This window comes from Aethina tumida, chromosome 1, assembly GCF_024364675.1.
Source record: "Aethina tumida isolate Nest 87 chromosome 1, icAetTumi1.1, whole genome shotgun sequence".
NCBI lineage: Eukaryota > Metazoa > Arthropoda > Insecta > Coleoptera > Nitidulidae > Aethina > Aethina tumida.
In genome coordinates this window covers 67,679,996-67,824,174 of record NC_065435.1, presented here as the reverse complement: position 1 = coordinate 67,824,174, position 144,179 = coordinate 67,679,996, and the positions used below count along the sequence as shown (strand labels likewise).

Sequence of the window (144,179 nt, the reverse complement as noted above, 5' to 3'; positions counted from 1 at the left end):
TGTTTCTAAATTGTTGACAATGAAATACTATTTCGGTCAATAGAACAATAATTTTCAGACGAGAAACATTGAAGTTAAAGCAAAAATGCACAATCTCCACTTACTGGAATATAGAATACTTTAATTTATTTGTTTTGGAAAACCATAGAATTTAAGTTTCCAGTTTTTGGTCACCTAATTTTTACCTAACCTATCTCTGTTTCAACAAAATTTACAATGATACAGACAACAACTGTTAAATACCTTATTTTAAACAAATTAGGGAATTTTAGGAAATAAAATACCGTTTTTAGTAAATTAAATGCATAAATTTCACTTATTAAAGTCATAAAATTGCAAAATTTATTGTTAATTTTAAGAGGTGAAGCAAAAGTGCTAAAGTAAAAACGCACAACCTTCATTTATTAGAATATAGAATATATCAATATATGTTCTTAAATATTATAGAATTTAATATATATAATAATATTTTAATTTATTTTAAGGTGAGAAATAAATATAATACAAGGATGCAATTAGAGAAAATTTAATTTCCACTAATTGTATCCTGTTGTCACCATTTATTAGAATATTTTTATTCTTTTTATTTGTTCTTCATTATTACATAATGTATAAGAAATAAAATGCTATTTTTTATTAATTGAATGTAAATTTTAAAAGAAAACTCTTATAAGTACACACTTACAGAAAATTTTGTTTTAAACAAATTACTATTATAAAATTTATATTTCCCAACTATTTGAATATTTTTTGTTTCAGTGTATTTGTTTTTAAACATAACAAAATATCAGGGAATTAAATATTATTTCTTGTAAATATAATTTAATTTTTAAGCTGTTACTTAATGATAAAGTAAATTACTAGAGAACATTCAGCAAACTACTATTTTAAAATTCACAATGTCCACTTATTAGATTAAAGAATTTTACAATTTTAGTTGCAACTTTAGTTCAACTAACCACAACCTAATCTAACTTAATTCAATCTCAACAAAATTTTGAACAACGTATTATTCCATGTTAACGTTTAACGTAACAATAAAATATACAACTACATAAAATTCTGTTTTAAATATATTACCATTGTAAAATTGGCAACTTTAATAATTACAGAATTTTAGTTGATAATTTTATTCTTCTTAATTTACGTGATTTAATTTAATCTTGAGCATAATTACTTTACTTCTACATAAATAAATATATTGTTAAAATTTATGGAATAAAATGCTATTTTGTATTAATTTTTAAGATGAAGAATAATGAATATACAACTACATAAAATTCCGTATTAAACAAATTACCCTTGTAAAATTCGTAACTTTATTTATTACGGTATTTTAGTTGATAATTTTATTCTTCTAAATTTACGTGATTTAATTTAATCCTGAGCATAATTACTTCCCTTCTCCGTAAGTAAATATAAAATTTATGGAATAAAATGCTATTTTGTATTAATATAAGGTAATTTTTAAGATGAAGAATAATGATGATAAATTACTATTTAGTTTTATTCAAATGCACGATGTACATTTATTAGAATAAAATGTATGTTCGTTCATAAACAGAATTTGAGTTGCACCTAATTCAAATTCAAATTAATTTTGGATAATTTTTATGTTTATTTTAACACAAAACAATGACAATATAGTATAGAATACGATTACAAAAAATTCTGTTTTAAACAAATTACCATTGTGAAATTCATAATCTTCATTTATTGGATTACTTTATATTAAATGGGTTTTTAAACGTTACAGAATTGTTGCATTACATTAACTTCTACATAAATAGATTTCAAAATTTTAGTAAATGAAATATTAACATAACGTTAATTTTGAGATGAGTAACTATGACGACAAAGTAAATTACAAGAGAAAATCCCATTTTAAGTAAATTACCATTGTAAAATGCACCGACTCACGTCACACCGTTATCGGATTAATTTGTTCCGACATGACTAACGTACATTTTCTGTTGCAGTATCAAAATTCCAACGACATCGGGCGACTTCATATAAAGTGGAAAACGTATAGGGTAAGGGTGACGAGACGGAATACGAAATTTTCGTCGGACGCCCGAGACTGAAATGCCGAAATTATAGTAAAAATTCCGGGGAATACAGATGTCTCGCCCGCAGCCAAGCCGACTTTAATACTTTAACCTTTAAGTGATATTTGGACATCATGGAGCATGTAGGTAAGTCCTAGTTGCATCCCTCTGGGTGTATATTCGCACCGCAGATTGCCTTGACCTTTCCCACTTGAAACTTGATGGCGGAATGAATTTAACAACACCACCTCCAACGGTACTGAAACGGTTACGAGTTTATAACTCGATTGCGTTGCATTATTGATAACAACCTGTTTCTGCATAAGGCAACACCATGAATTTTCACTATGAAAATTAGATTATATACGTTTATTATAATTTCAAATTTACATTTTTTAAGTTGCTAAGCGGAATATTAAAATACATTATCTTTGTAAATAGTTAATAATACTAATTAAGTTTATATTTATAATTAATAATTAATGATTTTTTACCATATACAGTAGAACTTACTTATAATGGACTTTAGGAGATTATAAAAATTATTCCATTATTTGAAGAAGTCCATTTCAATAAGGTTTATAAATTATATTTATCGCAGTACTTATTTTATTATATTAATCCATCAGGAAAACTCTTATATAATATTAAGAAAATTAGTTCATTATAAGTTAGATTTCATTCCCATTTCTTTGCAAAAAACAAAGGGAATCCCACTGTTACATATCTGTTGTAATGGCCTTTCATTAATTTATAGTCCATTCCGTTTTTAACATTGAACATTCTTCTAAACACTGCCTAAGGGTGGTATATATATATACATAATTAGTGGTAATGCAATTGTCCATTACAAATGGGTTCATTTACTACACTGCGCATCCTTTGAAGTGGATAATTTGAATTATGTCAAAAATAGAATTTCAATCGCATTATATTGTATCAAATATATTATTAAAATATGTTTTAATAAACAATGTAATCTGCTGCATAAATTAAATAAAATTGTATCAATAACAGAACTTTTTAAATAGTAATAAAATTAATATCACTAAATTTCTTGAGATTAAATATTATGTCTACGAACAGCTTGTATTCTCCATTGATCCATAGTCCGCCATTCTTCCCTAAGACCATTAGCAAGCTTTTACGAATTCTAAGGATGGTAGTTTCGAATGTAAATTTGTTTTTGAGGTTGGTTCCAAATCTGTTCAATTGGATTGCAGTTTGGTGAACGCGGAAACCACTACATCTGAGTCACGTCATGATTTTGCTACGCCAAATTAATTAAGTTACGCACGGTGAGTTCGGGCAGTGAATGTCGTTTACAAAACCGAAATCTGATATAAATTCTTGAGAAAATAGAATAATCATTGGCAGAATAATCAAGTTTCAAATTCATAGTTTCTCATTAATACGAGTAACTTCGTGTAAATCTAAAGAAATTCCATTCCATACTGTTGCAGAACCTCCTCCAAAAGCAACAGTTGACTCCATGCTTCCCCATGAAATCTCTCACAATGGGCAAGCCATGTCTTAATACGACTATTCTAGTAACATAATATGTACTTAGATTACAAACAATTACGCTATTCGGCTGCAGTTTACAGGCGTTGATCGTTGGTTCATGCTCTGTGGGCAACCCGATGCTCCTTGTTTAATAGAAGGTGTTGAAGATATCTTCTGATTCTACAACCAGTTTCATGCAACCTTCCTCTGATGGTAGACAAACTTCCAACCTCTGTACGAAGCCTGGATGCAGAAAATATAAGATTTTTTCTTGCAGAACTAATGACAAAATGGTGCTGTCTTCTGGCTGTAGCTTATCGTCGACCACCACCATGTCATGTATTACCAATTTGCCCATAACAATTCCGTCATGTGCGACTCATTATACTGTGTGAATTGAATACATTTGGTTTATTTACATTGCCATCTTTCAGAATTGCAATTATAACGGTAAAATCTTCAGAAGAAAGACTTCTTTGAGGCATTTTACTGTGTTAAACAACAGATAAAGTAAGAATGAACTGAATAAAATGTATTCAAATCCACAAAATACGATTTTTGAAAATAAAAATTTTACAGGAAATGAAATTTATTTTTATATCTATTAAATATATTTGGACTTTTAGTAAGGTCTCATTGTTTCTTTTACAATAAGCAAAACCTTTATTTAAAATATAAGGAGCAAAAATATGTCACACAAAGTATTGCCTATCACTAGCCACTACTTTCTCCCATCTTTCTGACAGTATATAAATTCCTCGTTGAAAAAGTGTCTTTTGAGGCCATCCAAGAATCGATCCATTCTTTAGTATCTTCGTAAGAATGAAAGCACTGCTCAGCCAGGCCATGTGCCATCGAACGTAATAGGTGAAAAAAAAAAAAAATAGGATAGACCTTCCGATTGAAACATTTCCAGATAAATTTTCACTGGTCTTGCAACGTGAGGTTGAGCATCGCCAAGTATTAAAATCACTTTGCCTCTGTCCTTATAGCGGACGTTTTTCTTCTAGGGCTCGACTCAAACGCATCAATTGAAGTCAGTAGCGATCTTCCGTGATAATTTTATTCGGTTTAACCGGCTTATAATAAATTACATGCTGCAAATCCCACCAATGCAGAGAAGAAGCTTTGAACCATGAATATTTGGTTTTGAAGACGATGCTGATGCATGTCCGGGCTTACCCTACGATTTCCTATGCTTTGGATGATCGTAGTGTTATCTACTTTTTATCACCAGTCACGATACGATACAAAAAATTCTTTTATGCAATTGAAGCATTAGTTCATTTGTTGAAATTTTCAATAAATAATTACTTTTAAAGTGAACTAGCATACACTGAATTTAAGATTAGATACAGTATTTCCTTGTAGGTGGGTTACCACTCGAAATGCATTGAGTACTGCCTAGATCCCAATATAAAAAGTAAAATAAATTTAAAACAATGCGAAATATTGAAATATTACTGGTCAACATAAAACATATCGAAAACATATTTAATTTAGACAGTTTAAATTATCCACATCAAAGGATATATGGGATTCATTACTGATGGGAACTATTAAATAATTACTAAATGAATAGATTCAACTGTTGAATGAATAGATTTGAATATATGTTACTATTTTATTTAGGATAAAGTAAAGTATTAGTAGTATAGTGTATTAATTTATTTATGTATTTAATTAATGACATCAATACAATATTAAATTGTATTTATCTATTGAATATATTTATTATAATAGTATTATATTATTCAATTCAGAATTCATTGAAGAAGTAAAAAATAGTTTCATACATAATTGGAATAATTTGATAGTTAGCTTCACTAGTATTTATGTACCATTAAATATAGAATCAGCTTAAAATTGGAATACAAATTTCAAAAAGTGGTCAGCCTTTTGGGAAAAGTATAATTAATAGTATTGTGAAAAGTGTGTAAATAGACTGTTGAATGCGCCGATGCTTATTTTTCATCAGTGAATCGTTAAAACCGATCAAAATAGCCCTTTCAGTACAATGGAGGAATGTGCGTCGAATTTTCCATTCAATACGAATTATCAATTCATTTCGCCATCAATCAAATTTAGGGAAACTCGATCAGGCCCGTTTATGACGGTTGATTTGCTTGATTTTCCTGTGGCAGTGCATGCGCCGGGGCCGAAAATGTTTATATGGGTTTATAATGGACATGCGAGCCACTCGATTGAACGCTGCATGCAAATTACTTTCCACGTTCACAAAAGTGGCGGTCCGAAAACACTTCTCCACATAAAACAGCGAATGGAATGTGGAATTTCGAAACTTTTTTTTTGCACTTCGACGACACAATTTTTGCGCACCAAAACCCCATTTAATGGGTTTTCGTTTTGTAATTCGACATAATAACAAGCCGAGAGGACGGCGAAAAGTTAGTGAGGAGCTTTATGAAACTCGGATACAATCACCTTTTCGAAACACAGAGACGAGTCACCGACTCTGGAATCAGATATGGAAAGTTGGGAAATTCGTTTTCCACTAATGAAAGCTACTTACGATAATTAAAAGTGGTAATTAAAGACGGGCGGAAGTTTCAAGACGCCATCCAGTTTCCGCTTTTCCCCCGTCGAAATTAAAAATTTATTCAAATGACGGAAGTCCATCGTGACGCTTTCATCGCAATTTTCCTTTCGGTTAAATAGTTTCGTAACGGTTTAGTCTGGCGGGAAATAAAAATGGGTTAGGTCTTATAGTCGGAAAATAATTAATTTTGTCGGAATCGAATTCTGCAATAACAACTAATTAATTAATTTGAGATCTTCAACGGTGGATTAATAAAAAATAATTAGGCAAACTTCTTATTAGAAGGCAAAAATGTGTATCGATTTCCTTCGTTTAACATTTCATAACTATTAACTTTTTTGTACCATGTCAATTTACACTAATTGTTAGTTAGGGTTTGATCGATTTGTTGATATTACAATCGACAAAAAAAGCCATAAACCAATGTTTAGTGATATCTGATTCTTTAGCACAGCACGGTTAACATAATGACTTGATGTATTTCCAAGTGGCTGAACAGCTTGAATAATGTTCCACCCACGGCGTGCAGTTATCTCCACTACACCGATGTAATCAATTACATCAACATACGGGGGACGCATTTTCCATTACTTAATTAATCCGCCGAACGCCTTTTAATATACCGAGAACAACCGGAAGGAATCTCCACAGCAATTAATCATCCTTGGTATTAAGTTCTAGAATTGATGTGCACAAAGGAAGGTTATAACTTATGCAGTGGACAAACCGACGATGTAAATGATCACTGTGTTCCAAGAAGAAAATTTGTCGTCACGATTGTCCGTATAAGTCCATTTCAATTCGATCGGTCCATTGTGGTTACCATATTGAATTTTGGAACTGATCATGTTTAATTAGCAATTTCATTGAACAATTCCAACAATTGGACAAATATTGTATATAAATTTTTATTCAACAATAAATAAACATTTTTATAAATTAACAGTTATAATTTCAAATAGAATATCCCGTAATTTTTACGTTTTCGATTTTATATAACATTGTAAGTAAAATAGCTTTTTGATTTTTTTTTTAATATTGGCCAATATTTTAATAAAAAATATCTATTATGCTTTTAGATTTGCTAAAATGAGGATGGAATTTGAATATTATTTGAAATATTGTTTGTCAATTTATTTTTAATTTTATTTACAAATTTAGAGAAACTAGGAACTTCAAACGTTTCTTTTTTTTGATATTTTTTTTAACTCAGTACAATTATAAAGTTTGAAAATATAGGCTTATATAAGAGTTTAATATGAAGATTATAATAAACTTGAAAAAAAAACTATCAATAAAAAAATGCCATTTTCCATATTAACACATTGAAGACCGCATGTCCACCGGCGGGTCACTACGCAACAACATTACCGGCCCGCGTGCTCACGGGTGGACACACGTCATGTTTTACGTGACCACTTGTACACAGGTGGGCATGATATAAATACAATTTATGTACATTAGTCGATTCTGTAAATCTACCTCAAATTATTGTACACTAATATATTTAAAAAATAATATAATATAATAATGTAATTGACAATGGCGGTCCCTATGAGTGAAATACGATTTTGCAATGCGGTCTTCAACGTGTTAAATATCTCAAAATTTAATAAAAATCTCGTTATATTTTAGTACGACTTAATTTAATATATCCCAGATTATGTATTTTCGGAAAAACTTATTTTAAATTATGATTTCCATTTGAAATAAAAAAATTTCATATCTCTAAATTTTAAGAAAATATGTTTTTTTAGATAATCTTTATTACTCATAAAAAGAGGTTGTAAAAACCTTTAAGGGGGCATGAATTTTAGGTACTGTTTCAAGTGCGGCAAGAAAAAGACAAAAAAATATTTTTACTATCTATTATTTTACAGGATAATTAAAGAATACATTAAAAAAAGAGAAAAAATTAAAGATTAAGAAAGATATAGGCTGACGAAGTGGAATCCCAAGAAAATGACGATTGATGAACCCTCCTAGTAATCTGAAATGAAAAAATAAAAAAAAAATACTAATCTAGAGTAATGCTGCAATCACACTAAGTGAAAATATTTTCGCTAAATTCGCTGCCCAAAAAATGATAAATTTTTGTATCATTTTTTTACATTTCCAAATTTTTTAATCATAGTAAAAATTGAAAACTGAACTTTCATTAGTTGGATAGAGGAATGTATAAAGAATACTCACACCAAATTTCAAGTAAATCGGTTCAGTAGAACTTAAGAAATCATGACAAGGATTTAAAAGACATAGTTTCGAGAAAAACGCATTTAAAATTATGCGGAATCTAAGTTATAAAATAACATTTTATACTTACATTTAATCAATGTGCCATTCCTGCTTCATACATGGGATCTTCTTCAACTTCAAAAAAAGTAAAAGAATTGATGAGGCATCATGATTCCAGGTAGACGGGGACCATCCCTAACGTCTTTTGATCGATTCGTTTCGTCCGAGTCCGTTTGGATGCCACGTCACTAAAATAATTAATTAATAATTTGAACTTTGGAAAAAACCTTGATGACATATTCTTAAATGGTTAAGCTTTGATAATATAAAAAAATGGATTTTTTCTGGACCAGAATACCCCCTTTACAGTTTGTTGAAAATAAATAAATAAAAAATTGATTGCATTTTTTAAAAATTTATCAAAAGTCTGTTTTCGAAGAGATTTCTGAAACAACCCAGATATCAAAATATAGTTTGTGGCTATTAACAGATTTTCTCCACCTGGCCTCGAAATACTCGAAACAGACAAACCAGTTCATTTTTCATAATCAAATAAGAAACTAAAAGACTGTTTGATTAGTGGGAGCACTCCTTATACTTAAAGTTAATAATTTCATATCTATTTAACTCTACTGCTCCCAAGAAACTTCTAATAGACCATGAACGTGAAACATCGTGAATAGTGACGAGGTTTCATGTGAACGTCTTTAGTTTAACGTAGCACTTTTTATATATATTTTATTTCTATTTCACTTTTAATATGTCAAAAAGTATGTTTTATTTATATAATTATCATAACTTCACTAATATAATAATATCGTTAGAAATAGTCAAATGAAAATGTCAATCAAAAAAGTCTACAACTTATTTATTTGTTTCCAAAACCCAAAAACATTGGGTTGAAATTTATGCAATTTTAAAACGTTATTTAAAAATTCCATGTCAATTTAATATAAGACAAGTATTAAAAATTTTGTCATAAAAAGACCCGCCAGTTTATAATAAAACAAATGGAGAAAGTCCATTTATTTTTTAAAAAATTTATCTGTATCTATAAATGGTCTATAAAATTGATTTTAGTCGGAAAAAATTCATTTGTAATGGAATTGCTCATGCAGAAACGTATTTCAGTTCATCAAAATATAAAATCGATGGAATGGAACAGACCAAATTAAATTCTCATTTGATAGTTCAACTATTTTGAGTGGTGCTATTAAAATTATGAAGTGTTCTTGATTGAAAATTGAAAAAGCATATTATGTACGTATAAGAAATTGTTAGTAACAAGAACGAGTCAAAAGTTTAGTTTAGAGAGGATTATTTCATTTCCCATTATGCCATTAATGGACTCACGCCTCCAAAGTCTACGTTCCGCGACAGCCAGAATGGATACACACGACGAAACAGAGTCGAAACAACATACCAACAGTTTACATAGATCTGCCTTTGTGAACACCGAAACAATGAGACACTTTAGTTATGTAGCGTCTAAGAGATGAGATCTTTGCCATGTTTAAGGCTAAAGATTCAATGGGGACGGAACGTTGTCTAAACAATATATCTTAATGTTATTTACATTACCAACACCCGGCACAATCGCTCGGCCCGAGTAGTTAAAAAATAAAAAAAACTTAAAGAAATAAGGGCCCAGGGGAGAAGTAATTTTGAATTTTCCTGATGCAATTGGATGCAGTCAATCCTCTTTAAAAGTTGTAGCCATGGGAACTTTATATGGATTGCAGCTCGAAATTGAAATAATGCAACGGTTTTTATAAATGTCGTGCCATTTGTTTCGTTGTCAACTAGACCTGGATAATCAATACGGTCATAAATCAAATTAAAAAGTCAGACAAATGTTGCTGCAATTCATTTTTTCGAAACGCATAAACTTAATCCAGTTCAAAAGTGGTGTAGCATTTTAATGAGTTCATTTTAAATGAAAAAGTGCGCGTTATTAGTTACAATGGTTTAATAATGTTAAAAGGAAAAATACGTGTGTATTTTAATTATGTTGTGGATGTAACGGCGGTTGTAAATCTCCCTCGGAATTGCTCTACGTGGCAGTTAATGAATACACTCATCAACATAATCCATGGGTCGTTCAATTTTAATTACCCAGAAATGACCATACACGTATATCAAGTTTCATTCTGGTAACGTTTACAATGGCGTGATTACTGTAACGAATAAATAAAATATTTTTCAAGTTTACAGGTCCATTGTTTCAGGTTTATGGCTTTAGGTGGAAAATTTAGTGTAATCCAACATAATTGAATGAAACTATACGGTGCTAAATGGAAATTTTGGTCAAAGCCAATTATCAAAAGGACCTTAAAACATGTTTAAACATTTAATGCAAAATTCCTTTCAACGAATTCAACGCAACTAAACAATAGTGTTCGAAGGCAAAAGCAAATTTTGTCGCTGTCATTTATTAAAAAGTAATTAAATAATATTTACCGAAATAGTTTTTATAGTTTATGAGGACATAGTTTGAAAATTTACTGTGGTCTACCATAGTTACATAAATTTTAACAGTTACAGTTATTAAAAATAAATCTCACAATAAACTGGACATGTGATAGCTTCGAAAAAATTTGTCGATTTGTTTCGAAAAACTCGAAAGAAAATCGATAACTAGGTAATTTGAATGTCAAAAAACAATCTAATCATATCGTATACTAAAATTAAAGCCAACTTGGAGGAAATGGGACTTTGAAATTAGTTCGACGGCTGTAAGAATATAGTAAATGGATTGAGATTTGTTTGATTCCACATTTATAATAAAAACCCTGGTTTCTATTAAAAATATGAATATCCAATTTTGACTTAACTTCACATTCATTGGACCACAGAATAGTAGAGACGAGGTTTTTGGGAAGAGTCTATTTATGATAAAATTCCTGCAGGAAAAGAGTTGCACAAAAAGTTTGTTATACCCACAGAGAAACATGGTGGAGGTTCAATTATACTATGGGGAGCTTCTGTTCTTTTGCTTCTTAGGCTGATTTACAGAGATATATTAGACAACAATTTGATTCAATATGTTGAGAAAATGATATTCTTTATAAATGTCGGATTGGTTAAAATAGCAAATCATCGATGCTTTGTGTTGCCATCTCAATCTCCAGACATCAACCCTATAGGAAACATGAGGGATCACCTTTAGAACTAAATTCGTTATAAAAATTTTACAATCTTAAATGAACTCATCACATTTCAAGAATCTTGAATGAATTTAGACTTGTCGAATATTCAGAAAATGAATGAATCCATGCTACGGAGATGAGCTAAAATTATAAAACATAAATAATATTATACAAAGATTAATGTTAAATTAAACAACACATATTTTAAAAATCCTTTCAAAATTAATGTTGCTATATTTATGTCCAACTCAATTCGGAAAAATATAGGTAACATTTTATAGAATTTTATTCTATGTAATAGTTTTTATAATTGTTTATAAAACAACAATAGTAAACAAATATTATTTTAACAGTTCACATTAAATAAAAGAGTTATGGCTAAAATATTTAACATTTTAAAAAGTTTTTATAATAATGACCACTACTGTATATACAATATATTAAATCAAAAAATGTTCATATTTCACATTAAATAATTTTAATTGATTATAATCATTGATAATTGATTATAATAATATAATTCGAAAATTTAGTGTATTTTCAAATAATTAAATAAAAATATTTAAATTATACTTCAATTTAATACTTCATTATAACAAATTTTGAAAACTTTGTGTAATCTATTAAGACCTTCTCACTGTTTTTTTTTACAAAATAAATGCTTTATTTAAAATATAAATAACAAAATTATTTTACTCAAAGTATTGGTCATCACAAGCCACTGCTTTCTCCCATCTTTCTGATGGCATATAAATTCCTCGTTGGTAAAACTATGTCATTTGAGGCTTTCCAGGAATATATTCAATTTTTAGTATCTTCGTAAGAATGGAAGCTTAGCCAAGGCATGTGCCATTCAACAGAATAGGTGAAAATCGGAAAAGGCTATGTCAGGTGAAAACAGCAAGTACGGTAGAACTTCCCATTAAAGCGTTTCCAGGTAGATTTTCACTGATTTTGCAGAGGGTTGTCATATAACAAAATCACTTTGACGTGTTCTAGCGGCCGTTTTTTCTTTTAGGGCTCGACTCAAACTCATCAATTGAAGTCGATAGCGATCTCCCGTAATAGTCTCATTCGGTATGAGCAGCTCATAATAAATTACACCCTACAGATACAACCAAAAGCAGAAGAGAAGCTTCGAACCATGAATATTTGGTTTTGATGACGATGTGATGCATGTCATTTCACCAGTTCACCAGTATTTCACATGTGAGAAAACGCCGTCCCACGTATCTCAGCTTCAAATCATTTGGCACCCAATATCCTTGCTTATGGATTATTCCCGCCTCTTTTAAACGTTTACTCGTCTACTAGCGTCGAAACCAATCTCTACTTGATGATTTCTTTTGAATAAAATAGTGCAATATAATTCCTCGCAAATACATTTTATTTGGCACAAAAGTAAACAGTTTATACTAAATAGAAATAGGATACATTGAAATTTAAGTCAGATACATTACTTCCTTGCAGGTGCATTAATTCTATCTACGGAGTACTGCTACTGCCGTTTTTGAGAGAACAGCGAGAACTTATTCAAGATCCTAATAATACATAAACTTTAAACATAAATTAAAAAATGTTCATACTTCACCTGAAATAATCTTGATTGTTCAATATCACATAGTTGGAAAATTTAGTATATATAGTCTAACAAAATTAAAAAAAGCTCTTTAAAAGGAAATGTAAATTATATACACTTAATATTTAAAGTTAATAATTATTAAGACTTAGTTTGAAATGTTTAGCGTATCCAAACGCAATTAAACAAAACCAACATCAAATTATGTCCACTGTCAGTTATTAAAAAGAAAACAAAAAAAAGTTCACACATCATAAAGAATTCATGCACATAAAACTGCTCATAAATCCGATGAAACAACAACCGTCCCACAATAAAGTTTAATTCAATGGGGATAAACATCGGCGGTATTTAAATTACAATGGCGGAAAACAATTTTCGCATACGTCTCGCGCAAACACATTAAACGTCATGTTCACGAATATGTTACTTACCACTTATTAAGTTCAAGACGTCTGCATTATCAGCCGGAAGGCACGACTGCAATTTTAACAGTAACGTTCAGTGGAGTATACCATCGTGTACACGTCGCTTTTGTCACTCCGTTAAGAAATTTATCTCGCGTGTGTTGCTGAAATACGAAAATTCTGCGGGAAATTAATAGATGTGGTATCGCGTAGATTTATATGCATACGGCGCGACCCATTCAGATGGGAACGCCCCCGTAACTTTTTTATTTATAATTCAATTTTAGTAAATGATAGGACAAGGCAAGCAATAGTTTTTATGTATTTAAAATCTGGAATCTGGCTTTGTTAAAATAACGATTTGTAACTACCATAGGCATTGGAAAATGCGTTCGTAGGACACTAACAAAATATTTGATGCTCGGTGTTTTTTTTGATCTTATAATCATTAAATTGAGGGTGTGTTTATCTTATTATATTCATGTTATTATATGATGAGTGAATTACAAGTAAAAATATATATTTTTCTTATATATCTCTTCAGAAATTATGAGAATTGTAAATTTTTTGGATTCGGAAACATTTTAAAAATCAATACTAATTGTTGTAAATAATTGTTCTTTCAGCTTTATATTGAAGTTTTCATAATACTAGAGACACACCCTATAAATATTTTTCATAATTGTTCAATTCAGTATCTTTTCAAAAACTTACGTCCCAAAATTATTACGTTCTACGTTTTTATGAATAAGTTTAGTATTTTGTTTTCAAGAAGTTAGTAGTTAAATTATTTGTTTATTATGTTTCTACGTTTTTAGAAGAGTTTATATTATTATTATTTTTAAGGAATTTCTATTTAAACCTTTTTAAAAATATTATAAATTCATTCTGATTAAAATATTTATTTATCATTGACCATTTACTTTTACATGAAACATATTAATGTTTAATATTATTTTTATATGTTTCAAAGAATTACTGCTAAAAACTAGAAGTATTAGAGATTTATAAATATATTTTAACACATCGTTCAATAAGTCACATTGTTTTTTAATGGGTAAAAACACCGTAGAAGCCCAGCAATGGCTTGAAAAACATTACCCGGACTCCTCTCCATCCAAACCAACGATTTGTCGGTGGTATGCTGAGTTTAAACGTGGTCGTACGGACAGAAAAGATGCGGAACGTTCGGGCAGGCCATGAAGTGTTAAAAATTGTAATGAAAAATCGTGAAGCTCCGTGAGATTGCAGAAATGACATAGATATCATCTGGAAGCGTATTTACAATCCTTGAAATTGAGCATGAAAAAAGTTTTTTCCAAGTGGGTGCCGCGATTGCTTTCAGTGGATCAAAAACAGAACGAGTAGACGATTCAGAGAGCTGTTTATCGCTATTTACTCTCAATAAAAAGGATTTCCTGCGTCGATACGTGACCATGGATGAAACATGGATACATCATTTCACTCCGGAGTCGAATCGACGGCGAAAGCCGCCCAAAACGTCCAAAAACGCAGCAGTCTGCTGGCAAAGTCATAGCGTCTACCTGGAAAAAGGTAAATCGATCAACAGTGATTATTATATTGACTTGTTGGTACGTTTGAATGAGGAGATCGCAGCAAAACGACCGCACATGAAGAAGAAAAAAATCCTTTTTCACCAAGACAATGCATCATACCACAAGTCCATGAAAACACTGGCAAAATTGAACGAGTTGAGCTTTGACTTGCTTCCCCACCCCCCAGCGACTACTGGCTCTTTGCTGATCACAAAAAAATGCTCCAGGGAAAAATATTTGGCTCGAATGAGGAGGTCATTGCCGAAACTGAATCCTATTTTGAAGCAAAGGATAAATCCTTTTATAAACATGGTATAGAAATGTTGGAAAGGCGTTGGAACGATTGTATCACTCTAAAAGGAGATTATATTGATGAATAAAAATGATTTTTGAAAAAAAAAAGTTGTTTTCGTTGTTAGTCTCGGGACTTATTGAACGATGTCTTACAATTCGTAATAATAATACTTCACTTTTTCGTTGAAATAGTTTCAAGAAATATATTTGTTATTAGTTTTCTACATAAAAATAAAAGATATAAATTTATTATATTTTTTCTAAGAAATTACAATTTAAAACATTTAGAAATGTTAGAGATATCTCTTCTATAAATATGTATATTTCATAATTGAATTTAATGCCATAAATTCAGGACATATTTATTTAGTATTAATTTTATTCATTTATTATTTTTTATTTTAATAATAAGTTTATTATGTTTTAAAGGAATCACTATTTTCGCAATATTAATTTTATGGTTTATTATTTATTTACGTTAACAATCAAACAATTTCAACAATATTTATGTTCATGGAAATTAATACACCAGGTTTTAATCAAGCAATTACTACTTAAAATTTATGATGCCCAAGTTACACGATACAATTTCACGAGTTATCCTCAAACAATTTAAGGGATTCGAAATTGATTCACTGCACTTTGTATTATAAGTTAGTTCGCTTGAATTTGGTTGTTTTATTTTGGAACAGTCTAATTGGTATTTATGTTCCGAAACCTACAATTTCCGTATTAAGATTATTGTAGATAGTTCTATTATTGATTATCAGTTAGTGAATACCAGCTCGAATAAGACATGCCCGAAATAAATTACTCATCGTCTCAAAAAATAAAACCGTCGTTAACAGCCTGTGTATTTTAACGAGTAACGTAAGTACTTTTATATTTTTTTATGATCTCCATTAGTGCATTATACAAAACTTACCGTTCAGAAAATGCCGCTCGAAATGAATTTACGGGCGTGCAAAATGCATATGCAACCGACGAATAAATTCCGGCGGCGGCACGATAATTCCAGTTTCAAAGTCGATCCGGCTTGAAGTACACCGGACCGGTTACGTCGTCCCAGATGCACGACCGTTTTTCCCTTAAACTCGCATCTCAATAGAATATGCGGTCGTAAAATAAATTTTACATTTGTCGCTTAAGAACGAATTTTGGTTGAACGTCGGGGAGTCGCAGCGTAATATTTTATTCAGGCAAATGTGGATTGAACGTTACAATCTCCCTTTCGTCCGTATTACGGCGGATAAGCGTCCGGGATAACTGCCGGGTTCACCGCGAATTTTTCCGTGAAAAATAACAAGTCCTTGCGCCGTTTAATTTGCTTAATATCTGGCCGCATTGTCGGACGGGACAAATTGGAATGTCACGCTCCGCTCTTTGGGAACGAGGGGGAGAGCCTTTTTAAATTTATTCCGTTTGCGACACTACTAATGCAATAACTTTTTAAATGGCAATTATTCTGAAAATTCTCCTTGTTACACCATTTAAATGGAATCATAAATTTTAGACAATGTATATATTCATTCATTTCGTTTATACAGTGTTAAATAATATTGTAACGGGGAAATATTTGTGATTTATTTTAGATAATTTCAGTCAGTGTAATAATGAATTTATTATTCATGCTTGTACAATATTTTTTGCTACGTTATATATTATTCAAATTGAAATCAATAAATAAATAGTGTACGAACACGTTACAATATAACATTTCTGTTACCTAGGTAATATACAATTATTTTAAATAATTATATTTACACAACATTTTTTGCAATGCTCAAATTAGGTATTTTATTAAAATTTATACGAATTTATTAATTTAACATTTATTTATTCATGTTTTTATTTTTCAAAATAATAATAAATAAATATTGTTTAAAAAATATTATGTACAAAATAGCACACTTTTTTGACATACATATTTTCATTGTTATTTTAATTATAATATGTATTTAAATTGATATACATTTTTTTATGCGTTCAAATAATTTTAAGGGACACACCTAGTGTGATGGCCTAGTAAAGGTGATTTTTGAAATTACTGCAACAAATATTTTAAAATTTAGATAATACATTAGTGTATAAATAATGAATATAAAATAAAATTTTCAAATGAAAAAAATTAATTTTATTCGCTATTTCCAAAGTAACTAAATATAAAAGGGCTTGATACCGGTCTTGGCCGTGGCTGAATTCTACAAAAATATGTTATTATTAAATTCGAAGGTATTGTCTATACCTTTACTCAAAACAACATGGCAGAGTTTTGAAAAAAAAAAATGTTGAGTTTTGCACGAAAATTTGATGATTTTTGGCCAGCCAAAATAACATTGTTTGAGCAATCGAAAACTGGAGGGTAATTGTAGAGATATATACAAAAATCGCATGATTTGTCTTCGAGTACAACTGCAACAAATTTGAAAAATTCAGTTTCGAGAAAACTGCGTATAAAGATAAAATAATTGATTTCATTGTTACGAATAGATAAAAATCATATTTAGGGGTTATCTGCTATTTCAGGTCCATATAATTCACATTTATCTTCTTCAAAAGGCGCCTGTTGGGCTTTTGAATTTCTTCTTCGAGGTGATCTACCCTCTTTCGAGGAAGCTCGTTGGCTTAACTCCGTTTATTCCGATACCCAAAAGACGCATCACAGGCATTATACGTCTATTTATTTCAAATGTATTTTCAATCATAGGCCCGGTATTGATATACGGAACAACGCATTTACGTATCACAGCAATTTTAAATCTTAAGTCTCGCGAACTTGCTTGATTAAAAGACACATTTTTTACACATCAGTAAATTTCTAATTGCATATAAAACCAAAACAAACTGAATAATGCAATATCTAGTCGGATCAATTAAGATATTTTCATCCTTACTGTTGAGCGGTTACTCTTTAGGATGCTGTAATTCAAAACTACTTGAGATATTCATTTTGATAACAATTAAACATTGTACAAATACTTATGTAATATAAGATATTTATCTAAAGAAATATATATACTGAGTTTCGAGATATTATGTACAATTTGTATTTTCATAATATATTGAATTATCATTAACGATATTTTTGTTAATATTTATAAATATTTAATATTGTCACCTAAGAAACATAGAAGATATAAATCAAATTTTATTTATTTATGTTTTTAGAAACTATATTTATATTATAATATACAGATATAATTATTAATTTTGAAATAAATTATTGTTGGTTGAGATATGTTATTATAATATATATGATATATACTTGTTGGTTCTAGTATAGTTCTCTTTGAAAATACTTTCTCTATGTTTCATATACGAGAATATTAAATATCTCGAAATTTATTAAACATTTTAATGTCTATAAATTGTAACTTATACATAGTAATAACCATAATTGTAGCAACTTTTTAAAAAATTTACTTACCTATTAACCTACTTAAAAATCTACAAATAATAAATGACATTTTTTTAGTTCATCATATTTTGTGTAATAACCCTTTTCTTTTATTACTTTAGCTCATCTTCGTGGCATAGACTCAACAAATTTATTATTATAAGACATATTTATATTTTTCCAAGTCTCCTGAAGTAGCCCGCGAAGTTTATTTAAATTTTGATAGATAGTATGGCTTATTTGTCTGTCCACATGATCCCACAAGTTCTCAATAGAATTCACATCTGGAGATTGTGCGGGCCAAGGCAAAATATTTATGCTTTGTTCTCTCAAACATTATGTAGACTTGTATTTTAGTTTGTTGTCTGGTTGAAATATTTCATCATGGCATTTATTTGCCAATATATGGTAGTAAATTATTACACATATATACAGCGGTCCATACCATTTTTTATTAAATTTCCAAAAATATACAATTTGAATTTGAAATATCTAAAGATAAGTCAATCTTATCTTTAGATATTTTTGGTAAATTTCGAGACAATATTGCCTATGATTTTTATAAACCAGATGTTATGTTATAATATAAAATGTAATTATTCATTTTCAAACAAATTCATGGTATTAAATATCAAACTTGGTGTTTAACATAGACTCATACGAAAAATACTATTTTCCTCATCGACAAATTATATATTGTTATAAAACTTTTTAATGTCAAATTCAAAAAAGTTTCTATTTTAACTAAGAAAGTTGAAACTTTGAGGTAAGTATTTTATATTACACGAAAAGTGCCAGAAACTTTTTATCATAAAAAAATGTTTATTAAACAAAAATTTTATTACAATTTTTCGAAATATGCTAAATGTCAGCTTTCATAGATTTTTCAGAAAAATTGAGAAATATCAAAATGCAGTTTGCGGCAAACAACGCTTTAAAATAATTAAACTTCAGACACTTATCTCTATCTGGTCTGGAAATACTTTTAATAGTGAAAATCAATCAATTTGAGACAATATTTTCATAATCAATATTGGTTGTTGTTGTTATTAAATTGTATTATACAGTAAATTTTTATTATGCATGTCTTAATTATAAGTATATAATACATAAAATAAATTTTCAGAAATCAACAACACAAATTTTTTCTAATATTAAGTACACAATTCATTATTTAAATAATTATGCTTGAAAACAATTTTTACATTATAAATTATTTTATTCAAATTAAAACAAATAAATATTTTACAAGTGATTTATTGCAATAATTATAAATACAACATTGTGTATCACGGCAAAATTAATTAAAAACAAATTTATATTTATTGTACGCATATTTAGTTCATTATTTATCTGGTTTACACGTTCGATTTTCGATTTTTAATTTTGTGCTTAAATAAACTAAATGAGCAGTAGAGACAATAAACTTTAGAAAGAATTTTGTTTTTTAATTAAGAATGTTTAATATTATTATATGTATATTTTGTTATTGAATGTAATTTGTATAATTACAAAGATATAATTTCTAATAACGGTAATGATGTTTTTAATCAAAATATGTTTCTACTGAATAAATATTGTCAATATTTGTCATATGTGAAACGTTGCACTGATATACAATTAAAATAAACCAATCAGTGTCAAAGTAAACGTTACTGTATTCTCCACTCGCACATAAACCAACTAACCACTTTGGTTATGCGCCTGCATCAATGATTATAATTAGTTATTTACGTAAATTGGAACATATTGAGTAATCACAAATAATTTCTGTTATACCATTCCATATTTGAGATTATCATCGAATTTGGAATTTCAACCATTTACCGCCCAATTTTAATATACAGATCAGTATTAATAAATATTCCTATTTATCATCAGCTACTAATTTTTTTTATTAAGAAAGTTAAACAGTTTTTATATTATTTGAAACTTTGGGAATGTTATTTTTATGGTTTTACGGGCAAAATTGTCGCCAATAAAACCAATAGCTCAAAACTACAATCCAAGACATTATTGTGAAACTTCTTTATGACATACGCCTCCAAGCACAACAGCATTCCTCCATGATAAATCAAAATGACAACTAGCACTAATCCCGTTTTACACGTACTGGTTTATGTAGTTGGTAGTTTTGCTGACCCATTACAATAATCAAACCGCGAATCCGACAAAGGTAACAAGCCCGTGGAAAGCGATACGAGTTAATGAGCGAATGCATTAGGTCGGGCAATTATCAATTTACCCCTCGGAGAACATATCTTTTACGGCTCCCGTCGAAAATTGCCCGCACCCTTCGCTCCGACCCGTAAGAGTATCAGATAGCCCGTTAAATTGTTGAGATAGGTGCGTAATAACTCGGCAACAATCTGCTCCCAAGATCTGCACCTTTACGCAATCATATCCGAAGAGAAAAGATCACGGCGGCAGGATCTTCCACCTACGTTGCCAGATGAAAATTGATGATGTTTATCGTTTGCGTGGCTTATGTATTTTTTATGGCTCTTATCGCTTGTGAATATGGTATCAGCTTAAAATGAAACTGAATTGTAATAAATATCGAATTTTAAGCGATTTCGATTTTGGTCTCTATAGGAATATCGGTACGGAAAGATCTTTAATCTTTTTCAGAATTTCTCCAGTTCCAAAATTCTTCATCGACGAATACTTACTTGTTTTATATATTTAATAGACAATTTGAAACGAAGTGAACCGGTATTTTTCTCTTCAGCCAAATAAGAAAAAAGGACTTTGATTTGACTAACTTTTGCTGAATTTCTCAAAAATTCTATATATATTTATAGCAACATTTGACGTCATCGAGGAAGTCTTACATTATTTAGAAACAATTGTGGAATTAATTTGATAATTTCATGTTTATACTTAAAAATGTTGAACTATTATTTATTATTCGAATATTGAATTGGTTCAGAAAGTGCCATTTTGGCACTAGATTCTTATAAAATGATTTTACCTTATCAATTTAATAGAGATTTAGAAGAAACAAAATTTTACAGAATTGTCTTTTATGAAAACATTTATTATTATTATAAATGGGTTTATCTAATTAAAATTATTTAAAAAAAATAAGTACAACTTTAAAAAGAAAGTTTTGTGTGATTTAATCGACTTTTGTCTTTGAATTTCTCAAGAAATCCTTAAAAACTTATTGCGTCCCTTATTGTTAAGTTTTACTCGACTTTTTTAGGGACTATACTGCAAATAATTTGAAAACTTATTAAATTGTTTTATTATAATGAAAATCCTTTTAAGCTTCACAGGAATTGAATTCGTGTTTACAGTGAAGGTCATACAATTACAGAACAGTTTTTCATCAGACTTGTTGCCATTAATGCCTTTATTTTATCTCGGATTATATTGAAAAGTGTTGACTGATTCTAACTACTTTCGAAGCTCTAGTAAAAACACTTTGAACTTGAATTTTTATATCTCATTCAAAGAATTTTAATTTCTTAAGAATTCTTCTTCTTTCCTTTATTTATTGTTGTCATCCAAAATTTTGTAAATAGTTTTATAGTTACAATGAAAGTGTTCTGTAACTTTCACTCAATTTGTTTTTCATAAAATTGTTGTCTCCTATAAGTGTTCATCTAACTTATTGTTTAATTAGATTATTTTAAAAAATGCTTTTAAAAAGCTTAAACATAATATTAAAATATACTCTACGTGATTTGATTGGTTTTTTCCTTGACTTTCACAAGAATTCCTTAAAAACTAGTTTTAATCCTGTTGTTAAGTTTTATTTGACTTCTTAGGGACTATATAGCAAATAATCTTCATGAAAATTGAATTGAAGTTTCACTGTAAATGATTTTAGGATACTTGGTGATATTAATATCTTTCTTTATCTTTGTTTATATTAATTATTACCCTTTGTCAACCTCAAACAAAACAAACAAAAATACTTTGAACTTATAATTGTTTTATCCCATTATTGGCTTAAGTGTCTTCCGAATGATTCAGGAAGCGCCGTCTTGACACTAACTTGTTATAAAATCAATTTTTATTTATCAATATATCATCATATCATATTGTTTATTCAGGAATTGCTATCTTAGGACTAGCGTGTTATGAAATCACTTAATGTTATTGTTATCGAAAATTTAGTAAGTAGTTTTATAGTTTCATTATTTTCAAGTTTCATTGAATTTGATTAATGTTTAAGGAGTACAAAATTTTGCAAATGTTTTTAATGAAACTTGTTGCTACTAATTATTCATCTAACTTATTTTTAGAATATTTTAAAAAAATGTTTTCATTAAGTTTAAAAATAATATTAAAAAACTCTGTATAATATAGTTGGCGTTTAACCTTGAATATCTTAAAAATTCCTTAAAAACTTATTGTTAGGTTTTAATTGATTTTTAGGGACTATGTGGCAAATAATTTCAACAATTATTAAGTTGTTTTGTTATAATGAAAAATCTTCCAAGCTTCATGGAAATTCAGTTGAAATGGAATTGTTTTTTATGAGAATTATTGGTATCGATATTCGTTTTGAATTATATTAAAAAATGTTAAGAGACTATAACGACTGAACTGAGGTATTCAGAAAGTGTCACCTTAGCACTGGCATGTTATGAAATCATTTTATCTTTAATTTATCAAGAATTATTTAAGCATTTAATGTTGTTATTGCCTCAATTAGATATTCATCTAACTTACTGAATCTTAAACATAATAACAAAAAAGTTCTGTCTGATTTAATTAACGTTTGTCCTTGAATTTCTTAAGAATTTATCTTAAGAAACTTATTGCGACCCCTTACTATTTTTTATCTCAACTTTTTGCTATAAAATTATTAAATTGTTTTTTTATAATGAACATCTTTTTAAGCGTCATAGTGAAGATCACACAATTACCGAACTGTTTCCCCTGAAACTTGTTGGTATCAATGTCTTTATTTACCTTGGATTATGTTGAAAAATGCTGAGAGACTCTATAAGAAGTTTTCAAGCTCTAACAAAAACACTCTGAACTTCTAATTTTTACATCCCATTGTTGACATAAGAGACTTTCAAGTGGTGCAGGAAGTCCCATCTTGGCACTAGCCTGTTATGAAACGATTTTCTCTCCACATAAATATCACAACCATTCAAGGACCATTAATTTCTCAAAATTCCGTAAGAACTTGTTGTTGTTCCCATTGTTTGTTACATCTATTTAGTCTTATGTTTATAACGGAAAACTTTTCAAGTATCATTCAACTTAATTGAACAGCAGAGATCTCAAAATTTTACAGCATTGTTTTTGAGAAAACTTGTTGCCAACAATGTGATTTCATTTATCTAATATATTTTAAAAGTATTAAAAAACACTCGGGAGTTAGAATTTTTATACTCTATTATCGTTTTAAAAACTTGCCTAATTAATCAACTATCCCCGAGAGATTACTGAATGGTGCAGGAAGTGCCATCTTTGCACTATGTGATACGAAACGATTCGTAAACAAAGTCGTAAGCCGAGACGGAAGGAATATCGCAATGTAAACATCCCCCAACATGATCGATGTAACGTGCAAACTAATCGCAACTTAACAAATATTTGACTTAAATACTTCAGTAAACGTACCCAATTTTCTGTGTCATTGTTAAACACCAGTCGGACAAGAAAAAACATTTTTGTACTTTTCAAATATTCATTAGCTTTTGACGATGTTTGTTCGATTTGATTGGTTTGATAAAGTCACTCCAACAACAATAAAACAATCTCATCGTAATACAAATATAAACAATCGTTTAATTTTCAATCTTTCACTTGATTTTATTGACCATTAGTTAGATATTGTGTTGTTCCTGCCATATACTAAATTGCAAATCCGTCCAAAACCATTCCAAGTTGGGCCAAACTGAAATAAAACAATAACGTTACAATGCCCTTATCAAGTTAAGTGCATAAACTAGTAAATGTCACATAAATTTACGCCATTAATAGTTTACAAAATCCGTATCAAACTTACGGCCGTACGAAATCTTAACTCCCAAAACGATATGTGTTCAAGCGATTGTTGTAGACGTTGTCGAAACTCTCTCCGGGCGCTAACTCCGGCACAATTCCGTTTCATTAACATAATGCCGAAGTTGTGAGCACATAATATGGCGTCAAATGTACAACTGGCGGCCGCATTTTAAAACGCAGGGGCGTGAACGAACGCCCGAAGGTATTATTCATTTACTTCGGTCAACGGGGAGTTGTGTGTGCTGTTTAATTATTTTGTAGTTGTCATAACAGGGCGGCCGTTGTCTGGCCGATACGAGGGTGGAACAATGTCGGAATATGGGTTAAAGGAATTACGTTGAAATAACTTGATTAATTATAATTAACGTTTTATTTTATTTTCATAAAATAATAGGTTGCTTTATGGTCATTATTTTAGAGATTATGTTCATTTATAAGCAATTTCATTACACATGTTTTTCGGGACATAAACTGATTTTTTGGACCGTTTTGAAAATTGTGTGGAATAAATAACTTTTTCAGTGCAAATTAAAATTATTAGTTGAAATGCGATTTGACAATTTTTTATCAAACAATAAATAAAAAAAAATTAAAAATAAATTTTTATGTACTTACTGTAAAATAATTTACATTGAGTTACACTTATATTTTTATATATAAATATACGTAAAAAAATTCAATAGTTTTTGAATTTAATTAATTTTTTGTGTAAAATTTGTAAATATAAATTACAATCAAAAGCCTATCAATTTTTGATATTAGATTTGTCGATACGGAATCATTTTTGGAATCTTGAAATAATCTGAACATTTGTTTTTGTATGATTAAATAAGAAATAAATTAATAAACATTTCCATTCGAAAGCAAAAAAAAATACTCATAAAACAACATATTTCTGTCCCTTCTAATTACCAAATTATGATGAGATAAATCAGTCTATGTAAAATTGAATTAGCTTAAATACATCACCATTAAATAAATTAATATTCAACAGAAGATATATTTACGGTAGGATAAAATTACACATGGTACAACATAATTCAAACTCATTACCTTTAAAAGAAATTATGAGGGTTATGAAAAAAAATCTGTAAAATAATTATTTTCATCCCTAAGACCAACTATTACTTCAATCGATAGAAAATATTTTTTCGTTAGAATAAAATTACACATTGTATAACCTATTTCTGTGTCTTCATAAAATCAAATAATCTGAATAAATAGGTTGACTTGAGATGAAATTAGCTTAGACATGTCACCATTTTAATAATGCTAATTTCACATCATTTTCTTCCCTAAAACCAAATATTACTTCAATCGACAGAAAATATTTTTTCGGTAGAATAAAATTACTCAAAATATCAAATAATGTCTGAATAAATAGGTTGATTTGAAATGGCATTAGCTTAGACATATCACAATTTGAATTACGTTAGTTTAGTTTATGCTGAATTATCAAATAAAACACATAGGTATGGTGTTAGACACATCACCATTTTAACTAAATTGTCGAGTAAAACATATTATTAAAAATGTAAATATAACGAACATTAAATGAATTAATTCTTGAAAATTTCAAAATAAATAAATATAAACAAATTCGGATTAATTTGGAAAAGGCCGTAACTCTCATTAAAAATACGGTAACGATATTTCTTAAAGAAATTATGAGATTTTGAAAAAATCAGTGGAAAAAATAATTTTATTCCCTAAAACCAAATATTATTTCAATCGATAGAAAATATTTTTTGTTAAAATAGAATTACTCATAGCCCAACATATTTTTGTCTCTTTAAAATATCCAATATTGTACAAAATAAATCGATCGATTTGAAATGCAATTAACTTAGATACATCACCACATTAATTATGTTAGTTTACAAATACAACCAACGTTAAATTAATTAATCCTTGAAAAGTTGTCACTAAATAAATTTAGATTAATTTGCAAAAGAGTGATCCTTCATATTAAAAACAAATGGGTAAAAATTTATTTCTTAAGAAAATTAATCATTTTATACTTTAAAAACAAAAATACTTCAATCGACTAAACATTTTTTCGGCGGAATAAAGTTATTCATAGCTCCGAATATTTCTGTTCCTTCAAAATTTCTTATCATAACCAGAAAAAGACACAGCACTACTTTAATTATGTTAGTATAATTTATACTGAATCATGGAATAAAACATATTATTAAAAATGCAAATACAACCAACATTGAATTAATTCTTGAAAATCGATTAGCGAATAAATCGGTCGCGATGTGTTCCCAAAATCAAATCGTACTTCGCCCGAAATGTTTTTGGGGTCCGATACAACGCAATTAAATCATAGTGAACAAGGATTGCTAAACGTTTTGTCTTTCATTTGCGTGAACCGACAATGTTATTCGGATCCACCCCCGTGTACAGAGACCTGTTCGTTGAAAATGTTTGGCGTTCAAATTATTCCCCGGTGTCTATTAAATGGCCGTTTCGAAACTCGAACTAGACCCATTTACATTTAAATTGTATTAATTCCTGCTCTTTGAACGGGTCGAAATTAGTGCGCGTCATGGATTTTCCCATAATTTTTCGCGAGTTCTGATCGACGTTCGCATAGTTTCCGGCCAGTGATGATTGTTATGTTCAGAAAGGTGCTGAGGAAGAATCAGTCCTATCCTGTACACGTCGAATCGCCGCACGTAAGTTATTTTATGTGACTCGTGTCATACTGTACCGGAGTGTACCAATGACCAAGTGGTGGAGGAAGTCAGCCATATCTTAGAAACTATTAATCGAATAGATATATAAAGATAATGTTATTAATAAAAGTGGTTCTGAAAAAAAAATGTGGAATACACTTTTACGTTTCTAAAATGGATTCTAACTTCCTCATGAACATTAGAAAAATCAAAAAGGCTATTTGACTATTTATCTTGAAACATTGACTTTCTAACCCTTTAAAAATAAAAAGAAAGTAACGCATTAAACATAATAATTTTTTTTATGTTTTACTTATCTATGTATAAATTTATGAAGAATATTCTAAATTAGTTGATTTTGGGTGTGGGATTATTCTCAAACCAAATAGATAATGATTTCATTTTTTTTTTAATTGCCGTAAACAGATCGTACGTTGTATTATTTTTGACAAAGGATAATAATTTTTGTAATATAACAACTTTTTTTGTTTTAAATGGAAATTATAATTTAATTTGTCTTTAAAATATTGGGAGAAAAGCAAATGTCCCAAAAATAAAAAAAAATTATTATAATCTATGATACAGCAAATTATGTTTTGTTGAGATATTAAATTTCTGATATATTGTCAAATATTTAATATTGTTATATTTGAATTATATGGAAAATATAGAGGTTCCAAATCCTCTTTTAACGTAATAACATATCAATCATTGTTCATGAAACCCTCACACATTTTTCACTCATACAATTCTATACCACTGTTCTTCATACCTCCAAATTTAACAGTAAGTGAAACGAAACCAGGGAAAAATGTTTCTCCTTTCCTTCTTCTTCGAACATATTGAGCTTCAGCAGCTGGAAAAGCTGCAAGAGAATAATAAAAAATCTGGAATTTTTTACGTTACCTTTATATTACAAATTACTTTTGCCTCATTGTGTCTGTGTTAACAGTGGTTTTTTGGCATTATTAATAAAATTGTATAAAAACTTCAAACAATCAAATATTTCAATTTTGTAAATTGTAAAAATGACAATGCGTATGCTATAGAATTTAAATATACAATGAAAATATAAAAGAATTAAATGGTTTTTAGAATCCTACAAAAAACTAAATTCCCTGAATAACTATTTGAAATCATTTATTTTAGTATTTCCTAGAATCATATTCAGATTTAATATTATATTAAAAATCCCACTTGTACAATTTGGGATTTTGTAGGAGAGCTGATAACATTTGGCCGAGGCTGTATTATAATCATAGTTTCATTATTCTATTCAGTCCAAAATTCAAATTTTTACCTGTTACCGTATTAATAACCTTTTTGTTCTGTTAAAATTAGACTCTTGAAAAGTAAATATACACAGGGTGTTTCATAAATTATCCGAAATTGTTTAACCTGATATGTACTTCTAAATAATAAAAAAAAGTCCAACAGAAAATGAGATAAAAATGTTAAAGTTTGTAACAAACCTTACTCTACAAAAACTGTTCAAAGTTTTCTCCATTGACCTGCAAGCAAACTTGGGCCCGTCTCATATAATTTCGTCGCACTAGTTCCAACGTTCCTCGTTGCTGCTGTTCCCGGAGACGCAAATTATACGCAGCCGTTGTGATCTGTTCACTCAATTCACCGATTGCACCAGATAAAAATTGTTTGGGTTATAATAATTGAAAATATTAAGAAGTAAACACTGCATAAAAAAGTACAAAAGCAAAATTTGTTACAAATTTTATCTCGTTTGCTGTTGGACCTTCATTAGATTTTTTTTAAGAAATCGATTTATTACCACGACTTTCCAGAAAAAAAGTTTGACTTATCAGTACTTTGAGTTAACAAATACGAGGGTGGTCTGAAAAACGGCCACATTTGCACAAAAAGAAAATTCTGTTTCACCATCTCACACCTCAGAATTTGCCATGGCAAAAATCCTGTTTGACCATCCACCTTACTCATCAGATATAGCCCCAAGCCACTTTTTTGTTCCTTCATCTAAAACCTGCGCTCGGAGGACAGAGATTTTCGTCAAATGAGGAGGCAATCACCTTTGTGAACAATTATTTTGCAGAGAAAAACGCTGAGTACTATTTGGATGAGTTGGAGAGATGGGAGCATCGCTGGGAGAAGTATGTAGAGTTACAAGGGGACTATGTAGAAAAATAAATAAAAAATTTAAGAAAAAAATTGTTGAATCTTTGTTAGGTCGGAAACTTTTCAGACCACTCTCGTAAACTACAAAACTGAATGTCCCGGGTGACCAAATAGTGTAGGTCGTCCACCATATCTCGGATCACTCAGTTATCAAAAAAATCAATTTTTCGTACTTTTTTTACAGATACATTTAATATATTTGATTTTTTATTTGGATTAACTTACCAGTTCTTTTAAAGAATTTTTCGAATTAATATGATATATTTGAACATTTAAAAAAATTGAACTTTAATTGGACGAATTTAATGCTAGATATTTTGGTGCTATTTCAAACTATATACAAATAAGATAAACATACTTAAAATTGACATTTGGAAAATTCCGAAAATACTCGAAATCGACTAATTTGGATTACACCTTCTATAAGCTTCTCTTTGATATTTTTGTAAATATTATACAGTAGTTACAATGAGTATCTCTAGCGATTGATATATATTAAATTTAATACGTTAATACAATTGCAAATATTGCAATACAATTATATTTCTTCAACCAAATGAGCGGTTTCAATATTTCAAATGTTTAAGACATTATTTTCTATCTATTATTTTAAAAAAAAATTTTTGACTTCAAGATAAATTGGAGACTAGAATACTCGTTATTCGAATATACTGGATACTGAATTCATTGAATAATCTTTACTTGTTCTATGATCATTACTTTAAATCGTAACAGTATCCGTTATTTTGCATCAGTAGTCGTATTATATGATTATTCCATGTGATAAGATATGATACTTAATGATAATCATACAGCACAGGATTTGAGTTATGACATGAAATATGTGGCTGCTGCCAAAATAGTTTACTTACTATTTGATATCACATTCATATATAATCCTTTTTATTTGTATTCGTTACTTTAACCTAACCTCTCTCTCTTCACACACATCCCCATCACTAACATAGTACTCAATCTGCAAATAAATAAACCATGAAATGAGTTTATTAAACAACCATGTTGTTAATAATACGGTAAACAAATTAGTTATAGTTAAATTTACGCCAATCCAAGTTTATCTTCGCGGCAAATAAATGAATACGGAATACGATAATCATTGTTATTTTTTGCGTGCAAGGCACATATTTTAATGTAGTTAGGGTGCAGTAAACTTCGTATAGTTTCATATTAGTAAATCACGCAATGTTTATCCCCCCAAATATGGCTTCCATGTCTGACATAAAAAAAAATAACTACGATTATTTATTTTTATTATGCTGGCATTTCGAAGTTTTATGTGTATTTCTTATTTAGTCGAGTTGGAATTTTTAAATTAGAAAAGTCAACAGGTATGTACGTTCGTATAAATATTGAAATTTTAAACCTTGCCACGGCTTTATGATATTCGCTCGGAAATTTCAAATCAAAACTGGCCTTCAATTTATAAATGCGAAAGTTCATCAAGTCGATATGAAAAAGGTTATTTTATAAACTGTCTTTAGAATTATTAGTATTATTATTATTATATACATATTTTTTTGAAACGGCACCGGAGCAATTTTCTCTCCGTGAATTTGGAACGTGTTTCATAAACTCGTCGGAAACGAAATAATAATAAATACACGGCCAGAATTGATATTTCCGACGGGAGGTTTTATAATTCGTAACCGGTCCATTGCCATGATGATATTAAATAGCAGTTGTAATAAAAGTTTCCGAATGAAGTTCAATTCGTCCCGTTCCATATTTCGTGTTTGGGGGCGAATGCAAATCGTTCGGTACAAGGACCGTTTTTAGGCCGTCAATCCACGGGTTTTGCATGGGATCGATACCCGTTTCGATGATACCCTCGCACTGTAGTGGCTTATGTTGTTTCACAAAGATTTTATTTAAGATATCATCAATTAAAAGGGAGGGCGGCGGAATAAAAAGGTCCAATATGGAAAGGAATTGTTTCGTGATTAAATCCTTTATCTTCAGACATTTTGGATTACATTTCCAAGGGACCATAATGTCTGGAATACATGTTAATTTACAGGGAATGTGATACAGTCAATTATATACGCCGACGGCCATCTTGATCCAACCATCTTTTAATTGTTCCTGGGTAATTTTTGGATACAAAATCTAAGCTAATTAAACTAATATCACCAATTTTTTTTTTTTAAATTAATAAAATAAAATTAATTAAATTTAAAAACAGAATATTAACCAATACATTTTTCCAACTTACTTGGCCCGACACTTCTTGACGTACAAACAGCTGCTACTTCGCCATTCTTACCTAAGAGTATTACCAAATTCATTCCAGTTTTGAGTGTAAATTTGTTTTTGAAGATGGTTCCATCTATGTTCAATTGGATTGCAATCTGATGAATGCGGGGGTTACTTCACCCCACACAGTCTCCAAATCAGAAGGCTATCCGAATGATATAATGTGTATTTAAATTCATACGCGTACAAACAATTAGGACATTCGAATCCATAGACCGTGATCGATGGGCCATCCTCAGCGGGCAACCCAATGCTATCTGTTTAACATGTCGAGTATCATGGTGTCGAACATCTTCTCGTTTCTGATGGGTGATAGTTGTTCTGTTTTCTGGCCGTAGCTTGTTTTGGACCATCACCATGTTGTATAATGGCATTAATAGTTTGCCGATGATGAGTACAATTGGTTGTAAATTTGCATTTATAGCGACAAAATCTTCATTAGAAGGTCTTCTTTAACCGATTAAATGTGTTTAGATACTCAACATGCGTTTTTGGAAATAAAATATTTAACTAGAAAAGAAATGTTATTTATTATCTACATTAGCCGTTAGTTTTCCTATTATCTTTCTGCAAAATCCTAATCTAGATTAGGATATGTCCATTTGTGTCTTTGTCCCTATTAATATTTTGTTATTTAAGAAACAATGGTTTCTTCCGAATTCCCTCCAATCATTGGTACTCCAAACTTTGGGCGCTAATTCTTTTCCCATGATTCTTACAAATGTTCAACATATGTTTTACGTATGAAAAAAAGGGAACCCAAGATTTTTGGTGGCTTCCGAAATTAAGTAGTTTTTTTACTCTCTTTCAAAAGCCAAATTCTGAACAAAACATATTTAGATGATTTACAAATATATATATATATATATATATATATATATATATATATTACTTATGAAAAATCATGAGCCGGGTAAGGTAGAATTATACAGAGAGTAATATAGGTAGTTATAAGTAGTTATAAGAAGCTTTATAGAATTAATTTTTAATTGGATTTAAATAATATCTTTATTTCTTTACTCATTTATAAACTAAATTAAATTAGACTGTATCTCAAAAATTAATACTGCTAGGTGAAATTTGCATTTTTGGAATCAGCACAATAAAAATATGTCAAATAAATAAAATATCATTTTGCATCAATAGTTATTAATCAATATAAGATATTTAAATTAAAAGTATATAATATTTTTTTGAAATTTTCAGTTAAATTCAATATTTACTGTGAAAGCAGTTTATTAATCTGAAAGACTATTGTAGCTACAAAATTTTCTTCTTTTATTCCACAGCCGCTGTGTGGAACAATGCTAGTGAAAGAAATGGAAATATATATACCGTATCAAAAATGATGAGCGTGTCTACTCGCATATTGAGACGGAACATCAATACCCCTTTGTAAACAAAAAGGAAAGATATACATGCAATTATGTGGGCGGGCCGAACTGACTGGAGGGGATCATTTGGTTTTGCTGCGTTTAGCATGCGGTTCGTCTCCGCAGACGTTGTTTTTAGTATATTTTATTTAATTTTTGGGATACATTTTTATTTTGAAAAAAGTAGTTTATTTTTAGAATACTTATTTTTGTTTTAGATATACCCTCAAAAAATATTTCATTTTACAGATTGAAAATTATACAAAGTTACGGAATTTAAATGGAGCATCCGAAGAACTCGAACTACATCCCTACGCATACGGAGAGTTACTAAATGCATTCGCAAAGATTAATTTACATTGTGCGCCGGCGCGCACCAGCACGGCGCATTGTCTCTGAGAGTAGGGATTCTTACTACCGGGCAAAACTTTTCTCTCTTTGTCGTGCATCCATCTCTTACAATATCCAGACACGAAGAGCATTTTTCATACGGTAGAAATATAAACACTAATAACTCGTCCTAATAAATATTAATCGTGACCTAAATTCGCTCACACAAAAGACACGATAATGTTATGGTGTAAAAATTAACTATGAACCTAAACTATTTTTTTATATCATCATGAATTATTCAAGAAATCGATCGTACGAACGAATTAAAATCAGTTCACATATTCACTACTCCAGGGATGCTAACAAATAGTTTATTCAACTACAAAATAGAGGTTCTGGTGCTTTTTAAAATGAGCCCTATTTGTATGAGTTCCTTTCTATGTGATAATGAATGAGACTTGTTCAATAGAACGAACTGCTCGTAATGAAGCTTAAAGCCCCGAGGACAATGATGCATTTTTCTGCTAAATTACGTTTATACAATTTCTTTTTTAACTTGCACAATATAATTCATTATATGCAAATAGAGAGCGGAATTAAAAATGTATATTTTTACTTTTTCAATTTAAATAAATGAAAGAGCGTTTATGTTGGAATTAATTAAAAGTAACTTTTTTGCACACACTCCAGGAAAATTGTCTTATATACGTTTCCAAGCGGAAGGCAGTAAATTAACTCTAAAAATGCTCCTTAAGCATTTTACATGCAATAAAAAGTAAATTACTTTCGAATGTATGCCTATGTGCAACAGACCGTAGATCCCATAAACTAATACGTATGACTTTCCGTTTTATGGCCGGCCATAAATGCATTTATGGAGCAAACATAACAATACGTATAATATTTGCTTATTTTCAAACTACATGTAATAAATTTACAAAAATAACCATAAATTTTAATTAATTATTCACCTTGGTAATTTTTTAAACAGCTTTAATTGTTTTCCATTCGACGACCACACGAAATCCATCAAAGAGAACACACAGCAAACTTCCACAATCACAAACTTTTTTTCATCACGTAATTAGCCGAGAGAAAAACAAAAGGCGCAGAGTCAACAAATAAATAAATCAATCCGGAGGCACAGAAATACAAGTTTGATATCAGCAATCTCCGGGGGACACATTTTGTTTATTCAATGCCTTTTGGACGTTGTAACGTCGACCTATTTTAATCTCGAACGGGAGTTGCAGGAATCGAATCGATGTGAAAGTAAAACGCTGTAAACAAGTCCATCTACGGATAACCGAAATCGCAAAAAAGTGTCCCAGTTACTTTACAGCCATGGAAGGGCGGCTGGCAATTGTTTAGGAGGGTAAATTGACGACTTACTTGTGCCACAAGTGTTTGGGAAGCGATTTAGTCGGTGTGGAAGAAGAGAAAAATTTTGGAATGGCCCTGCTTTGATGTTTGTAGGTAACAAACTTTTTTTAATATAAAAAAGGCAAACTTATCCAATTTATCCAAAATGGATTTACGTAGAATATTAAAGACAACGTTCACTTACTTCGTCTAACTGACTTGGGTATGATGACACATATAATTCGTAACTGAGAAGCAAAAAGATACGCTAGGAAAAAATCGCTTACACCGACATTAAGATTAGAAACCGGACCACAAAGAGTCCGAACAAACTTCGGGCAGGAGGTCAAACGGCATCAATCACCGGGCCCGATAAAACTCATATTCGATGTCAAAGTGGCAAAAGAGGAGGAAACAGTGAGAGTCCCGTGTAATCTGTTACTCGGGAAAATTGGGGATGCGTTGTGGTCGTGATGAACACGGGCCAGAAGTGGAAATCGGCGGCCCGACGAGGGAACGCCACTCGGCACCGTCTCGGTGACACTCCGAAAACAGCTCATCGATCTTTTAGGTGGTTAATGCGAGATGGCCTGATTTATCTCGTTTTCGGATGTGCCACGCCGGACGGGGTCCTTTCAACGGCCGGCCCCGCGAGCCCGCTCTTTTGTCTCTTTTGCATACGCTGGATTATTGCACGCGTCCTCCAGCCCCGAACTCCCCCATTTAACATTCAGAACGTACTGCACGCTTCGCAATTGTTCTGATGTGATGAAGGACGCTTTAAAATGTATATTTTTATTGGCTTATTTAAAATACCTGGGTAACATTTCGTGTAGAATGAAATCTTTAAATGACCTTTATGAAATGCACTGAATAATAAATAATCCACAGTCTAGTTTTAAAATATTTTAAAGTTGTATGGTCAATTTAATGAAAAATTTAGTTTAAATTTATTACTCGCCCGAATCTAATCTAATCTAACATAACGTGGCCTAACCTAATCAAATATAATCTAATTTTTTTTGTAAGGAGGAGAAACCATTATGGAAAGCCCACTTTAGTGCCAATAAAGGACGGAACTTAAACTAACTAAAATCTCTCATGTTTTAATTCATTCTTCTGTGAATGATTTTTTTTTCAAGAAGTATGAGACATTCATCTATATTTATGTTTTCATTTATTGAAATAATAATAATAATAATAATTATAATAATAAAATTTTTGTTTTATGGTAATTTCAAGGTGTTTTCTTCTTTGATATTCGTTTATTAATCATTATATTTTGTCCTTATTCCAAATTTTATATACAAAGACTTTATACTATATTATTAAGGCGTTCTTTTATAATTCCTTTTTCTTTATTTTTTATAACATGAAACTCATTGTACTCTTATCTATTAGTAATGTAATAGTTTTATAAATAAATTTTCATAATGTTTCATATTAAGGTTCTAAAATAAAATAAAATTTGTATTTTTTTGGCCGATTTTAACAATTTTTTTTCAATTGTAATATATGAAAATAGGTACTTGTAGACAAAATGTCACGTTTTTAGTATGAATATTACTTATATTGTTGGAATGGATTGAAAAAAATTGATTCTTAATAATCTAATAAAAAAAGAATTCTTTCATTACACACCATAATTTTAATAATAAGTTTATCTAAATTATTTTTTTATATAATCTAAATGAATACATTTTTAACTATACCTGAAATTAAACATTTTATAATTGTATTATCTGTGAAGGTACGTCTTTTATATGTTTCGAATTAATTAATAAATTTTATTGTATTTTCAATATGATTCGTATAACAAAAATAATAAAGAAAAAAAACATCTTATTGATTATTAAACACCTAATATTGTTCTATCAGTTCATCTATTTTTAATTACATTTATTGTAACTAAAGGTTAATTGATGATTCTCTAAAACTTAATTTAATATGTTTATATAGGATTTTCAACTTGTAATAAATTATCTTTTTTTTATTAATAAGAAATTTATTGATATTAACTAATTGTTCCATATTTTTAAAATAGCATTTTAATGTTTTTGAACAGATTAATTATCTGATAGAGGTGTTTTTTATTTTTGTTAGAAATGCTAGTTTTCTTTTTTTGTGAATTTCCGAATATCTAAAAAAAAAATGATAATAAATGATGTATTGGAAAATTAATAACATTTTTTCTATTTTATATGTATTTATGGGTTGTACTTAATTATTATTCTGTCAATTATTTTTAATCTTTATTTACTTGTGTTGCCATTCAATTTCTTAATTGTCGTTTTGAAATACTTATCTTCCTCATTTCTTTCAAGTTATTAGGTAATTCATTATATAATGCCGGAATTACAGTTTCAGTTTGTACGTGTTTGTTATAGAACGTTTCATTTTAACCGGATTTATTTCTTATTTGGTGATTATTTTGCAGTATTGGAATATCATTTATCCTAGAAGAGAAACTTGAGAATAATTTGTCTAACTGATGTCATATTCATATTTTTCTGAGGTAATTAATTGCGGCTTGCGAAACAAACAATTTTGAAAAATGGCTCGGACTATCAAGGAACTTGGCCACCCCTGGTATATACATTGTAATAAAAAATAGTGGATGTGTATTTTTAACCACCTGGCTGATGATTTTAATTAGATGAGCATCCATTTAATATAACTTTAATAATTCTTAGAATTAATTAATATTGAACTTAACCGAATCAAAAATGAAAAATTAAATAGATGATGACACCAAAGATTAAATGCCAAATGTAAACTGAAGCAGGTTTACATACACGAGGACCTGCTAAAAAACGTTAATTTTCATAAAAAGTTGTACGAAGTACCTTTGCTTACAAACACCTTCATTGGTCACCCAAAAATTTAAATAGAGTTATAGTAGCAAGTCAGCTAATAGCCCTTAATTAACAAAATAATTAGAATAATCCATAAAATATATTGAACCTTAAACAAAAATTTATTGGTTTTCAAAATGTCGACTTCAAGCTCTTGTACGTATACGGAAAATAAAATACTGGAGTAAAACAAATACTCGATATACCACACTGTTAAAAATAATCGCACTATTGACACCATGTGTCTGGATTTCAATCACTGTTTGATATAAGTTAAATATGTGAAAACATTAACAGTAAAAAGTATTATTTATTGTGAAGATACAATACAACAAGCAAATATTAAGAAATGTTTAACATTGTTAATGATCCTTACAGAGTGCGCATCCACCATTTTTGTTACACATTTAAGAACACGCGCAAATATAAAAATAAGTTCAACATTCAACAACGCATTCCCCTTTTTCAAATTATTTGTCCATTAAACATCTCTTTGATACTATTGATTTATTAAATATAGAGACTATAGATTATTAAAATTAAATAGCAAACAATTTTGACAATAATTAAAAAAGTTTATTAAAATTAATATTATACAAACAAAAAAATAAAATAAATTTATTTACGTATTCATGTTATATCAATTTTATTATATTATATATATTTTTTTTCACTGTTGAGGTATTTCAACATAAAACCACATTCCTCCATAAAATTTTCAATTTCCCTTAAAGGACGACAATTTAACTAGTTACACAGAACAAACTACGTAATAATACTTAATACACTATCAAATCCAAAAAAATGAAGTTTTAGAATTAATAAAATTTTTCTTAATATATCGCTTTAGTACTATATAACGCCTTAAAAAAGTTTATTCTTAAGAGAGATTATCGATTGATATTGATTATAATCAATAATTATTGACAATGACTGCAATCAAAATTATTAACAATAATAACGAAATTTTTCGTGTGTTATTCTTAATACATATGTAGTGCCTCAAATTGGTTGATTTTAACTGTTACAAGCATTTCTAGACCAGATAGAATTATGAAATATTTACGAAAACTGACATTTGACATATTTGAAAAAAGTTTAATAACTTTTTATTTAGTAATTTATTTAATATAATTAAGAAACGTAAGACACCTCATATATCTCCTTTATTTCGAGATAATAGGTGCTGAATTTGAATTTGAAAAGTTCATGTTTTATAATTCCAAAGAAATATTTTACTCTGATTAATGTTCGCCCGATTTTGAACCTTACACCAAAATGTCCTATCCTAATATCGACTCAAAAATATCTAAATGGTTTTCAAAACAATCTCATATGTATATTTCAGTTAGTAGTTATCTGTTGTCTACCTATATAAAGTTCTTCACTAATTTGTTTATATCATAGAGCCATAGTTATCAATAATCACTCTTCAAATATTTCTATTCCTCAACACTCCAGAACATTTGAAAAGCAAAAAAAAATATCCAAATGGAGATACCTATGTTCGTGTGTATTAGTCTCTCCTTTTATTCGTGAGAATTTGCTTGCATCATTTTTTTACCCATATCCAAATTTTGCTTATTATGATTGTATTACTCACTTAAATAAGTTATTTGCACTCACACAGAAAATATATAAAATGGTACAAGCGATTCTATCCTGGGGACACTCTCATCACTCAGAAAATAATTCCAACAAACGTCGACCAGTAAACCCGAACAACTATAGATACTCTCCTCACTCATTAAGTATTTATTCGGATTTTAATTATCCGGTCTCTTAGACGTTCCTTTTAGCACGCAGCTACTCTAATACCGATATTCTGTAGAATTTTCATTAATATATTGTGGTTTAGAGACCATCATTCAATAAATGATAAATTTAAACTGTTATTCATCAATAATTTATTTTGATAAGATAATCTCTGCACTTCTCTGCAATATATTTTCCATAAATTTACCAATATATAATAAATAATAATCAATAATATTTATTAAATCTAATTATGAGAACATACACTTCTTGTACAATAATTGCAACACGTTGATAATTATTGCCTAATGGTGTCATTTAAGAGAAATTATTTATATGAAATAATCGCAAAATAAATGACAATATTGTTCACAACACGAACGGATTTAATCATAACGCATAGCTGTGAAATATTAATATACAGCTGCGTGGATTGTTCACCTGGTTTTAATATGAGTAATTGATAATCCATCTCTTGTTAAATGTTGTAATTAAATCGTTTCAACACAATTGCAAAATTCAATTAATAATTACATATAAATTTGAAACTGACTGAACACTTTTCTATATAATTTTTTTATTAAAAACCCATTGCAAATTAAATATTCGGCTAGTGTTTATTATATTATATTACAGTGACGTCAGACTTTAAAATTAATTAAAAAATATATTAAACTAGTTTGTGTTTAATTTTCGCGTGTAGGGGATGAAAAATTATAATTTGCCGTTAACGCGAAAGTGAAAATTAGGATCAATATTATAATTAACTTCAGGAAACTTTTAATTGGGCTGTTTAACGTTTCTAGCCGTTTCTTTATTTGAGGATTTACAGTCAGATAAGTATTATTAGGCCACCTAACTAATTTACTACCATTAATGAGTTGTGGTGACCTAAATGTGAAGTTTGTATTTTTATGTTTATGTTAACCATAGATTTAGAGTGTAAATATAACTTTTTAAATTATGATGAATGTTGTTTAGTTACTTGAACAGAAGCACTTTAGAAGTTTTATAAAGAAAGACACAGTAAATTTTTAAAACCCCAAATTCATTAATATTCATTAACACTTACGGACGCGGAAATAAAGCAAATTACAACTAAAATTATACTAAAACAGTGAGACTCGTCGGTATTTATTCGGATAAGATTTATATTTATTCATATTAAATGTAAATTAGATAGTCGAATAACAAACCCCCTCAACAACGGTTTAGCCGAATTTGCATCCGTATCCATTATAACGTATTTACGTATAAACGGAAAGTTGATAATTTGATTTGGGTAACCGTGGATGCGGACTTGTTTACCGGATTTTACTTTCACATCGATTCCACTTTTGTATCATATCACGGATTATGTAGGTCGACGTCGACCCGATTGTTTTTAAATAAGGAACATTTTTAAAACCCTTTTCGACTAAAAAAAGAACGGAGTACATGGGTCCCGGGGATGAGCACTTAACAATAATTGGATTTGGTCGCAAAGTATAATTTTGTGTTGGAAATAACACAAAAAAAAAATATGTAAAAATGTCTGACATGAAAAATGATCTCATTTCTCTAATGACTTACAGTGTGACTCGTTTAAGATGGTAACACCGCTATAACTTTTTTAATTATAATTCGATTTTAATTATAAATAGCTCAAAAAAATAGTGTTCTCTGCGTCTTCGGCCAGATACTGATTACGCAAATTTTTATGGTTCAAAAATAAGAAAAATTCAAAGCCTTTTTATAAAACATAACAATAAGTTATAATTTATGGAGATTTAACATTTCATTAATTAGGAAGATTGAACCAAGAACCATGTTTTAGGATAATTGAGCTGTATTTTGGGTTATATTCTATATTATGTGGACGTATGTAAGTGTGACCATCTGAACCTACTCCGTTCATTTTAATTATATTTCATACGTCCTTAATAAATTTTTTTTCTGATAATAATATTCTTTTTGATAACAAAGATTTCATTCTGGATACTCTTTCAAATAAATTAAATTCACCTAAGAGATGTCGGATTGTTCAGGCTGACACGAAAGACATCTTCATCAAACATTTCTGACTTAATTTGTTTTGATGACAGATGTGTTTTTTTTTTCAATAATCGCTCTATCTGTAAATCCCTATCTAATAAAAAACTGAAATATTTTAACATCTCTGCATTTCAATATCATAGTTTTTATGGAAAATGCCTTTCTATAACATTAAAGAACTTTTAAAGACTCTCAAATTAGTAAGCTGATACAGATTCATTTAATGATCATAATTTTTCTCAGAAATAAGATGTAAATTATGTAAAAATTGTTAAGAATTAATTACTTTTGATACTAGTGTCCTATATGTGTTATTATGTTCTTAAACATATATTTCCATCACTCTCATCTAAATTATTTTTCTCCTAATTTAGGAACTCAAAATGGTGAATAAAATGAATATTTTCACAATGAAAATAAGGCATCTGATTTATTGGGAAGTGAGCATGCTAGGTGACTATGAATATATAGTTACATGACGTACCAGAAAATATATTATTAAATGCCAAATTATCATTTTAAATTGAAAATAAAAATCGTAAAAAAAGGCAGAAAAATTGATTTATTTGATTTAATTTCAGTTATAGCATAAAATCTACGAAATGAAATATAATAAATACTATTTTTGGTTGAATGACCATATTTATCGATTATCTGATCTCGATATATGTCTGTGGGCTCAAAATATTATTCAGTTGAGAAAGATTTGGTTTTGTTCTTTTTCTGTATTTCTTAATGTTTCAAAGAAAGGAAATACAGAAATAAGTATAAAAAATAAATATATTTGTACATCCTATTCAAGTTGTAGAACGGTATAAAATATAATTTTAATTTAATTTTTGTTAAAACTAATAGATTTTTGGTTGATCACAAATTTATTATAAAAATATGATTTTTAATTCAGTCGGATACTTATTAATATCCAGTATTTCTGAAATTTTGTATGTATCCATTTTAAAGGCATTCAGTGGAGTATTCCTGCTATAAAAAATATCCCAATCAATTTTTTGCATTCTTTGACCATAAAAAATGATATAGGAGCCCTCTGTCGAGTGACATAGAAAACAATTTTTATAGCATGGCAACATGAGTTTTTTATTGTCTATCTTTTGAGCCATTATTTATTAAAATCGAAAAATAAAAATAATAAAAATTACAGGGTGTTTCCATCCTACAAAACTAACCTTCCGCTTCTCAACATCGCAATTGAAGTTATAAATTTATAATAAGACATATCATAAAAACTATTAAAATATATACAGTGGTGGCCATAATTATAGCATTTATTTGAATTGGATGCCAGTACCTATAATGTTTACTGTTTTTTCTGTTATTGTTATGTTTACTATGCAACTGTTCAATCTAATTTTATTGCGTACTTTTTTTATTTAATTGATGTGGAAGTGAAATTGTAAGAAAATTTATAATTCAGCGTTACCAAAACCGAAGGAAAGAGCTGGCTAAGAGTTTACTACTACATAAGCCAATAATTATCCGTATTATTAAAAAATTAAAAAAATTCTGGTTTAATTCATTTTTAACTTGTTTAAGATTACATTCACTTGACCACAAAATAGTGGGGACGAGTAATTTTTATGGTGACGATGGTTCTACTTATGTTAAACATATTACAGGGACAAAAGTACGCAAAAAGTTATATCCACAATGAAATGTGGTGAAGGTTCCACCATTAGGAATTACTCTGGTGTATGCCCCTTAAACTGATTTATGTACGGGGATATATTAAAGAACATTTTGCCTCCATATATTGGCGAAATTATGCTCATACTAAATGTATTTCAATATGAAAACGATCCCAAAAGGAGATCCAACATTGTCACTGATTGGCTAAAATGCCAAAGCATCGATGTTTGTCTTTCTCGTCCCAATCTCCAAATATGAACCTTATAGAAAATGAAGAGTATCACATTTATAACAAACATAAATTTAACATAAAAAATTTATAAATTTAAACAAAGTTGACTAGTTTTAATGTTAATTTAAATAACACAGATTTAATCATAAAAAAATCCTTTAAAAATTAAAGTTGCTATATTTATGTCCAGCTTAATTCAGAAAAATATATTTAGTATTTTAAAGAAAAAGAATATAGTAGTTTTACTAAAATAAATTAATAAAAAAAATTGCAGTTACATTCAGAAAAATATATTTAGTATTTTAAAGTAAAAGAATGTAGTAGTTTTTATAATACTGTATAAAACAACAGTAGTAAATTAATATTATTGAAACAGTTAACATTAAATAAAATAGTTGTGACTAAAATATTTGACATTTTAAAAATTTGCTATAATCATGACCACTGTACTGTATATATTTTTTTATTTAATGATATCACTTATATATTACGACAAATTAACACTTTTACTTTCACAGCTTGAATCGCTCCCGTTGCTCCATCTGTTTAATAGAAACAAAACTGGACAATAAAAACAATCGATCAGACGTCGTTGAAACCGTTCCCTATTCTCTCAGCATTCGGTACGCAGTTCGACCGACAGATGTCACTGATCCGATTCTCGTAGTTTAAATCGAATAAGAGGGCGGAACGCACACCGATACGTTCCGTTTTCACAGTAAAATGGGTCAAAAGGTTGAATTTAAAGTCTGCATTTAACGTTAAACTAAATCATTCAGGTTTAATTAAAATATTCCAAAGCAAAGTTAGTAAAAAACTAACACTTTAATGTTAACGGTGACTTGCATTTATGTTTTTGGAAAATTTAATTAAAACATGCTAAATAACTTACTTTTTATCATCATTTTGGTATATTTTTTTATCATCATTCCTTATTTAATACCAATTAATTGCCGTTCGGATTTCAAGATTTGTTCGGCGATGGCGCGAGCGTGCGTGGTGCCGCCGAATTTTCCATTTGGCGTTCAATGAGTTAATAAAGAATTGTGGTTTACGTGACCGTATTTCGTGAGCGTTTTGCGGTTCCTCCGGACACACAAATTTTCATTAAACGTCGCCCCCGAAAGACGTTTTTATCGACGTTTGTTTTCGCCTTAATCATAAATATATAAGCAGTCGTCGTACGTTTAAGACACACTACCTAGAAAATCTCGACGGAATGACGTTAATGTATCGTTTTCTGGGATTCTGTTTGATTTTATCTTTTTTGTCTAGTTGTTGCGTTATTTGTTTCGGAACTGATTTCGTATTCTGGATGGTTTGTTGTATAAGCTGCTTCGAAAATATTATCTTTTAATATTTTGATGTGTTTCATTATATTTTAATTTATTATTTTTCTTTATTATATGACATATCCTTATTGCTCATATTCATTAGTTAAAATAATATGATTTATATATGATATAATTTTTACAGTATAACTTCGACAGTCCTGGCAGATAAAATACCGTTGAGTGTCCATACTATTGAGGTATCCGGATTATTGGATTGTTGTTAATTATAAAACTAAATTAAAGTAAAATATGAAAACAAAATAATATATATTTTCATAAAATAAACTAGAAATAAATTGTTCAAAATGTAAAACATGAGAGTAGACAAACTACTCTGCTCCAAAAATTTAACCACACTAATAATAATTGATTATTGTTAATATTTTCTGAAAATGGGAAAAATAAAAATAGATTTTTATTTATAATTTTTAAAAATGTTGTTTTTAAAAATTAGAACTTAATATAGAGTATTTCCATCTCTTCTATGAATAAGCCCCACATCTTGCTCAACATGTGCTGTATGTGGTCGTGCATTATGCTGCATTAGTAAAAAATTTGGACCTATAAAACGGGCACATGGCACCACATGTCCAAAATGTAACGCTCACCATTAAGGTTCCCATTATTTATCACCACAACTCGGTAGGTGCCGTCAAACCATAATTGAGCCCCCACCAAATAAGGAGGTTTTTATGAAATTACATTGAACATGTCTTTCATTTGGCCGTCGAAACATCCGAACGTGTCTGTCGTATGTGTTCAGGCAAAATCTAGATTCATCTGTAAACAGAACTCGTTCTCAATCCGCTTCTACCCAATTGACGTGCTCTCTAGCAAAATTTAGCAGGGCTCTGAAATGAACAAGGGTTAAAGTCGGGCCCCAAGCAGGAACACGGGGTTGTTGAATAGTCTCAATACTTTCCTGATCTGGTCTCCTAGTATGATTACCAGTTTTCATGTACCGATGTAACATACGGGAAATGGAAGTATAGGAACACCAAACCTTTCGGCTATTCTGGGATGACTCCAACCTTCGTCCACTGAAACTACTGTTTGGGCACACTCATCGTAAATTAAATTTCTAGATTGCAGTTGAATATTGACAATTAGCGAAAATTAAAAAGCAAATGGGGATGATAAATGACTGCGCTGTGGCGATAGTTTAGCCTGTTGTACTAATTTACCAGAATTGGTATATTTCAAATAATAAAAAAGCTAAACATCTTGTAGAAACATTTACACACTTTTTAAAAGTCATATGTGAATGTTTCGAAGTTAATACAAAAAACAGAAATTTCTTAGAAGAAATGTATTTCCATGGAGAGATTATTCTCTTCAGCCCATTAACTTTCTTATTTTTACATCATCTGATTCTAAAGAACTCTTCTACATTTTTAAGACTACCCTCTAATGCTTTTTGGGCTAGTCGTTGCACAGTTAAATCAATGACAAATTACTTTTCCTCAAAACATATGTAGAAATATCCTTTCTATTCAAATTTCTGGATCAATAAATTTGCTTTACTTATTTGACTAATTTTTCTGAGGGTCGAATATTTTTATCATCTTTTGGTTTTGTCATTTCAGGCTATAATCATGTCCAAGTGTGTTGAATCTAATGTCTCCAACGGAAAGATGATGTAAACGTATCTACTTGTTCAGACAGGAAAGTTCTTTATATTATAAACGAATAATGTGTGTACTAAGTAATACTGTTACTATTACATATTTTAATAATTAAATTAATTAATTACATTTTGTGTAAAAACTTGCTGAGCCATAAAATGTTTAAATATGAATATTTAAAATATATTAAAATTATTTATTAATGCTCACGTACATTTGAATTAAATGTATATAATATATTTATATTAAATGTTATACAAAACTTTTAAATAAATTTATAAATAAATACATAATTAACACGTTAAATTAATTTCTCCAATATGATTTCTTTGACTTGCAATTACAAATATAAAAATATAATATGTATGTTATTTAATTTACTAAAATAAATTTATAAAAAAAATGCATGCATCCTATAAGAGAAATGAAAAAAAATATACAGTAGTGGATGTATTATAGCGACTTATTAAAAAATATTAAAAATATGAGTTGTGTTACTTGAATTGAATGTCAGTATCTGTAACGTTCAATTAAATTTTATTCGTTAAAAAATTGTCCACTCTTTTATTTTACTTTATAGTCTTTCATTTCTGTCTGTTAATTTAAATCGATTATTTACTAGAGACCTTTTATTTTTATAATTATTTAATCATTGGTCGAGAGTTTATGATTAAATATATTATTATTATCTCTTCCCGTATAATTTAAAAAATTATGTGAAACTGTCCTAGTGGTAGCTACGAAAAAAATTGTTTGAATTCTAAAAACTTGAAAGATCATTCAAATGTTAAAAAACAATCAAATCTTATCGTCAACTGAAAGTAAAGACGACCTGGAAGAAATGGGTCTTGCTGAAATTACTTTAAGGAGTGTGAGAACATGATTTGCGGACAGGAGTATGATTAATCCCGGACCTACTCTGAACCATAGAACAGGGCAGACGAGTAATTTTTGGTGATGAGTCTAAATTTAATTTATGAAATATCGTACAAATTACACATAAAGTTTGTTATACACATAGTGAAACATGGTGGCGGTTCAATTATGCTATGGAGATGTTTCAATTCTTCTGACGTAGGCCTCTTTGGGCCAATTTATATACAAGGATATATTAATTAACAATTTGCTTCCACTTATTGAAGAAAATATACTCTGAATAAATGTGTTCCAACATGAAAAAGATCACAATCACAAATCCAAAATTGTAAAGGTTTGACTCCGATTTTTTGTCTTGCCCATCTCAATGTACAGACATCAAATATATCAGAAAACATGGGGAATCACGTTTATAATCAAGTTCGACATAAATATTTTACATATTTAAATGAACTCATCACAACAATTTAAAAAGCTTGAGAGAATATAGATTTGGCGTATATTCGAAAAATGTTCGATTTTACAAATGGTATTATAAATTTTGAGGTTAGTAATATATAGTGACCCAGATTGATTGATTTATGGTACGAATATTTCCAAATCAGATAACCTACTTAACTTTCCAGAGCTCATTTTGTTAATATTTGACCGTTTTCGACCAATAAACATTTGACAAAATTCAAAAATCATTGATAATTTGTTTAAAAGTCTTATGTTTTTACGATTTTAGTAAGATAAATTATCTGTTTCGTTTAATATGTGTCATAGACAAAAAAATAATATCTCGCAATTTGCCAGAAATATCGTTGTCTTCATAATAAACTAATTTTTAGAAGTATTGTATATTTTCCAACTTTTTAAAGGCAAATTCAATTTTAATTATCATTTGAAATAAAAATGTATCGAAACGTTTAAGTAAATATTTTACACGTAAAAACGTGCTACCGTTAAATAAATAAATAAAAGTTTGCAGTTATCAAAATGTAGTTTTCGGCGATCATCGTTTAAAAAAACTGTTCTTTAGACATAAAATTAATTTCCTTCAATCTGGTTTTGAAATATCTGCCAATTTGAAACACTCCGTACATATTTTTCCTTCTCTCCCCTCATCATTTTAAGACAATTTGTGTGCGAAAAATATTTATTTCTCATTTAGGCCATTCATCTAAATAACGGCATAGTTATGTTTTTCGATTGATTTTACTAACTACTATGGTTCAGAAAAAATGGCAATTTGAAAATTTATATCTGACTTCGTCAATAAGATTTTAATTTTTTGGTCTAATAAGACTTAATTACATTTCAATCAGACAAAAAATATCTAAAATTAAACAGTGTTATAAATTACAGCAGATGAAATTTCAAATTTCATACATAATACCGTAAAAATGAAAAAGGCAGTTTCTGTGTGTTTGTAATTTGCAATCTTATCTTTATTAATTAAACTAATTAAAATTAAATTCCTGTGTGCAGGATTTTGAAACATTTACATTGTTTCAAGTTCAATAAAACTACTTCAATTAAAGTAAACAGATAAATAAATTTATTACTCGTAATGTTCTTAGTTTACTTCATTCCTAGTTTTGATATGAGGTTTCTAATAATCGGTGTATATGACAAAATCTAATAGCGTTCCGGTAAATATTTAATTTGCGATAACGCTACGCCAACAAATCGCTTACTTAAAATAATTCATTTCACAGCGTCTAATAATCATGAACCTTATAGTGTATTATACTTTATTTGTTGTGTTATCTATAATTTTATGTTTGGAAGTGTTATACCTCATCTTCATCATTGTGGCGGATGTGTGTTGCCCGAAACCGAAACGATGTTCAAAAGTGAAATCCGATGCGTATAATGTTTTCACGCAACCCTTAAATAACGATTTTCAATTTTTGGAGAGTTCCGTTCCGAATAAAGATTATTCAATGAACACGTTGTTAACGATGGGCAGTTTTGCGTCGCAAAAACCAATCTCCAACGCAAATAAATTGCCGGACAACTTTAACATTGAATTTAATGCGGACAGAAGGACAACCATTCATGTTCCGGACGAGGTGAAGGACACCAGTGACAGTGATGATAATGTTGTACAGAGCAAATCTCATGACGAGCTAGGAGTACGAGACATTGATGAATTTGTTGTTGATGAACGCAAAAGTGGCTGTAGCAAAATGGGAACTTGATTAAATTGTTTGTGAAGGACATTACTGTTTTGTTTTTAAATTATTTATATGAAAACTAATTTATTTAATTACATTTTTAAAACGTAAAAAGTTCTATTTGAAAATAATGACATATACATTTTTATTGAATTTTTCATTTTATTTATTTATATTTTATAAACACGTATATACATGTTATTTTAAATTAAATTATAATGTAAATTATTTACTCGAATCCATTTGTGTTTTTTCTTCTTATTTTTTATTACATATTTATATTTATGATAATTAATTAGTTTTAATTATTCCATATGCATCATTTTTAAATAAAACTTAAATCATTGATTATTATTATTTTTTAATTAATAAACGAATATTCACTAAATTAAGAATAATTTTTAATTTTAATGAGTGTAAAATAAACATTTTTTATAATAATTTATTTAAGCACTAGTCAATTAATTATAGTTTTTTATATTTATATTTAACTAAGTATTAAAACTTTTGTGATTAAAAATAATTTAGAAAATTTTAATTATATATACATATTATCAAAAAGTATATTATTTACATAATTTTACATTTAATATATTTTTACAATTTATATTTAGACATTACCTACTTTATGAGTATGATATATACGTTGGTTAGCAATCTTATCTTAATTAAAAATTAAATTACTTATTCATATAATTAAAAATAAATTATGAATGAATGTTTATTTTTATATTTGTATTTTTCTATGTACAAAAAAATAATATAATATTTTTTATAATTTTAAAAATATCTCAACTTACCTCATGATTTCTTGAACCACTTCTCATAATTCACTCAAATTATTCATTTATTTATCCCTTACGTCTATTATTCCATAAATTCTCGATTGGAACTTTTCTTACATAATTTGTTTTGATGACAGATGGAATCTCTTTTTCAATATTGGCACATTCTATGCTCTTTGTATGGCGTTGTAAATCATATTTTTTGAAATCACTAAATACCCATTTTAATTTATATCTTCACACTAGAACCGCTTGTTTTTCATTTTTTTATGTAGTTGTTCACATGTAAAATTGTTTTATTAAAATAGTGCGAATATGAAATTACTTAAACGAAAATGACTTACTATACATATTATTTTTCGAAAAAGATAATCAAAGATTAACTGTTACCGGGTCTTTAAACAGTGTTATATATCCGGAAGATCAAGGTCATTATCTACTAAGCAGATGAAGAAATTCTATTATGGGTGTGGGTAAAGCATAATCCGGAAACGAGTATGCGGGAAATGTCAGCCAAGATAGGAATTAGTGCTCCTCTTGTTTGAAGAACCCTTCACGTGCAGTTGCTTTGTCCGTATCATGCACAACAAGTACAGGCCTTAAATCCACTTGACTACAAAGCACAATTAGTATTTTGCCGTTGATTTCTTCCAATTATACTCACGACCCTCGTTTTCATTCCAAAATTCCTTTTTACGAAGAATGTACACTCGAAAATAATTATTAATTTTCATAACAATCATGTTTAGGCCAACGAAAATCTCCATGTTGTAATAGAATCTGGAGTTTCTTCATTAAGTATTTGCTTGTTTTATCAAACCAAGTAACAGAGATTGTTTACGTAAAGTTTTTGGAGAACACAATGGGTAATCTCTTGAACGATATTCATTTAGACCAAAGGCAATAAATGTATGTGAATAATAGTATATAAGGTATTTTTGATTACCGTTGGAGAGCATTTAGACGAGGGAGTGCTAGATCGTATGATTTAAACCATTTATATTTTTTTGGGATATCTAAAAAGATTAGTTTATGGTAGTCTTAATAGGTTTCATCATGTTTATTAAGTATTTTCTGTTTATTTTGCTCCATACTATTAACTTCTTAAATGTACTATTATACAATATTATGTATAGTTAGTAACGAAGTATGTTTTTATATATTTTCTTTTACACTGCAAATAAATTAAAAATATTTCAAAATCATCTTATCTGGCTATTAAATTAGTTATTTCTTAGAATTATCCAATCAATTATTGTTACAGTCTCAGCGAATTAATTAAGAACAAATTCCTGTTAAAGAATACTTAATCTTGAAAGATTTATCACTTCTATATATCTGATCAAAATTAAGGCGTCAAGCAAATATTTACATTTTGATAAAAATTATCAATTCAGTATTTGCCAACCTATCAGTCACCTCAAATCATCCACCGAATATGTCCCAATAGTTACATCATGAATACAACTTTGTATTACGCATTACTTGGATTATTATCAACAATTTTGAGCCTGGAAGTGTTGTACCTGACCATCACCATCGTGACAGACTTGTGTCGCCCAAAGCCGAAACGATGTACAAAAGTGAAAACCGAAACATACAATGTGTTCACCCAGCCAACAAGTAATGAATATGAATTTTTGAACACTTCCACCCCAGATGTATCGTTAAAAACGATCGCAATGGACAGCTTCGTACCGCAAAAACGAATATCGAACAAAGGCAAATTGCCGGACAACATTGCCATTGAATTTAACGCTGACAGAAGGACAACAATTCACATTCCCGACGAAGTGAAGAACACCAACGAAACCGAAGGTGCATACAGCAAGTCCTATGATGAGATGGGCGTACCAAACGAAGACTATGATTATGTATTCGAAGAACCGAGACTCGAAAAACCAATTAAAGTGTTGGCCAAAATTGCTCAGAGTGTTGAAGAATTGGAGTTCTGGAATCCCGTAAACATCGACACTTTGAAGAAGATCTCTGATATTAAGGACAAAGTGACTGAGCTAGAGAAGGAGATCGATTATTACAATAGTTTTGATGACCTCGGATTTTTTCAATACAACAGGAAATTTCTTGAGTTCACCGAACGGCTGTGTAAGGTACCGTGTGACCGTGAGGATTTGAGGATGAAGAAAGAAGAAGTACTGGATTACGTTACAAGTTGTCAGAAAAAACTGAAAACTAAAAAGTCTCATCAATAATAAAAAAGCAACACATTTATTTTGTGTCATTCATGATCTGACTAAATGATAAAATATGGTTGCCGAACGGTTGTAATTAATTTATAAACATACATATTTGTATATAACTAATATGAAATCTGTGTATTAAAGATTTTATCAATATATACTTAAATATAATAAAATTTATTTGTTCCTAAAAATTGTTAACAAAAAAGAAACGACATATTTTATTGTCATATTTATTTAAAAGTAACTTTAGTGTCTTTAATATAGCTTTATAAGTATTTTTATTTAACCAACATATTTTATAAATTAAAATCAGGTTAAATTACAACAACTGCAGTTTTCAATAGATAAATCGATTTCACATTTATTATTTACTAGTAATTGCTGCTTTTGACACAAATTGTAGTATTGTATGTATGTGTTCATAATAAAAGATAAAAAATGATATCTGTATATTTGCTTAGTATAAATTTTATCAGTTAAATGAATCATATTCTGTGTATTTAAGATATTTAAGATATTCGTTTTGAATAACGTTTAATAAAAACATATCCTAACATAACTTGATCTAATTACCCTAACCTTACAGGGGTAATTTATAAAAAAAATCAACAGCTTTTTACACTTTTTTTTTTAAATAAAAAGAGATGATAATAAAAAGTGAAGTTTATAATAAACATATTTTAATATCATTGGAAAATGATTTAGGTAGACATACTCGCTACGTGGCTTACAAGTTTTATTCCATTTTCAACATCACATTTTATAAAAAGATTGATATTCAGAAAAATATTAAAGAAATCCTTTCAACAGTATCGCATTTTGCATACTTCAAGGAAAAATATGTTCGCTATAAATTCCACAAATCGTATTATCGTTAGTTTGCAATGTACATCAGATATGGACTTTCCTAAAGATTACAAAACTCAACAGAATATCTAAAAATAATAAATATTAAAGGGGTCAATATAAAGCCTGCATTACATTTGTCGATATGTTCAAGGTCGTCACTTAAGTACTGTCATGTTTAGAAACAAATTTTGTAACTTCGTTTTGATACATTAGTCTGTTGCCTCATCTAATAAATTGTTATTATTTGCTTAATTTCGTACGGATTCATCTTAGAATTACCTAGACAAGACAAATAAGTTTTTGTAAAAAAGAACACACCTAATTAGTTGGCAACATTTTGATATATATATATATATATATATATATATATATATATATATATATATATATATATATATATATATATATATATATATATATATATATATATATATATATAATTACATGTATAATATGACCTTAAAAAATTACATAATTAGTAACCAGGAAAATTTACGTTTTAAATCATATTTTACTTGGATTTGTTTGTTTTCCTTCACACGAAATAGTATATCGCCCTCAGAAATGTAACATGCAAATAAAATATACGACCCTTGTTCACGAAAAAGTCGCCACGACAGTGGTAAAATTATTATCACAATTCGTCAGAGGATTTTTCCCTTTTTCCGTCACTTTATCACTCAACCAACACACCCTGGACCAGCCATAATGGTGACTGTAACATGAAACTGTAACCGTTTGCTTGAAACGATCTTTAAACTTTAACTAAAGCAATTTTCAGGTGACGAAAATTGCAAAGTGTAACTTTATTATGCCCTGTTTACTGCACGATAAATAGTCAAGTGCATGTCACTAGCGCCAGATCTAATCTAAAATATAGTTATCACACTAGGTGGAAAATGTAAATTTACGGTCAAAGGCATAATCTAACATCAGCTTGAATCCAGATGGTTATAAAGTGATCTTTAATTAAGATTAAGAATTGGTTTAGTGTTATCTAATTGTTATACAATGAAGATAAAAATATATAAATAATTTAATTCGATTATATATATATATATATATATATATATATATATATATATATATGTATATAATAGATATTATAGATAAACAATAAAAATTATACATGTTATAAAACATTAACATAACTGACAGAGGGACAGAGGGCTGTTAAAAAGATTCTTTATATAAAAAAAATTATATAAATAAGTTGGTTATTGAACTTATATATGTACCAAATTTCAGAAACAAATTAAACAAAGTTTTTAAAATCTGAGTGAGAATTAAAAATCACAGTAAAGTCCCTTTTGAATTGAATTTCGAAGAAAAACCATATTCCACAACAGCATATAGCTACTACCAACTAATATACTTTTTTTGTTATTTTTTGTGGAAATTAAGGTATTTTTATTCTTTATTCAATGCTATTTTGCTGGCCTAAATCGAGTGAGTGATTACAAAATTATGATCGATCCACTTAATGTGTCGGAAAAACAATTCAATGTTTATTACTAAAAAATTCCTTATTTCTCTAAAAATATTTACACAATAGACATTTTTAGTACCTCATTTTCTTCTAAATATTGGTTGTGCTAATAACATGACTAAGAGAAGGGAGGACATTTACTTCTTATGAAGGATGTAAATGAATAAAATGTTAAAAATATATTCACATATCAGATAATAACGCTTCAGTACTCACGATTAATTTAATTTTTAGTACCAACAACAGCACAAATTAAATTTTATATATTACACTATGTTCACTATAGACACTATTCAATTATATACTATATATTTTAACAAGTCATGTATTGATTGTAAAAGCTTTGATTCTGTATTTGATATTTTTCACATATTTTATAATTTAATTCGTTGTCAAAAAAAACATTTTTATAGTCAAAAACTTATTAATTTGTAGTATTTTTTATGAAATTGGATATGTCGGATGCTCAAAACGAAATTAAAAATTAAGAAAGAAAATCGAGAGTGTCCACCTTAAATTGGACATTATGTAAAAAAAGATAAGAAGTTGAGATCTCTTTTGTAATAAAAAGTTATATTTGTCTAAGTTACTCTAGATTATATTAGATAAGGTTAAGTTGATTTAATTTAGATTTGACTTAATGAATTAAATAAATAAAAAAAATTAAAGACTTGGAATAACATGATTCAAATATCTTTGCGTATCAGATATTTATGCAATAGTATTCAAGATTAGTTTAGTCCTTACTACCAAAAAGACGGATAATTTTTTATGAACCCTTATGTTCACCAATCACACTACTTAATTATAGACTTTTAAAGATTTTTTAACAAGTCTTGAATTGGTTATGAAAGCTTTCATATTTCACATTCTTCATATTATGTTATATGATTTAATTAGTTTATTGAATCAGAATACATTTTATAAGAAAAATGTCATAGATTTATTAATTTGAAATATTTTTAGCGTTAGGTTTTCTTACTGTTAATAACTTAAATTCATAATTATAAAGAAAGTGTAATTAAATAATAAATAATAATATTACATGTCAGTGAAGTTAGTTTTATCTATTAACTTAACACAATTATTTTCTTGTTTTATCTCAAACCTACTAGAGATTTATTTAAAAGATGCATTCCTGAATATAATGTATAATAAATTATATATAAAGAATAATCAATAACTATTTGAATTGTTTCTGTGACTACAAAATGAATTCAGGTCCTCCAACAGAAATACTGTAAAATATCAGATCGTAAAGTTCGTTTGGTCCATTCCAATAAGTATATTTCTTGTCGTGATCCTAAAAGCCAGAAAGCGAATAATGGACATCGGGTAAATTGATGTGCAAGGTAGAGCGCAAAAACTTTTGCTCCCTCTAATGCCCGAATGCACGGGATTACGCCTACACAATCGGGAGGGAAGCCTGTTGAATTTCTACTGTTTCTCCATCTACTCGATCGTTTCGTCCACGTGACATGCCAGGATTTCGCACCGTAGCTAAAAATTACACCCATTTATAAACAAATGTCCTACCGTTCTCATCATAATTTATTACCGAAATAATTTCAACATAAACTTGCTCAAATTTAATCACCGAGAAGTGTGACATTTTAAATGAGAAACGTTGGAGTTCTTAAAAGCAACTTCGTCAGTTTGCATAGTGTACGACCGTCAAAAAAGTAAAATAATTTCAATAAAAAAAAACCTTGACACGGGGAATAATTAGAACTGGCACATCCCTCAACTGTGCGTGGGACAAGGTCTTCGCAGATCTCCCTCGGCATTATTAGTGGAAAGAGGAGCGAACGCGTGACGCCACGACCGGGAGCTTTATGTCGCATATATCTTCCTTTGGGATGGTTCTAAAGGCGACGTATCGTCACTAACTTCTGCAACACAAACGACCTTGAGCACTGCGACGACTTCGTTGCATTTAATGGCTTCTCTAGCGATCACGATCTCGGATGAAACTATTTTTTAAATACATTTCATTCTTTGAAGTTCTATATATAATTAAATCGTACTTTCATACGTTTGTTTACCATTGATATTATTTCCTTAAAATATACTCTAATTTTATTCTTAATCTAAATCAAAGATAAATAATGGAACTACTAATTATTATAACATACATCATTATTTTATAACTTATGTATTTTATAAATTATGTTTAAAATTAAAAATCGAAATATGTTTAAAACTTAAAGAGTGTACTAATAATAAGAAAATTTATTGTATGAATAGTAATAATTTAATTTTTCCTTCGAATTTTTTGAATAATAAAATAATTTTAGTATAACTTTTTATAGATAATAATAATAATATATTTATTTATATTAGTTTAAAGCCTTAAATTCTTAAAAAAATTTAATTGAATGGCACAGAAAATTTAAAATGATAATTTTTTATTTAGGTTATTATACAAACAATTTTGAATCATTTTCGATAAAGGTATGCTAAATCATTGTTTCTCATAGAAAACAAAAAAATTCTTTTTATTATTTTTATATCAATTATATAAAAAATATTTTTCAGTTTAAAAATATGACTTAAATGGCATCTAATTTTAGTGGTATTTATTTTGCATGTATTATTTTAAAATTTCCATATTAATTTTAACAATCTCTTCATTTATAAAATAAGAAAATTAAGTTTTCATAAATATTTTATAACTATAGTAATTTTCAAGATTTGTAATTTTAAAAATTAAAGTAAATATGTTTATATTCAGGTTGTTAATATTATTTTTTTATAATATTAAAGAAAAAACTTTATATTATTAAACTTTTCATTTTAGACAAAATATTCTCAAAACACTTTTATTTCAGTTTACTAAAAATATTTCATTACATTATTCAATTACTTCATATTATTTTATTAATTATTTTCATAATCAAATACAATAATGAGGATTAGTTTTATTTGTCAGAAAATATTAAATAAACGTTCCTACTTCAATTGTTAAATTGTTATTTCTGTGATTTCTTTTAATTTTAGACTTATTTTTTTATTTAATGTCATCAGTTAATAATATTAAGGTGTAAAATATAATATAATATACTTATTTGCAAAAATGGCGAATAGAATTTTAAAAAATGGCGGATGCGCGTTTCCAAGTTCTAATATATAAGAACACTTTATAACTGTTACATTTGAGAATCACACTTTTTATATTATAAGATTTTAGAGAAGAAAAATTCAGAATCATTTGCCATAAAAAAGAAATAAAGAAAAGAGAATAAATAAAATTTATAAAGATAAATTCATAGATAATCGCCAGAAAATTTTAATTTTTATTTTTAAATAAACTAAAATATATGTATAGATATACTAACATGCTACGAAATCTAATTGAGTATCGTTGTAATCGGTTTTAAGTTATAACGTGTAACAAATGTTTAACTACAGATAATTAAAATCGATCTTCGCACGAAGAATAAAACTGATAATAAATTGAATAATACGTGAGTGACTTAATGTATTCATACCGATTGAATAAAATGTTACAATGGACAGACCATATTATTAATATCGCATAAAGAAAATTGTCATATGTATTTAACCGCAATTCAAATATCATATTTATTGATTGATCTATTTTACTTAATTATCTACAATGGAACAATCCGAATTTTGATTAATAATAAATCGTTGCATATGAAGCTTTTAATTACGTATAACTGAAGAATATTAAATTGCGGTTATTTCATTGGAATCATGATATAAACATGTGACTATATCATACATTAAATGTATTTTCATAATTTAACCTGTCAGAGAGATTCATTGTGGTGAGAGATAATTACTCTCTACTACTCTATTAAACTTATTCTGAACACAAGCTTTTTGTATGTTTTTCATGTTCAGTGAATCTAAATTACCTTAAATGTGTGAGAGAAAGCTTTTATATTTTCGCTGTAATCTGGTGTTATAAAAACAAAATTAACAAGATTAAAAATGAATAAAACTCTAATTAAAAATAAAAAAAAAAAAAATTAAAAATGCTCAAATTTGAGAGATTTACTTATATATTTTGTTTGTTTCAAGAAACTAAAGTGTCTTTCGGTCTGTGACAGGAACTTTAATTTTGGTATTTTTAGTACAACTAGCTTTGGATGGAAGTTTTTATACAATATACTTTTAATACACACTTAATTTGAGTTATTATTTGTCCATGGTCTAAACCTTCTTGCATTCCTTGATTTTCTTACAATGTTTTCCATTAATATGTAATCGGGGAATAATCTTTTGTACTACTGTAAAATCAACTTATTAACCATTTATATTACAAATTTTCTTCAAAAAATGTTTTGTAATCTCTAAATTACATGAAATTAGGAAATTAACAATAATATTTAACATGTCATTGCAAATTTTTTACGTAATAAACAGTTTAATTCAGAAAAAGAGGTTAAAACTGAGGTCGCTCAGTGAACTCCTAGAACCTAGACTTTTTAGTATGAATTTTTCTGTAAAACGTGATCAAAAAGTTTCTTGCATAAAAAAATATATTAAAGTTAAACGAAGAAAAAAAAACAAATCACTTTTTACGGTACCTAATATATTTAATAAATAATGTTCTTTTCTGTAAATTGTCTAAAAGCTTTGACAGTCGCTAATTTACCTAAATTTTACGTGGCGTTTGAAAAATCGTGCAAAAGTCATTAGGGTTTCGGTGCCGGAAATTTATATTTAGAAGAGTACATCTCGTTTGAGAAATCAACCGGCACCGCAGTAAAAAAAAAAGCCGCCACCGCCGCTTCGCATCCACCGGTGCCGAACGACATGGAATCCACGAAATAAAAATAATTCGATTGTTTGATAGCCGCCTCACGTCGCCCACTCGAAACCATTATTAAAGCGTCCATTAATTTTCCATCAGCGTCTGCTGGCGTAAAAGTCGTCCCGTTTCCTGCCCAGGAGACGATTTTCGCCAGGAACTCGCATAATTAAACCACGGTCACACAGCACGTTGTTTGGTCGACGGCAAAGTGCGTCGGCAAAACGAGACCGAGCGCTCCCGAACCTACGCCTTCGTGTGAACCGAGTTTTAAATGACATTAAAAATTTACCAACAATATAACCATCCGTTTTACTCGTGAACACGCATCGCTCGCGTTTCTTTCACGTTAGCGTCCAATTCGCATAGGCGATCGAAACGTTTCTAATTAAGCCGATCACTAATCAAAAAATTTCCGACGCGACCGAACGGACGGTTCGCGCACGTTCGTGTCGCACGTCAATTTCGGTCGACGTCGACGCACGGTATCACCTGTAGATATCGAGGGAATGCGCGCTTTCGGCCGCCCCCGGCTCCGGTCGGCGGTGTGTCGCGCCTGAAAATCCGCCGCCGAGTGTGGGGTAGTCTGAAAACGGTGGGCGCCCCGCGAAGGATTATTTCACAAACACACTTTCCCAGGGACAATAGAATTGGAATTTTTTTTTTTAATTTTTTTTTTCTGCTCGGACCGCGGACACGTGTCGTACAATGAGAGTTCGCCGTCGGAATTGACTCAAGATGCGTTGTGATTTGTTTGCATGTTACGTTCGTTCAGTGCCTTTTTCTTAAAAAACGTCGAAACGATCGTTTCAGGTAAATAAAAAATTGTTGGTAATTCGGCTCTAAAACCCCCGTTCCCCAACGTGACGGTGGGGTAATTGCCGTTGACTTTTGCGAAGACGGATGCAGAAACTTTTTTTTTGTGGTGGAGAAATTGATTTATGCAAATTTCAGGCGAATAAAAATACGAAAATGAAATATTGCATGCGAAGTTGGTACGTTTTTAATTATAATGGAATGTTTTTATTTTAATGGTGTTATCGTGAATTATATATATATATATATATATATATATATAGATATATATATATATATATATATAATTCACACTTGACATTCTCAAAATAAATATAATTATTGTACAAAAAACTAGTCTTATATAAAACTTCTTGGATTTTGTATTTATATATATATATATATATATATATATATATATATATATATAACTCATTTGTCATAAAAAAGAAAAGAGAATAAATAAATATAAATTCATATTTAATCGCCAGAAAATTTAATTTCTATTTTTAAATAAACTAAATGTCTATATTAAAAATCTGTTTCATACAAATAAAAAATAGACTCTATAATAAATATAAATAATTATTTTCAAAAATAGGCAATGTAATTTAAAAAATTTGATTTTTCTTGTGCAAAAATGAATAAAATTATTATGCAATTTAAAATTGACGAATAAAAAATATTCTTCATATTTTCATAAGTCTTCTCAATTAATTTATAATACTATGCACATGACAATTTCAAAATATAAAAACATAATTTATAACCCTGTTATTTGAGATTTTATTTTTTATTTAACTACTTAAATAATTCAGGCTTATTAGTAAATTTTCTGTAAGTGTGTCTTATTTATTACTATTATTAATTTTTTATGAAATTCTTATCATAATTATATTAGAATACATTATTTAACAGATTTTTAAGTAAGTTAAGTAAAAATTGAGAAACACACATTTAGATAAATATATAATTGAATTGTTAAAAATTAAATTTCATTACTTAAAAAATAATTAAAAGTACAGTAAGTATAACGTAAAAATATTCATCCCCAAATTTTCTAATATCATATAAGCACTATCAACTATTTTTTAATGCAAAAGTGGTCTTATTATACTTATTTGAAATGTATTTTTATTATCTATCTCCGGCTAAAATAGGATGATAGTAATATATATGCAATTTATTTAATGTATTATAACTACAAAAAACAAAATAAGTAAAACTAGTCAGTGTTTATTGCTAAAAAATACGATATTGCTAAAAATTGCTAAAATGTTACATCTCAATATTTACACAACAGAAGAAATTTTTAGTATTCCATTACTGTATGTAATACATATAATAATATAACTAATAATTTATATAATTTGATTATTTCATTTATTAATTTGTATTTTATAAAAAAAAAATGTTAAAAACATATGAAATATTAAATAAAATTGAAAACTTATGTTTGACATTGAAAAAATGTATACAATTTTATAATATTAAATCTGTAACAATATTCAATTTAACTATTTGAATAGAAACACGTTTTTTTTTTATTTTAATGTATTTTATAACATAAATTTCGCATTAATACCAGAAACCTGAACACACACCAAAACATTTTATGTGTGTCGTGTAATCATACTTACTGAAAATGCTAAAGTGGTTATATAAAACTCATTAATTTATAATGGCTTCGTGTCAAACTTACGTAAGTCGTTCAGTTTTACGATTTTATTACATTAAATATAAACCAATTTTACTATTGCAGCATCATTTTTCCTTTAAATCTCGAAATCGTCAAAGCATAGTAGTAATAAAATATTTATGTTAGTTTCACAACAAAATATAATAAACATAAAATGAGCATGTTCGACCGTGCACGAGCACATGCATTTAGTAAATTGATTCATGCAGAATGCGCAACTACTAAATAATTATTCAACAACAATTTTACATAATGTTTAATATTCATGTCAATCACAACATCAGGATTTTGTTAACCGCAAAATATCATCATGTAAACTTCAAGCGTCACACTAAATTTTCCTTAATTAACTTTAATTATGACCCGGTCTATTAATAATTAAAATGGTTCGAACAAACATGACAAGACGTGGACAACTTGATTTTACTTACTGCTTTACGATTATAACATCACCTGGAAAACGAACCTATCCACTTATTAATTTAATTATTAAAATCGCAATATTACAAATATGTTATGTGTCATGTTATATGTTCAAAATTCAAATTGAGTTGAGTGTTGTAAGTAGTACAAGTTTAACTGAGTTTGAGAACTAATGCGTTAAATCACTACTTGATATTTTGAGATTTATAGACAAAATATAACGTTTTTTGGCCTAAAAAAAGCTATTAGATAATTTTTTAAACATAAAAATTGAAGAAAGCAATTATGAAATTAATAGTTAATAGTATAAGAAATAGAAAAAATTATATCAACTTACAAGTTTAAGATATATTGTGTATATTTTTTATTTCAACTTAGTGATGCTACTGGATCTTTTTATACACTTTTACAAATAAAATTTTATATTTATATAATTAAAAATTTGTGACATAAAATTTATATTCTTACAAGTTAAAAATGGTTACATTAATTACAATTACTTTTGTAAAATCTGATATTTTGTAGCTTTAACATAATCACCTATTACAAAGTACTAGTTCCCATGTTTCAAAGACAAAAATATTAAATGTTGAAACTTAACAGAAACATTAAATCGTAGCAAATGATAATTAAATATTTTTAATTAAATATAATTTTTCTCCGTATTATATTTGAAATAAAAAAATACAAATTTTCTCAAAATTTTAATATGTATTTTTAGAGTCAAAAAAAAGTAAATTTACAAAATATTTTGTTAATTGAAATAAAAATTAATAAACAAGAAAATTACTACAGGTTTACGACGTTTAAACATAAATTGAACTCTTGACAAATCAGTTTTTCTGTATCTGGTCTGTATATATTAAAGTAATTGAATAAAATAAATCAGTGTAAACAAGCTGTTAGAAATGTTCAAAATAAACAAAAAAGCAATTTAAATAATCAGAATGTTAATGATAATTACAATTCAAAACATTGAAACAAGTCAATAAATTGAAATTAATTACACATTCCAATTAATATCAATACATATAAAATATTGTATTATCATAAATCCATTCATTTTAATTTATTAAATCAATTATTATTTATCAGTATAAACTATATTAATTTTACTTGATTAAAACCAATTCCATTATAATCATATTTATGATACTTTTAAGTCATATAAATAATTAAATTATTTATCGATCAGAAAAATAAGTTTCTGCAAATCCATCCAATCTACAAACGACAATTTCCCCATCATTCCAGAAACCGGACCAACAATTTAAAGCGACTTAAAATCAAAACAACGACCCGAACCAAATCAAACTATAAAACCAAGTGCCTGTATAAAGAGACTCGATGATGAAAAAGTAGTAACATTGGTGCCGTGTGTGTGTGTGGTAAAAGTGGGTCAGCTCACCTGGTAAAATTCGCATCGATGAGTAACAGGGAGTAACTAAGTTTGGGACCAGAATTCGCCCTTCATTATTAGCGCCGATGAATTCTTTATGAAACTTGTGTGTCAAATACGTTCGCATACATTTAAATTGCTTTAATGAAGCGACCGTCTGTAGTGTTTAGATATTTACTCGGCGTGGTGGAACGTCTCAATTTTATTGCAGCCGGTAGTTTTTTATAATGGAACGTGTAAAGATATTAAATTTAAAGGTACATGTTCACTTTTGAAGTAATAGCGGCTGCAATCGTGGTTTAAATAAAATTATTTTGGATAAATAATTTTATTATTATATGTATCATACATATTTATAATAATGGCGAATGCGCAGAAAATTTGTGACTACTCGTATTTAAATTAACGTACTAATTCATGTGATAATTAAAATTATTACTTAAACTTAAAATAGTAAATATAAAACACTCTCTCTCTCTCTCAATACACTTTTTAAAATTAAAAAAATGTGTTATATAATTTTAAAACCTTCTTTAATAATACTTTGAGATGTATCGTAACATTATCAATTTACATATTTACAATATAATTTCAATTTTAATATCAAATTGTATTTTATATTGTGTATATTTAAACTTGATTTTTTATCTTTAGTGATAAAGATTATTATTAATTATTAACATTTTTGCATGCTGTTCAGAAATATGAGATACAAATTTAATGAAACTTTGCAGTAGTGTATTTTAGAGAATTATCCTGCTTTAAGTGATCAAAGAAATGCAAAAAGAAATGTAGAAAGGTTATAACCCCCTCATCAACCGATCTTACTTTTTTAATAGGTTACTAATTTTACTTCACTCTTGTAAAACTTCGCTAATCGTATAATTTTCATTGATAAAATCAATTATTATTTTTGGATACCATGTATTTATTTATTATTTTTGGATATCATGTATTTATATAGTGTAGTTCTTTTGAAATCGGAGCACCCCCATAAAATTTGTATTTTTTATCCGATTTTGGCAAACTTTTTTTTAATTTCAAAATTGAAGAAATCATATTAGCTAATTTCTATTATTTTTGACAGTCTCGGCAATGCACGGTAATACAGAATGTGACCGTTTACGGCCTGACGTCGTTGAAGTGGCAGACCACTTATGAACGCGATAGTACCCATAACAGAGGATGTAGTTAGATTTGCTATAAAAAATTTGCCAGTATGATTTCTTCAATTTTCATGTCTAATAATTACCGTTTAGGTTTTGGTATTGGGCCAAAACACGAGACATTTTGTCTCTATGTGCATATTTTTGTGCATTACAATTGAAATGAAAAAATATACAAATTTTACGGAGATGTCTCTCTTTCAAATGAAACACATTGCATATTTAAAAATAATTTTGCATTTATAAATTTAAAATATAAATTTACTAAAATTATTTCTTTATTTTTTTCTTTTTTTAATATAAATTTACATTTTATGTTAAATTAAGATGTTAAATAAATAAAAAAATTTTTTATAGTAATTCCCAATTTACTTTTTTAAATTAATAATAAATTTTAATATACAGTAAATGGAAAGAAATATTATATAAAATTATAAAATAATTATTTTTAATATATTTTTTAATAATTTTATACATATAACTTTTGTAATAATTATTATAAATATATTATTATTGTATAATAAAAAACATTAATCATATGTCAACTGAATTTTTTCAAATTTCTAAATAAGCTTATAATTTAATTAAATTAAATACGTAGTTCTCTAGTGAATAAATCATATAGTATTTATAAGTAATACACTATATAATTTAATATGATAATAATTTAAAAATAAAATTTTATTTTCATATATAAAATATTTATATTTGAATATGAAATTTTTTTACACATTTCAAATGTTCCATTAAAATATTTTTGTTAATAAAAATAAATTATAAAAATATATAAAAAAATTCGTTATATAGTACAATTTAATAGACATCCAAAACTTGGCGTATCAAGACTTGCTTTAAATATTAATGAAAAACACCAATTCATCCTACAAAATGTCATTATTAGTGTGATCGATATTATTAATATGCAAAAAATGCAGATTTGAAATTAGAGCAAAACTCAACAATATCTTCTTATATACGAAATTTCGAAAAATATAATCTGGGCTTATGGTCATTTCGTCATGTGTTTTTGTCAAAGTTGAATATTTTCACTTTTCACCTTCGATCGTTTATTTATGTAAATCAAAGGAATTTCTTCTTCATAGTATTGAAAGTGGACTTTTGAAAGTAGTTACAATTTTATTTCTGGTTAGTTCATCAACAAGGAATGTGGGTTTTCAAAATTCTGCGGCGATAAGATTTTATATTTTAAACTACTCTTTGAACAGGTATTTATAACCTTATATTTGGAGGAAAAAGGGAAATATGATAAGTTTTAATCTAGAGATCTCTCAAAATTCGGCTTATTGAAGATTTATCGGTTTTATAGACCAAGTGATTGTAACTTTGATGTTATATTTGGGGCAAAAAGGCAAATTTGATAAGTTTTAATCTAGAGATTCCTCGAAATTCAAAAGGAGTTTCGGTAAAAAGAAAAAGAAAAAAATTACAATATAAATTTTAATCAACCGTTTTTTGTTTTGATTTCACTATGGTCAATTTTGAAACTTAAAGGCAATAACCTAAAAGATAGACAATAATATATGTCACAAACAATAGTACCTATCAAAATATTTCTAAAGCATATACCAGAGAGACGTCATTAGTGAAATAGTGTATCTTCTGTTGACATTAGGAATTAAACAGTTTGTGAGAATTAATGGATTAAGTCACTATTTGTTAATTTCAGATATATTTGACACTTTATTTAATGATTCAGTTGATAAGTTAAATTCATTAATTAGTACGTGTTTACTCACTTACTAATATGATCATATATCTTCAAAAGTTTATTTATTTTTTACAAAAATCAATTATGATTATGAGAATATTATTTATACCGTGATTCGATGGAAATCACAGCAAAAATGACGTACCAAAAAGTTGTTATTGACTATCACTTAAGATATTATTCATTAAAATCGAACAAATTTTACCATAATACAATCAAGCACAACACCTATATATAATTAATTTATTCCAAAAATTAAACAAAAATCTTAAAAGATAAATTTTCAGAAGTCTATAATAGATCGGACCCCCTCTTTGATTAAATCACTCATTGACGCTTCGTGGCGTCGATCTAATGTGATTATAGACATTTTCTTGTGGTATCTCATCTCACATGAACTGAATTTGACGTGTTAGTTCATTAAGAGTCTGTGGAGGACGCTGTAAATTCTTAAGCGTCACCCCATCATATCCCACACTTTTTCGATTGGGCAAAGGTCTGAAGATCTGGGTGTCCAAGGAAGTAAATTCACACGGGAGGCTTCTAGTCTCTAGTTTCATGTATTCCTGGCAGTATGTGGACGGGCATTACCTTGTTGAAAAATTAGTACGAAATATCGCTGGGACGTCATGTTGCCTCTAATAAAAACTGTATGTGTGTGGTGTAAACAATTAAACCTATAGAGTTATGAATATGATACTCCACAGCAAAGCGAGGATCACTTTCTCCACGTTGCCGTCTTACAACACTTACATCAAGCAAAAGAGTGATTCATCACTAACATAATTCCAAGTCTCATCCCAATGTTGACATTTCATACACCAGTCTCTACTAAGTGTATATAGTCTTTGGTCACTACGTTAAGTAAGTCAAAAAAAGGCAATAAATCCGTGGATCAAAAGACCTTATGCGGAGGTAAACAGCAAAAAATTCATCATCAATTATCTGCGTTGAACTCATCCTGCCTGTTAGGACAAATAATCTAATAAGTCGGTCTTGTGGCACTGTGGTAGCTGTGGGTCTTCCAGAACCTCTTGCTCTACCTCTCCTGCCCTCTTCACTCCATGATTGCCAACATTGTATTACAATACTCACATTTCTGTTCAAACACCGCTCTATTTCTCTAAACGAAATTTCTGTTTTATCCAGGCCCACTATTCAATCTGTATCAAATTTGCTTAATCGACTAAAATTATTTCTTCTTCGTACTCTAGACATGTTAAACATTTAGTATAAATTATTAAATAAAATAAGTTGTGACAAAAACTACGTACACGATTGCTTAAAATATCTAAAAGATACGACAAAAAAGAACAAGAAACCGACAATAGGTTTACCAAATTTTATAAAAATATATTAATGCGTTTTGGGTGTTGCATTTTTTACAGTTAGTATAATAGTTACAAATTACCTAACTAAATAAGCATTATTATTTGTTTGCATAACATATTTAGACAATATCAAATACAATTTTACACATATGAACCGAGAGATAAGAATAACAGGCAGATGCATTGTTAACTTGTTTACCATTTTGCTCGTTGCACAAAACGTTTCGTCCGAGCTGAATTTAACGATCTCATTAGCCAATGTAAAATCGAGAATTTACAATCGATTCCATTTTCATTTTAAACGTAAACCAAAGCAAACTGGCAACAAAATATTTATTTATACGGTGGATTTGACGTTCAATAAGGCTATCGTTTTATATTTTACTACTTTTGAAATGTGATACAGTTCAATTTAAGACGTAAGAAACAGGATTTTTCAGGATTGTCAGAAAATATTTACCGTTATATTGTTGCCGGTCGCACATTATGACACGATATGAGTTTTATTTGGAGATTGCGTGTGTCGACAGTCGACGCTTGAGTGGTAAATACTGACAGGATCTGATTTATACGGGTTCTCTTATCGCCAATCGGGCAGGTGGAATTACACTATTCGACGTTGAATAAAGGAATGCGGGATTTAATCAAATATGTTAAGCACAAAGAAACTATAACTGGAACATTTTAATATTTACGAAATTACTGCAACGCACACGTAAAATATATTAATCTTTTATCATAGATTTTGGAGAATTGAGAGTAGCGTAGCCAATTAATTAGTAAAATATGTGTGTACCTGGCAGGTATATTATTATATGCTGAATAATTACAAAGTTTCAACTAACATTTTGCATAAATTAATGTTATCGCATTTAGTTGTGGCACTTTATGTCTGCAACGTATCGATTAATTAAATTAATAATTATTAATTAATGGATATCCAGTGAATTGACATACAATCTAATTTTTGAGAATATGTACTAAATTATTTTTAACTAATTTCAGTTTTCGAATAAATCGAACTAATTAAATATTAATATTATTTGTAAAAGTAGCCCTGAACAAAAGTACAAAATATTTTTGAGTTTTTCAGAGGCAAGTAATAGAAAAATCAATTTTTATTCCTAATTTCTTGAGATTTTTTTTCTGTGGAAGCGTGCTATTACGGTACTCTACTTATCACTTACCCCTAGATGTCAGTGACGTCCCCAAAAATTTTTTACATAACTTAGCAAGAGTACTCACACCACTTCTTAATCTGAACAATCAAATTCAAACTGTGATATGACATCTCAGTAGATCTCCAGGTTGACGATGTTTTCCAAGACTTTCGTCTTCACCATCGTAGTGGATTTTTCAATTAAGTGGGTAACCAATTTCCTTAAAAACTCTATCTAATATGGGAGTCCATTTCATATCACACTAGATCTGGGTGTTCCTTATAAAACACGGAGAATTAACAGCATATCTAATTAACTTATGTTCCCATCGTATTAAGTAAATTTTTGCTGAAAAGCCTGATTTTGAACAATAGGATAACAAAGTTCTTATTATCACTTTTATTATATTCAGCTTAACTTTGGTATTCACCTCACTCCTTCTATGGAGTAACAGGAAAGGCTTTTTAACAAATTAACTTTCTTCTTTACAGGTTTAATATTTAATATGTTTTGTCTAAAATTAGCCATAAAATTAAAATTAAAATGAATTCGCCCACTGAAAATCGCCTTCTGAAATTTAATTAGGCAACAATGTCTTTTTATTTTTGAAAGATTTTTTCAGAACTGCATTTAATTTTCTAATTAATACCCCAACACATACTATTATTTAGATTTAGAACAATTCTCATATTTTTATCAAAATATTTGTAATTAAGCCCTCAATAAAATAGTAAATCCTTCTATTTTTCACATTTTGAAAAAATTTTAGAAACTGAACATACTAATTTAATCATTCAAATTTTACAATTTTTTTGAACGTTTGAAATATTAATGAAGGTTTAAAAATCTTGATATCTTATTTCTTGTGATATAAAAAAAATAAGAAAAATATGATAATTTTTGTTAGAATTCCTTTCTACATTTATCCCCAGTTATTTTACTACCTCCTATATTTTTATTATAAAGATGTTTTTAAACAAATATTGATTTTGTATTATGTGATTAATTCAATATAATTATATTAGTTAATTTTACTACTCATATTTTGATAAATCTAAAAATTTTTGTCAGAGTATATAAAATTGTTACTCATTATTAGTAATTATTTAGGTTTAATTATTAGATTTAACTCGACTGTCACATATATTTTATAAAAACTAAGTAACAATTTTACCGATCCAGTTAATTAACTAAGAAAATAGAAGGAAGTTTATTAAAGTCGCTCGAAATGGCAACAAAATTTCAACAATTTACATAAATTAATCTTATCGCAATTAATCCATATCACTTAAAAATTAAACGTTTGCGACGTTCTAATAAAGGAAACTTGGCACAATGACAATTTAAATAATACAGATATTTACGTTCCAACTTGTTGATTTAGTACGTTTAATAAAATTTGATTTATTTATATCGAATTTCTCAAGGTTTTGTATTAATCGTTAACAATCTTAACTTTGACACTTAAATTTAATGTCTCCACCATATAATAAACGTTTATTGCAACGAAAGTGGACAAAAGACTTTAACGGCATTTTTCCTCGGATAAAGTTATTATCTGGGTTTTAATACCTCCCAGTCATAATTCACCATTCTGATAATATTTTTTCATATGTGCCATAAAAACTGGACTTGTATATAATATTTAATAAAATAGGGTTTAAACGATTAAGCGGAGAAGTTTATCACAATATAAATTTTATTTTAATGGAAAATAATGATAATGCAAGTGAAGTGTTCTTTAGAATATTTATAGTTCATAAAAAAACAGAATGATATAATTTAATATTGAATGTGTACGAGCAGTTTTAAATCATATGGGTTTTAAACACCGTTCTTACCAAACTCGAATAAGCCATAAAATTTACTTTAATAATTCTCTAAATATTGAAGGAAAAAGAAAAATTAAATTATACTAGATGAATATTTAAATTAGAATAAAATAATTCAGTTGGCTGAAAATTGCCTAATTTATAACGGTTCTCATTATATCTTTAATATTTATATTATTATTTAAGCATATTAATAAATTTAAAAGAATATATCAATCAACAATATGTAATTGAAAATTATACAATTTATAACAATTTTAATTACAATAATTAATTATTTATTTAAACTAATAACATGACATTTACAGAAAAATAAAGAATATACTATACACGCCTGATTTTGAAATATACTGTGTCCCATCGTATAAATAATGTAGTTTTTTTTAATTTTGAAATTATTATTTATAAATCGATTTGTTATAAATCGATTTTTTAAATAAATTATATCCCATTAAAATTTTTGGGAAGTAAATTGGATTAAATAAGACAATTTTAATTTAATAATATATAATTGAAAATTATTTTTAACAATTTTCATTGGAGTCATTTCAATATACTTAATATTATTTATTCAAATTAATAAAATATCATTTTAAAAATATATTCACTACATGTCTATTTTTGAAACATAATGTAGCATTAAAATAATGTAATTTAGATTAATAAAATTAAGAAAACTCGTTTAAATACTAAGCAAAGGCTCTCCTCATCTTATTCTTATTATATATAATATATATAATAATTGACAATTATTCAATTTTTAACAATTTTCAAATTATTTAATATTATTTATTCAAATTAATAAAATATAATTTACAAAAAAATAAAATATTTAGTACATGTCTATTTTTGTAAAATAATATGCCCCATCATTATACAATTTATAACAATTTTCATTACAATAACTTCAATAGTTTTAATTTGATTGTTCAAATTAATAAAATATCATTTACAAAAAAATAAAATATTTAGTTACTGTCTATTTTTGTAAAATAATATGCCCCATCATTATACAATTTATATCAATTTTCATTACAATAACTTCAATAGTTTTGATTTGATTGTTCAAATTAATAAAATATCATTTACACAAAAATAAAAAGTATTAAAATAATGTTATTTAGAATAACAATTATACAATTTATAAGAATGTTCATTACAATAATTTATTAATAATAATCTTAGTCCCTTTGTTGAAGTTAATAAAATATAGTACTTGTTTCTGAGGTGTACCTATTGTTTATCGTCATTAAAAAATGTAATTTAAATTAATAAAATTAGTAATAAATTATTAAAAAAATTACCAAAATCCTCCATAATATATTTATGGACAATTAAGGAGATAAAAACGTTTAATTATTCATTCGGCAGCGGCGCTAAGCCATAATGACAGGGTCGGAGGATTTTAATTATGTACAGCTCGAAGCGATATTGAAGGGAAACACTTTAGCTGTCAGTTCGCTCGATTTCGTACCTTGTTGACGTTTTTGTAATTAAGAAATTTATCCACCCCTGCTAGATGTAATTATACGTTTCTTTGTCAACCATTACGGATTCAATTCTTTTGTATTTGACATAATAATTTACGGATGTTATGTTCACCGTTAGATTTAAATGTTTACCCGCAAGGTCGATGAATAATCAAACAGATGAACTTGCAATTTACATACTAAGTTAACCTAGTTGAAGAAAATCGAAATAATAATTTATAATTAATAATTCTTTTTTTTTTCCTTTGAAAATTACCACGACAACGGAACGGGAACGGGAACAGTGCAATTGAAACTGGAGTGTGAATAATTCATAGTTTTAAAAGATTCAGATTTGCTGAATGCCTTTGTTCTGGTTCCATTCACGTCTGCTCTTTACAAATTAAAAGCTCTTTAAATATTTAATGGCAAAATACGCGATTTCACTTATGTTTTATTCATCGATCCCGACGTGTTGAATTGTAAATTACATTTGACAGAAACATTATTATCGCCCTAATTGAAACGTGTCATTTTATATTTACTGACAAAAAAAAATAAAACACTTACTTCAAAGTTAAATTAGTTTATTGAAGCATTTCCAAATTACCGATGAATCAATTGAAACGCCCACAATTGAAATCGGAATTACGAATTGGGGAAAGGTACACTTAATAATTATAATTACCGTTCGGCAACCGAAACGTGCAGAAAACAAAGCGGCGTACAGAACATATCTAGTGCATGTGATTTAAACGAGTTTTTGCCGTCACGAAAATGAGTTGAACATGCAACCTGATAAACAAAATACAACACTAAATACTATTAAATAAATATATTTTTTTTGTTTGTTAATTGCAATGGAAAATTAAAAGGTTAGATTCACGACGATATCGAACTGTTTTGCCCTTTTTTCATTGGACCATAACCTGTCATTATTTTGGGGATTTAAGATTGGGCCAAAATACATACATTAAATGTTACACGTGAAGAAGTATTTTGTTCAATCGATAATTCCATTGCTAGAAACAATTGTTACATTTAAAGGAACGTAGGTAACGATCAATTTATAATAATTATATTAGAAACTGAAGTTTTTTTCATGTTAAGTCGTTATGGTATATATGGTTATATGATTTTCTTGAAGCAATTCAACAAAAATTAAAGTTTGTTTCTTTAATAATGACTAGGCTGATTTTTCGATTCACGATAACTATGATAAATAGTAACGACCAACGAGTACAAATAAATTCACTATAGTGAAAAATTAACATTGATTTATAAAAATGGCTATCAGTATTTTACTTTCGAAAATGGCTATGCATTTTTTTTTATTTTAAAAATTGGTGGATGTTATTAAAATTTGAAAAAAATGGTGGATGCATAATTTTAAAATTTGGCGAATACATAAAATTTTGTCAATTAAATAAAAATAAGTTTATTATTAATTATGCTAATCAATATTTATTATTATAACATAAAAATTCATATTATGAAGATAATGTACATATTTAATAGAATAATTAAATTATTTTATGGTATGTATAAAATATTTAAAAAATTTGTGATTTATTTGTATTATTTAACTATTACAAATAAAAGTATATATTCAGTATTATAGATTTTTAATAGCTCAACAGAATCTTATTGGATTATTAGATTAATTTAAGTAAAATTCTAATTTTTGCTGTTTATAATATATATGATAAACATATATAACATATAATATGTTAAAAAATATTATTTATATATATTTTTATAAAATTTTTATAAATATTTTTTATAAAAAAAACGTCCTTAAACAAATATTATAACAGAGTTGGCCAAGCTCCTTGATAGTCCGAGCCATTTTTTTTAAATACAAAGTACAAAATATGTGTATTGAATTTAAATATTAAAAATTAAACACATTTATTTCACTTCTCTTGATAATTCTGAAATGAAAAGGGAACTCGGGTACATTTATCGAAAGCCACAAATAATTCTTCAAAGAGCCTCAGGTTGACCACCTCTGTATTATAATTTTATTAAAGAAATGTTAAAAATTATATTGTTAATGTTGAAAATGTTTAGTTTTTTAAAACGTTGTCGTAGTAAAAAGACAGTATATTATCAATGTTAAAAACTTATTTTTATTTATTAAAAAATCGGTAAATTTGTTTTACGAACATATTTTTAAACTTTATATTTTTAAACTTTTATATTTTATATTGATGATAAAAATTATTTTTTATTAATTATAATATTTTTGTAGATGTCATAAACACATAGTTAAACAAAATATTTAATATTACTTTGTCTATGTTAAACCTCATTTCAGCTTTTTCAAATGTTTATTTAGTGAAAGATTTCACTATTTAAAAACCTAGTATATTATCAATGATATTTTTGCCTTAATTATTTGTGCAGTAGGAAGGTTGTCTTCCACACACTCTTTTAAACAAGTATTATATTTTTATTAAAACTGTATTTTCAAATTAGATTGTTAATGTTATCGTACAAATAAATATATTATATTTTTATTAAAACAATAAATATATTAAAAACTCATTTATTTTTTAAAATGTATATGTAGTGAAAGAATTCATAAACTTTTAAAAGGTGTATTATCAACGTTAAGAACTTATTTTTGCCTTTTAAAAGATTTGTCGTCAAAAAAGGTCTTCTTTTACATATACATGTTTAAACAAATACTATATTTTTAAGAAAACAACATTATACAAATCATATTACTAGTGTTAAAAACTCTCATTTTTACTTCTTACAATTTTCATAAATCCTGCAATTTTCCCATAAATGTAAGATTTAATTTATGTCAATTACCTCCAGTCATTAATTAGTTAGATTCAAATCAACTGCCACATATATTTTATAGAGTAACTAACGTAATTACTTATTCGAGTTGGTTAATTTGTAAATTGCGACAAAGTTTTCAACATAGAACAGCTAATTGGCTAACTATTAAGAGTTTTAACCAGCATTTAATTTACAACCATTAATTTGTGTTTTATAAATTAAAAGTATATTATAACTTAAAAAAATTTAACCCAACGATGAACATATCTCTGTTATTGAAGTTCCACCTGATAAAATTGTACATGTAATATATAAAACTGCACATCGGGGTTGCATTCTTCCATCTAGAATTAATAAATATTTCAAATAGTGAAATTGAAGCTATACTTTTAATAAATAATTCGTTTGTTCTATTATTGCTTTCACCTATTCCCTAACAATCCAAAAACAAGATAATTGCGAGGAAAACTCTGCTTAACTATGAATGAAGAAACCGACCTTCAGTTAAAATTTATCCTGAATCCGATCGCATGTGAAAAAACGCCTGACCCCAAGAACAAGGCGATTTTAAATCTCTTTAAAATGATCGATTCCGTGATTTGGATTAGTATGTTTTTAGCAGAACTACAAAGACGTTTTGCACTTATGCAAATAACAAATACCTTACGATAAATTTCGTGTATCTGTTTGTCATGAATGTGGCCTATAATTTTGGCTAAGCCGCTTAATATGTATTTTAATCTAGATTAGAGGAAATTTACAACGCCCAAGGCACAGTTGTGTGGTTATAGCGTTCACCTAGTCTAGTTTTAATATGCAGATTTATTATTAGGTCAGATTACCTCACATTTGTTTGATTTAACTGTAATGTTTATGAGTAGAAACATATGTTTCTTTATTGCAAGGCATTTGTATGAAAATTTAAGTGCAAATGATGATACTTTATGTGTCTGAGAATTTAATACGACGGAATATTCACACAAAAATAAATAATAATCTGAAGGCTAGTTTGAAATAAAATTATTTATTAATATTAATATTAAAATATAAATTGGTTAATCAAACTATAATAATAATTTATTCACAAATACAAGAAAAATTGTAGTATACTTGTATAAAATAATATATATAAAGCTAAATTAAAAGAAAACAAAATCCATACATTTTATAGAGTGATTATATTTGTCTCACAGCTGATATAAAAAGTACAAAATACACTGCGCATCTAAGAAAATAAAATTTAAATTTTTATTATTTACCATATAAAAAATTATTTTATGTTTGAATTTACAAAAATCAATGTTAATAAATTTATACCTTTTTTATAACAAAAAATGGAAACTTTTGACTAATTAAAAGTAAAAGTTTCAAATCTCAATATACTTGATTTCGTTACAAAGTGGCAAAGTTATACGTCACTAATTACTCTAGCATCCAACCATTCATTAATTTAAAGCGACCATTCGAACGCCCGCAACATATTAAACTTACGGTGCCGGTATAATTAACCAAATTTACCGGGAAACACGAGACGTCATACCGACATAAACATCCGCGAAGGTATTCGCATTGAAGTATTATCAGAGACATCGGGCTCAAAGCCACTCCAGTTAAAATATGGCGGTTAGCCGCCCCATTGTGTTCCGTTAACCGAATTATTGGCACAACGGTTTCTGTGTCTGTGTGCGTGAAGCGGGCCATATAGAAATTGCAACCTGCATTCGTTCGGCATGTTAACAGGTTAATTGCGGCCGAATTGATTTCGACGGGAATGCGTTTCGAATATACTGACCCCGATAAATTGTATCTGTACGGAAAAATATTCTACGCTAATTGTCACGACGTTCTTAATTTTGCAAATTAACTAATTACAATAAAAAATAAGATTTTTCTGAAACGAAACATTCTTACCTTTTCTATGAGGTACATTTTACTGCTATAAACAATTGATCTATACAAAGTTCAAATTACAGAAATTTTAAGAATTCTGAATAAACTATGGGCTTAAGAGTTAATTACAAAAATATTTCATAGCTAATATAAATTTAATCTTCCATAAATTAAATAATTAATTATATATTAAGTAAATATAATTTTATGATTAAAATAAATTCTATGTTGGTCATAAAGAATTTGCAAATACAAATAAATCGAAATAGTGGACAAAACTTCTAAAATAAGATTTACCTGTTTACTTTGGTACGTAAACCTCACAAAGCTTTCAAGTGTAAAAGTATAATAAATATTTTCTTAACTCTATTAATATTTTTACTATAGATATAATTATATTATAAACATTATAAAAATATTTTTTACAATTAACAAATACAACTTTAATTTTAAATAAAATAAATAATTATTATCTTTAGGTTAATTTGAGTTAAGCAAGTATGTTATATTAAGTTAGGTTAAGTTAGGTTTGAATTAATAAGTATAATTTTATAATTTAAAATAAATTCAGTATTTATTAAACATGTAAAAAATAATAAATATTTTCTGAAAAAAAGATGGGTTTTCTGCTGTCTAGATTTAATTATACTGTTAAGCATTTTAAAAATATTTCTCTAATATAAAAATAGCATTTACAAAGCTACATTACAAAAAGGTGAAATAAATAACATACTAGGTTAACTCAGATATGTTGAAAACCATAAATTTTGTAAAATCATTTTTCTTTGTCCGTCAGCACCCCAATGCGAATCATATTTATTATCCAAAACTCTTTCCCGCATCCTCTCAGAATAACTTTTTAACATCAAAGAAGGAACAACACCAGAAAAATCTTAACTTAACATCATAAACAGACTTATTTCCTTAAAAAGTACATTAATTTATAGACTAAAATATAAGTAATGTACCACCAGCTAATAACCTGAGTGGTTGATGCTGTATTTTAATAAATTCTCTGCTTATCTTGGTATGCATCTTAAAAGTAGTATTAAAAAAGTTCCAACTCTTTTCTGAATAAACTTGATCTACTCTATAGAATTAATTTTAAATATTATAAACATCACATTAGTAAATAAATAATTAAATAATTTATTTCCTCTGATTATTTTCATATGTATATCTAGTGGTATTAAAAAAATTCACGAAGTTTAAAAAATAACGAATAAACGAATAAAAAATAAAATATATTTTTATCTACTCTATAAAGTTAATTATAATATTTATGAATTATTAATTATATATTGAATTAATGTTAAGATGATTGGTATAATTTTATTATTCAAATTATTAGTATTAGTTTGCCAATTATAAATTCATATAAGTAACATATATTTTAACAATTATATCCTTGATTTTTTCTAGCAATAGAAATTATAAAACCAATATATTAAATTCGTCAATATACTACATTGTTATTTCAAATATTAGCTTAAGATAATAAATATTTCATTTGGAAAATATACTTACGGCATATCAATTTAGGCAAACAGACACAATAACGGAGTAGTAGACATTATACGTCATTTTCCGTGTAAGTTTTGTAGATTGTAACGATTTACGAAATGGATTCATGTCAAAATAAAGTCATGCGATCCCATTTCGTGGTAAATAGAATTGACACTTTGTAAATAGGCTACTCAAATAAAAAATTTGCTCGTCATTTAAATAAGCACTGAAAAAAGTATTCCAATTTATGAAAATGTAAAAGGTTTTAATCTAATTAATTATAGTATAGTGATGAAATGAATGAAAATACATATTGTTGTAAAATTTGAGTCAGTTTTGTAGTCTTGTAATGTTTTAAATTAAATATATACTCCAATATACGGGACACAATAATCAATTAATTAAACAATCGATTACCGATAATAGAGCCAACAATTTTAATTTCCTCGCCATTAATATTGCAAACTTTCAGATACAATTAATGATGACTAATCATAGGTTAAATATCAGGTCAAATTAAATCAGTCGTAATTTGTTATTTGTAAAAATAAATTTATTAATTCACGAATTTATTACTACATTTGTTAATATTTAATGGAAATCACGATTCAACGTAATTTTTAATTTAACTCTAAAAATTTCCAACAAATTTATTCATATTTCTCATCAACATACTATATGAAACAAAATCAAATTTCATGCAGGAGGTGCAGCGTTATGAATGACAATTTTCCGCGTTAATAGAGTTTAATTTGAGTGGTAATATGAAATTTATTTGTAAATTATCCCCAATTGAATTAACGGTTTCAAACGCAGCACCGAAAGAGCAGCCAAAATCAACATGAGAATACTAATTATGTTTTCGTATCAAATTTTGAATAGGCCTAATTGAATAAAAAATAAATAATTGAAGTATTAACAAATACAAAAAAAGTAATTATTTATAAACCATAACTTGTTGATATGCGTTATTTTTAGGTATTTTTACGCTAAATTACACCTCTATTTATAGACATACCAAATAAATTGATTATTGATTTGTTATTAGTAAATATATTTGTTTTTGTTGTTAAATGAAATAAAAATTAAATGAAATTTTTACTTTATTTTTAAAAATTCAGTATATTGAGTAACAAAATTAAATATAAATAAGATAAAATAAAAATTCAGTTTTGGTTTGAGCAAATAATACTAATTTTATACCAATAAACAATTAGTTTTCTGAAATTATGTTCTCAACTATTGTAAAATATAAAATTTCTTCTAAAAGAAGTAAGACAAATTTAATTTTAACATCAGGTTTAAAATAATTTCTTCTTATTTTATCTTAATTTTTGTTTTATAAATTAAGTTAAATGAAAGAGATAGTTCTGAAAAATTTTAAAAATAAACTGTAATACCAATTTTTTTATAGAAATATCAAATTTTTTAATAATGAACTCATACCTGATTTTAACTAATAAAATGGTCTTGAAAAAATAAGTACACCACTGAATGGGTATATGCCAAATTTGTTAAAAAAATTATATATTATGTATATTGATAATTCTGAATTTCTTGAAAAATAAGATAATTATGAATATGCACATTTTTTATGAATTTTGATATATACCGGCCAATTTGAACAAATTGTCGATATCGAGGTCCATATCTTGTTACATTCAAAATTTATCAGTGGGGTAGGGGATCTTTTACGACCTCATTGCACTTTATGTTTTAAAATTTATTCGTATAATATTTAATTTGTAATTAAAATTTTCGAATTTTTGTTTTAAATGAGATTGAAAATCTATTATTTGGATTACTCCGAAAAATTAAATGATTATTAACTGGATATAGTCTATAACATTTAAGTTGTTTTTTAAATTAGATTTAAGTTATAACATTAAAATCAGATGACATTTTGTGTTAAAATTTATTTGCTGATATTTTAAAATATATCAGACATTATTTCATAAATTTATTTTAACAAAATAAGTTTTGTGAATATAAAAAATGCCCAGAAATATAATTGGTCTGACGCTGAACCATACATAGTTACGTAATCAAATATTTGAACCATTTTAAAGTAATATTTGTATAATAAAAATTCAATTTGTTTGCGTTGACGTTTGGTATGTATAGAAAAACCCCATGAAATTTTCACGCACCGGAGCATATTTGCACGAAGACCGTAACAGTTTTGTACCAGCAACGTAACGGTGCTTATCCCAGGTTTAATGGTCGCCGTATGCCTCCTTAAATGCCAAAAAAGATTGTATAAGTAAATAAAGTTGATGCCAAATCGGCCGTTTTTGCTATGTTACGACTCGTTTTATAGTACCCGCCACCCTCGTTCGCCGTTTAACGGTCGCATTGGCGAAGGACTCCACAAACTGAGACTGATTCCGAGTCTTGATATCAGTAGAGTCAACATCACCCGGAAGCGCAGGATTAACGAGACTTGATACGGAAATGTCGGAGAGAATCTAAGACAAGAGGGAATGTTTTTCTTTATCGCTCCTGGAAGGATTAAAGCGCGCGGAAACGCGCACCGAATCGGGTTAATCAAGGACATGGCTCGGGTAATTTATTTAAGAATATGATGGATTATGATCGTCCTCGCAATTCTGCATGTGCTATTTTGTGTTTGTGTTTTATTCCTTTTTAGAATTAAATTTATTACCAAAGATATAAACAACTGCACAACTTTAGAATAGGGGCAAAAAGACGTATCGGTATTATTCGAACTACTTAATTTTTGAAAAATATTAAAATTATTTTTGTAATTAAAAGATTTTTATATTTTCATTTTAAGCGCACAATATAGAAATAATGGAATAAATTTGATTATTCCATTATTTAATTAATTGAGCATAACATATTTATAAAATATCCTGAAACACATCAATTTTAGATTATAATGTAACATCGTGCAATGTAAAAATTTCATACATTGTATGCTTTTAAGTATTCAACTCCAAAAAATTTAAATGAAAAGTATGGGTTTGTAATCAGTCATTTAAAATGTTAATAAAGAATATGATTAATTATGACCTTCTGCATATGCTGATTCCGGTTTTATTCACTTATATATCAAAGATAAAAGCTACATAACTTTAGTTCAAGAAGAAAGAACAGATTAATCGATTTTATTCGTACCTATTACATTATTAAAATATAGTAGATACGAATAAAGTAAAATGTGAGCAACGTATAAATTTTATCCCTACGTTTAACCCCCTTCAAGTAACAATTGAATAACTCATTTGAAAGATCTCTTCACGTTCTATTCAAAAATGTTATTGCTTCCGGTTAAATAAGAATATGGTAGATTATAATCGTCCTAATTATTCTACATGTGCTAGTTTCGGTTTTATACGTTTTAGAAAGAGAAAATTGCATTTTTAAAAATTTTGGAAATATTTTTTGTATATAATATTTTATTTCCCGATTTAAATGATACACTGATCATTTAACGGGCATTATTAAACTAATTATTAATTAAATAATTTTGTAACATATCAATTTTAAATTACAAAATGACATCATGCAGCGAAAACAATTCATTCCTACATTGAGCCCTGTTCGAGTAATATATAACTCGCACTTTTTTAATGGGAGGTGGAGGAATTATTTAGATTTACATAATATATTTCTTTAATTTATTGCAAAAAATAACATAATGAAATAAAATAATTGCTATTGCAAAAAATCAATTATTTTTCAATACAATAGTTAACAGCGTAACAAATTTCAAACAACTAACTTTAAATTTTAATGTTAATTTTTGCAATAAATTTGAAAACAATGATCTTTGAATGGAGAATGTAGGAGGTGCAACTATCAGTCGAAGGGCTCAATGAAATAGTAACATGGTCAATAATTAAAATAATGAATATAATGCCTGTTTTATGTTGTTCATTTAAATATGGAAATAAAATAATTTATTTGATTTGTTAATCCATACTGTTCTATATTTAATTCCGAAAATTTGATTTTAAAATAAATATAAAAATGTATATGGACATTGTTAAGTTAATATTATACTGTCCAAAAAATATATTATTAATATAGTTAGCAACAAAGGATCTAAAACCTTGAAAATATTGAAAAATCAAGCAATATGACATTTTAACAAAATATTTACCGCATAACAGCATTTTAAACAAGGTATGGCGTGTCTAAAATTATATACCGTCAACAGTCTTTTTCTAATGTAAATCTAACAATAAAGTAAAATTAAAAATCCATTTGTATCAACTTTAAAAAGAGGTCTACTTTATTTACATATTTCTATTTTACTACGTTATCAAAATATCTTTAATTTTGATATAAATAAGTTAGTAAGATACACGTATAATAAAAACGACCTAATTGCAACAATTAAATGATGTTTAAAATTTTATGGCAATTTACACAACTTGAAACTTTGAATACATTTAAATAATTAACTCATATTAATCCGTCATTTTGTAAACAGAATTTTTAAATAAAATTATATTTAGAAAAATTTGTTACTCCCTATTCAATATAGATTTCAACATGTTTGTAATTTTTTATTTATAATTAATTTAATTAACAATATATAAAAAAATAATTTCTAATTTATGATTAAATAATTAAATTAATTAAATAATTAATAATAAAATTATCAACCATTAATCATATATTGATTTATAGTTTCTGTACAAATATACCATTATCATTTTATTAAATATAATACGAGTAATTAGTAAATTTATTACAGAACTAAAATTCTGTTATTGTTATAATTCCACATGTTGTTTTTAACAAGAGACACCTATAAGTTAATTTACAATTAAAAATATGATTTATCTCGAATTCAAAATTGCTCATTTGTAAATAATGATGTAGCAGTTTAGTAAACATAATTATTAATTAAACCGACGCTGTGGTGCACTGTTTACATTAGTTCTGAAATTGTAGAAACTTTGTTACGTTTGTTAATGTTCATAAAATATAAAATATTCATTGGTTTGTAAATAACATTTTTAAAATATTGAATTCAGTGAATATAAATAATGTTTCAGTCAGTAATTAAAATTTTAGAATAATTATTTTAAATTTAGAGAAAATATTTAAAAGACAAATTAAATTTTGACAAATTGATCAAGCCGTCGTATATTAAAAACTAATTTTGCCAAGTGGTATATAAAATCTTAGGGCAACTTTATTTATCTATTATTACTTAGGTAAATTATAAATTCATAAATTTGATGCGGAAGAAATTTGATTACTTACTTTTTAAATAATTAATAAATTTTTAATTTAGAAAAAAATTACATTAACATAACTTATTTTTACATAAACTTATTGAAATAGTAAAATGTTTGTTAACTAACGGAAAATTGCTACTTTTTTGTGTAACTTTATATCTTTTTAAAATAAGAAATTCGTCATTTTTCTATCTAGTTATGTTATTAAAAATTGTATCAAAAAAAATTATAAATAATAAGCATTTCCTGTGCCAATATGAAATAGTAGCTTTCGAAATTATTATTTTTTTAAAATTAAATATAAGATTTAAATATTAAATTATTATTCTGTTAAGATTGATGTACTTCAGATGGTTGCGTAAAGGACTAACTTTTTATAAAACTTTTATTTATTATAACTGATGATACAATACAAGGATGAATATTTTCTATGACCTCGATGATCAGTCACGTCATAACTATCTAATATTTGATTGGTGTAACGTATCGTATTTGGAAAATATTTGAATTCTAACGTGTAATTTTTTTATTTTAGAATAGTCAAATGTAATTTACGATAAAGAAGTTTAGAAGATGATTTAGTATACAATTTATATATATATATATATATATATATATATATATATATTATCAAATATATTTTTTTTGTTTTTTAAATCACGTTTTTGACATTCAGGGTTATAATTTACGATAAATACTGATAATTATGACATTACTGACAAAAACTGGTGTTTATTTATAATGCGTTGTTAAATGTTAATTTAGTTTTTATATGACCGCGATTCAATGACGAATTTCGTATGTAAATAGTATGTCATTTTTGAAAATCTCATAAAAAATTTATCCGTTCGGATTTACGCAAACACATCAAATCAGACCGAGAATAAAAACGCATTCGCATCGACTTAATCCCACAGCAATTATTTTAATGGTTATTTCCATTCGAAATCCAGATTCAGAATAATTAAAATAACAACGTGCAAAATCCGCATGAAACCGAAAATTTATTCCGTACGCGGACGCATATTAAAAACTCAATTATTAAAATGCATATCTCGACATGCGGAGGACGCAATTAGCATTGGAACGGCGACAAATATTATGTTAATAAACCGTTTTTGATAAACCGTTTTATGAAGTGCCGACGAAACGCGGTCGAGATGCAGCTGAATGTCAAAGGGCACTGGGTCAATTCAAATATGCCGTTAGATCGTTCCTTCTTCATCGATATCCCGCCTCTCCCGTTTCATCTCGGTTACGGTTTTTCCTTCCTTTTTTTCCATTTTCATTAGAACACGTATCCTTGTACCGGGACGCTCTAAATTCCATTTTGTACGTTGCATAAACCACCACGGACTCCCGTCCAACCTGTGGCTTCTTATTTAACGGTCGAACGGATAATGGTATTTACTTGTGACCCAATTATGTTGTGTCGGTGACGGAAAATTGGCTTAGTTGGATCAGAAGTTGCTTTTATTACTTGCGATTTAAAATCGAGTTCGAGAACTAGGACAACAGCAACTACATTACAATGTAAATACACATTTGAAGGACTGTAATCCGTTAACATTGATCCATGTAATAATTACTAATTATGTATTGTTCAATACGAAATACAGTATAAAGTAATGCAATGTTCTGTCACAAATTTTTATAAAAAGTTAAATAATAATTCATGTCGTATACTTATTTTATATTGATTTTATTTGAATTTACGTTCAAAGCTATTAAGATGATCGATGGTTTTGTATCTTTTGAATATACCGCCATAATATTTTATAAAAAATGACATCATTCTTTAGTGAAAACAATTTAATTAATTAAATCAAAAACAGAAATTGATTCAATTCATCTTATTAAAAGGTTAAGTGCCTTTTTGATTTTATTTAAATTTGCCCTCATAGTATGAATACTCATGAATATATCTCTTTCTTTTAAACAAACCTAACCTATTATTATAGAATTTTATTCCACTTTATGGTAATTCGAAATAAAATGATTAGTATAATACTTTATAACAGATAAATAGATAGATTCTGTTAGAATAACAATAATTTAATTAATTTTAACAAACATTTTGTTATATTTGAACTATTTATAGTTGAATTTTCCTCTACAAGTACTACATCTCAGAATTTTGATCTATAATACGTTTGTTAAAATGATCGATGGTTATTTATTGCATGAATTTACCACCTTAATACCGTATACAAGATGATGTCATATTTTAGTAAACACACCTAACCTACTCTTAAAGATTTTTACTGCATTTTTATTTAAATAAATAATAAGAATATTTTATTATAAAAGTTATAATATATTGTGTTAAAATATCATTTAGTTTTAATTTATTTAGTTTAAGGATAATTGAAATTGCATACTTAATTTAATGATATAATATTTAATTTGAATAATTAAAGATTAATATTGATCACTATTTACTTTTGATTGACACCTTATATCTACTTTATTTAAATTTAGATCTATGGAGTTTAAAATGATACCTATAATTATTTATTACTTAAATTTACCACCTAAATACACCTAATACACTATGACGTCACTTCTTAGTAAGTACTACTCTAAGACTTTTACTCCATTTTTATTTAAATTAATATGAATATTTTATTACGAAAGTTATAACGCGCATTATGTTAAAATATCATACGTTTTTAATTACACTAGTTAAAACACAATTTTTATTGCATACTTAATTTTAAGTACGATACTGTACTATTTAAATTTTAGGTTTACGGTTATTAGAATATTGATAATTATTTATTATTTGAATATTTGAATAATTAATAAAAACAATGCTGTACTTTTAGTACCACTTTGCGTCGATGTTATTTAAAAGTAAATCTACAGCTTTTAAAATGATCCATAAACATTTATCACTTAAATTTGTCGCTAGTACAATAAATAATATATCACTTTTTAATAAGCACTGTTAACCTACTCTAAGACTTTTACTCCACTTTTATTTAAATGAAAAAAAAATCCTTACAAGTTATAACTCTACATTATGTTAAAGTATCATACACTTTTAATTTAACTAGTTAAAACACAGTGATTCTATTTGAATGTAGGTTTACGGCTGTTAGAATATTATTAGTTGAATTTGCTACTAAAATATCGCACCCAAGATGACCTAACCTAACTTACTCTTCTAAAATTTTTCTTTATTTTTATTTAACTAAATCAATAAAAACATCTAATTAGAATATTCCATTATAAAGTTATAACACAAGATTCCGCTAGAATATCATTTACTTTTAACTCAGCATATGAAAAAGTGAAGTTACATTAAGTATCATTATTGTATTGATTCCTTTTGAATTTAGGTTTATGATTGTTAGAATAATAGCCACTTACTTACTGTTTGAAATTATCACCATAAAGCCACATATAGATTGATGTAACTATCTTGTAAGTTCATTTAAAATTTGACTAAATTTTTATATAAATAAATCAATAAAAAGATAAATTGGAATATTACTTTTTAACAGTCTTAACACATAACAACTTTTTCTAGAATACCATTTATTTTCTAATTTTATTTATAATATTAATTTATATAAATAAATAAACTAATTTTGTCATGATGTAATTACCTTGTAAACAAATTCTTAAACAACATGCAAATAACATTGACACATTTAAACTAGATCTATCCATAATTTACTGGTGAAAATGTGTTAAAAACTACCACGTAATGAAGTCATTAATATATCACGCAATTATAAACTTTGAGCACGGTATTAAACGCGTCGTTTACGTTGAAACTCGTTACAACTTGAATATTAATCCGTTTAAATAATACACCTTGATAAATGTTCAATTATTTATGGTGCATCCAGTTATTTTCTTATTATATATTCGATAAACTGTTATAAGGATCATTGTAACGGTATTTTTAATGTAATTGTGTAATAAATGTTTATGCGTGGCCTTATGTCATGCGAGAGGTGTGTTTCCGAGGGTGCGGACTTTTCACTGCTAAAAAAAAGATATATAATAAAATATCTACATCAACAAAGCTTGGCATTACGGAAAGCTTTAAAAATATTTATTCGCCCGACTTTAACGGTAAACGCAACCAAAATTGTATTTCGAAATTTGCGGCGTTGTAAACGTTTAAGACCATTTATGGTGGTCCGTTTAATTATTTTATGCGGCGTAAATGCAACACCAGAAGGGATTGTGTTATGTAAAACGATGCGCTAAATTTTATGGAAAATGCGGCGATTTGTTTTCAATTGAATTAATACCTAAATCGATGATTATAGATGAAAAAGGTAAATTAATTTTAGCCTAGATATTTTTTCATTGTTTTTTTTTACGTCGGTTAGGTAATTTAGGAGGTACATAATGAAGTGATCCACTGGAGAAGGAAATAATTAGTTAAAACGTCGAACGAAATCCCATATAAACATTTTTATTGCTGATGCTTGCATGTATTTATTGTTCTGTGCACTGTAAAATTTTCTAATTTTGCAAAAATAATTTAGATGCATATCAAATTTAAATTTATTAATTAATTTTAGCCTAGACATTTTTTAGTTGAATTTTTATGTTGAATTGTGTAATTTGGAAGTACTAAATCTGAAATTCCACCGAGAGACAACTAAAAAAATAAAAAATATTTTTATATAAAATTTATTAAAACGTCGAGTGAAATTTTCATTACCGATCTATGCATGTTTTTTTATTGTTTTGTGCATAACAAAATTTTCCATTCGTACAAGTATATTGCGGCAATTTATTTTACCTACAGCACTCATGATAAATTTATTTTTGTGTATAATTTCCTGACATTATGACGTCACTGTCCTGTAAGTAACAAATAACTTAATTTTTTAAAACTGTATCATAACTTATGTTAGAAAATACGACGGTAGTTGTTACTAGATTATGGTAAACATTATGCACGACTACTCAAACATTTTTCATAACTTCACAGCTTGCCCGCATGTCGCACCTCTTTGAACTTATGGCATGATTTTACATAATAAGTTGTCTATCTAAAGGATTATGCTTAACCCTTCTTCAAAACACCTGTTTCTTCTTTTCAGCGTCAATAAATTACGACCACTCCCTAAAATCCTATTCGTACTTCCTCTCGCCAAACTTCTTCAACATATTTCCCAATTATCCCAATTAATGTTACAATGGATCCATACAAAAGCACACATAAACAACACAGGCAATTTTTTTACTGTTTCTTATTAAAAACAATGAACGAAAGGAATTATAAATAAATAAAAATGTGTTCAACATAAACACAAGCAAAACTAAATCAATATTATAGCAATATTTTCTAGTTTATCCGTAAAGACAATATAAATAAATAAATAAACAAATAAATAAATAAATAAATAGAAAGCCTATTGTTTAGTCACGCCGAATTGTTAAATAACTGTTAAATGTATATCTGAATAAATTGTTTATTATAGTGAATTTTATATTTAATAAAGTATTTTGTAGTATTTTTAGAAATTTATTGTTAGAATGTTGGAACTATTATTAAACTGTCTGAATAAAATGTTGAAGCATAAAAGAAACACAGTAAAATTCACAAAAATAAAATTAAAAATGAAAAACAATCCGATATAAGAACTAGTTCAATTACTCGTCACATGTCATTAAAACAATCATATTTTGTTAAGTATTTTGTATATAAAACAATAATCAAAAAAAGTTTGTACAATGGATTAAGTACAAAGTTATTTTTATGCTAAATTACGCACAAGTCTAATCAAAAACCAAAGAAGGATTGAGCTTATATACAATAAACAAAGGTTTCTGTTCAACCCGGTGCTTTCCAATATTTTTTATTCTGTATACAAAACAAAAGAAAAGTTATAATATAAAACCAAGCAAGTACAAAAAGAAGATATAAAAAAGCAGATGGTTCAACAAATGATCGGCACCGGCCGTTAGTCGTCGTGCGTGTTCGTTTATCCACTTAATCCACCATTAAGACTATGTACGCGGCAGCAGGGGGCGCTTCTTTGGCTTCACGTCAAGCTCGCCAGAAACAACGACAGAACAAAAAGCAACAGCAACTAAAGAACCAGAAGGCTTCGGATTTACTTCCGAAGCAGCCGCAGGCCAAACAGTTCCACAATTATACAGATCCAGCAGTTCCTAGACTATCCCGGGTGGAACGAGGTGCTCTGAAGCCTCCGCAGCAACATGAGAGGCGGCACAGCACTTCGAACTATCTCAAGGAGCCGAGGGCTCGCATCCGGGAGAGTCCATCCATATCCATACCCGTGCAAAATCATCAGCCCCCTATGCCCCTTACCCCTTGCACCTTGGTGCAACAACACAATCATCTGCCCCTACATTCAACCACGACGCTTAATCAACAAGTGCAGCTGCCACAAATTTTCATACCAGAAGACAGTAAGTTGGAGAGGAGATGCAGCTTCGTCCGTCAAGTGGAGGAGATGGAGAAGCCCCAGGAAGGTGGGGTGTTGGACAGATGCAACCATATTTGCAACTTCGAGATCAAGGATAAACAGTGGGAAAACCACACGTCGTACTACACCGAGTACGACAAGGAGGTTTTCGGCAGCTTGGAATACCCCTTTTCCGAGGTTTGCACCACTTTGCTTCCCCTTATTTTGCTCTGCTCATTATTCATTTCACGTTCAATCTAATTCGTAATTATATCATTATATAAATGTATTGGACGGGTTGAAACTCGGTGCGCTGACGGAAAGTTTACGGCCCTTGAGTGGGCCAACGTTGAAGGTCGCCCAAAGGACATAAAACTTATCGTTGATTGCTTAGTTGGTTAGATTATCGATTATATATCATTGAGACAGCCATCTCGCTAATATTGGGGGCAAGTTGCGAACGAAATTGAGCCCACGACACACCAAACGGTTTTACAGGTAAAACGTTTTAGAGTAAATATAGTCAACAAAGATGCCTTCGCGCTTTAATTTAATGTGTTCCGACGCAAATATTGACATGGAGGAAACTTCAATCCGGAATGTTCTTTTTAGTTTTACGTTATTCTTAGATGTTTGACATTTTTTAACGTAGAATTTATCGTGTTCAATAGACACAGTTTGAATAAATTTTAAAATGCTGCTGAATTTAAAGAATATTTATGTACGTCAAATAAACAGTTTAGGATGTATTCGGAAGCATTATTCACAAATTCTGGCAAGGGTATCATTCAGGTCGTAACACGTCCTCTAAATTAGATTTTGAAGTTTCACTTCGACTTCAATAAACGTATTTTGCCTACGTTAAAAGTTTAGCAGGCAATATAACTGGAAAAAACACAAGTTATTTCGCCTACTTCTTCTTTTCAGTGCCATAATTTAAAGAGCAAGTCAAGTTTCTTTTATTAATTCTCTTTAATTATGAATAGTATCCAGTTACGGACTGAAAGACATTCATTAATGCTTCCATTTAGCCAGTTTCTCCATCTACGTCCGAGACATAAATATGCAACAGCCTCCATTCATCCAAACAAACTCCTCGGAGAGTTTTTCAAATTAATGAGGCATAAGTCTCATTCGGAGACCGTTCTAGACGCCATTCCGGAACGAGCGGCCACGGCCTCTTAGATGCCAACATCTTTTGCGCTTAATCGTGATGGAGTGGTCGGCACTGGCGAACAGCCCGACACAGGATATTTGATATCGACTTTTTATCAATGTCTCGTAAAAACGGCCCGGCCCTTTTGTGATTCATAATTGGACGTTTTGGCGTGCGGTAATTCCATTTCCTGGCCTTCGCAGCACCTCGACAAATTTTCGGCAAATATCCCCCAACAACAATAAATCGAATATGATAACATAAAAATCCAAATATCTATGTAATTCAAGAAAGTGTCTTGTTTAATATCGTGCCATAAAAAAATGGTTTTTTATTCCAATTATATTATTAATAAACTTACTTATTAAAAAATATAGCCGTCGATACTTGAGAAGATAAACGTGCAGTTTTCTGTAATTAGTTTTCGACGAGCGACGCCATCTTGTCGATCTTTATCGAAGGGCTTGATTGAAAAATAATTGGACCAGTAATTGAGGACTTCCTAGTTTGACACGATGAATGGGATACAATTTCGCACATAATCAAACAAACATGGGACCCGTATACGTCGATTAATTGTCAGCACAAACGATATCGACTCTAATTTCCACTCGGCATTGTTTGCTCCCGTAAAAAGTCGATCGATGGCCTGTCGCACTGTTGGTTTCTATACGAAAGTATTGTTAATTAACTAATTTCAAAAGAACGAGGAAGTAACGAACAGTTGATTAACTGACAACCAATCAGGACTGCGATTAAAACAATTTACTGTGTTGACTGCTTTACTAACAAACTACATGTAATTACAAATTAAAAAGTTATATCATCGGTAATATATTAGTGAAAATAAACATGAATAAGCAAATTGTTGGACTCAGGAAAGTTAATAAATTGATTTTCACCCACTGTGTTAGTTTGTTGGGCCAACGACGTTTGTTTGTATTTAACATACGCACAACTCTTTCACTGCCATTTCAAGTAAGAACAATAAAAACTGTTTGCCAACTGAACGCCCAACAAACCGACAATGTTTTATTAAACACAATCTGTTATGGTATTTTATATATACAAGGTAATGCTGGTGTGCTAATGATGATTGATGTGGTTTGAGGTTAGGGGTGCCGTGTCTCACTTAGATTTGTTTGGCTTTTCACTTTTACCGTTGTTGACGACCATGTGTGGCTTAATCGGTTCATTCGTGTTCCACGATTGATCCCAACTTTATGTCAAAGAAACTCTTTTTAATTTAATAGTTTCGTTTAAGAAGATGTTACTTGTTGTAACAATGTTAACAACGCACTAAAGTGAAAATTACAAACTTGTATTTAATGTTATGCAAACGTGTTTCTTCCGACAAATGCCTTCTCTTCTCGGTCGAGGTTTAATTAAAATGCACGGCTTTAAAAGATTAACGGCCCACGCCTCGTATTCGCATGGTTACCCGTTACCGAGATTGATCTATGGCGACAGCATGGAAAGATACGCATACCTAAATCGATATATCGTTTTAATTGAGTCAGTTGAAACGTTTTAATGAACATTCAGTGATTGACATGAAATATTTATTATCATTTAAGTTGGTACACATAGTGTGGTCCATTAACATTATGTAACTTTTTTTATTTTCATTTCGACTTCAACGAACGGTCAGAAAAGGAACAAAATGGATTAGAGTGAAAATAAACCTAATTAATTTAAAAATCATACTTTTATAATCAACTAAACTAAATAAATCGTGGAATAAACAGTGTAATATGCTGATTTTACAGTTTAGTTTTCACAATAACTTCAGTGTTATTTTGATTTTATAGGATACAATAAACACAGTCAAAGTGTTTAGAAAACTCCTAAATATTTTTAAATTATTGAAATGAAACCAAAAAACTAATGTGAAAATATAATGAATTAATAAAAACAAGTGTTTTTTACTAATTAAATAAAAATATATTGGAAAATGATGTTACAACCCCTTCAAAAATTAAAATAATAATATCAACCGAATATCCAAATATTTATTATTATGTTATTTGTAATAATTATGCTATACATCGATTTGGCATTTTCAATATCAGCCTATCGACTAAATATTATTAAATTTAGACAGTGCAAGACTTCACACTTCTATTAGCCACCACGCCAGTTTCTCTAATTTTTTTAATAATTCGCCATCTCTTCTTGTTTTTTTTTTCGGTGTTGGTAACCTGTATTATAATTTTCCTTATTCACTTTGACCAGCGATTAAATAATTAGAATGAGCAAAAACCGCTAGTAAATAATCGATTTACATTTAGAGAAAGTATTATGTAAAAAGTAATAATTTTGTCCACTGAAAACTAAAAAATACACAATTTCTTACAGAATAAAATTATATTGAATTAGTTCTAAGCCATCTCTTCTTGTTTCTCTCGGTCTTGGTAATCCTGAATTATATTTCTTGTCCACTGAAAAATAAAAATTACGCAATTTTGTAAAGAATAAAATTAGATTGAATTAGGTTAAATTTCTTATAGGGTATTTTCCTACATTATTTTAATTGTATCAGTTTCTATCTACAAAGACAAACAACAAATACAATCTGAGGTTATTTTATAATATGTTTGTAGTTTAATTGATTTTGTATAGTATGAAAATGAAAACAGAAATAGAGTACTTTTTTCCAAATTGTGAAAACAATATAAAAAGTTTAATAGTTTTAAAAATATTAAGTAGTGTCGAAAGTAAGGCGTGACAAGAAGATAACACGCAGTAATATTAGTATTGTTTCGTTATGTAATAAAAATTATTTAGAACAAATTTAGGAATATGATAAAAAACAATTTTTCAAATTTAAATTTGATGACTGAATTTTTTTCAGGTGAGTCTTTAAAGAAAAAAGTATTTCGATTTTCTTCATTATGAAACATTATAGTTAGTTATAAAAAAGGTATGTGGATGTTTAATTTTAAAAGTGCCAAATATGTATGTAGAATAATTACCGGTAATTTAAACTTTTGCAAAAAGATGAAGTAACTTACCTGAAAACAGTTTTGAACGAAAAAAACCAACTAAATATGATTTAAAGCAAGTAGGATTTACAGACGGGTAAATAAAAAATGTACTGTGAGTTGAGTAGATGTAGCAACGGGAAGCCGTATTTTCTCATTAGCGTTCAGCCATGATTGATGTATGCATTAATCCCATTCAAATCCTCGAACAGAATCCAGGAAAATATAAACTGCAAAATGTAATCCCCGATTTAATTGAAATGTTTATCAATCCGACTATATTGTTGGATTTAAATACGGTGTGGCGTTAATTGTGCCTCCAATTTTAATAACAAGTTCGATTCGGACGGTCGAATGATCATAAAATCAGGATCGAATTGCAGGAACTATTTAAATTTGTATTTTACTGTTATATTTCTATGTTATGTTCACGTTTACAAATCTCATATTTCCATTTACGAATTGGACATTTTCACAATTACTTTATAACTAAAGTGTAATTGTTTTTCAAACAACTATTTCTAAACGTACATCATTGTGATATGGTTTTGAATTCACGTTTAACCAATTGTTTATAAATACTCATTTTCTCAAATAATGATAAATATAACAGTTGGGCTAAAAAGTAACCACCTTGACTACCAAAATACGCTGCCTAAATATGCCTTATAGCCCATTCATATTTAGGCCGACATGTCAAATTTCAGCGTGATACATCCCTTAGTTTTGTTTTGACAGCTGATTTTCGGTTACGTGTTTGGCATCATGGCATTTTCCTTCTCTCATAAAACATTATTTTTTGAGAGACAAAACGGCGAAGGAAACAAAAGAAAACTTGGATAAATATTATAGGGCTAATGTTCCTTCAGATTACGCCGTAATATATTGGTTTCGAGAGTTTCATGGTGGCCGAAAACTCCACTGCCGTAGTCCGTAGCGGCAGTCCCTCCGAAGGGATTGTCATGGCATACTCTTTGTGGACTACCTCAAAAAAGGAAAAACCATTAACAGCGAGTATTACTGTGCATTATTGGAGCGATTGAAGTCCGAAATCGGTGAGAAACGGCCTCATATGAAGCGAAAAAAAATTGTTTTTACAAGACAATACGCCGGCACACAAGAGCATCGATTTAAGGCTCCAATTGCTTCCCCATCCACCTTATTCGTAACACCATCGGACTATTATTTCTTCCCAAACCTCAAAAGGTGGCTCATCAATAAAAAATTCAGCTCGCAGAGGAGTGTTTCGTAGACCGGAAAATTAATTTTTTAATTTTCGGACAGGATCTATGCTAGCCTATGAACTTTTCAGCCCAACTGTTATATGAATTTTAGTTATGTTTCTGTACTCATATTTGTTATGTTAAATTAGATTAATTAGATTAATAAAATACAAATATATCCATTTAATTAATGTAATGATAAAATAAAAATAAAATAAATATTTTTTCATGCATTTTACAATATTCTTACTGTGTTCAGTGTGCTTTTGAACTCATTTCGAATATAATTTTTACTTTAACTTTATAAAGCAAAAAAAAAATACATTTATTTAATTAATGTGAGAGTAAAATATATGCCAATAAAAAATTCTCCACTACATCACAAAATTCTCTTCCCGTGGTTATTGTACGTTTGCATTGTCATTCAAACAACTGTTTCCATATTCATAATTTACTTGTTACTTTAAAATAAAAAGGATAAAAGACTATTCATTTAAGAGTATAGTAAATTTAAGTGATAAAATATTCACCTATAAAAAATTCTTCAATACAATTTATTTTCATATATGCAACGTTGTCTTGCATTAACATTTAAACAACTCTTTCTTGATATAGTTATAGATATAGAACAACAATAAAGAAGGTATTAATTTAATTAAATTATTGATAACATATAATAAATGTTTTTTACTTTTGAAATGTTACTCATACAACTTTTTGCCAATCTACATTTTATTTATGTTTTTACTCTTTAAAATAAGGATGAAGAAATAATTTTTAATATACTTTTTATTTATTACTTTAACTTGTAAAATAATAATAATAAAATATATTAATTTAAGAATATATAGTGTATAATATTAATTAATAAAGAATATTCGATGCACTCTAAATTTCTCTTCCTCTGTTCAGCTTGAATCATCTTTCAAATAACTGTTTACAATAATAAGTATAAAAATATATTAATTTAAATTAATTTATTTTTCTATATTCAGTTTACATTTGATATAACATTTAAACAACTACACATTTTAACTTTGAAAGATAATAAAAATGTGATAATTTAATTAATATGGTGTTATCATACATTTTACAATATGTTTCATATACTTTTGAATAGTCTAGCCTTTTCCTAATTTATCTTTTAGTTATTACTTTAACTTTATAAGATAATAATAATAATAATAATAATAATAATAATAATAATAATAATAATAATAATAATAATAATAATAATAATAATAATAATAATAATAATAATAATAATAATAATAATAATAATAATAATAATAATAATAATAATAATAATAATAACAATAAAAATAATACATTAATTTAAGTGTATATTCTGTGTAATATGCATTGCAAATTTCTCTTCCTCTGTTCAAATTTCTTTTTATTAACTTTCAAACAACTGTTTCTGAAGACGAAAAACTAATATGGTGGTTAAAGTTATTACTTTAATAATAAATATAAAAATATATTAATTTAAGAATATATAGTGTTTAAATATTCAACAAAAAATATTATATGGATTGAAAATTTCTCTCCTCTGTTCAGTTTACATTTGAACATTTAAACAACTCTATATTTTAATTTTGAAAAATGCGAATAAAAATGTATTATATCAATTAATATGGTGGTAAAATATTCAAACAACTATTTCTGAATATAAATATTTAGATTTATTTTAACTTTATAAAATATAATTAAATTAATTAAAATTAATAATCAATAACTGTTCTTTTATTCTCTACGTTCAATTTGTTTTTAAATTATCATTCAAATAACATTTTCCGAATTTACATTATATTTATTCCTTTAATTTTATAAAAAAAAAACAAAACAAATATTAAAAACAAAATCATAATAATTTAAGAATATATTGTGATAAAATATTAACAAAATCCTGTCCGACATGCTTTTGAATTAATATTCAAATAAGTGTTTATTCTAATTATTTAATTTAGTATTAAATACAAACAGTAATTACTTAATTTATTAAAACATTCAATATATGTTCCTTGTATATGTTTTTTAAATGACTTTCAAACAATTGTTTACAAAAACAAAATATTCAAATATATATATATATATATATATATATATATATATTTGAAAATAAGGAATTCACATTGGTAAAATATTCATCAATCAAAGTTTCTTCGGTACCTTATTAAATAATTTTCCTACGTTCGACTCTTTCTCAAACTTACTTTCAAATAAACTTCTTAATATTACGTTTGATTAGTTTTAAGTTTGAACCATCACAACGTACGAATCTTTCATTCAATTATTGATATTTCGACGCAGAAAAGTAATTTAGTCATAGGTATGTCATACCCGTCACGCAAAGCCGGGGCTTAATTGTTGCTGACCTTATTTTATAAACGATTAACTTCGTGAGGCAAATTGGCGGACTACTACGAAAATTTCTGCGTGTAAAATATTTTTGTGCTCGCGAATTATTCATGATTAAATGTTCATATATTTATTTTGGCTCATTAATATTTATGAATCGCATATGATTTATGAATAAATATTTATTAAGCTCGTTAGTACAACACTAAAACTTTAATTGATCATTTTGAAACTTAGTTATTCAGACGTACCTTTAATAATATTAAAAAGACGTTAAATTAAACGTGTGTCAGGTTGAATATAAAAATTTAACACTATTAAAGTAATTATTTCGTTGAAATGTATAATTAAAAACTAGTTGCTAACTACCCATTTTCAGTTCCGTCGACATAAATAATTGCATGTTGTAGTGAGGAGGCCGCATATTAAAAAGTTCCGGTTTAAAATTGGCCTCACACTCAATTTAAACTATTTGCGCCGGAACGAATTTGTTTTAGTGTCAAAAACACGAACCTCCCGTTTAAAAATTATTCCATAAAATTGAATACAGAACAACAAGCGGATGCGAAAAACTATATTATCGGTAATTATAAATCTCATAATCTAATTAAACATTAATAATTTATTTTGCGGTTGAATAACGTGCGGATTTGACGTAAATTCAAATTTCTAATTATGAATAAACATCGAAATTTAATTATTCAAAACTTCAGATCGAATTGCAATGACCAACTAAGGCGTTAATAATGCATTGATTTATGCGCTGTTTACATTTACAGTAGTTAATTAACATACAAATTGACAAAAAGAATAACGTACAAAAATATAAAAAATGTCTGAAATTAGTTCCCTTTGGGTGTTAGGAGTATTTCCAAAAGATAGAGAAAACTGACTTAAGTGTCCAAAGCTCAAGTTTTTAAATTGTCGATTGTCGCAAACCATAACTATCAAACAGATTATCAATAACAATTTGTTATAAATTAAATTGTATTTAGCTAAGGTATGACAATATTTATGAGGGACGCAATTCATAATTTATTTTATTTGTTTTTACTATTCAAATTTTATGTTCATACACACCCAAAAATTGTGATATAATTACTAATTTTCAAACAAATTATTAATGGTTAAGATACATCAATAATAAGTTTGTCAAATATTACATTTGGTAGCTTAACAAAGTTATCAATGAAAAGTATTATTTTCTATATATATCCTGTTACAAATGTTTCTTTATGTTTTCCCTAAATTGTCACAAATCTGAACAAATCTATTTTACTACAAGATTAGTCCATTAATCACAAATCATTATATTCCCAGGTTTCTACTTTTTTTTATAAAAAATCAATTTGGTCTGGAAAAAAATATGGAATATTTTATTAATATTCATAAAAAATTAACAATAACTCAAGTGTTTCAATATTTTGTAGCGTAACTTTCGGCTTCTATCACTGCATCTTTTAGGCATAGAATCTACCAGTGTCTGCAATATGGTAACGGTAATTTGTTGGCATTGCTCCTGTATGGTTTGAAGTTGTTCATGTTTGCTTTTGATATTTCTTGTACGGATGCGACGCTCAATAAGCTTTATATTGGGGGACTGAGATGGTCATTCAAGCACAGTTAAGTTTTTCATTAGAAACTACTCTAATAATTTTAGACGTGTGTTTAGGATTGTTGTCTTGTTGAAATATCCAACGATGTGGCATCTCTTCCTCGGCAAATGGAAACATGATGTTTTCCAGTATGGAAATGGGGATTTTGCAAATACCAGACAGAACGCTCTGTTTTTCTCTAATAGTAATGTTACTAACACGTAGATTAAATTATGTCGAAATTTTCTTGAAGTTTTGCGAGAATCTTTGACGTCTTTTTATAATTTTGACAATCTTGGGAGTGATTTTTCGTGGACATCCTTGATTGCGTCGATTTTCAACACCACATTTTGTGCAGAATTTACAGAAAATCTTCGAAACAGCTAATAATATTGAATGTTTTTATCACGTTATATTATGTTCGGCCACTTTCACAAAGATCAATTACTCTTTTCCCAAATTGTAGTGAAAAGTAATATATTTCACAGACGTCAACTTTAAATGTCTGGAAATTTAGCAAGCAATCAAACTTTCCAATAATATCTAATTTGATATATTGAATTATTTTTATAATTTATAATAATATATTTAGTAAGTTTCTGCAAGACGAAGAAACTGATAATTTATTTTATTTGTGGTTTTAAAAATCAAATTATACATTTACATATACTCACGTAATAATTAAATCATAAATACTAATTTTCAAACAAATTATCAGTGGATAACATATATTGATAATATGTTTTTTCTAACTTAAATATAATATTAATATATTAAATATATTAACATTAACTTATCGTAATTTATCCAAAATTAAACTTTTCGAAAATATATGATTAATGATATATTGAATTATGAATTTAGCTAAGATATAACAATAAATGGTAAATCTCGAGAAAAATAATATTACTGCCTTTGAAACAAAGAGGAAGTAAATTTATAAATTAATCTATTTTATGTGTTTAAAAAAATCAAATATATATATATATAGTTGGTCAAATATCATATTTAAATATAGTATGAGTCACTTCCCACATGATAATAATATATAATGATCAGAGATATCAAAATGCAGTTTACAGCAATCAATAATTTTAAAAAGTTGAGCTTAAATCTACTCTGGAAATACTCACAAGAGCCAAAGGAAACCAATTTAGGACACCCTACACAATTATAGGTTGGTTATTAAATGTAATGTAATAAAATGATTTTTTACGCACAATGAAGTTTTTTAATGTCATCCGCTGAAAATATACCGCATATATGACATTTTAAAAACGATAGATTTAATTACACAACACCAACCATCATTTACGCGCATTCGCCATAACATTTATCCTTTCCCTTCACCGTATATATGTTTTATTATACAAATAAACTGTATATGACAGATATTTGCTATAAACTGAATAATAATTTTCATTATTATAGTCTGGTATGTACCTATATGAACGTAATATTCAAAATATTACCGTTAATAACTGTAACTAAGTTACTAAGCGCATTCGCCATTTTATAGAATGTTTCTCGATTGTACACGTTCCATATTGAATGCTTTGATTCTATCATATCAAAACGACTTATCATAACCAACGTATTTACTCGTATGCAATGTTAAAAAGTGCAATCTATCAATGGGATATCAGTAACTGATTGCACTTAAATGAACTTTCACGTCGCATTCAAATTAATAATCAATAGTTTCTATTTTAGCTTTATAAACTTTACTTAGTTACCCCTTGGTACTCATTAGAATAATAAGAGGCCGATCGTAAACCTACTATTTTTATTGTTTAATAGTTATTGAATCGCTTGAAATTAAAATGAAAATGTCTTTTTGTTCTTGATTTCCAACATAGATAATTGGTAGTTTTAAAAAGCTTAATTAAATTTTATTATTTACTAATTGTAAAATTAACTTTTAAATTAAGTTCACAGAACTCGTATTTAGCAAAATATTTAAAAAAAAATGGTTTCGATTTTACATTTAAATAATTTACTTAATAATAACAAAATTTAAGTTAATAAAGATAAAATAAATGAAAATTTAATAATTAATAAAGAATAAAAAGTCTTAAAAACATAGTAATATATTTTAAATATTTAAAAAATAATATTAAATTTCAAAGATTCAGATTTTATAAATTCAATAATTAATAATTAGTAATTTAATAATAACATAACTAAATCATAATATAATTAATACGATATAAAGAAAATGTTTTGAAAAACAAACTGTATTATATAAGTCTAAAAATTATGGTTAATAAATTTATTATGAATGAATTAATTAATTACATAAGATTACATTAATTGCATGAAAAATAAATGTTGTGAAACACGTAAACAGTGTATTCTAGTTTCAGAAATGGATAAGTTAAAATTGAATTTCGTTTTTAAGTTGTAAATAACGAAAGAAATCAAAAACGTAATTTATAAAATATTTTCAATATTTCAAAAATGAGATTAACATGTAATTTAATGAGGATTTATATCTTATGCTAATAATAACAAAAGTAATCCAAATATAAGCAAAGATTTCTGAAAGTATGAAAACAATCGTTTCTAATTTTCAAAAAAAAGATGAATAAGTTTACTTTGAACTTAACATTTAAATCATTAATATCTAATTTAATTATTAATTTAATATTGATAAAAGAAATCTAAACTTAGTTGACAAAATATATTGTGAATTTTATGATAAACATAAAGAAACTATTTTTGAAAGATTCACACATAAATATAAAATTAACACATAATTAATGCTAACAATAACGAAGAAAATCAAAATTTAATTGAAAAAATATTTTAAAAAATCTAAATAAAAATTTAAAAGAGTAATAATATAATAATAAAATTAAAATTAAATTAACTCAATTCTGTTTAAATAAATTACATTTATTAGCAATTTAATAATGACAAAAGTAACACAACTGAAATAAACAAATATAAACTGAATTTTATAAAAAACATAGATAAACTATGTTTCGAATACACATATTTCATATGATATTGATATAAAAAGCACACGGAATTTTAACTAATAGTAAAAAATTATATCAAGATTTTATTTGACAAAATAAAATATTGTAAAGAAAATGAACTATAATTTTCTGAATTTTATTTAATTAACAATTTAATTCATTTAAACTATTAACAATTAAATTTAATAAAGACACACAATATAACAACATAATTAATAAATATAAAATTAAATGACACACGTAAAGATATTACATATTTCGAAGATTTTTAGAGATTCACATGATATTTATAAAATTGACACAGAATTCAAAATTTAATTGAAAAAATAAAAAAAAATGTAGAATGTATGTATGATATTTTCATTAATTCAAAAATAGAATTTAATTTATTCTGAATGTTAATTAATATACTTCAATATTTCAAAAAGAAATTAACTAATTATATCTATGAATTTCTTATAATATTTAATTCGTCAATAATTACATTGATGATGAAAAATGATAATTTAATTTTATAATATAATAATTTAAATGAAACAATATAAAAATAAACAAAATTGTTACATCGTGGCCTCAAAGCCCACAGAGGAATTGCCACTATTTCTTTATAATTGCAAAATTCCAGCTTCCAAACAAATAGTAAAAATAATAGAAAACGTTATTACAGCGTCTGCACTGGGAAATCTAAATCGTAATATTATCCAAGCGACTAACGAATTGATCGCGACGCCGCGTTTCATCTCTAGTTCTCAGTTTTACAGACGGTGCGAATATAATGTTGGAATCAAAAGCAAAAAGACAATACAGATCGAGCCGTTGCTGAAAACAGTAAAAATAAAGCTCAAGTGCGCTACAAAAAATTATGTGCCTAAGACAGACTCAACTTTAAAACATGAACATTACAAAAACACGGTTTGATCCTGGATAATAGTCGAACCAAACGAGATGAAGCTAAACGACCAATCGCATAGAATTGACGTCGAAATAAATGGGGCCACTGATGTGAACATATCAACAAAATTATATACACACTATATCTATCGCTTATAATCAAAAAACAAAAGATATTTTGCTATTTGTACGCTTCTACTGCCAAAGGACCTAAAGGATTTTTAATATACATCGCTTGGCAACATTTTTCTATACACTCTCCACTATTTTTATAAAACTTTATCTTCCGCGCTTCATAATCTATTTCGCGATGTAACCCCAACATGAGCACGGTAATGGAAATCGGTCGCGGTGTCGCCGATTGTCGCGCGACTTTTTAACTGTGTCGCCGCAACGGAACAGTCCGACGTCCGTTGAGTGGTGGGGGATGGAACCGAGGGGTCTCATTGGATGAGTACAGCTGCCTCTGCTGGCATGCAGGCCGCGTTACTCCTAAGAGAGAAACAGCGTCTGCGCAGGAAAAAGGTCCGCAAGGGCCGAGCCGAGCTGCCCAGTCATGTTGCCACCAAGGAAATTCAGCCGTTTCCACAGTATCCGCAAGGATTTCTGGTATGTTGACACATGGTTCTTTTACAGGAAGATTAGATGTTCTTCACTATTCACTATTTTAATTCTACAAAGTTCATGAATCGCTTGTACCAAACTAATTTGTTTTCTAATCGCATAAAAGGAATTTAACCAATGACTGAACGACTACTGAACTAACAGCATTGCGAGTATGTAGTTTTTGAATTGAATTGAATATATAAATATAATAAAAATATAAACCTTTTATTACAAAATATGCACTAAACAAATATTTTAATTTTTTTTATTTTCAACATTTCTAATCTCTGATTTACTTAAATGGTTCCAAATTAAAATGTTTTAAGATAATAAAGAATTTTAATTGAAGATTTTTAATATTTTACAAGGGTTTAATAAAGTAATTCCAAAGTTCACAATTTTAAGATTCAGTTTTATGATTTTTTAAAACACTGTTCTAAAATACTTATGATTCTTTCGTTGAAGTTTTTCCAACACTCCAATTTTGTTTAGTGATTCCAAATTAATTAAGATTTATAATTTACTACGAAACTTTAGAAAATACTTAAAATATATTAATATTTGTAAACACTTTGAAGCTCTAATTTAATTAAATGGTTTCAAATTTAAAAATTTAAAGGAGAAGCTTTTATAATTAGTTACAAAGCTATTATAAATATAATAATAAATATTTTTAGTTTTAAAAATTCCAATTTTCTACTTTTCTTAAAGAATACCAAACTCCAGAAAATACTAAAAAATTATATGGTTCCATATTTTAAATCATCACGATCAAGCTATCATAATTAATTACAGTATGATACATAAAATAATAAATATATTTAGTTCTTTTAACAATCCAGTTCTCTTAAATGATTCCAAATTTCATAATATCAATATTAAGCTTTTTTAATTTGTTACAACTTCAGATAATACTAAAAATTTTATTTTAAATATTTAACACTGAAGCTCTGATTTAATTAAATGATTTCAAATTTCAAATATTCAAAATTAAGCTTTTATAATTTGCTACAAAATATTAAATATATTTAGTTTTTCTGCACATTGACTTGAAGAGCCAGCTTTATTATTAATTAAAATATTATAAATAAAATAATAAATATTATTTTAACACTTTGATATTCTAGTTTTCTTTAACAATCTCACTCAAACATTTATTATAATAATTTTTTTATTAATTCCTTGAAGATATTAATGAAGAAAATTTAAACAAAGTTTCTTTGAAATTAAGCTAGATTTTCCTCTTAAAATCATTTTAGAACAGTTAAGCTTAATTTTCCAATATAGAGCCTAGAGCAACATTTTAATTAATCTCTTGATGAATGGTTGTAAGTAGTTTGCTCCTTTTCATAATGCATATCGTTGACAAGGTATATGAACCTGACTTGCCACAAACCGGCATCGCCAACAACCTTCAATTTTTAATGTACTCTTCAGTGACCGCGCCATTTTAGCATCAAAGACCCGGAGTGGATTTTATTCCGTCGAAAGGCTTGCCCTTTTTACCAGTAGAGTGGATTAACGAATATAATAAATTACAACATGAAATATTTAACTTTAGAAATCCAATTTTTGTGGTCGGATACTATTAAACGATCACTGCTTCAGATCCTGGCATCGGGGAGCTTTTCTCTGATTAAAATATGAGCTTCTTTTGTAATTGAAGCACTTTGGCGAAGTTCCATTGTTATATTTTCTAAGTTTAGAGTTTTGAATGAGAATGTTTTTAATCAAGTTTGCGGTTTATATTTAGTAGGTTTCCAATAAAACTTCCAATTTTCTGCAAACACGCATATTCAGGTGCGTTTTACTACGCTGAAGAGGGTTAAAATCCAATATCGCATCTTTAATAGACTCCTTTATAGCTAAGGAAAAATTCCTTTATAAAACCCGCTGATTTCCGATTTAATTTTCCAGACTTTATTAAATGTTTTCTACAAATAAACTCAGTTAATATTAGATTTTTTATCACCAAATTCAATTTTGGTAACACTATTACATCAATATCAAATTTTTCCCATAGAATTTGTTATTGTTTGACCTAAAAATTATAATTATTTTTTACTAAAATACTAATAATGTTAATAGGGGTATTTAATAAGAATTCCTTGAGTTAACGACTAAACCCATCAATATTGAAGTGATCCTCCTAATTTCATCCTAACACTAAACTCAAATACTCCAGTAAAATACTTAGAACATTTTAAGTAATTTAAGTTCTGCCTTTCTTTCTTTGTTGTTCTCCTTAGTTTTTTGGGTTGTTCAATTTTTTGTTGTTGTGGCAAAAAATGAAACTTCCATTTACGCAATGACCAATAGAATTATTAATTAAACAAAATAGTAAACACGTTAATTCATTAAGTATATAACTTTTATCACTCATTCAGAGTTACACATCTTTTATTAAAATATTCCAGTGCTTCGTTATAGAAACTTTACAGGAACTGCAATTTCCTGCGACTCGGCTATCAAAACTCGGGCTTAAACTATCGATTTAGCACCGAATCATAAACCCTGAAATATAAGTGGCTCATGATTTTGTTTCATGCTCGACACCCGTGAAAATTGTTTACAATTGTGTTGACATAAGTTCGACGAATCGCATTCGCCGACCCATTCAGATGAAGATAAGACGAAAAATAAGGGTTAGACCCCACATGAAAGTGCTGATACGATCACATAAATTCTGTGCAGAAACATTGCGGAAAAATGCCATTCGAAAAAGGAGAATTGACCGAAACGCAATTTGCTACACGAACTGTATTTTTTCGCCAAAAAATTTTCGCAGAAAACTGATGTTTAAAACAATTTTTTTCGCGTCGAATCGATTGAAAATTTCTTTTTATCCGTGTATCATTAAAATCGTATTCAAATTGAAGAATTATTCAGAAATGTCAGTCACAGGAACACCAGACTAGACTGCCGAGTAAACCAAACGTTCCTGGAACGTTACCAATACATCTTAATGTCCTTCCGAGAACACACAACTAGATTCCGACATTGTTACGTTCGAATAGCCCCAGGAGACCGACAAATAATGCCGCATCACGAGCTCGGGGCGAAGGTTCTTGTGTGTTAATGTACACGTGCTGTTTAGCATATGTCACGGTTTCAATGATTTAATTTTCCGCTATGTTGTAATCTGGCTTCCCGCACTAATCCCTAATCGAATTGAAATTTGTCTTTGAGATTAGCGCTCTAATTTGGTGTATTAACTGAATTTAATTTAATTAGGGTGAAATAATTGTATTGTGCCACCGTGATTTAAATTAATCATTCATTCATTATTAATGAGTAATTTCTGTCCCTAACTAACTACGCACATTTAATTTGTTTGTAAGAGGACCATGGTCTTGCTTCACTGGAAGATAAGCTCGGATTGATAATGCACATGCGTCAGTTTCACAGTTGTCATATCTTTTTTCACCAAATTGGTGACATTGCCGTTTATATATTTAAACAAATTATGCAAAAATGAAGTGAATATTCTTGTAAATTCATCACATCATACTTTAATATATAAATGATTTAATTATTTATTATTAAATTAATAATAGCAAAAGAATTCATAATGAAAATGACTAAATATAATGAAGTGAATTTTATAAAAACACAAATAAACTATATTTTCATTTAATATTTTAATAATTATCCATCCATCCTATAATTCAAAATTAATATTAAATTAAATTTACTTTTATTTAAATAAATAATAATAATGAGAAAAAATATCACAACTTACCTAATGAAATATAAATTCAATTTTATGAATGACGTAAAGAAACTATAGTATGAATAATTGTATGTTTCATATGACTAATCAAAATTTAATTGATAAAAAATTAAAAGGTTATGAATTATATTTTCAATATTTCAGAAATAAGATTAGGATTAAATGTACTCTGAGTTGTATTTAAATAATTAAAAATTTTATAATGACAAAACATATCATAACTTGTTGAACAAAATATAAATTGAATTTTATTACTCATAAAGAAACCACATTTAGAAGGTTTTGAAAGTTTCGCATAATATTACTCTGAATTTAAGCAATAACAATAAATGAAATCAAAATTAAATTGTCAAAATATAAAAAAATATTGGAAAACATATAAACTACATTTTCAATAATTGAAAAAGAGATTAAAATTAAATTTACTTTAAATTTAATTAAATATTTAACAATTAAATTTAATTAGTAATGACAAAAGATATTACAACTTATACTATTATGACATTTTTTGAAAGTTTCATATTATGTCGATATAAATTTCATTCAAAATTTAACCTAATATATATATAATTAAGAGAATAATTTAAAAATGAGTTTAAAGTCGAAATTAATTTAATATTTAAATAATCAATAATTATATCTAATAAATAATTAAATAGTGACAAAACAAACACTTAATTAACAAAATACATACTGAATTTTCAGATAAATATAAAGAAAGTGTATTTTTAAAATTTTGAATGATTCATATATTAATACAAAATTCGCTCAAAATTTAAGTTAATAACAAGAAACGAAATTTAATTGTCAAAATAAAAACTTAATTCACAAAATATAAATTTTGAGTTCCACGTGATAATAAAATGAAGTTGATTCAGAATTGGAATATTAAAACAAACAAAATCAAAACTTTATTGACAAAATTTAAAAACAAATTTGAAAAGCATACAAATTATATTTAATATTTTAAAAATAAGATTATTTAAATAATTAACAATAAATTTTATTAATTATTTATTAATTATCACAGATAGATATGACAATGTGTTTTAAATTAATAAATTAATAATTGATCAATTGCAGTAACTTTTTCCCTTAGATCATGGTCTTACTTCACTGAAAAACAAGGGCTGACTAATAATACGCATGCGTCAGCTCCATAGTTGCCATATCTATTTTCACCAAACTAGTGACATTGGCGACTCTCAATTTATACAACTATACGTGTAAATGTGCGGTATACATTATTAAAAAATTAACCACCTTGTAAAACCAAAGTTTCCTAGTTTCTTTTTCTTTCAGACAAAACAACCTGCGACGTAAATGTACTTTGTGCTTTTAGAATATGCTGCATTCATTGATGCGTGTTACTATACGCGACAGTTGTACCGTGTGTTTTATTTGTTGTTTTTTTCCGTTCAGTGTTCGCAGGGACGTGCAGCATGGCAGGAACGGGAACGGGGAAGGCGCTGTTCGCTCTCGGAAGAGGCGCGGCAACAACGCATCAAACAGAACGAGGCGCACCACCGGTGGATGAAAAGGAACAGAGTAAGATTTCGGCCACGCTTTTTTCTTCTCTATTTTATGTTTCTTTTTCAACGATTTTTCTCTTTCGCTTAATGGACGCAGGCCAATGCTTTGTTCCTTTCGCTTCCTCTTGATGCAATCTGGTTTGAGTGATAATACCAGATAGCTTGAACTGTCTGCTTTATAATTAATGAATACTATGTCGCTTATTATATTTATTACTTAGCTTGTAAAACTTTAAGCGAAATCATCAAGTCATATTCAACTTATTTAAATTTATTTACCATAAAAATAAAAGTTAAGTTCGAATTAGTAACTTCTTATTTTTGTGTGCTTTGATGATTTTGTATTAAATATTTCCAGCAGGATTAAATTGACTTAGAGCTACAACTATTTTATGCTTACTTTATACTTATATATACTATATATTTATATAGCAATCTTATATTATGCATGTTGCTTTGTTCACTTTTTATGTGTAATACTTTCATATTACATTATTTTTTATTTACCACACTTTAATATAATTCCGCTTCATCTTATAAGTACATTTTAGTGATTTATGTTAACACCATAATTTTGTATTAAAACGAAAACATAAACATAACCGAAGCGGAAGCACTAAGTCGTGCAAAACAGGCGGACTCAAAGTAGATTTAATTTAGATTCCAACGAAGCAAATTACTCAATTTTGCGTCTACTGGAAATTAATTCATTATCAATGTTATTATAGGTTGTAGTTAGTAGTTGTCAAAGTATGCTGTCGTTGAATTAAATGTTATTTCAATAACTACAATTACTTGTTTCTTTATAATGGTTTAACAATAAGAATTTAAAGGTTTAATTTTATATTAATATGGTGACACTTTTAATTAGTTTTTGTTGTTTTAGTGCCAATAATATACAGTGGTAGAAAAAAGTATGGAATATTTATTTATTTATTACAAATGTTACTTAATGTTGTCAATAATAATGTTGCAAATCTAATTTACTTCAATATTGGTTCATTAGTCATAATAATCATTATTTTCACAGGCTTTTACTTTTTTAATAAAAAACTATTTGGTCTGGAAAAAAGTATTAATATTTCAATATTTTTTAGCGTAACCTTGGCTTCTATCACTGCTTGGCATCTTTTAGACATAAAATCTATCAGTCTCTGCAATGTCTCAAGAGGAAATTGGTGCCACTGCTCCTGTATGGTTTGAATAACTTATTGTTTTCATTTGGTTTTTGATTGGATACAACAGTCTAATACTTCCCAAAAATACTTTTAGATCACGGGATTAAGACGGTCATTCAAGAACAATTCAGTTTTTCATTAGAAACAACTGAGAATTATAGACGTGTTTTGGAATTGTTGTTTTGTTAAAATATCCAACGAAGTGACATCTCATCCTCGGTAAATGAAAACATGGTGTTTTTCAGTACATCCCTATATTGAAATCAATCCATTTTACCTTCCACTTGAATCAAGTGTCCAACGTTGGATCGAGAAAACCATCCCCAAACCATATAGCTTCCGCCACTATGTTCAACCTTACGTTCGACCATCCGATCCAAACAAATTAAATTCATTTTCATCACTCCAAAGGACACTGTTCCATTTGTCCTAGGTCCATTGCTAGTGAAATTTTGCAAATGTCAGAGGGGTCGGTCTGTTTTCCTTTGACAGCAGTGGTTTTTTGATTGCAACTCGGCCATGTAGTTCCGCATCAATAAGGCGATTTCTCACTGTTCTGCTACTAACATTTAGATTAAATTGTGTCGAAATTGCCTCTGTGAATTGTCTTGATGGTTTGCGAGAATCTTTGAGGAGAGCCTTTTTATAATTTTGTCTATCATGGGAGGGGTTTTTCGTGGACGTCTTGCTGCGATTTTTAACACCACCTTAAATGCGGAATTTACACAAAATTTTTTAAACAGCACTCTGAGTAATATTTAATGTTTTTGCCAAGTTCACAAAGTTCAACTACTCTTTTCCTAAATTGAAGTGAAAAGTAAACCTGTTTAGGCACTACTACGAAAATGTTAAGAATTTAACCTAAACAATAATAGATAAGCGGATATACTAGTATACCAGACAGTAAACACAAACTAGCAAATTTGTTTGACACCATTACAACAAATATGAAAATGTCATGAGATAAAAATCCAATTTTTAAAAATATTCCATAATTTTTTCCACCACTGTATGTACTATTTTATTTTTAACAAAAATTTCTTTTATATATATATTTTTTTCAATTTGATTAATTAATTCAGGCGTAACAAGTCTTCGTCGAATCAGTAGATTTCCAGCTTTCCCACGAGCACAAAAGACGTTAATAAAGATTAAAAGCGTCTAGAAACTAATTGGGATTATCTGTTTTAATCCATCGAACGTTCAATAAGAAGATTAGTACAATTGGATAAAATATTATATCCATCCACTTTTTCTTGTTACAAGATACACCTTGTACATTTACTAAAAAATTCTTTCTCATTTTTTCTTGTTACAAGATTCATTTGGTACATTTACTTAAAAATTGTTTCTCCCCTTGCTTAATAATCTACTAAGAATAATATGAATGAAGTCTATTATTTAAAATTACTGCTGAAAACCAGCACATTATCTTTACTTTAAAATCGATTTTCAGTGGTATCTTTCATTCACCATTTGAGACAGCGGTATGAATTTGCGGTGGAACATTAGAAACCCATTACAATTTAACCGTGGAAAAGGGATCTCAACTAATAGGTCCGTATCAGCCGAATTGTTCAGTTTTCCTAAATTAATTCATTATCAGTGTTGCTCTGTGGTACGTCTAACCTTAATGGATGGACTTCATGTCTATTATCAAAGTTTATCTTTCAATGCTCTCCGTGGCTTTCACGTTTAACTGTTAACAAAATTTTCCTCTGAATAATCCATTCAGATACAATGTTTAAATTTCAATTATGATGTTATAGTTAAAAGTATTTTGGAATGGAAATTAATTACACTAATTTACAAAGAATAAAGAAAAGCATCCTACACCAAAATTATATTCTACTTTTTTTTCATTTGGCCCATTCATTTAGATAATAACAAATTTCTATATTTCCGTTCTGAATTTACTTAAAGCAACATCAAGATTGAACCACAAGTTTGATCGAGATGGATAATATTTCGTTACGAAGGTTAGTAAATTATGCATTCAATGGTACTTCGCTCGTTTCCATTGGCCATTTCAGTAACTTTTTTCTACAAGAACTATTGCCAATATTTTAAATTTCAAATATTTCAATCCCTAGTGGACCAAAAGAGAATACATTATAAAAATGTTATGAGAGAAATAAACGAATATTTAAATTTCATATTCAAATTTCCATATGTTCACCTATTTGAATTATGTAAAGAGCTTCGACTTGAATTTTTAGTGGAGTCTTCCCACCTATAGTCCGTTCTATTTTAGCCATATATTGGTAAAACTTTTCATCTTGTTAATTGCTTTGACAACCTAAATTTTGTCTTAATCATAATTGACTTTAAATCTGAAAATCGAAATTAAATATCTTGGTGTGAATATGTGTTAATTGGGACACTGCAACTCATGCATACCAACCAATTGCTTTGTACTTAGTAGCAAAGCGTTAGTTTTGCTGAAGTCATTTTTCCAAAATCTTGTTTCGACTCCCTAATTGAATCGTTAGTTAACGTATTAATTAGAAGACCATTGTAAAATATCTACTTAAATTGAACTTTTTAGTAATATTGGATTTTTTTTCAGAAGTCTTTTTCAATTAAAAATTTCACTTTACACAGTTTACATTTTTGAAAAATATCGAAATTTAGCAGTAAACTTATACACTGGTTTCTTTCGTTTCTGTCCTAACATTTCCATTTTTTATTCAACCTTAATTAACAATTAAAAACTTAAAATTTAGTATACACGAATTATTTGTTGTTCAAATGGAAAATCGTGAAAAATTGCATGAAACTTTAAGTTTCATCAGCTGTAGCTCAGCTATTTTCTTTCCAATGAAAATGGATTACTGTTGGGGTGAAAAGTAATCTCCTTAACCATCAAAATGCACTGCTATCGCGAAAAAGGTTATGATGCCTTATAGTCCATTCATGTTTAGGACAACGTGTCAAATTTCAGCACGATACAGCCCTTAGTTTTGTTTTGAAAAACGCCGAAGGAAACAAAAGAAAAGTTGGATAAATATTACGGGGCTAATGCTCCTTCAGATTACACCGTGAAATATTGGATTCGAAAGTTTCATGGTAGTCAAAACTCCATTGCCAATGAAGTCCATACTCTTCGTAGACCACCTCGAAAAAGGAAAAACCACCAACAGCGAGTATTACTGCGCATTATTGGAGCGATTGAAGGACGAAATCACTGCGAAACGGCCTCACATGAAGGGAAAACAAAAATTGTTTTAGCAAGACAATGCGCCGGTACAGAAGAGAATCAATTTAAGGCTCCAATTGATTCCCTATCCACCTTATTTGCCAGATTTAGATTCATCGGACTATTACCTATTCCCAAACCTCAAAAGATGGCTCATCAATAAAAAATTGTGTTTTGCAGACTACCCGAAAAATTACTTTTCAGATGGGATCAAAAAGTTGGAAAATCGCTGGAATAGGTATATCATCTGAAAGTGAACAACATTGAATAAAATTAAAAAAAAAAAATGTGGGAAAGAACCCAAAGAGGTTACTTTTCACCCCATCTAGTATGTAGTGCATATCATCTAAACAAAGGCTTATCGTCTGGCCGCTGCTTTAAGTAAAATAATGCACTGAAAAACATAAATTTAAAGTCATCTAAGCGAATAGCCCAAATAAAAATTAAATATAATTACCGTTACAAAAGAAAAAGAAAATTTATATATTTCAAAAGTAAAAATTTGAAAACCTGTTTTATTCACCCAGATAATTAAATTATCTTCATTTATAATTAAAGCTTTATTTGGGAAACTTTTAAAACATACTATTATTATTAAACTTTTAATTAATTAAAACTTCATTTACAATATTATGAACAACAACAAAGTGAAATTATAATTTAAAATTTAAAAATAAATGGTTTATACAAGCATTTCATTATGTTCAACTTCTCATTGACAAATAAGTATTTGAAACTTGTCCATAAGGTAATGGGCAATAGGAAACATTTCATGTTTGTATATTGGAAATTTCGCAAAGGAAGCGTCAATAAATCAAGTCGTGATTCATGGTCAGCTTTGATGTGCCTTATCGGGTCAACGTGGCATCGGGAGAACAGGTTCCCGTCGAAATTTATACAGTTCCAGAAGATTTTATTATATGGCTGTAGAGTAAATTTTCTTTATGTAGCTTCCAGCGTGAATATATCCAGTGAAGGGAGATATATGGGGTCCCTTCCAACTAGTTTGAACAATTTCCAGTGACAGTATTAATTTTTCTGATGGAAAACCGGACGTGTTGTGAAAAGACGTTCTTATAAAAGGCGTATAAATTCGTAAATCAATTTAAGTAGTCTTTTTCAAAAGAATACTACTTTCTTTTACAACTGCATGTCATAAATTCGTTTATAATATCCTTCTCTATTTCAATATTTTTTATTAAATATACAGTGTGGCCCACTTAAGATGGAAACGCCCTTTTTATTTATAACTACATTTTAATGGATAATATAATAGCTCTAAAAATCAAGATATGACAAACTGAGTAGGGCATTTTCATTAAAAAATAAGTACATAATTGAATTTTGTATGCGTAAAAGTATGCACCAAATTTCACAAAAATATTGCTTATTTATAAATATGTAATAGAATTTTTTAAATAAATAAAATATGTTAAAATAAAACTTTGCCTGGCATATAGCATAGCTTTTTATTATCTATATACCGATTGGAAAGCCTTTGATCGTACTGAATTTTGAGAGAGACATCATGTATGACAGAGACAGTAAAAGACTACGAAGCAAATTTTCAGACTTTTACTGTCTCTATCGTGCATATGTCTCTATCATAATGCAGTCGGATCAAACGGTTTTCGATTGGCATATATTTAAAAACGCATTATAAATAAAAGTGTAACAATCGTGTTCCCATCTTAAATGATCCATGATGTATGTCTAATAATGTTGTTCTCAATTGTTAGAGGCTGTTTCTAATCTCCTTCTTATATTTCAATATACTTTTATATAATATATCTAATGATATTGTTGTTGTCAATTTTTAGAGGCTGAAATTCCTTTCAAAACAATTTAAGAACATAAAGGTAAGACTGTATTGCCCCGCACGAAAGTCTTTTACAATTAAACAACTCGCAGGAGGCGAGCATGACTTTATAAGAATCCATAATGGGAAACAACTTGGGGTGAAAACAGTAATCATTTCTGACCCCGCTCATTTCCCTTTAGCAATCTAATTCGATTTAAATTAACTTAATTAAACTGGACGTTTTATAGAATTCAAATGTGCAAAAACCTGCAACACAATTAGCGATACATGCATTCGAAAAAGGTGTCGGACCCATTAAGGTGAGTGACTGGAATAATTCGTTTATGAACTTGGCGTGTTCCACTAATAAAAGTTTTGTTAATGATTTTAAAACGATTTTAGTGCGTCGAAATAGTTCACCCTGTAACCATTGTATGGGACAATGTGGGCGTAGGGTGGCCTCCTTTTTTTACGGCAATGCTGCATTATGTTTAAAAGCTTGTCATGTATAATTTAAATACTTGCATGTTGAATAATTCTTATAGGAGAATGTTTTATGAACTTTTTAGAATAAAACACAACAATTAATATTGCAGTTTTCTTAAGGACTAATTAATTTTCCTGTTTAAACTGGCATTAATTTGTGTAGGTATGTTAAGAGTTGGATATTTCAGATCCACGATACATCATACGGTGGAGGAAGTGACGAAGAAGATTTTTTCGACGTTTACCATCAAAGTGCGGCTGCCAATGCTTTGCTGTATGTGGGCTTGGGCACCATAGCTATAGGGGCTATCATATTTTTCGTCGGGACTGGCGAAAAAGGCTTCAAAACGCTAGAACTTCGCCTTATAGGTAACTACTTCGTCTAATAATTCGTAACTACTTCGTCCAATAATCAACTGCGAAAACTTGTAATTAAAACTGATTTCATCACAGGACCTACATTAATAGCGTGCGGCCTACTCTGCTGCCTAATCCGTGTGTTGTTATGCGCATGTCCATCGACGTGTTTCCGCAAAAGAAGAAAGAAGAACCGTTTGAAGAACGGGTGCGAGCACAGTTCAAGCCGGTACCCATTGGCGGGCGTCAAGTGTCGCGAGGGCGGCGACGCCGCCGACGTTCGCGCCGTCGACCTGGGTCCGCTCGATCGGTCGTCGCTGCTCCACAAACAGAAGAAGAAAGTCTCGATAGTTCCTCCGAATCATTCGTTGCCCAGCACTAGTACCAGCGAGTTCAAGGAACTGCCGCAACAATCCGTTGCCGGAGTACCCGATGAACACACCAGGTACTCCTTCTAGAATCTCTTTCAGATTGTTTCGTTAACATTAAGATTGGTTGCAGGAGAATCAGCATCCCGCAAATCAACCTTCCCGACTTGGAGGAGGCGAAAACCTCGAGGGCCGAGTCCGTGATCGAGCTGCAGAGTCTCGAGCTGGCTTACGAGATCGAGAGCGTGTCGAGCAACGATAGCGACAGCACCCCGATCCTCGAGCCGGAACGGCCGTCGAAGCTGTCCAGGTCGCGGGAACCCGCCAACCTCGTTGAGCCGTTCGGTGGTGATGCGGAGACGAGTCTCAGTGTGGTGATCGAGCGGAACGATAACAGTGACTCCAGTGATGGCGCTGGTGACAAACGTGGCCAGGAGGCGGACAAACAGACACACAGTGGCATAGTGCTCAGTCCGCTGCAGCTGGGACAATGAACTAAATTGTTGTACACTTAGCGGTTATGAAAAAATAATGAGCAGAACGGCGGGTGTCGCATACGATCCGGGGGCGCAATCTATAAAGACAACTAGAAAGAAATTTGTATTTCGTATGTTGGTTCTCTGTTTTACCAAAAATTAAATATATAATTAGAGAAGTATATATTTAATCTTTGGATTTACTTCCAATCTATGTTTCGATGGTTGATCCGAGAAAATAAAACTTAAATAATATACTTAATTCTTAAGTTAACCAGAAATCGAACGAAAGATAACAAATTACAATTTATAAATTGGAAATACCGAAAAATACTATTAAATAATAATAACGAAATATTCAAATTATTATATGTATGTATAAAGACTGTCTACTACATCGTGAATCCCCGATCGTAGTGCCAATAGTGTTTGATCCCCAATTTAATTTTTAGATTTTATTCTTTTATTAATTATTACATTATTTATTTATATAAAATATGTTGAAGTGAAACAAAATGTATTAAAATATTCTTTATTTTGCAGTACTTAATAGCCGAGTTAACTTTACCAATATTTAGAACATCAAAATCTTCTCTGATCCCTTATCGAAACAAACACACATTCGTTTGACACTTAAACTGTATTCCTATTATTATTTAACGAGCTAACTAGCAACTTGATACGACATTCGACAATAAACTACGACGGTTCTTAAAACACCTCACTTGAATACTCGTTTCTTTCGCCAGTAGTGAGCCCGTCCTTTGCTTTCATGAGCTTAATGGTTGTGAATAAATATGTTCATAGTGATTACGATGTCCCCCGTGTTAAACGGCACTCGCCGTTATCAACTGTTAGTACCTATATGGAATTGATTAAATATTATAAAATATACTTGCAGGATGTTGTCTGTGTGTTTCCCCGAAATAAATGTACTGAAAAGGGGAACAAACTGACATGTTATGACCAGGGACTCATCAGAAAAATGGTTTTTTTTTTATTATTTACCAATTAATTATTATAATTTGATGGGATTTCCAAACAATATTGGTAGACTTACGAATTAAGTGGTTGTTAGCACATGTGTAATAGAACATAATTGTATTAACTAATCGGACAATACTTTTGTGTCACATTAAAAGGGAATATATATCAAATATTTACGTTGCATTTGTATACGATTAACATTTATTCAAAAGTTACTCATTTCATGTTTTTTTTTCATAAATCACACTTCGTAATTTATTGGTTATATAATTTGTAAAGAATCTAAAATAAAAAAATTAACAATTAAAAGTAATATATAATAAAAGATAAAATTGAATGGAATATTCCATGCAATTTACAAATTGTTTCAAAAACAAAAATATTTCTGGTGAGTCCTTTTAGAAAAAAAATCGTATAAATGAAATGCAAATTTAATTTTTTGCGTTGCATTTTTATTTGCAACGTGAATATAAACGGTAAAGTAATATTTGCTATAAAAATATTAATATAACCTAGCGTGCCTGCAAAAATCTTTTCATCCTAAACGTATGTGCTTTTATTCTTCTTTTATATTGTTATGTTCAAGGATGTTCCGTTTTTTAGTAAGTAAAATAACTGACATGGTTATCTAAATCGTATGGAATGATTTACTTTGACATTGTTAAGTTTAGGTATCCAAATAAATATTTTAATGTAATATAAAAAGATGTATTTAAAACCATATGTGTCGATCAAGATGTTTCGACAAAGACAATAATGTTTAAAAATATGTTTAATGTATTGTTAGTTTATAAAAATTTAATTTTATGTAACATTAAATTTATTTAAGCTTTCGAAAAGACATGTACATACACATCTAGATATCTTTTTGAATAGTTTTATTCAATATTTGGATAATCATGTATTTCACAAGCAATATTTCAGGCCTAATTTTAAATATTTATCATTAGTTTTCAATCTGCTCGAACAAAACCGTCAGATTTCAACTCTGATATTTGGAAGCAGTTCCTTTTTGAGTGCATCTTCATTTGTTTCGCATTTACAACCGATTTTGTCACTTATATACAAAATGAAGAGGCGCTTGGATTAAAAAAAATTAGAATTATACACACAAAATGTACCATTATGAATGTTTTTGTTATTCTATTCAATTACCTAAAAGCACACATTTTTGATAAAATATAAGTGCAAGACTCATTTTTATTTAAAAAATAACACATACATAAACATAGTTTATTAAAGAGTAATTTACGAAAAATGTGTTCTACAGATATTTCATAATTTACATAAAATTGGTGCTTGCACTTGTAACAGTTAAATATTTTTTATTATAAATATATTTAAAATGTCATTAAATATACATAACATATATAAAATTCTGTACATTATATACTTACTATTGTATACATAGAAAATATAAAAATGTACGTAAATGTGAAGAGTCGATACTTTGTAGCCATATATAAAACTTTTTATTTTAATGTTATGTTAATTAATTTTTAGTCATACTGTTATATTTTATGTATGGAGATAAAGTCATATATTCAAGTTATATAGAAACATGAAAAATATAATGCATAATGGGTACATATCGATTATAAATAAAAGAGAAATGCGTCAGTTGTGTTTTTTTCTTGTGTCCCCTATTCCATTAATTATAGTTTTTCACCTATTTATTAATTCATTGAAATAAACAAAGGAACAAATGAATGTTAAGGTTGCCAATTGATTTTCAATCATTTTATTTACTTAGTTAATTTCAGTTCTATAATATGTTCACAATATTGCAGTCTTCTTGAAGATTAAACGGATTTATTTACATTCATTGAAAAATAGTAACCTTATAGTAATAGTAACCTATTACTGCCAGAAAAGCGTGAGTGTAAAAGAGCACTAGGGAGTATTTGTGGTGAGCCTTATTTTTTACAAAATGCTGTTTCAATCAGTACTGACACGTTTGATTGTCTACCTCACTCCTGAACAGCTAATTGCAATCCCCGTTTTCTCATACCACAAAAATACTACGACCGACGCGATAAGGTAAAATATTATTGTTGTTATACATTTGTGGTAAATATAGATGTTAAAAATTATGAATATAATCACAAAATAATGTAAACATTTATTAGTATATAAGAAAATTTAATAACCAAGTTTGTATAATATAAAAATATTGATTTTTATAAAACAGTTGACGAAATATAATATTTACAAATTACTTAAAAAATTTACAAATTTACTTATACAAATAACAAAATTCTATATATTGACTTCACTGACGCCACATTTCATTTCAAAATTTTCAATAATTTTATCTTATTGCACAAAACTGTCATTCAGGTTATTGTCTTATTATGTAACAAGTTATAATCGTCACACATTTTTATCAGCCTCTAATGGAATTTCTACATTTAAATTTCAAATTTCTTTCAATAATTTATTTACAATTACCTTTAATTAATAATTGATATGGAAGGAACATATATATAACTTAAATGAGTTTATTATAAATAGTGCTTAAATAACAGTGTATAGTACGGTAAAAAAGGCTGGTTAGTATTCAAGTGCCCATTCATTTTCTTGCAAAAATGCGTCCACAACTTCCTTCATAGCAAAATTTGGTATAAGCTGATCCTGGGTTAATTTCACTCTTGTAACTGGATCAAAGTGACCCACCCTCTAAAAATATAATAAATAGCATAAACTTAATACTTTAATATTTGAAATTACCTGTAAGTGTTCTTCCAAATCCTTTTTATCATATGTAATTCCACTAGGGGTTATCACTGGCTCTTGTAAAATTTCAAAACTAATTTTACCACATAAATAATCAGGTACCTCCCTTTTCTACAAGAAATAACATTGAAAAAATTGAAAATATATTCCTTCAAGTCCAACATACCCTTCGTCTATCATCAATCTTCATAAACAATGAATTCAATTCATTCAGGTAGGATTCCTAAAATTATATTATTATAGACAATAAATCATTCTTTTTCATATACATACACATTTTTCTTCAATTTCCTGTATCTTCTCCGACTTGGAATCCACATCCCCTTCTAGTGACTTAATTTTCTCAATCTGTGCTTCCTTATCTTCAGTTATCAACCTATTCAAGTAACTTTGAAGTTCAATTTCTTGCGCTATCCTTTTCTCTTCTTGTATTGCAAATCTTTTCTTCTTTGCTGTTCTCAGTTGAGAGGCAATGTCATCACCAAAATTTAATTTTTGCTCCTTTGCCAGGTCAGCAGCTAAAAACACACATTTGAAACAACATATAAAAATCATATATTCTCCACTGTATATACAGTACCTCTTTGTAGATGCTTTATAGCCTCATCATAGTTTTCAAGTTCAAGTAAAGCCTGCCCAAGAAAAAAATGTCCTTTTACCAAATTGGGGTCCATATCAAGGGCACGTCTACAATCATTGCAGGCCTGCTCCCATCGTAACAATTTTAAATGGCACAATGCTCTGTTAGTAAAGTAATGAGCTACATCAGGATTTTTAATCTGCAATCAAAGTGGTTCGGTTTTTTTGTTTAATATACGATCTGGGACGGACTTACGATGGCTTTACTGTAGCAATTCACTGCATCCTCGTACTTTCTCAAACTGAAAAGCCTATTACCCTGCTCCTTCAGCTCTTTATCGCTCAGGTTAGCGGTGGAATACATATGCTTGCTCATTTTTAATTTGTGACTTTTTTAACCTAATTAAGCACTTAGTCGAAGCACATTTTTCGTGGATATAAGAATTTTTTATAAGAACGGGTTGTTTTCTTTTTACTATTTAGTAAATGAGGTTGACCTTAACCAGCGCCATTTGACAGTTAGCAAAACATTTCGTTTTGTAGAAATTCTTATGTGACTGAAAATAATATTATATGAGCATTGTATGGGGCTCGATTTGTAATGTCGCGAAAGTTATAAATAACTCGAATTTTCGAGAATCATCTACAAGATATGACTGTTTACTTATTTTGAAAGCCTATAGATACTACTAAACATAGATAAGAACTGTCTAATATAAGCGGCATCTCATTGATAATGATATTGAGTTTTTCTATATTCGAAGTTTAAGTAAACTGTGATTTCATTTTTAGTTATCTAATCATAAAAATCTATGAGACACAAATTACGAGGGTACAACAAAATAAACTCACTTTGAAATTAAATCCCATAAATTTTCATTTTTTTATTAAATTGCTAACAACAAGTAATAAACAATTTGTCAATTTCACATTTTAGATCATTATTTTGATTATTAAAATTTACACATATATCTTAAATTTTGCAAAAGTTTTCAACAAACACTGAAAAATGCAGGAAGGAGACGATGTAGACGATCTAATCCAAAATACAATAAGAAGTATGTAAATGATAATAAAAATATACATTATAATAATCATATTTTACAGAGAAAGAACTTGCAAATCAGCAAGAAGAAAGACATAACAAAGATATTGCGGCAAGAAAGATGACAATGGAAAATTACTATATCAGACTTTCTTCCTATAATAAAGTGCAATTTTTAACAAGACTAATAAAAAAAATGGTCAATAATGTATCAATTTCGGATCTTGTGGGTACGATCTATGCTATGGCTAGTAAATTGGCTCAATATTTAAAAGTCAGGTAAGACTGAATAATAGCCTTGTTCGGAGTATCACTCGTTCTTCTCTGATATTCCATCTCTTAAATTCGTATAAGATTGTTTACTTGCATAGTATATGAATTGAAAATAATATCTTATTTTATTCTGTTGTAGTCCTCAAACCAATTACATATATGACAAAATATTAAATGATCATAACAGAAGCATCGAACCGACAGTCAACCAAATGGCAATAATGAACGACGTGGTTTGGTTTACTGAATTAAAAAGCACGGAACAATTTAAGTTAATGCTATGTAAGTTATTATTATTGTAACGTTCATACCAGACCTCGTACATATTTTACAATTACGTAAGTTGCCTATTTTTTATGTGTAAATGTGATTGCCTAAAACTGACACAGCGCCCTCAAACGTTTAATATCGAAAATAAAAATTGAATTTAAATTTCTAACCGACGTGTTGTTATTATAAACTTTGATAATCGTTTTAAATGGAGTTTTACGATAGTGAAGAAGAAATCGCCTGGGGACAACCGACATTGAAAGAGGTCAAGTCCACGTGGGGTAAATCATCTACGAAGAAGAAAGTGAATAAACGACACACAAACATGTAAGTATTTAATCAACAATGGTGTTATTGTTATTTTATTTCATTAGCGACCGGCCTAACTTGTCTTTGTATTTCAGCGGCGTCATGGCACAACACAATGCAGATACGACCATCGAGAGTTTGTCAAAACAATTTAAATTAAAACTTGATTGTGCTAATAATTATGAAACAACCAGGGATAATTTAAACAGTAGTGAAATGTCTACAGCTAGTACGCAATTTTTAGAAAAACTATCTGAAGTCATAAATTCTCCCACACCTGATGAAACATTGTTTAGAAATAGATCAACAAGGGGACATGAAACATTGCTTGATAATTGTCAGATAACTCTTGTTGAAAACACCATCATTTTGTCATCTGAAGAAGAGGGCGACGATTATTTACAATCAAGGCAGGAAAGGGATGATTTAGATCAGTCCGATGATGATTTGGAACCACGAACATCTTGGAAACGTGAAATTAAAAGAGAAATGTCCAGTTTACAGAATGAATTAATTGAAGACTTAAGTGTGAGCATTGTTGAGATAGACAGTTCAATGGATACCACACAAAACAATAATAATGATAGCAGGAACAAATCATATTGTAGTCAAAATGAAGACAATTATGATGGTGAAAGTGGGATTTCTGAGCATTTTTCTGAAGTAAATGAAAGTTACTCATGTGAAAATGACATTGTGCCAAATATTTTACCAACAGCCTCTTTTCTTAGTTACAAAACTACCAAGGACATGAACAGTTCAATTTTGAACTGTGAAACTACTAGTAATCTTAATAAAAGCAACTCTGCTTCAAATAGCAGTTATCAAACAGCCAAAATTGATGTATCTGAGAATATTTTACAGCATAGCAATGAACAATTAAGTTTATTAAATAAAGGTGCTGCTTTAGATTCAAGTTTCCAAAGTGACAATTATCTTAGAGAAGCTGCAAATAAAAGTACAAATTCAGCATCCTGTACTAGTTTCCAAACAGCTAAAAATGAGTTGAGTAACACAAATATCTCTGGAATAGCTACAAATTTATTAAATAGAAGTACAAATTCAGCAACAAACTCAAGTTTCCATACAGCTGCAAACATATCCAGAAGTGCGTTAATTAGAAGTATCAGTTCAGCCACAAATTCCAGTTTCCAAACGGCTGCCAACATGTCCAGAAATGTGTTAGATGGAAATACCAGTACATCATCAAATACAAATTTTAAAACAGATGCAAATACATCTAGAAATATTCAGAGTATATATGATACTGAGGATCATTTTGAAGAGGCTACAAATGAGATAATTCTAAGTTCTGCAGCAGACTCAAGTTTCCAAAGAGGGGCAAAGTATAAGAGAAGTACAAATACATCTAGGATTGGCAAAGTTGAGAATTTTACCTCGTATAAAATAAATGAAATGGTAAATTCAGTTTCACATTCAAATTATGCATCAAGTACCACAAGTGATACTGAAGATCCTAAAGAAACATCAAATTTCTGTTCTGCTAAAATTTACTCGGATGGGCTGGATTACCCAGAGGATGTTGATTATGCAACAGATGAGGAACATTATACAGACAGTGAAGACTGCGACATTTTAAAATGTCGACAAATAACTGCGGATTCGCACAAAAATCTAATAAATTACGAACACGACACATCTGACAATTATAATAACAGCAATGTATCCATTTGTGACATCCAGAAAAGCATCCAAAAAGCTATAAGCAACTGTGATGATGACTTGGGAGTTGCAGAGTTGGATAGATCCAGCATGAGCGCTGCTGAAGATCAGAATTTGATATTTGAATCCAGAAAATCATCTCCAATCGAAGTGCCTGATATCAACATTGATCAGTTTGATGAATCCGAATTTTCGGTAAATAATGGTTTTAATGATACTCTAGAGGAAATCGAGAGAGCTCTTAGAGATGGATTAGATTATACTATGCCTGAGGATGTGATTGAGGATACTCCACTGAAAAAGTCACCAAGAAAACAAAGTATTATATCTGCATCCTTCTTGAACCACAATAACACAGCGGAACTAGGAAAATCTAACGTATTATCCAGTGCAAAGAAAGAAGAACCATTTAAAGTACCGGAAACTAAACTCAAATCGAAATTGCCCACAGTAAAAAGAACTCATATAACAAACACAAAAAGTGGAATGAATTTCAATGATATTGTCAGTCCAGTAAGGATTTACATCAACAATACTCCCAAGCCGTATCTGAAGCAGAATATGCCGAACGGCAAGAAAATTAATAAATTTATTCAAATGCCGGAGGTTCCAAAATCCAACAAAGAGAACGCAATAAGCGTCTTCCCGGAAGTGGTATATAAGGGAGCAAAGAAAAAAATAAACAGTGGCACATCAAAAGATTTACTTTTGCCTCCTAGTATTAAAAAACTGGTCAAAAATACGGAAGTTATCAAACATCAAGGTAGAGTGAACAACAGAAACATTGGAGATACAACCATTCATAATAAGCTCATGGAGGCAGACTTGACTCGCTACAGTTTTAATAATTCCAAAAACCCAGATATTTCCATTTTAATAAGGAAACAAGATTATATACAGTAATTTTTAGTTTTTTATCATTTACCATTAATTTATACACCTAATTTTAATTATATTTGATTTATTAATAAAATATTTAATTACATATTGAGATTTATTTGTTAAATAAATGGTTTACATAAAGCTACAGTATGGTCAACACCACAAAATATTTCTTTCACTATTGCTCCTAGAGATACCTAAAAAATATTTGATATATTTTAGTAATCAAGTCGGCATTTATAGTAAATTAATAATAGTCTCTCTAAATAGCAAGGTCGGTAATGGAAATGGAATATACATATACATAGAAGAAATTAACGTATCATAACTATAATGATTGTCATTATTTTTTCTGAAAATAGGGTATATGAAGGTATAAACTACTTGTATTTTTACATAAAAATGTTATTTTTTTTCAAATTGTCCTAAAGAAAATATAAAAATAATGTAACAAAATAGAAAATATAATAATACTCGATTTATATATAAACTAAACTAATTTTATTAGTTTGGATCCTCTCTTAATAATCTGGAACACATCAATTTCTACAGAAGACAATTTGACAAAATTTGACCAATATAATAAACATATGGTAAGACATAGGCTTCCAGAACGTCCAAAACACTCAGCATTAAAATTACTCATCCATAAAGAATTTGTTCTACCTTCTACCCAATTGTTCTCTAGAGCAAAATTTAGCCGAATTCTGCGATGATTCAAGATTAATGATGGTCTCTGAATAGGAACTCTGAGTTGTAAATTATCTTCCCTCAGACGTTGTCGAATACTTATTCGAACACCTTCTACATATGAAAACCTCGAAAAACGATCTCTGGTAGAAGTTGTAGAACGATGTTCTGATCTTCTGGTGTAGTCATCTATTTTTCAGTACCGTTGTAACATTTGGGAAATTGATGTATGAGACACACCAAACCTTTTGCCTACCATGCGGTAACCCCAACCTTCTTCCACTGACAAAACAACTTGAACCATGATAGTTAAACCTGCTGCTTTACTAATTTACCACTTTTGGTATATTTGACAATAAAACTCCTCTTGGGAAAACGATTATACACTGTTTAAAAACTATTTACAAAGATGTTTCTAAATTAATAAAAACAATTTGCTATTTCCTTTGATAGAACATCTTGTTTTAAAAATTATGGGTGGTGCGTTAATTTCTCGAAACAGTGTTCTCTGTTTATTCCTTTTTGTTACCGACCCTCCCATACGAAATTGACTGATTCTACTCAGAACTTATGGAAATAATATAATAATAATAATAATAATGATAATTAAGAATAAAAAGAATTAATTGAACATTTTTAGAATATATTCAAAAAAAAATTAATTCATTTTCAGACTAAAATTCCGTCACTTTTTAAATAAAAAGAGCTTTTACTTGTTGAAAAAACATAAATATATTTACCTTAAAAGGAAAATATTGGTCTTTCTCATGTCCCAATCCTAAACAGGCTGATCTATTTCTACCCCACATGTACAGGTCACCGTTATTCGTGACAGCACCCGCATGACTCAGCCCACAGTACACATTTTCTACCATACAGTCAGGCTGGAAATCGTTCTTCCCGAATAGAGTGTCCGGTATTTGTAAAGGAACTTTAGAATTTTGCACGTTAGGTCCCACACCTAACAATCCGTATCCCCAAGAGAAAACCTCGCCATTGTCTATAAAAATTTTAAAAAAGATGATAAATAGAACTAATAAAAATTATTCCCATTACCATTTACTGCCAGACAAAAAGAGCCACCGGTCGCAACCGACTTGACTTTTCCCAAGTGACATAATGATTTTAAAAACGTCGGATTACATTGTTGTTGCTGTTCAGTCTCTGAACACAGTTGATTGTATTCTGTATTTCCCCAACCAAAAACTTCACCTTTATCTGAAATTGAAAATTTATTTATCTTTATAATTAGTTACAAATTATTTAACTTAGTTTTGTATTTGTTTAAATATAAATGGCAAAAGTATATTAATGTGTCTTTAAATAATTATACCATTTATAGCAAGAACAAAATCAGATCTGCAAGCTAGTTGCACGATATTTTCGTTATCTATGTCGCCTTTTATTCGGTGAAATACGTCGACGTTTTTATAATGTCCCAATCCTGTCTGGCCATCAGCACCCCAACCACATGAATAAACAGATCCATCATTCATTAGCAACAGTCTGGAAATAATTTTGATTAGAATTAATCAAATGACTAATAATTTATATCTATACTGATTTCTATATAATTAACTTATAACAAGTTCTAAAAAACCATTTCTGATAATTTAAAATATGGTTTCTTCTAAAATTTAACTCTTTAATTACAATACATATTAAATTTTTTATATTTACGTATGATCTTGACCGCAAATTACATCCTTTACGTCTTTTCCATCAATAGTTGTCAAATGGTTTACAGTTTTACTCCTAACATAATCCTCATCCTGTATAATCTTCCTACCACATTGTCCATATGAATTGTTGCCTTGCAAAAATACTCCTTCATCAGTTAATGCGACGCTGTGAGCTCTTCCCGCTGCCAATTTTAATATTCTAGAAGTTGGTTTTAGTAATGGCAGGTGAATTGGCTTGGGGTAAAACAATACTTCCAAAGGTTTATTTTGTGTGACTTCATGGTAACCTTAACAAAAATTTATATATATATATATATATATACATATATATATATATATATATATATGTGGTTATGTGGTAATTAAAGAATACAAATAAAAAAGTTCAATTTGGGAAAACACAATATATAAAATATTTCCCATTTAATTAACTTAATCATTTATATGTATTAACCATTACAATTTAAATATATTTACCTATTTGAGAATCGGTATTGATACCAGATCCATATAACTTATGGTCATCACTATTCACTGCAAACAGTGTAAATCCAAAACCACATGCTGCTGTAGTGACCTTCAATAATAATAATTTAAACATGTATAAACAATATTTGTGTCCTGTATTTTACTTCATTCCTCTCCCCAAATGTAACTCTTTTAGGATGTCTGAAATATGTAACTTTGTCTATTGGTTCATCTCTCTTAATATATGGGATTCCAAGAGCTCCTGTTGTTGTGTTTCCCCACGAGTAGATTCTTTGATATGAATCTTTGCTAACTCCATACTGAAATACTTCATATCTAATTAGATTGTTTTCATTTGCTCAATATTAAATGAATACTTGGCAGTTTTTTCTCTTCGTCCCTGTTTATTGGATATTTTCGTTTGACACTGCTGAAGTATTTTTTAAACGTTTTCAACACCGTTTTACCGGTTTTATTCATTTTTGAATTTAATTTGTATGTGTAGATTACCTAACCTAAAACGTTAACATTCTTAAAGAACAGACTAAACTGAATTATTAAATTAACCATTCAAATCCAACAAATACTGTGAATTTATTATTTTTGAACTTCAACAACAGTCAAGTTATTTATAATGACCAAATAATTATATATTTTGCTCCATAAACAAACATTGAAATTGGTTCCAGGCAACCCATCGTACATACTTGCACAATTTTCTGAAGGCAACACAAAACTCAAGGGCAAAAAATATATTAAACAACGCAACAAGTTGTCAAAAGCTGTTCTGTTAATAACAGTCAGCCATTTTTTCTGAAGTTTATAAACATATTTGTTCGCATTGTCTTATTGTGAATTCTATATAATTTTCAGAAGTAAAATGTTTGTAGTTGTGCCGGAAAACCTTTTACACACATCACTGTGTTCCAACTGCGGGAAATACTTATCAGTTCTGCCGGTGACTGTTTTAACGAATTTAAAAATAATATGTGGCCGTTGTGTTGATGTGGGCCATGGTGTACGGTCTAATTATGACAAACTTGCAGAAAAAATGTTGTTTAAATGCGTAAACCGTTACGAAGGTTGCTCCAGATTGTTACTGCCCAGTGAAGTCTCACAACATGAGGAGGAATGTAGGAGCAACAATTATGAATGTGCCTTGTGTACCAATATGTGGATACCCAGTTACAGGATGATACAACATTTTAAGGAGCATCACAATAATGCTGTCATATATAAACCGGAATTTAAAATCGACACACAACTAGACACACGCAAAACATTTATTTATTACACTGAAAAACATATATTTTTTATACGCGTTGCTGTCGACTTCGATAACAAATTAACTTTGGGAGCTTCCTGCTTAGGGCCAGACAAAACAATAAATAAACTAAAATATTGTTTTTGCTTGATAAAAGGTGACCAAATCCGAACCAGTTTCCAGGAATTTCATGCCAGTGAACAAGAAATAAGTCTACTAGATGGAAAATCTTTAGTGAATTGCTCATTTATTGTGGATTATGATCTCGAGAAGGCCCTCGATATAGTTCAAATTGAACCCAAGTTGTTACAAAAAAATAAATTACCTTCTGGTGATATAGTTACTGAAAGAAGAAGTATTTTTGTTAATGAAGAGTTTTTTATTAAAAATAATGATTGGAAGTTATCTCCATGTAAAACATTATTAATGCACAAACATAATCCTAACTTTATATTATATTCTTCTTGTTCCCATTGTGGGTTTCTACTGTTTGGAGACATTTATAGATGTTCTTGTAGCAAAAAACATTTAATATGTGATAGATGTAATTCCATAATTAATTTATGTCCAGGTCATGGTGAATTTTCAAATGTATTAAAGACCGTTGAAATTACTTATGGGATGCTAAAATTTTATTGCAAATGGAAGTGTCATAAAGCATTTGTTGCACATAAACTGTATACTCATGAGATGGATTGCAAACTTAGAGACCCACTCATGTGTCTAGTCTGTTATACCTCTGAAATTCCAAATATTACCACTTTAAAAGAACACTGTTCTTTACATAAAAGTTCTTTTTCCCGGATATATTATTTGAAAAACAATTTAATTAATCTGAAACAAGATAAAGATAACAAAATCTATGGGTATTTTGGTCTCTTTGGTGTAGAGGGTATCATAGGAAGTAGAGAAAATGGAGTTGTCTACTTCTATTTAGATGATTTAAAAGAATATGTTATAGCAAATTTTAAATATGACCATAATGGGAGTTACTCATGTACTTTGGACAAGACTCATATGACAAAGACCAGATTTAATTTAATTGTTAGAATAGAAAATAGGATAGTGACAGATAATTTTGTACTAAAACCTGATGAAGTACTTTTAATATTAATTGTAAAAGAAGCATAAATCAATTAACCCATAATAAATAGAATAAGTTATTATATGTTTGATTATAATATAATAGAGTGAAAAAAAATCTTGTATTTTTGATTATTTTTAATATACCACAAATATGTTTCTCCTGAAATGATACGTATTACACTTAAGCAACACGACAGTAGATCTCATACACTTCATAAGAATTTTTTTAAATAACACAAGCTGAAAAGTCCCGAGCCTAACAGAAGAAAACACGTTTTTTTTTTTGTTCAAAATTAACTTCATTCTTCAACGTAATCTCCATTAAGAGCAATGCAATCACTCTGTAGAACGATTTATCTTTTGCCTCACTTTCAATGATAACCTCTTCATTCGTGCGAAATTTCTTATCGGTGAGCATTTCTATGAGGTCTGTGAACAGCCAGTAATCGCTGGGAGCCAAATCTGGCGAATACTGTGAATGTGGGAGCAATTCGAAGTTCAATTCATGTAGCTTTGCCATTGTTTTGAATGACTTGTGACACGGTCTTGATGAAACAAAATTTTTTCTTTGCAATTTCGGCCTCCAAATGCTCCAATAACGTTATATAATACTCATTATTGATGGTATTTCCCTTCTCAATATAGATGAATATTACACCACGCACAACGCAAATTACCGAGACCATAAACTTTCCAGCCGATTGTTGTTCTCTCGGGCGCTTTGGAGTGAAGTGATGGATCCATGTTTCACTCACATATCGACGCAAAAATTCCCATTTGTTACATTGAAACATGGCCAAACACTGCTCAGATTCATCAACACGTTCTTGTTTTTGGTCAACAGTGAGCAAACGCGGCACCCACATGGAACAGAGCTTTCTCATAGTCAAATGCTCATGCAATATAAATCCAACACTTTCTTTTGATATCTTTACGGCTAACTCACACAACTTCACTTTTTGATCATTGAAAACGATTTTGTGGATATTTTTATCTTTCTGGTGTTACCGCCTTATTTGGACATCCACTGCGTTTTGCATCACCGGTTTCTCTACGATCACGTTTGAAGTCAAAGTTTGTGATGGATGGTCCCCATAACACTTTTCAAGTCATTGCTTCGCTTGAACGGTATTTTTTCCCATCAAGAACCAGTGTAAAATTAAAACACGCAATAGTTTTTGATCTGTTGTTTTAAAAATAACAAAAATAGCGTCACTCTTATCACAATAACAAACTAATAGAATATTAGCTATTTTATATTTTAATAGCTGTCTTTTCATGATAAAATAAAATACTACTATTGAAATGGATAATATAATTTAAAATATATATACAGAGTGTCTTCTATAACAGGGCAATAACAAAAAATGTATCATGCGAATAATTTTGAAAAATATAGATTATAAATTTTCTGGTTCACACATCAAGTGAGAAAAAGAATGCATGGAAAGCAAGATTTTATAGATGAATATTAAATAAAAAGGGTAGATGCTTTTATGTTCCGAAAAATTCTTTGATTTGCTGCTTCCAATTTTTATAACAAAGGATTGTTTTAATCAAAATACATGATGCAAGTAGACAATACAAAACACACAGAGAAACTGCATTTCAAGTAATATATTTTGTAAGTGTTTGGACAGGCCGTCTCATCTAACATAACTCCGCAAGACTTCTCCTATAGCTATATAAAGAATAAAAATTATTTGAAACATTCATGACCTTAAAGATCCGGGAAGCATTTCAAACTACACCTTCCCCATCTTTATGGAAAGCTACAGCTGTAGTTAATACTAGAGCTCGCTTGTGTATAAGCTCATGGTTAACAATTTGAGTACCTGCGATATTTTCTTTGTAAAGTTTTATTTCAAATAAATTAATAATTATTTATAATTGTTATTTTTAAAATTAATAAATATGGGTCAATTAAAAATAAAAACTTTTAAATGTAAATATGAGACTTTTGTCAACAATTCTAACCAATATAAATTTTATAGTTGCTTTACAACATAACATTTAAAAATCATCAGTTATACCAAAAGAAGAAAATAATTTAAAATGTTCAAAACTTTTTGTACTAATATTGCAAATTTTAGATTTTTTAGATCCATAGATTAGATACGAAAATAAATGCAACTTTGTGAAGGGTTTATGAAAAATTTATGAAAATAATAAAATTTGTTGCCTGTCTCTAAATAAACTAATTTTATTGAAATATTTTCATTTTAGCTTTATTGGAAGTAAGTGGACCTGCAACAGTGAGGTATATATATCCTTTACTTGTAAAACAACAAGTTTTAACTCATGACATAGACACAACCAGAGAGGAAGATAAAAGCCCCTTTAGCAAGCAGTATCCAAATGTAGATGCAGTTCTGGAAAAAGAAAATAAAATATTTCATGATAGTACTCCAGAAAATGCTAAAGTAGTGTTAATCGTTGTTGTTGTAGAAACAAATTAATGGTTTCTTATTTAGGTAATTGAATTTAGAAGCAATTGGAAAATAATGATGGCCGACTATAAAAAAAAAGTGGTGCAAGAGAAAGATCGACTTGAGAAGAAAGCTAATAGTATGCTTTACAGCCGTAAACAAGAAAACGCTGCTAAAGACATCAAAGGTGGTGCTAAGGGCAAATCCAAAGATAACAAAAAGGATAAAAAGAGTAAAAGTAAATCATCGAAGAAATCCTCCAGCAAAACAGGAGAAGCAGATAAAATCATCGATCGAGTACACATTTTCATATCGTTTGTAAACAGAATTGAATTTAACAAATGTTGCAGATTCAATTATTGCCGATATGGATTGCGAAAAAATTATTTAATTATTTTGATGATAAGACATTGAAGAAATTACGGAATGTTAACTCATATTGGGACTACGTTGCGCAAGAAGTTTTAAAGGAAAGGAAATTGAGAAAACAACTAATTAAACTTAATGAAAAAGCATTGGTATGTAATATTATTTAGTTTAATCAAATTTACATACAAAATTATTACAACCAGCGTTCTCTTGATGCGGAATTTATAACAAGGAAAGATGCACAGATAAGAAAAAAATGGCCTAAGAAAAAACCGTATCATATTTTGGGACGAAGGGTGTATAAAGGAGACCAAAGGGGAGCCATAATAGAATCATTAAGGCCTGACTTCTTGAACGCACAAGAAGTGATTGAATCATCTATTTTCTCATCCACATTGAAAGTAGCCGATATCTTTCTTTAATGTGTTTAACTTGTACTATAAATTAATAAATTTTTAGAATGTTCTACCAGATTTGGAAGATCCACCTATCGACAAATTCATGACATACCCGAGAATTCCTGCCACTGGTGAGCTGTATAAAAATGCTCCATGTGATGAACTGTTCGAAGAAGAATTACACAAACATGAAATAGATGAGAAACCTAGAGTGGAAAGAGTATATTCTCTGTCTATAGCCAGTTTCGATCTTGGACTAGATATTGAAAACACTGCGGTTGTTGAAGACTGGTAATATTTTATTATTTCGCCATTTGTTTAAAAAATATTTCTATACTGTAAATAATAATAATTGAAAAAACTAGCAGTACTTTTATTACATATATATTTAATTTTATTTAAAAAAAAAGAATAAGATATTGAATATGGTTTTACCAAACAAATCAATGATTTATTGTTAAATTTTATCCAACTAGATAACGAAAGAAATAACTATTGCTGAATTTGAAATATGTGGGGTAAGGAAATACCATATGATTATGAACACAGTACCCCGAATGAAACCATAGGCAATCCACTCTAATCAAGACAAGTGTGAATCCGGCATTACAGGGTATCTAATTTTATTCATTAAAAAATTACTTAGTTTTATTATTTTTTAATGGACAAAATTCTAACAACTTTTTACTTCATTCATTACTCTCTCTGAATTTAAATCGATTATTTAGTAGCAATGTTTTGCTTATTATAATTATTTAATCATTTGTCAAAGTGAAATTGTAAGAAAAATTATAATTCAGTAGAAGAAACAAGAAGAGATGGCTAAGAGATTACGGTACTTACGAAAAAATTGTCTCTCAACTTCTAAGAACTTGAAAGAAATTGATAAAGCCAACCTAGAGGAAATGGTATTGAGAGCAGGTGGTTAGTGGAGTGGATTTGTTCAACAAAAAAACTCTGATTTCTACTAAAAATGTGAAAGTCAAATTTTAACTTGCTTAAGATCTCCCTGTTGGGGAGTCTTATTCCAAGCATCGTGCAGCTCTAAAAAATGAGTTTTTCTGTTGTTTCTTGGCCTTTTCATACGAAGAAACCTTCTTTGAAGCATGTTCCACAACTGTTTGAAGGGGTTCAGATACGGGAACTGTGCTGACCATGGTAACATTAATATTGTTGTTTTCCATTACAATTCTGGAAGTGTGAGGTCTGGCATTATCATACATGTAAGTTGGGCCTAATCACCGCTGCATATGGAACGACAAATGGTGCCAGTATCTGATCCACGTATGATCTACCCGTCTAAAAGTTCTCCAGCAAAATGAGGTCATATCTTCCTCCGATACTGACTCCTTCCCAGACCATAATAAAAAGAGTGCACTTCCTAGATATTACGAAGGCGGTTTGTATTGTTTGGATCTCTCCACACGTGCACTCTTCTAAAATCAGGATAAAGTCTGAATCCGTATTCATCACTGAAAAGGACTTTTGTCCAATTTGGCCACAAAGAAGAGTCGAACACCTCGATTTTCCCTTGAGAACGGTTGAACTCTCAAAGGTCGACGACTACGTACAAGCGACGACTTACCCCAACTGCAACATTATGTACTTGCTGGAGCATGATTTGCAGTTCTGGTGCCGTTATGGTAGGGTGTCTTCATGCATTAAGTTGCAGAAAACGTACGTGCACTTCCATAAATGAAAATGATTATGAATTTTATTGATATTATTATTTTTCTATAATTAATATTTTATTTTTTTATAAATTTGTCACTCGAAATGAATAAATATTTAAATATTAGTATTATTTTTTTTGTCTTCAGATTTATTTAGTATTGGTGGAAGTTGTAATAAAATTGTATTATTCGATACAAATATTTTGAATAAATATCAATAAAAAAGAGAATATTGGATTTGTTTCGGGATCCGTTAGCTTCCCACTGCCACTGAAGTATTTTATCTTCGAATGAAGAATTTTACTTAGTAAAAAAGTCCCCACATGATACGGACCAAAAGACCATAAGCAAACACGACACAACAGCATCGGAAGACATATATGGTTAAGACGGCTTTATTTTGCCCATATAAGATTGGATGAACAAGGTCAATAAAGGAAGATCGAAATCTTCCTCGGAAGTATTTTGATCCGCAGAGCCACGACAGTGTGGTGTCATCCTGGGAGAAAAATGTAAAATTTCATTCTTTTATAATATTTTGGTCCTACGCTGACAGTGTGATATTTCTTATATGATGGTCCGTAATAATATTTTTAACAATTGGGCGTATTATGTACTATTAATAATACCTGATGATAAAGTTTTGAAAAAAGTATTGAATTTTGCCCAAAAATTAGATGATGGCAAGGCAAACCATTTTTTACTGTTTATTGATTGACTCGTGAGTATGAATGGTAGGTCTGACAACTTGTCAAGATCGATTCTGTTCTGCCTTATGTAGGTGAAGGCGGCTCTGACCTGGGCCTCAGGGGATTAGTTTTTCCTTGAGGTCCCAACGGTGTCCACGGTCTATCCTTCTAGCTAAGAACTTTGCTGACGCGACGTCTGCAGTACAGCTGCATCTGTGGTACAGCTGTACACATCTAAACTAAGCAATCGGATGATTTTTCTTCAAATTTTAATTGCAGCAAATTTGAAAAATGTACGCAACTAAAGATAAAATGATTGATTTCATTGTTATGAATAGACAAATGTCATATTTAGAGCTAATCTGCTATTCCAGGTTCTTATAATTCACCTTCCACTTCTTCAAAAAGCATCCATTAGACTGCTGTCGCTCTTCGAGATGATCGACCGTCTTTCGAGGCAGCTCGTTAGCTTACTCCGTCTATTCCGATACCCAAAATACGCATCCCAGCCACTAAACGTTCATTTATTTCAAATGCATTTTCAATCATAGGCCCGAAATTGATGTACGAAATACCGCATTTACATACATCACAGTAATTTTAAATCTGAAGCATTGCGAAATTGATTAAAAATCACATTTTTTACAAGTTTTCACTACATCACTAAATTGCTAGTTGCATAAAAAACCGAAACAAATTGAATAATAATAATAATATAATAATTGAATAATAATCTATTAGTTGGATAAATCAAAATATTTTCATCATTATAGCACGAATAATGACACTGGTAAGTCCGTAGTAAACGTAAATTTCTAACTGTTGAGCGACTACTCTTAGAAAGCTCAAACTATTTATTTGAAATTTTAGTACGTTATTTTTTAAGACTAATGAAAAAAGTAACAATTTTCACAATAGGTATGTCCTTTAACAACAACGTAACAAAAGTAATGTTTTTGTATGGATTATTATGATTTACTTATTCGTTAAACGGTCAAATACTTAAAAATGTGAATTACTCATTAATAGCCAACATTAATTTTACATTTGTAAAGAAAATTGATTATCTTTGTTAATGTAGTTCATCTTATTAATTTCAAATTAAAATTTAATTCTTAAAATTAGAAATAAAAAGAAATTACCGATTTATTTTAAATAAGAACAAATAATATATTTTGTTTAAAACATGTTATCGATTATGTAAATTGGGAAAATAAATTAGGTCAGCTAAGAGTCAATATTTATTTTAAAAGATAAAAAAATATTTGGTATTATAGTCATAAATTTAGTTCATTTACTTTTTTAAATAAATTTTAATGTAAATTCAATGAATTTAATTTGTACGTCTTTTTTTTAATATTTTATTTTTATTTTTTGTGTAATTTACAATTTACTCAATGTATGATTAGTTAAAAGCATAGTATAAAGAGGGTGACACTGTTTGTAACAACGGCATAACCGTTGGGTGCTTTCACTGCCAATTTTCAAAATACAATAATTTAAAATTTAAAGAAATTTCTTAAAACTTCATCCATTTTAATATAATAATTGTTTTTTTTAATATTTGATATGTTACTGTATAGTGTTCTGTGTTTTATAGTTTGGCAACACTGTCACAAGAAAATCTGTCACTACCGTCAAATTTATTTAAATAATTTAAAATCACTTTTCTTCACAAATGTAAACCACATAATTTCACGTCCATTCCATCCAGGATCTGCACACAATTCCTGCAATTGCGATTTCAATGACTGTCACCTTATAAAGACGGTAAGGGCATAAAAATTAAACGACTGATGTAGTACATAAACAACGATTGTACTGGTAGGAATATGGAATCTGAACGTATATTAGTGGCTGCCGGTTTAACTGCCGCCGCAGTAGTGGGTGCTTTCGTCTTTTGGGGGCCCTCTACAGGTTCAAGCAGTGGCAGGGGTAGATTAGCAGGTCTAGTCAATTTGGGAAAGACCTGCTTTCTGAATGCTGTCTTGCATGCATTAGCAGCTTGCCCACACTTCTTACAGTGGTTGGACAAAGATACTTACATTAAAGAGACTAGTTTAAGAAGCACACTGTCAACAGTCCTATCTGGTATGTTTAAAGCTCTTAATTTGTAACAAATTTCTATCGGTGACTATTTCAGTTGTTAATGGTACAAATAAGTCTGTCCAAGACACATATGCACCTGCAGCAGTTATAAATGCATTAAAAAGACTAGGCTGGGTAATACCAGCTGGTGAACAAGATGCCCATGAACTGCTGAATGTGATTCTGGCAACCTTAGATGAAGAAAGTCAAAAAATAGGCAGAAAAGTAAGACTGTTTCCTTAAAATATACAATATACTCATTGTTCTAATTCACAGGCTGGTTGTTTGTCTGATGCTTTGGGTATGAATGAATTAAATACTGAAATTTATGATGAGGAACCACAGGAGTACAATTCTTTGGGCAGTGTCATGTCACTAAACGAAATATGCAGGCCTACCAGTTTGACCTGGCGGGGCGGCGCTATAAGAAGAAACAGATGGATTTCTAGATCATGTAGGGCTTTGCAAATGTCCGGTCCACCACCACAACCTGCATCGAATCCTTTTACGGGTACTCTAACCAGTCAATTAAGATGCACAGAGTGCGGATTTCGGGTAATAATTTTGATTCTTTATATGTTTATACAATATATTTGTTTAATGCACAAATAAATTGTTGAAGTGAACTGTTGAAGAATGAATAACATAAAACATTTAGGACATGTAATCATATGAACAATTATGATCAAAATATCTCTAGATATCTATTTTTAAAAATGTTACATTAATTTAAGAATACTGATATTAATATGACTCATTTGCAACAATATAGAAACGCAATACAATACATCTATTGTATACTTGCAATTTAACAAGTTTTTATAAATTAATTGTCAATATAATACGGTATTATTTTACTGGATTCTTTGATATTTTAGTATTTCAACAAAAATAAATAAATTAGCTTCGTGTCTATTGTAATTTATTAATTAATTGTGGTTGAAATTGTTATTATACTTTTGTTTTTAATAAATGATTTATTGCTTCAGTCATCAGTGCGTTACGATAAATTTGAGAGCCTTTCGCTGGCATTACCGGCGGGAGCGGGCGATTTGGGTTGGGGACGGCACAAGTTGCATCAGCTTCTCACCAATTTCGTGACGCCCGAAGTGGTCATGGACGTGCAATGCGAGGGTTGCAACAAGGGCAGAGACCCTCTTCTCTCGCCTATCCTCGCCAAACAAGTGAAAATACTCAATTTCGGAAAGGTGCACGAATTTAAGATCCGTTTTGTGTTATATAACTTACGAACTTCTATTGGTTTTCAGTTGCCGGTTTGCTTGTGCATACACATTTCTAGGAATACATGGTTGACAGGTGGCATGACCAAACGGCAGGATTATGTACAATTTCCGATGCGGCTGTCCATGACAGCCTACACTTTTATTCAAGTACATTACCAAAGACGACTACCAAATGCTGTTAGTATTTTTAGTTCATTGGTTTTTCAATGTAATACTATGGTATTAGAAAGATGTTACCTCTAGTACAGTTGATGTTTATTTTTTAAGAATTATACAAGTACTAGCGAGGGTGGCAGTCCCTTGACTAGTAACACGCCGATGAGCTGGACGGGAAGCAGTCTCACCGAAATGGCAAATGAATTCCGTAACGTGTACCAACTGGCCGCCGTCGTCGTTCATTCCGGCGACGCGCATTCCGGTCACTTTGTGACTTATAGACGGGGTCATCAAAATAGCCGGTATGTTGTTCTTTTCTATTCACTACAGTATTGAGTTCAATGAGTTTTGTAGGTGGTATTACACGTCGGACGTGGAGATTAGGGAGGTAACAGTTGACGAAGTGTTGCAGAGCACAGCGTATATGCTGTTTTACGAGAAGACATCGACCATGAGCCACGCATTTTAAAACAGAAAGTGACAAATAAAGCGGGCCCGCTGTGACTATTTATTTCGCGTTTTTTAGTTCCTATATATTATTTTGCTTATAATGAATAGTAATGTTATTCTTTAAGAGCAATCGGAAATTTTTGTTTTAATTTGTACTATGTACGAACATGCATATTGTGTCCAAATGGTACAAGTTTATTATTTATTTCCTTTTGGATCAGTGATTTTCCAATGTGTGCATTTAAAGTTTTTACCTCATCTCACTGTAATAATTTCCATAGCAACTGGAACATAGTTGTATCTTCATTACTCAATAGATTATTATTATCTCTATAAAAAAAGTTCAATTTTTGTGTTTAAATCGTAGTTATTTAGTGATTTAGGTGTTTCCGCGAAATCAATATTAAAATTAGATATTTATAGTTTTGGAAAAAACCTTTTTTTAATTGTTCCAATTGCTCATTTCTTTCCATATGTTTAACGTTTTATTGACTCATTCCATTCATATAGTATATATCCAATCTCTGTTGTGTAATGTGTGTGTAATTTCTATATAGGGTTTGCTACAGAACCCTAATAACTAAACTATTCCTTGTTTTTGTTATTCACTTTAAAATTTTATTGAAGAATCGAATTATTTTGTAAACAAATTAATCTTTAACTGCTGTATATTTGTATAAATATATATTTGAACTAAATGGTATTTTCAATTAAACCATCATCATTGATAGTGATTTTATTTGTAAATGTTGTTTTCACCTACAATGCTAGATATTAATATTTATATAGTAATAATAAATATGTTACCTCTTATAAACTTACAGTGTTTATGGAATACCACATTATTCATTATACAAAGTTTGAATATCTACACCAGAACGTTTTATTTCACTTCCACTTAAAACACTTTTTACACTTTTTATACCCTGGTTAAAACAGTGTTCCCCTTTATAATGGTCCAAAATATTTTCCAAAGTCGACCAAACCTCACACTTCGATAAAGGACAAAAATACAGCTTACAAATGTTCTTATGAGGGTCCAAATCATTCATAGATCCTCCGAATGTAGAAACATTATCAAAATGAACACAAGTATTTTATTTTTAGTATTTGAGTAACTGCTTGAACGAACCCTACATACAGCCTGTCCATTGAAACATTGTTCAATTGATGATTTTAACTATTCATCACACACCGAGCACTTTAATAAAAAAAATATTTCTTTTCTCTTAGTTGGAACTGTTTCGGGATTGAAACGCAATTCAATCGTGATTACTTCTGCCTGCAGCCCATTCAGTTCTCCCAGACAGTAGGTTGCGTCTCTTCTGAATCAAGTTCCACAATTTATTTGTCGCCGACAGTTCCCAGTTTAACAATGTGTGTTGTGTATTTATAAAAATGAATAGCTGTCATAGTTAATTTAAAGGACTCTTTATCTTCCATCAACACATCAACCAAAAATAAAGCTTAATTGTTATAGAGAAAACAGGAATTAGTTGATGGTAACAAAAATATCTGAATATAAAACTGTTATCAATATAAAAAATTATAAGGAATGAAACAATTATCAGAATTAAGTTTATTTATTAATTCTAAGAATTTTACATAATTTTCTGGCTTTGGTATTTTAATTCATATTTTTCAGGAGTGAGACTGGGATCTAATCCATGTTGTTTCATCTGTACTACAATATCAAATAAGTAATCGTAACACTCAGTCATAGTTTTAGCTTGTTGCCATGTATCACCCCATACATATACCTAGAAAATATCAAATAAAAATAATTTATAGTTATATTATTGATAATTTTATTAACCTTAAAATTTTATTAATTTAAGTAATTAAAAACTGTAATTTTGTAACAAAAATTTTAAACGGTGTAATAAATATCAAATCTGCTTTCAATTTTAATTTGGAAATGTAATATTAATATAAAATTCTTTAAAAAAATTCCATATAAAATCTATGTAAATAATGTCACTGTATTTTTAGTTAGTTAATAAAAAAGTTTCAAATGGACTGTTCATAAAGAACCTAAACATTACCAATTTAATTATATTATATCCATTTTAAATTTTAATTCAAATACAGTAATATTAATATTAAATTTGAAAAAAATATATTTTTATATAATAAAATAAATAAATCATTATAATCACTGTATCTTTAGTAAAATTTTGTGAACAATTTACAGTAATAAAAAATTAAACCTAAAACAATAATATACAATTTCTCACCCCATGTCTTCTAACAAGAACTGCACATGTTTCAGGATAATCCTTTATGGTCTGTTCAAGACGATCCTTCAAATCCTCCTCAAAAGGTGTGTTTTCAATAATAGGCACAACTAGCTCCTCATCATACCTGTAATTCCTGCCCAATTTCTGATTTCTGATCCCCTTTATCATTTCCAAGTGGGTACACTTGAATTCCTTGCCGGGGAACAACATAGTTGCCATAACAGCACTTTTTGAGTGAGTATGAATAACAGCACCGGCGTTTCTTTGTAAATACGCGCACATGAATAGGGGGGTGCACTGGCTTTTCTTCAGATTCTTCTTAGGTGGTGGTAATTTGATATCTTTTCCATGAATGTCTTGAATAAATAAATCTTCTGGTTTGATTCTCTCCTTTTGAACACCAGAAGGTGCAATGTATATTTCATTGTCAAGTTTAATACTAATTCCTCCGCCTAAAATATTTTATGAAAACTTGAAATTGCGACTTAATTCATATTACCTGTGCCAGTGACCCATCCTAAATCATAGAATTGTCTACACAATTCCGGAATCAAATTGGTCGGATGCTCAGGATCTTCAGACATTTTATAAGTAATACAGAAAAAACACAATTTATATTGTAACTTATCACAAGAAGGTCATTGAAGCGACTATCCCTAACCTAAAACTGATAAGTTAGATAAATTAAATATCCTGTTATTTTCATTGATATAATGCGGCATATTTAAACAAAATAACAAATAAATTTTTATGAATGATAAATATATTTACTATTAGAACCTATTTCTGATCTATTATTTTTATTTTGTACTTCAAGTTTTATTTGCTTCAAATATTTGAGCGCTAATTTTTTTATTTAAATATAATTATATAGAATAGTATGTACAATTTAACTGATAAATATTATTTTAATTTGATACTTTCCTTTTAAATGTGCGCATGATATTTGTACATTAGAACTATTCTACGCATTTTCGCTACTATGAATAACATTTTATTTTGAATTTTATAAGATTAAATTTTATTTTCTTATGTAAATCTAAAGGATGTTATAATTTCGGTTAATTTTGAAATAAAATGTAATATATGATATCAGCCCATTTGACCTACGATATCGATTTATAAATAGTGACTGCGTGAATTACATATTTCTTCCACAAAATATTTCGCTATGGCTGAGGAAAAACCAGATGAACAAAAATCATCAGAACTCTTTGAAGC

General features: G+C 28.7%; 6 protein-coding genes across 10 annotated transcripts; 3 read left to right on the top strand and 3 right to left on the bottom strand.

Moving 5' to 3' along the window:
• The first annotated feature begins 89,307 nt into the window (after nucleotides 1-89,307).
• LOC109608706 (uncharacterized) lies at nucleotides 89,308-118,500 on the top strand. Its single transcript, XM_020025232.2, has 5 exons — nucleotides 89,308-90,536; nucleotides 109,294-109,419; nucleotides 116,256-116,436; nucleotides 116,521-116,869; nucleotides 116,926-118,500. Exons 1-5 carry the CDS (start codon nucleotides 89,919-89,921, stop codon nucleotides 117,284-117,286), a joined length of 1,635 nt encoding a protein of 544 aa, XP_019880791.1. The 5' UTR covers nucleotides 89,308-89,918; the 3' UTR covers nucleotides 117,287-118,500.
• Nucleotides 118,501-118,537: 37 nt separating this feature from the next.
• Nucleotides 118,538-134,773, top strand: LOC109608747 (putative uncharacterized protein DDB_G0282133). 4 transcript variants are annotated; one of them, XM_049961901.1, is made up of 8 exons: nucleotides 118,538-120,164; nucleotides 122,678-122,894; nucleotides 123,028-123,170; nucleotides 133,449-133,645; nucleotides 133,697-133,948; nucleotides 134,002-134,169; nucleotides 134,224-134,421; nucleotides 134,480-134,773. In XM_049961901.1, the coding sequence occupies exons 2-8, from the start codon at nucleotides 122,737-122,739 to the stop codon at nucleotides 134,711-134,713; spliced, it is 1,350 nt and encodes a 449-aa protein (XP_049817858.1). In that variant the 5' UTR covers nucleotides 118,538-120,164; nucleotides 122,678-122,736; the 3' UTR covers nucleotides 134,714-134,773. The 4 variants fall into 4 exon arrangements, with proteins under 4 accessions (XP_049817858.1, XP_049817857.1, XP_019880834.1 ...); XM_049961900.1 differs by lacking the exon at nucleotides 118,538-120,164 and adding an exon at nucleotides 122,480-122,628; XM_020025277.2 differs by lacking the exons at nucleotides 118,538-120,164; nucleotides 122,678-122,894; nucleotides 133,449-133,645; ... (2 more) ...; nucleotides 134,224-134,421; nucleotides 134,480-134,773 and adding exons at nucleotides 123,384-123,485; nucleotides 123,563-126,135 and having other exon boundaries at nucleotides 123,086-123,170.
• LOC109608749 (E3 ubiquitin-protein ligase CHIP) lies at nucleotides 120,741-122,216 on the bottom strand. Its single transcript, XM_020025281.2, has 6 exons — nucleotides 121,827-122,216; nucleotides 121,572-121,770; nucleotides 121,265-121,509; nucleotides 121,158-121,214; nucleotides 120,986-121,102; nucleotides 120,741-120,934 (listed from the first exon to the last, which is right to left on the bottom strand). Exons 1-6 carry the CDS (start codon nucleotides 121,944-121,946, stop codon nucleotides 120,809-120,811), a joined length of 864 nt encoding a protein of 287 aa, XP_019880840.1. The 5' UTR covers nucleotides 121,947-122,216; the 3' UTR covers nucleotides 120,741-120,808.
• On the bottom strand, nucleotides 126,094-129,565 carry LOC109608748 (RCC1-like G exchanging factor-like protein). Its single transcript, XM_020025279.2, has 9 exons — nucleotides 129,440-129,565; nucleotides 129,250-129,387; nucleotides 129,037-129,200; nucleotides 128,882-128,981; nucleotides 128,403-128,691; nucleotides 128,056-128,228; nucleotides 127,779-127,940; nucleotides 127,463-127,722; nucleotides 126,094-126,229 (listed from the first exon to the last, which is right to left on the bottom strand). The coding sequence occupies exons 2-9, from the start codon at nucleotides 129,350-129,352 to the stop codon at nucleotides 126,152-126,154; spliced, it is 1,329 nt and encodes a 442-aa protein (XP_019880838.1). The 5' UTR covers nucleotides 129,353-129,387; nucleotides 129,440-129,565; the 3' UTR covers nucleotides 126,094-126,151.
• Nucleotides 134,774-138,403: 3,630 nt separating the features above from the next.
• LOC109608760 (ubiquitin carboxyl-terminal hydrolase 30 homolog) lies at nucleotides 138,404-141,416 on the top strand. 2 transcript variants are annotated; one of them, XM_049961575.1, is made up of 8 exons: nucleotides 138,404-138,550; nucleotides 138,609-138,871; nucleotides 138,924-139,093; nucleotides 139,145-139,423; nucleotides 139,858-140,076; nucleotides 140,137-140,289; nucleotides 140,380-140,570; nucleotides 140,623-141,416. In XM_049961575.1, the coding sequence occupies exons 2-8, from the start codon at nucleotides 138,613-138,615 to the stop codon at nucleotides 140,735-140,737; spliced, it is 1,386 nt and encodes a 461-aa protein (XP_049817532.1). In that variant the 5' UTR covers nucleotides 138,404-138,550; nucleotides 138,609-138,612; the 3' UTR covers nucleotides 140,738-141,416. The 2 variants fall into 2 exon arrangements, with proteins under 2 accessions (XP_049817532.1, XP_049817538.1); XM_049961581.1 differs by lacking the exon at nucleotides 140,623-141,416 and having other exon boundaries at nucleotides 140,137-140,320; nucleotides 140,380-140,519.
• An 864-nt stretch (nucleotides 141,417-142,280) lies between these two features.
• LOC109608761 (methylthioribulose-1-phosphate dehydratase) lies at nucleotides 142,281-143,797 on the bottom strand. Its single transcript, XM_020025304.2, has 3 exons — nucleotides 143,458-143,797; nucleotides 142,956-143,410; nucleotides 142,281-142,478 (listed from the first exon to the last, which is right to left on the bottom strand). Exons 1-3 carry the CDS (start codon nucleotides 143,540-143,542, stop codon nucleotides 142,320-142,322), a joined length of 699 nt encoding a protein of 232 aa, XP_019880863.1. The 5' UTR covers nucleotides 143,543-143,797; the 3' UTR covers nucleotides 142,281-142,319.
• Between the last annotated feature and the right edge of the window lie 382 nt (nucleotides 143,798-144,179).

Bases quoted from the DNA above. Each gene is read 5' to 3' on its own strand.
- LOC109608748 (XM_020025279.2), bottom strand. From the start codon at position 129,352: ATGAATAAAACCGGTAAAACGGTGTTGAAAACGTTTAAAAAATACTTC. The intron at 128,982-129,036 runs GTAAAATACAGG...TTATTATTGAAG, and splicing joins CATTTGGGGAGAGGAATGAA to GTCACTACAGCAGCATGTGG. The intron at 127,723-127,778 runs GTAATGGGAATA...AAATTTTTATAG, and splicing joins TTTTTGTCTGGCAGTAAATG to ACAATGGCGAGGTTTTCTCT.
- LOC109608760 (XM_049961575.1), top strand. From the start codon at position 138,613: ATGGAATCTGAACGTATATTAGTGGCTGCCGGTTTAACTGCCGCCGCA. The intron at 140,077-140,136 runs GTGCACGAATTT...ATTGGTTTTCAG, and splicing joins AAATACTCAATTTCGGAAAG to TTGCCGGTTTGCTTGTGCAT. The intron at 140,571-140,622 runs GTATGTTGTTCT...TGAGTTTTGTAG, and splicing joins CGGGGTCATCAAAATAGCCG to GTGGTATTACACGTCGGACG.
- LOC109608761 (XM_020025304.2), bottom strand. From the start codon at position 143,542: ATGTCTGAAGATCCTGAGCATCCGACCAATTTGATTCCGGAATTGTGT. The intron at 143,411-143,457 runs GTAATATGAATT...AAAATATTTTAG, and splicing joins AGGATGGGTCACTGGCACAG to GCGGAGGAATTAGTATTAAA. The intron at 142,479-142,955 runs GTGAGAAATTGT...GATATTTTCTAG, and splicing joins TTCTTGTTAGAAGACATGGG to GTATATGTATGGGGTGATAC.
- LOC109608706 (XM_020025232.2), top strand. From the start codon at position 89,919: ATGTACGCGGCAGCAGGGGGCGCTTCTTTGGCTTCACGTCAAGCTCGC. The intron at 90,537-109,293 runs GTTTGCACCACT...TTTTCCGTTCAG, and splicing joins TGGAATACCCCTTTTCCGAG to TGTTCGCAGGGACGTGCAGC. The intron at 116,437-116,520 runs GTAACTACTTCG...ATTTCATCACAG, and splicing joins GCTAGAACTTCGCCTTATAG to GACCTACATTAATAGCGTGC.
- LOC109608749 (XM_020025281.2), bottom strand. From the start codon at position 121,946: ATGAGCAAGCATATGTATTCCACCGCTAACCTGAGCGATAAAGAGCTG. The intron at 121,510-121,571 runs GTACTGTATATA...GTGTGTTTTTAG, and splicing joins TATAAAGCATCTACAAAGAG to CTGCTGACCTGGCAAAGGAG. The intron at 120,935-120,985 runs GTAATTTCAAAT...TTATATTTTTAG, and splicing joins ATTTGGAAGAACACTTACAG to AGGGTGGGTCACTTTGATCC.
- LOC109608747 (XM_020025275.2), top strand. From the start codon at position 123,367: ATGGAGTTTTACGATAGTGAAGAAGAAATCGCCTGGGGACAACCGACA. The intron at 123,486-123,562 runs GTAAGTATTTAA...TTTGTATTTCAG, and splicing joins AATAAACGACACACAAACAT to CGGCGTCATGGCACAACACA.